The sequence below is a fragment of the Nyctereutes procyonoides genome, unplaced genomic scaffold, assembly GCF_905146905.1.
Source record: "Nyctereutes procyonoides isolate TBG_1078 unplaced genomic scaffold, NYPRO_anot_genome, whole genome shotgun sequence".
NCBI classification, from domain to species: Eukaryota; Metazoa; Chordata; class Mammalia; order Carnivora; family Canidae; genus Nyctereutes; species Nyctereutes procyonoides.
In genome coordinates this window covers 73,201,345-73,320,568 of record NW_026575140.1, presented here as the reverse complement: position 1 = coordinate 73,320,568, position 119,224 = coordinate 73,201,345, and the positions used below count along the sequence as shown (strand labels likewise).

Sequence of the window (119,224 nt, the reverse complement as noted above, 5' to 3'; positions counted from 1 at the left end):
CCTTCTACTCCCCTTACTCTCGCTCCCCCACTCTCAGCCCGGCGGAAATCCCGCCCATTCCTTACAGCTCAAATTAAATACCTCCTCCTCCCCCCGAGTCGTTCCAGATCCCCCAGATGGCCCCCTAGGTCCCTACTCGCTGCGGCCACATGGCCCCGTAGGGCGCCCGTGCATGCATTCTGTTCCTGCGCGCGGCCCCAGCGCCGGGAAGACTGCCCGGCATACAGTAGGTGCTCCGTAAGTGCAGCCTGAAGCACCCGCGCCGCCCTGCGCGGCCGGCCCCTCCCGGGCGGCCAGGGTCCTGCAGGGCGGACTCCGCCTCGGCAGAGGGCATCCCAGACCCCTCGCCAGCCCCGGAAGCTGGGCTGCCGGCCGTGGGAAGACTACACTTCCCAGCGATCCCAGGGAAGAGCGAAAACCCTTTGGCTTTGACAGCCGCCGCCACAAGCCTTTCCGCCTCCCTGGCCTGCCTGCGAGCCGGGAGCGGGAGCGGGAGCGGGAGCGGGAGCGGGAGCCGGAGCCGGAGCCGGAGCCGGAGCGGGAGCGGGAGCGGGGGCGGGGGCGGGGGCGGGGGCGGGGGCCGGGACCCGGGCCTGGCCAGCACGCGCAGCCGGGGGCGCCCGGGCCCCTGCGCCTGGCCCCGCCGCCCGGCCCGCGGGGCGCCGAGAAGCCCGCGGCCGCCGACGCGCCATGCGCGCCCCTCCCCGCCGCCCGGGGGGCCCGCGCCGTGCGCTCCCGGACCGGCGCTGAGGCTCGGCGCCGCTGGCCAGATGTAGCGGCGTCGGGGCCGTCTCCTCCGCCGCCCGCCTCCGCGTCGCTCTGCGGCTTCTCCTGCGCGATCCCCACCGCCTGCACCGGGGCGGCCGGCGAGGGGCCTGCAGGCTCCGGAGCCCCGATGCCCCGCAGCTCGCGCTCCTGAGCGTCCAGAGTCGGGGGCGGCGACAGGGCCGGCCGTGGTCCCGGAGGGAGCCCCGAGGGCCCCAAGGCCAGGCGCGCCATGGCCCGAGCACTGCCCTGGCTCCTGCTGTGGATGGGCTCCGGAGTGCTGCCCGCCCGCTGCACCCCGCCCGGCATCGGCATCCGGCTGCCCCTGCGCAGCGGGCTGGGGGCGCCCCCCCTGGGGCTGCGGCTGCCCCGGGAGACCGTCGAGGAGCCCGACGAGCCCGGCCGGAGGGGCAGCTTTGTGGAGATGGTGGACAACCTGAGAGGCAAGTCCGGTCAGGGCTACTACGTGGAGATGACCGTGGGCAGCCCCCCGCAGACGGTAAGGTGGCCGGGCCAGCCCGACCCTCCTTCCTGCACAAGCAGGGGGGAGTGGGGAGGAGGGGGGTGCAGCATGCTGGCCCCCTGCTGAAATGGGCTGGTTGGCGCGGGCAGGAGGGACCGTCGCCCAGGTGTTGCCTCTGGGATCAGGTTGGCAGCCCCAAAGTTCCCGTTTCCCCCTTGCCTTGCACGCAGGGGCTTCCCCACCTCCCTCATCTGACTGCCCTCAGCCCACCCCCAACCTCACCCACACACCCCTTCCATAAGGATTTGGGGCAAGAAACCCTCCAGTGGGGGAGCCCTGCCTGGGGAAGGGTCCAAGCAATAGGGGCCCGGTGAACAGGTGTCAGCCCTGCCAAGCCTGAGTCTCCCAACCCCAGCACTGTGGATCTTGGTCACCCAACCCTCTCCCCTCCTCCGGTGTTCCGGGAACCTGGGCTCCTGACCATCATTCCCAGCATTTTGAGAACCCAGGAATCCTGGCACGAGTTGGATCAGCCTCCTTCTCCCACTGTCTGGGCTGCCACAGGGACCGCAAAGCGGGGCTTCCCAGCTCCTCCTGACCTCCAGTCCAGCCCTGAAGCCCCGGGGCAGACTCGGGTTCCCCCAGCGCCTCCCCTCGCCTCCCCCTCCCCTCCCCCCCCCCCCCAGCATTCTGCACTCCAGCCCCTCCCCCTCCAGGGGCCCCAGAGCACCGGCCAGAGGGGACTAAATTGAGCCTGGGGAAAGGACTAGCCGCAGCCCAGGAGCCAGAGCCCCCTTCTAAGAATGAGACTCCTTCTAAGAGCCAGGAGGCGATAGGCGCTGAGGGAAGGGAGCCTGGCAGCGGTGGAAGAAACACTGCCAGCCCTCCTCATCCTGCCTGTCCTCCGCGATATCTCCAAGGTGGCTGGTGGAGGTAGCACCCCTGTGCTCGTGTGAGGGGGGTGCTGTAGCTGCCCTCCGTGCACATCTGCCACTCTGTGGGTGGGCCTGGGCACGGGTGGTGGGGTGGTTCTGTATGTGCTTGTGTGTCACCTTGAATCAGAGCCTGCACTTTTCTGTGAGCCACCCCCCCCCCTCGGATCTGTGGGATCTGTGTCCAGGAGGCCTGTCCTTGGGAGGGTCCGTGAAGGTGGGAGTGTGTTTACAAGTAGAGGGAAGAGCCACACTTCTCTGAACTTCTCAGACAGCTCTTACACCAGATTTGGGAGAAACACCAATCTCCAGCCCCCAGTTACCTTACAGAAGCAGATCTTCCTAGGGCCCTGGCACCCAGGCCTACCTCCCACCTCCCAGCTGATCCAAGGCTCTGGTCTGCCCTACTTACCCTTTCTCGTTCCTGTATACCGTAACATCCTCCCAGAAAGTCTCAAATCAGTGTGAGGATAGGCCCCTTGCAGCGTGGGGGTGGGGGTGGGGTGGGGGAGTGGTGCTGGGTATTATCAGATAGCTGGGGGACGTGGAGACCTCCAACCTTCTCCCCTGTGGTGTGTGTCTGCTACTGATAAGCTGAGCAAGCCCAACTTACACCCTGGGGCATGGACACACAAAGGGGCTGTGGAGCCAGCAGAGAGACCAGGAATTCCAACTCTGCAACTCACAGCTTTTCCTTTTCTTAGTTGTGTGTCCTGGGGGCAAATTAGGCAACCTCTCTGAGCCTATTGCCTTGTCTTTAAACTGGGTGAAATCAGATATCCTTTGCAAGGTTCTTGTGAAGTTTCAATGGGACTGTGTAGGGGAAATCACCCCGACACACAGTTGACCTCTAGTAAATGTGAGGTCAGTCTCTGCCAGTTTCTCCAGCCCTGTCTGCCTCTTCAGTGCTATGCAATGAAGCATGAGAGCTTGATGCTCTGGGCCACCACGTTTGATACATATAGAACTAGGGGAACAGGTACTGCCCTTCTCTGGACACCTGAGATAGTAGTATGCACATTCCCCGGCCCGGAAATTGGGCAGAGAGAGTAGTTGCCCAAAAAATGTCAGCCCCCATAGTTCAACACTGGCACAAGGAACCATTGCCAGGGAGCCCACAATTAGAATGACTCTGGGTCACCCTTTTGACTGTGAACCGGAACCAATGCCAGACAGTCTATACTCTGTAGTGACTTTGATTCTCTCCCCAGCAGTCTCGAGAAGGAGGCCCCTTCTTGCCTGGTGGGGCTTGTCGTGAGCACCAGGTGAGAACGAGGTTGGCAGAGTGCTCTCAACAAATAGGAGTAAAACTTGGGGAGCACTTTTTATATGCCAGGTGACTAGGTGCGGGGTTTGAGAGCTGTCCAGAAAGAGACAGGAGATAGAGGTTTTTTGCCCACAAGGAGTGTGGAGCATGAACGTGTGAGTGCCAGTACAAGGTAATCCAGAGCAGTGCTTGAAGGCAGGCCCCCAGACCCTTGCCACCAGAGCCTATTAAAACATAACTTATCTGGTCCCATCCCAGACCTACTAAGTTAGAATTTCGGGGGCCATGGCTCAAGTTTGAGAAGCACTGATCTGCAGTAGTACAAAGAGTGACTACTATAAGTGTTCTGGGAGGTAAAATCAGGGAAGGCTTCCTGGGGTAGGTGTGCTGCGAGCATGGTCTTGAAGGCTGGCTAGGAGAGGGGAGGCTGTTCCCAGCAGGGAAATGGCACCTGTCCCACTAAACCATCATTGCACTTAACTCGAATATCCACTGCTTCCTTAACCTGGGTCCCTGGGACCAGAAAAAGCCACAACAAATGAGAGAATGAGTCATGTCTGTTTGTTTAGGAGACAGTGAGAAACTCAGTCCAGTTAATGCTACAGGTTTGGGTAAATAGGATAGAGCCAAATTGCCAAAAGCCTTAAATATGAAGCTTTAAGTTTTGGACTTTGGTCGGCAGATATAGGGGGAAGCTTGAATTTATTTGTTCAAGGGAATGACATAGAGAAAGCAATCTTTTAGGAAGAAACGTGAATTTTAGGAAGAATGGAAGTGAGAGGTGCAGCGGCAGCAGTCTCTGTCACCACAGTCCAGGTGTGAGGCACTATGACGAGGACAGCGTATGGCTGTGCTAAGAGGAAAGGGAAGGGAAGACCAGGAGTCAGGAACGTCACGAGGCAACCAGACAGGACTTGGTGACACTGGTGTGAAGAGTGAGGAAGAAGCATCAGAGATGATTGCACGATCTTGATCTGGGGTGAACTGCAGGGTAATAAGACCATTTGCAGGACCAGGAAAGCTGGCAAGAGGCATTGGTTTATCAGTAGTAGTATACAAATAAATACTTGTATTTATGGTTGCAGCTTATGGAAAGTTTTCAAATATATTCTACCTAATTTTCCTCTTTACAGTAATTCCTGCAATATACACAAATGGTCTTATCACTCGTGACTTCTAGCAAAAGAAGTGGGGAGTGAAAGTTTAAACAGTTGGCCAGGAGACAGGCCCGTAAGCTGAGATGCTTTGTCACCTGGATCTTTCTACTCTGCCGGCCACCTGCCCATGTGTCTTGGGGGAGAAGAGAGGGTTTATCATGAGCATTCCTTTTCATTCTCCCGTGACACCTGCTCATGTGTCCCTTACTACACCTAAGTAGTATTAAAGGACATATTATAACTGTTTTTATATTCGTTTCCTTCCCAGAACATGAAGCTCTTGAGGACAATGTCTTTTAAAAAGATTTTTTTTGGCAGCGTCTTATTTCTCTTTAATATCTCTGATAGCACCAGATTCAGAACACGCACCTAAAAAATGTTGAGTGAGTAGATAAATAAAATGTAAGACATCTAAACAGAACTCTCAATGGGCAATTCTAAGTGCAGTATTGGAACTCTTGGAGGAAGAAGCACTTTCATCCTTTTCCACTTAAATGAAAGGATATCACCTCATTATAATGGGATGAGCATCAGTCTCCAAACCCAGGATACTGATTGTTAGGATTGAAATCTGGTCGTTAGTCAATGCAGTTCAGCAAATGCTTGTTGAGCACCTACTGTGTGCAGAAGAGGAAAATCATGTCATCATCCCAGGGCCTGGAGAGCTCACAATTTGGTGTGAGACATAGACATAGAAACAGCTAAATATCATACGAGACCAAAAGCATTTGGTACAAAGAGAAGAACAGTGAGTCTTAGAAGTGCAAAAAAAGAAGCAGTTACTACTGACAGGGTGTTAGGATAGGCTTGCTGGAAAAGGTAGCATTTGAGTATGGCCTAGAAAGATGAGAAAGCTTTGCTATTTGGAGAGTGGGGGGAGAAACGCTTCATGAAGAGAGGCATGAGCTGGGCCGAGAAGCTGGGAGTTGTGGCAAGGATGCTGTGAGGTGGAGTGGAGGAGGTTGGGTTGTATTCTGCAGGCAGGTGAGAGTCCCTGTGAGTGTTAAGAAAGGGAAGGGTCTAGTGTAGTTCTGGTTCCAGGGTGGAATGTAGCTGGATAGTCTGGAGCCCGAGGCTAGGACCTCAGTGAGGACATGAGGGCTTGAAAGACGCTGGTGGCAGTGAGGACAGAGAGAAGAGGTCCTCAGAGATCCAGCATTCACATGTCAATTCAACCAGGTGTTCTCTGCTCCTGGGGAGGGAGAGGGAAGAGAAGAGGTTCCCCTCCTCTACAACATCTCTGTTGTATTGGAACACAAAAGGAGCAGACTTTTAAAGCACAATATAGGTCATCAAAATTCTGTGCTTAGGATTCTGCTTTAATTGCAAGGGATAAATACTAGCATGTCCATTTGAGGGGTGAGGAAACCGAGCCTCAGAGAGCATAAGTGCTTTGCCCAAAGAGACTCACCTAAGGAAAACAGAGCCAGGGTTCAAATTCAGGTCTTGGATTTTAAGTCCAAATACTGGGTTCTTTCCAGTGTTCTCCAGTCTGGGAGATTCAGTTGCCTTTGAGGTGCCAGTGGACCATTCTTATTGATGGATGCAGCAACCAGCTGGGCATGGGGATCTGGAAACCAGGAGAGAAGTTAGGACTGGACAGGTAGACTCGGGAGTCACCTGCAGAGAGGTGGTTTGGAAGCCACTTTAGCAAATGGGCTTGTTCTTTGAGAGAATGGAGGAAAAACAGGGGGAGGGGGCAATGATTAAGGAAATAATATTGAACGTAGACTGAGGCTCAAGGGAGCAAGAGAAAATGATCAGAGAAATAGAAAACTATGAGGATTCAGAGTCTCAGAAACCAAGAAGGGCCAGGTGGTTTTCCACCCTACCATCCGCAAATGGTTTTCACACTGATTTGTGGGATTCTATAAAGGGACCTCAAGGATAAAGGAGGTTAGAAGAAAGGTAAGTGGCAAGACTTGGGACCTTTCACACCTCCCATCACCAAGCCCTTCCCCTTCTCCCTGCCCCCAAATCAGCTTTTATTGTCTTCATATAGTGGAATTCAAGATCCTCCCTCCCTCCCTTCCTTCCTTCCTTCCTTCCTTCCTTCCTTCCTTCCTTCCTTCCTTCCTTCCTTCCTTCCTCCCTTCCTCCCTTTTGGTACTAAAAAGGTTGGAAACCATTGACCTCAAAGAGCCACCATCCAAATTAGACAAAGCAAGATTGGATAAGATCTCACTTCTAAGTTGCCCACCCAGTCCCTGAGACCACAGCTGGCTCCAGATTGCACAGGGGGCTTTGCTAGAAGCGTCATGCTGTCATTTCACACACTTCTCCTCTGCCTCCACAGGTCAGGAAAGAAAGAATTCAGCTACAAGGGTGGCGGGGTGGGGGGAGACTGGGACCTCCCACTAAGGTAGAAGGTCAGGAACCCTTCTTGGGTATCTCCAGTAAAGATCTAAGCAGAAAATTCTGGTTGAAAATCCAGAAAAAGAACTGTCAGGGAAACTCCCATACCTGACAACAAACTTCTCTTCCCGGAATATCTCTCCTGAGGGCCTGGCCAGTTGAGTTTTGGGCAGGAGCCAGACTATTTCCCCGTTCTTGAGCTGCCCTGAGCTGCCCCTGGCAGGATGGGCCCTAAGGCCTGGGAAGCATTCACTGATGCTCTCCTGCCACATCCTCAGGTGCAGTAGCCAGTGGTTGCCAAGAGGGAGGAGGTGCTCCCTCTGAGGGGAATGATGAATCAATAGTCTTAGAGGCTGACTAGGGGAGCCAGGACTCCTTGGTCTTTTTTTTTTTTTTAAGATTTTATTTATTTATTTATTTGAGAGAGAGTGAGTGAGTTAAGTGAACATGAGCAGGGGAAGGAGCAGAGGGAGAGGGAGAAACAGGCTCCCTGCCAAGCAGGGAGTCCCATGCAGGGCTCAATCCCAGGACCTTGGGATCATGACCTGAGCTGAAGGTAGACACTCAACCAACTGAGCCCCCCAGGTACCCCACCCTGGTCTTTTTTCCCAAAGACTCTGACAAAGCTACAGAGCAAACTGGCCAAGCTCCCTGCCTCTGCCACCCCAGCCTGTCCTCTTTCAGCAGGTCTCCTGGACTGCTACCAACCTGTGGCTAGTCCCCCAGCTGCCTGCTGTACCCACCCTGTGTCCAGGCTGCACTGGCCTCTCGAGGCTTCCAGTGCCTATAGAGTCTGCCAAATAGCACAAGAAATGAGGTAATGGCATCTCCCAGGGCTCAAACAAGCCTGCATGGAGCATGACCTGGGTGCCCTGGAGGAAACTGGGCTTCTGCCGGAGATCGGCTATCTTTTCAACTGAGGACAGGCCAAGAGAAGATGAAAGCCACTGCAACCTGTGGGTAGGACACAATTAGACAGTAGGAAGGAATTCTTGTCTGCCAATGAAAACAGGTAACTGATGGCTGCTGTGAGACCTCACAGACTGGGAGTTCTCAGGGGGTGGGGGAGTCCTGTGGATGCTGCAGAGCTGCCCCAAGAGCCACCACGAGGAGGGGACAGAGACCGAGGAAGTAAAATGTTTCCCTCCTAAAGAACAACTCTTGTTTGTTTTTTTCCTTGGGTATGTTGGAATCCTGCATAAGGCTGATAAAGAGTTCTGCTGCTTTAAAAAAAAGTTTGAAAAACCATTGTCTTAGATCCATTCTTTATGAACAGACATAGACATTTTTTGACCATTTGTATCTATCATCTCATTTGAATAGGAAGCCTTGATAAATTTTAGTTGAGCTGGGTTAGATGCTGAGGAACATGGAGCATCCTGTCTAAAGAGAGGAAGGTACAGCATGCCTGGGTGGCTCAGTGGTTGAGCGCCTTCGGTTCAGGTCATGATCCTGGGGTCCTGGGATCCAGCCCACATAGGGCTCTCTGCAGGGAACCTGCTTCTCCCTCTGCCTATGTCCTTGCCTCTCTCTGTGTGTCTCTCCTGTATAAATAAATAAAATCTTTTAAAATCTTTTAAAAAAACAAAGGGAGAAAGGTGCATCAGATAAGGTTGGGGGTGACCCCGCTGCCTTACAATTCCTTAAAAACACACACACACACACACACACACACACACACACACACAGTCCAAAGTAGGGTAAGTGGCACCAGAGAGCCTGCATGTTTCCAGGTATTGATTGTCAGCTTTAGCCTGGAGAGAGAAGTGGAAGGCAGAGATACGTCTAGGGAAGGGATTTCCAGTGCGTCAGCCAATTTGGTCAAGGTGCAGGACCCAATCCCTGGAACAGTAGGAGGCAGGAGCTGTGCACTCTGTTAGCTCCCAGCCACTCCCAGCTGCTGACCTTAGGCTCCTTTTGTCTTTCCTTGCTTCTTTCTCTTGGCCTTGGGCAAGCTCAGTTCTGCAAATACCTACTTAGGAAAGCAGATGAAGCTGCCTCAAGGTTCTGAGACCAAGGAAGAAGTCCCAAATTCACTACCATGGTTCTAAGAACCTAGGTGCATAATCCAGTCAATGGCATGGCTGTGGTGGGCATCAGTTATCATCGTCACCATACACAGCCCCAGACTGAAACCAACCGTGTGAGACTTTTGGGGCTAAGAATGAGTAGTGAGATTCTGTGTGGTCACAGGGAACTACTACTACTAATGAGGCAATTACTATGAGTGTGGCGGTGTTGGGGGGCGTGGGGGGATCATAATGGAGCCCCTGCTGAGGGCTAGGGAAGAATAAGATGATGAGGGTACAAACATGCTCCTTACCCTTGTGGATCTCATAGTGTCAGGGGCAGACAGTACATGAATGAACAAAGTGATCATTTGATAAGTGATATACAAAGAAGCACAGGTGTTACTAAGGACTTGCAGGAGAAGGAGGCTTATCTTGGCTGGGGGCATCAAGGCAAGACCTTTGGGAGAAAGGATATTTATCCTGTGACTTGAAAGATGAGTAGAGGTTAGACAAAACAGGGAGAGAATATTCCAGGCATAGACAACAGCATATGCAGAGGTGCAGAGATCATTGTGCTTTTGAGAATCATGAGAAGCATGGTGGGGTCGGAGGGAAAGGGATGAGAAATGTTCACTGGAGTCGACCTATGTTTGGTGAGACGCCCCAAGGACAAGGATTTCAGGATTTAATTCAGATAGCATATCTGTTATCTGATGCTGTGTAACAAACTACTCTGAAACTTGGTGGCTGAGAACAAGAGCCATTCTGTTTTTCAGGATTCTGTGCGTTTGCTGTGGCCCTCCCCCAGGTCTTACCTGGGCTCACTCATAGGGCTGCATTCAGCTGGTGGGTCACCCGGGGAGTGAGACAAAGCTGGGGCTGCTTGACCTCTTTCTCCATGAATTCTTTCATCCTCAAGGAGGCAGATGGAGCTCCTCCACATACAGTCTCAGGGCAGCATTCCAAGAGGAATCCCCAGTGCACAGGCTCTCATCAAGCCTTTGCTTTCCTCCTTTGCTGGTGTCCCTTTGTCCAGAGCAGTCACATGACCGAGCCTAGAGTTGATCTCAGAGGGGATCACACAGGGGCCTGGATACAGGGGAGTGTGATTCCTTAGAGTAGCAATCTACCATATAATACTTCCTCTCCAAGTGAGAGATGGGAAGGTCAAGGAAATGAAAGGCTAGATGTGGGGTTGGTCAGAGCCAGTGGATTCTTGTCCAGCTGTGTGGCTTATTGTGGAAAATGGATCAAGTTGCCCACTCATCCCAGATGTCAGTTTCTTTGTAAAATGGAAGAGAGCCTTCCATATCTCAGCTTCAGCTAAAAGGCTTGCTAGATAAGAGTATAAGAGCTCTTCCGCCATTAATTGGGAGGCCCACACAGAAGGAAAGAGACTTCCTCTTTGACAGGAAGAATTAGTTAAAGCCCCTCTCCTAGGGCCCTGGGATAGGCTACCAAGAAAGGTTGGGATCTCAGTAACTAGAGATATTTAAGAGTTGATCTTTCAGAATCTCCCTAGGTTAGTGGACAGATGACTCCTGAAGGCTCTTTTCATCCAGAATAATCTGAGCTATACCTGTCTGCTAGTGAGAGCTGGAGCCAAGACATGTGAGACTTGGGGAACAAAGAGCATACCCAGAACTCACCGGTTCCACATCTATCTCATCACCCAAGATCTGTTGCTGAAAACTCCCAGAGAGCCTGCAGAGTGAAATGGACAGGTGTGCCTTTCCCTGTGGGGCTTGTTAGCACTTCCCACAAAGCCACCTTCCCTCAGAGGACCCCAGAAGCACATTTGTTTATTAAGTGATTGGCTGTGACCTAGCCCCGACCCCAGGTTGTGATCTCTTGGGTATCTAAATACAATAGCTAACAGAGACTCCTGAGACTCCAAGGGATGGAGAAGGAGGGGGCTCCAGGACCCCAATCTACCTGAAGACCAGAATGCCTGGTGAGGGGAAGGCAGGTCTGAGCTAGAGCCACACCTAAAAACACCCACGGCTGGGGAGCCACTGAGGGATCTCTCCTTCACCCAACCAACAGGATAGAGTAGCTCTTTCCCCTTTTCTTTCCTTTAACCGTTAATTTGAGTGATACTAATTGCCAGGTACTGTGATACCCGTTAGGGATACAATGGAGATTTTTAAGAAATTAGATACAAGGGAGGTGAGATTCAATGTGAAGTTATAGAGTGACACGTTCTATGGAAGCATTTTAATAAGAGAAAATGCCTGGTCTTTCCCCCTTAGGAAGTAGTCCCTTCTGAACTTGGACTGCAGGATGATGGGAGATAAGTAGACAGACTTGCCCGCGGAAAGGAAGATGTCTGGGCAGAGCAAATGGCCTAAGGCGCTGTCCTCTGGGGGTTGGACCACAGCTGGTCTGAGGACCTGTGAAGAGGCCTGTATAGCCGGCGGGTAGGGGGCTGGGGCGTACAGGACAAACTAGGCTGGGTGTGCAGGCAGGGCCAGACAGTGAAGGGCCCTGGAGAAAATGGTAAAGCTTTACATTTTTTATTTTATTTTTAAGATTTTATTTATTTATTCATGAGAGACACACAAAGAAAGGTAGAGACCTAGGTAGAGGGAGAAGCAGACTCCCTTTGGGGAGCCTGATGCAGGACTCAATCCCAGGACCCTGGGATCATGACCTGAGCCAAAGGCAGACGCTCGACCACTGAGCCACCAGGCATCCCTAAATTTTTATTTTAATAGCAAAGGAAAACGATTGACACAGGAGGACAACATGGTCAAATTTGAAAAGACCACCATGGCCACAGTGCAGAGAGAGGTTGGAGTGGTCAAGGGTGGACAGACATGCCAAGGCCAGTTGAGAAGCTATTGTGATATTCTAGAACGTGGCCCAGGGGTGGCAAGGGAGATGGCATGAGATGAGTAAATTAAAGAGACTTCTGAGAAGGTTAATTGGACAGGGCTTGATGTGTCGGGTAGAGAGGTGAAGAAGAGGAAGGTGTTAGGAAGTCCCCCGGTTGCTGACTTACAGCACAGATGGATGGTGACGCCATCCACTGATGCAGGGCATGGGGGAAAAGGCACTTGGGCGGGGCCATGGAAGGTCAGCTTTGGACATCCTGGATTTGAGGTATCTGAGAGGAAGTTTGCTCTGTGCTTCTGGAGCTCCAAGGAGAGGAAAGGGCTTGGGGCTTTGGGCTAGGAGTGCTGGGTGACAGGGGTGATATTTGGAGCTGCGGCGGCAGGGGAGATGATGAGGGAGAGCAGTGTCTGCAAGGAAGAGGCCTGCAGCCAGGCCAGAAAAGATCTGGCCAGAGATGTGGGAGGACAACCATGGGATGGGGGGAGGCAGGGAAAGGCGTCTCTAGGAGGAGGGAGTCCTCGCAGTCAGAGGAGAGCTGATCTGAAAAATGTCTTGTTATTTGGTGACATGGAGTCTGGGGTAGCTGTAGTAAGGGCTGTTGTATTGTGGAGGGAGGGGCAGCAGAGAACTGGGTGGGAATGGGTGGAGGAACGAGTGGGAGGTGAAGAAGTGAAGAAACCAAGACAGCTTGGCTGAGAACTTTGGTTGTGAAGGAACTGGAGGTGGAGGTGAGATTAAAGAAGTTTTTTTTTTTTTTTTTTAATGGAGACAACACGAGTATTTGTAAAATGCCAATAGGAAGAACCCAGATCAGGGTGGGGAGCAGTCCGAATGGTGGTGGATCTACCTGAGGGCCAGGGGTGGTTCCCAGGGTTGGGTACCCACCCAGGCTGGGGAGGGCCATCTGAGGGAAAGGATGGGCCAATGGGCAGCAAGGACTGGCTGTGGAGATGACAATGACTGACGAGGTCCCATCTGACAGCCTTTGTTCGGAGCTGTAAGAGGCCAGGCTCCCTCCCTAAGGAGGTTTGGCTGTTTCACCACCAGACTCGCCTCTTCCAGGCTGCCCTTACCTGCCCTGTGTTGTGATGGGTGGTGGCCCAGCCGCTTACAGCCCCCGCCCTCTGACAGGCCTCCAAGGGGAGCAGGAAGGGGAGAAAACCTGCCTGGAGCTTGAGTAAGAAATGTTGGAAGGACGGACCGGGAATCCCTTCTCCCAGGAGCCAGGAGCACTTTGCGAAGAGCAAACAAGACAGTTGGCCATTTGCTCAGGAGGGAATCTCAGCTGTTTATTTGGTTTCCCATTTTTTTTTTTTGTGGTGGGTAGAGGGGGTGGCAGGCAGACAGGCCTGAATTCCGGGTTGGGGGGTGCTCTGGGGTGGGGGTCATGAGACCCTGGGCATGATCTGCTTAGAGGTGGAAGGGGGAGACCTTCCCCAGCTGGCTGGGGAGAGGCTGGGCCTCCTGCTAGGGAGGGAGTGTTTACAGGAGGGGAAAGCAGTGGGGAGGCCTGGACTGGACCAGCTGGGACCTCGGCAACAAAGCCCTGCACCAGAGCAAAAGGTGGTCATGTTTCCGTGGAGCCAGCGAGGCACACATCTCAGGGATCCCTCCGTCACATAGCTCTGGGGACCCTCTTTGGGGTCCAGTGATAGTACGGACCCCTGTAAGAATGAGGCCAACCCCAGTGCTGGGAGCAGAGTCCCTGGCACGTGGGGGAGGGGGGTCGGGGAGGAGGTGGGGAGAAGCCTTTTTAATCATTAACCTGGTTGAAACCTGAACTGCTGTGCCTCCAGCTCTATTGATTGTGAAAGCACAGAATCTGGAGCTAGTGGCTGCTCAGAGACCCTGGAGAGGGCCAGGGGAGAGGTAGGGGAAGGGCAGGGAGGGTGATGGGCACCAGGCTGGGAGGGGGTGCTGGGAAGGAGGGGGGGCAGGGTCAGAGGGCTGGGGCTCTCTTGAAGAGGTATTGTCTTGGGGGGGACCCAGGAGGAGGTACAGTCCGCAGAGCCACATGGACCACTGAGAGCAGGAAGGAGCGGAGGATCTGGCAGGGAGGAGGAAACTGAAGCCCAGGGGAGCACAGTGACTTGCCCAAGGTGACAAGGTCAGAGCCTGCACCAAAACTGAGGTCAGCTGACTTCACTGCATGGAGGACAGAGGACACAGGGGAGCATCTGAGCTGATGGGCACGACAAGTCAGCAAGAGGGGGTTGAATGAGGGTACGGAGCTTCTGAGGACACGGGCATTTCCTCTTGCCTGTGAGGATACTACTGGCATTCAAAAAGTGGCTCTGGACTGAGGGAGGGGGATCAGGCCATCAAAGTAGAAAGGAGGGTCAAGAAAGAAGAAATGCTAGAAGGAGCTGCACGGCAAGGAACATGGGGATGACACCTGTCCGTACTCATTTAGCCAAAACCCAGGCCCTGACAAGATGGGTTTTCACTGCGACATCAGAGTGGGCTCCTGGCTCCCAACTATTCTGACAGTAGGACTCATAGGCCCAGGTCACCTCTGAGACAGAAGGGGAGCCCTTCGTGGGGAGCAACATTCTGGCAGGCAGGGTCAGAAACGTGTGGGCGCCAACATGCCATCCTGGTCCCCGCAGCGTCCCTCGCCAGTGCCAGCTCCTAAAATAGCATTTCTGAGCTGGACGAGGATGCGAGCCCAGCTGCCCGCTGGGTGATATGCTTCCAGGGAGGACCAGAGAAGGAGGGAAAGGGCAAGCTCTGCAGACAGAATTGGACAGGTACCTGAAGTGAGTTAAGGGCAGTCTGATGGTAGAGAGAAAGAGGAATGAAAACAACATGCACACAGAGATAATGTGGCTCTGACGGCACAGAAAATGCTAGGATTCCAGAGAAGACAGGAGCAGACACGACGCCATGCTGAGGATGTCCTAGGACGCTACATTCTGTCTGTGGTCATGGTCATAACAGGTGCCAGGCTGTCCAGTCCTGCACCCTAGAAGCTTCACCCTGGACATTCCAAGGGGAGACTGTGTTGCCGGTGGCATGAAGAACAATGAAGGTAGTGGGCCCAGAGCCTCGTGTCGATAACATCTTTTTCTCCCCTTTCTCTGACAGCTCAACATCCTGGTGGACACAGGCAGCAGTAACTTTGCAGTGGGGGCTGCCCCCCACCCTTTCCTGCATCGCTACTACCAGAGGCAGCTGTGAGTCCTGGGCAGAGCTAGAGAGAACTCTTCCCAAGGATCCAGGGCCCAGAAGAGTCAAGGGAGGGCTTCGGGGAGAAAGACTAGCTTCTTGGATCCTTTCCAAGACAGAAAAGTAGAGAGGGGGGATTTGAGGAGGTAGATTATGGGAAAGGGTAGGCTGAGGGGCCACCAGAGAGTTCTTGAGTACTGAGACAGGGCAGCTTCCTTGGAGAGGGAAAGGAAGAGAGGAACCCCAAAGCTCCCAGAGCAATCCTAATGAATTGCAAGGCATGGAGAGGGCATCCCAACCCTCCACCCCCCCCACAGTGGCTCTCAGGTTTCTGGTGAGACCAGTGAAGTCTAGGTGGAGCAGACTGTGTGACCCTGCCTTTGCTGTGCTCTCACCCAGGGGCTGCTCCTGGTGGCATTTCACAGTTCAAGGGAGTAGAGGAAGAGCCTTCCATACGCCCCACTGCCTGAACCATACCAGGGACCAAAAGCTAAAATGTCTCCCTGTACCACCCAGAGTTTCAGCAGCGGGATTTAGCAAACTGGTAGAAGGCAGGGTTGAAGTGGGTTTTTAAAAGGTAAGAGGCAGAGAAAGGTGATGTGGGAGCCTCCTTAGCATAAAAACATCTAATGTGTGAGGTGTCTGTGTGTGGAAAGCTGTGAATAGAGGCTTCAGTGGCATTCTTGGACTTCTAGGCAGATGCCAAAGCCACCTGCCGCCATCTTCTGTCGTCCCTATCTGAAGAGAGCAGGCAGGGAGTGGGGTGTGGTGAGGATCTGTGAAAGGGATTCGTTCCAGCCCCACCTCCCCCCCCCCCCCCCCCGTCCCAATCCCATCACTGCCCCCTCGCTGGCACACACACAAATAGGCCTGGTTAGTGGTGCAATGAGACACAGGCAAAGGTGTCATGTACTGATGGGCATGTTCCATACAAGTGGTGTGTGATACTTACCTGCTGTGCTGAGATCCTGTGCCAGTTCTTTCTTTGGAAGAACTTGCTGTCGAGGTTCCACATTTACCCCGCCTGGCACTTTCTCTACCACTCAGATGGTACCACCGGGTCCCAAGGCAGCGAGAGTCAAAGGCTCCTTTTCTCTGGAAGCATGACGGAGCCAGGGGGAGGAAGAGATGCCCACTAGCTGTCCTTCGGTGGCAGTGGGCACAATACACAAAGCCTAGGCTTGTTCCCCTCAGGCCCTGAGCTCAAGATCAAGGGATAGAAGCTGTGGAGACAGGAGAGGGAGCCCCAGCAACAGCTCCCCTCAGCTGTTTGCAAGGTTACTTTACATTCTATTCTGGGTGATTGATCTGGGATGTTCTGCTGAGCAGCCTAGAAGCATCTTATGTGGGATGCCCCTGAGATAAGGTGAGGCATTGGAAGTAGGTTAGATGCTAGGGTCCCCCTGCCAGTTGTTGCGGTCATGCCTCCACAGACCTCTGCCTCCTCTTTACAGGTCCAGTACATACCGGGACCTCCGAAAGGGCGTGTATGTGCCCTACACCCAGGGCAAGTGGGAGGGGGAGCTGGGCACCGACCTGGTGAGCATCCCCCATGGCCCCAACGTCACTGTGCGTGCCAACATCGCTGCCATCACCGAATCAGACAAGTTCTTCATCAATGGCTCCAACTGGGAGGGCATCCTAGGTCTGGCCTATGCTGAGATTGCAAGGGTAAGAGGGGCAAGGCCTGGCCCTGGACCGTGTGTCTGCACAATGCATACTGCATGCTCCTGAGAGATGGGCTTGAAGAGAAAGGGAATGGACTAAGGGAGGGAAACAGAGCAGCTTAAAGGATTTGTTAACGGGGGTAGCATGGCAGTCTGACTCTCATCCCTGCAGAGCTGCCCTCTGCAGGACTATAGTGAGGGACGCTGTGAAAGATACAGGATTAGGCTCTGGTTTCTACCTAGATCTTAGGAATAAGGGAGCCCACTCACCACCCCCAAACCCCAAACAGGTTAAGTATACAGGGGATCGAAGATTCTGCAGATCTTTCCTGTTTGCACTGCCAATGTCTCTTGCTAACCCTCTCTCTGCCAAATCTCAGTACTTTAAGATAAGTCTTTCCCAAAAACATCCCCCAAGGTTTTGCTTTTGCCTTCCAGTTTAGGCAGGAAGCTGGCCTCTTTCCACTGGGACTCTCTCTGAGGATTCACTCCTTGTCTTTTTCTGCTACAGCCCGATGACTCCCTGGAGCCATTCTTTGACTCCCTGGTAAAGCAGACCCACGTTCCCAACCTCTTCTCCCTGCAGCTCTGTGGTGCTGGCTTCCCCCTCAACCAGTCAGAAGTGCTGGCCTCGGTTGGAGGGAGCATGGTGAGTAGGTCCTAGGAGTGGGGAGGTTCTAGTACTGGGCAGAGGGATGGGTACCATCTGCCTCCCCACCAAGGCTACACTACAGTCTTGGGCTGCACTACTTAGAATCAAGAGAAACCTCTTTAGGCTCCCCACTTGCACTTTTCTTTTTTCCATCCTTTTCTTGCATTATTCCAGAAAGGATTCCAGGTACCTATGGTAAACTTGGAAAGGATGAGAAGATTAGGGAACTTTAAAGGAAATGAAAATAAGACCTTTCAAGTTAAGATGATTCTATTTGATGAGAAGGCAGAGATGTAAGGAGTTTAAAAGTCTATTTATTAATTAATTAGGACAACTGGTGAATGGTTCTCCATCTCCAACACGCAGAGAAAATGAAACTTGTAATAGAAGCAAATAATCATTCATTTAACATTTATTGTGCCAGTTTAGTTTAAATAACTTTAGATTGAGGGTTGTGAGACTCTGAAACAAATAATTTAAAATCCTGTAAAGTCTTCCCCTGACATATTCTTAAGATATTTAAGAAACTACAAATCACTCTGGGACAGGATATGATTAGAAGCAGGAAGATGAGAAAGGTGGCCTGTAAAGGGCCTTGCCACCAATCCAGAAATCTCTGATCCCATTGCTTGCTCTCTGGGTGTCCCACTGTGCTGGGATACGGGTACCTGCCTCCTTTTGTCCCTAGATCATCGGGGGTATCGACCACTCACTGTACACGGGCAGCCTCTGGTACACACCCATCCGGCGGGAGTGGTACTACGAGGTGATCATTGTAAGGGTGGAGATCAACGGGCAGGACCTGAAAATGGACTGCAAGGAGGTAATGACACCAAGGGGGACCAGGGAGAGGTAAGGGGGAGGCAACATAGCATGAGGCGAGACCCTGAGTTATGAGGTTGGGAGGACGAGGCCAGAGGAGCAGGACCTGCAGAAAGGGTTGGGAGCTGAACCTAGAACAATCAGGAGCTTAAAGGTAACATAGCGGGACCTGAAGTTTGGGGCTAGGAACAGGCAGGGCATGTACACAAGGACCTTGTGGCTTATGGTCTAGTAAGGGAAAAAAAGCATGTCTGGACTCTAGTCACTGCCTTGCTTGATGGCCTTGGGCAAGTCATATGCGAGGCAGTGTGCTATGGTATAACAGAAGAGTCCAGCTTGGGACTTGGAGAGACCATGATTTCTAGCTCTGCCATTTACTAGCTATGTACCCTCAGGCAAGTTACTAGGTTGTGTTTCAGTTTCCTCATCTGCAAAACAGAGGGAAAAACAGCTTTTCCAGAGATTGTGGTGAAGACAGTGAAAATAATTAATTCTTCTAGTGCCTGGCACACAACAGTACCCAATAAATGACAGCTCCACCATCTGGGTCTTCCTCACCTGGATTCTTAATGTATGTTACATGAGAATAGATATAAAAGTACTATGAAAAGTTAAAAGCACTATACAAGGTATTTTATGTTCAAGATTTGGAGAAGGACTGCCCAAGCGAAGATACCTAAGAGTTAGCATTTACTGAATGCTTCCTACGTGCCGGGCACCATTCTAAGCACTTCACATGTATTCATTTAATCCTTATAATAATTTTTTGAGGTAGGTACTAGTATTATCCTCATTTTAAAGATGAGGAAACTGAGGCACAGAGGCTGAACAACTTGCCCAAGGGTAAACTCCTAAGAGAAGTGCCAAGCCAGGATGCCACCCCAAGCGGTCAGATCCACCCTTCTGATTCCAGCCAGAGCCTGGCATCAAAAAAGGCTTTTGACTCTTCTCTCTATTCTCCGTCCTAGTACAACTATGACAAGAGCATTGTGGACAGTGGCACCACCAACCTTCGTTTGCCCAAGAAAGTGTTTGAAGCTGCTGTCAAATCCATCAAGGCAGCCTCTTCGGTCAGTGGGACTTGGGGCAGGAGTGTAAGAATGATACAGTGTCAGAGGAAGTCTGTGAAGGTCACAGCCCTCAATGAGACCCAACTTATCTACCCTTAGATCCTTCTACTTAAATGTCTTCAGAGCGAGTCTCTTTCATGAGCCTTGGCTTGCTCATCACATAATTCCCCTGGCGCAGAGTTTTGGTCTCACTCTCCAGCTCTCTTTCCCTAATTCTTGGGTTTCCGTGTGCCCTTCCCTAGTTTGGATATTCCACGGAAAAGCAAAAAGGGCCCAGGAAGTGTTACCTGAGGCAGGAGAAGTGAGACGGTGGAGAGGCGGTTTCCTCACGGTTACCCTTTGTTGCTCACACAGACGGAGAAGTTCCCGGATGGGTTCTGGCTGGGGGAGCAGCTGGTGTGCTGGCAGGCAGGCACCACCCCTTGGAACATTTTCCCGGTCATCTCCCTCTACCTGATGGGCGAGGTCACCAATCAGTCCTTCCGCATTACCATCCTTCCTCAGGTATGTCTCGAGCCAGAGTCAGTGGGATCCCAGGAAGACAACACAGTGTACATGGGGAGACAGGGCCCAGGCGTGGCTTCCCAGTGTGGAAGACAAGAAAGGAGTGTCCCATATTAAAAGGCATCCCTGCAGGCCTCAGGGATGGCAAAGGAAGAGGGGCCTGAGCACATAGATACCTAGAAGGCAGAAGTGAGGTGAGAGCTGGAGCAATGAGGACATCATTTCCTTCTGATTGCTTGTCCTCAGCAATACCTGCGGCCAGTGGAAGACGTGGCCACATCCCAAGATGACTGCTACAAATTCGCCATTTCACAGTCATCCACGGGCACCGTAATGGGAGCTGTTATCATGGAGGGCTTCTACGTTGTCTTTGACCGAGCCCGAAAACGAATTGGCTTTGCCGTCAGTGCTTGTCATGGTAAGAGAGCCAGGGAGGAGGGTGTGGGTTCAGTCTATCCGTGTTCTCACTGCCCAGCAGTTAGGACACCTGGGCCCCTGGCAGGCTGGGAGGTAGTCAGAGTTGCCTTGAGGCAGAATCAACACATTGTGTAGAAGCTAGTGTCCATGCTCATGCTGTGCCCGTGTTGCCGGACATGCTGAGACCTGTGTGAGTTGGTAACCTCTGCTGGAGACCCAGAGCAGCAAGAGCTGCCTGGGCTGCTTGGGAAGCTCTAGATCCACAGGCAGCAGGCTGAGCCTGCAGTGACCCTGTCAGCTACTACATGAGGGTGGCGGGGTCTTCCAAGTAGTATTGGCAGAAGCAGGTGAGTGTACTGGGTATCCACAGGGCTGTCTTTTTGGTCAACTCAGAAGACTGACCTTTAGGTATCATTCCATAACCACATGGTTATACAGGAAAGGGTTGTTGCTGGGAGGAGAGACATGCTTCTACCTAGCAAGGCTTTTCTGGCCTGCTCCTAAATCTCTTCAAGGAAGGAGATGCTTGGCTAATTTCAAGGCCTATCAGGAAGTTCTTTTTGTTGCGTGACCCAAACTGGTGACGATGAGAGCTGCCCATTCTCGTTTGCCCTTTCTCCAGTGCATGATGAGTTCAGGACGGCAGCAGTGGAAGGCCCGTTTATCACCCTGGACATGGAAGACTGTGGCTACAACATTCCACAGACAGATGAATCAACCCTCATGACCATAGCCTACGTCATGGCTGCCATTTGCGCCCTCTTCATGCTGCCGCTCTGCCTCATGGTGTGCCAGTGGCGCTGCCTCCGCTGCCTGCGCCATCAACATGATGACTTTGCCGATGACATCTCCCTGCTGAAGTGAGGAGGCCCATGGGCAGAAGACAGATTCCCCTGGACCACCTTTGGTGGTTCACTTTGGTCACAAGGAGATACTGATGGCACTGATGGCCAGAGCACCTCAAGACCCTCGCCTGCCCACCAAATGCCTCTGCCTTGACAAAAGAGAAGGGAAAGCTGGCAAGGTGGGTGACAGGAATGGCACCTGTAGGAACCAGGAGAGGGAAGAAAGAAGCATTCTGGTGGCGGGAATATTCTCGGTCACCTCAAGCCTGAGTTGGGAAATTCTGCTGCTTGACACTTCAGCCTTGAACCTTTGCCCACCATCCCTTTGGGTTGGAGAATCCAACCATTCTATTCTTCTTTTCTTAATTCCAGAAATAGTGGCACCACAGCCAAGTCACCCCAGTGTGCGTCTCTCTGCGGTACCCTGGCAGAGAAAGGGCCAATGTTGTTTCCCTGCTGGCCAAAGTCAGTAGGAGCAGATGCACAGTTTGCTATTTGCTTTAGTGATAGGGGCTATATAAACAAGCCTAACATTGGTACAAAGATTGCCTCTTGAATTAAACAAAAAATAATGAGACTGAATATTTGTACAAACGGGGGCGGTTGGAAAAGGAGAGGAGAGGGAGTGCAAAGACAGGGAACAGCTGGGATCAGAGCTAGAAAAGGCAGAACCATGACCACTTGCCAGTCCCAGTTTCAGACTGCATCTCCAAGATAGAAGCACATCTTGTAAGATGGGTGTTGCTTCCCGATGTTTTCTTTTCTGTGGTTGTAGCCTGACCAAAAGTGAGTTGGGAAGGAGGGCTTACCTAGCCAAAAGCTCTTTTTAACTCTCTTAAATGAACAGTGCTCACTAAGAAGTTCCATCTAACAAATGACTTTCTACCTTAATGATTCCACTTGTCTCTACCTGAACCCTTTACTCCACAAATGATAAGGTAACATTGACATTTCCCACCCTCACCCCAGCCCCAGGTACCCTATGAAAAAGCAACTGGAATATAGCAAAGATCCCAGGGCCGGGCTTGGTCTTCCTGCTTCCGTGTCCACCCCTGCCCCCCAAACCCTATTCCTCTGGAGCGCTGCAGCTGAGGTGCTAGGAGGGCTAGACAGGAGGACCCCCCCCCCCTTACTTGACCCTTGAAGGCAGAATCCTCAAGATTCGCTCAACAGGTATCGGTTGATGCCTTGTGCCTCTGCCTGGATTTCTTCCTGTTCAGCTCTAAGTAGTAGTAAGATCTCCTTGCGATACAGAGCAGTGTCATCGCCTCCTCACCCTCTCTAACGTCCCCTCCATTAACCTGGCTGAGGTACCCCACAGTGGCACTAGTATTATACCCAGTGTCAGAAACACAGGGCTTTCTGGCTCTAGCATCAGTTGCCTTCAGTAATAAGGCTGCTGGAGCAAGGCTGGCAGCCTCAGGGCTTCCGTACTTCCTTCACCACCAGAGTCCCTCGGGGGAGGCCATCCTTCTCCCCTATCCTGCTCTCTCCTCCCCACTCCCAATAGTATTTGGTACCCAGGCTGGTTCTTGGGCTAGGTAGTGGGGACCAGGTTTGTTTCCTCCCTATCAGTTCTAACACAATCAACTCTGATACCAGTGTTAGTGGAAAACCTGATTCTCCTAGTAGACCCACCAGGTCCTATCACTATCTTATCACCACACTGCTTCCAGGTATGGGACCTGCCGAGTGTGGAATTACCTGATGAGGGAAGGGAAGGGAAGAGATGAGGAGGGCCTCTGGAGATCCTGGCCTTGGCCAGCTGCCCACAAGCCATAAACCAATAAAACAAGAATATTGAATCACAGTTCTTTATCTGGGTTCTCTTCATTCCCCTTGCACTTGGTGCTGCTCTGGCTGACTGGGAACACCCCCAACCACAAAGACTGTCAGAAGACTGGAGACTCCGTTTTCAGCTCAGAACTTACTGTGTAAATAAACTTCCAGAATTGCTACCATGTAATGAAAATGCCACAATCTGCTTTATAATTTCTATCCATGTTGGGGAAAACTGGCTTTTTCCCAGCTCTTTCCAGGGCATAAAACTCAACCCCTTCATTAGAAAGTCCCACTGTCCCTGTTTTTTTTTTTTTTTTTTAACTTGTACTTATTTTTCTTTTTGCAGTTACTTCCTTTCTACCCTGAAACTATTAACTCTAAGTGTAAAAAAAACATCTTGACAACAGCTTCTTGCTTGTAAAAATATGTATTATATATCTCTATTTTTAAAGTCAACTCCTGAAAAGTGACTGTCCCATCTCTACTCACTGCATCAGAAGCCTTTCCTGTTGGTCTGCATGGCTTCTACCCCTGCAGGCCAGTAGGCAGAGGGAAGAGGGAGAACAAGGGTGGCCAAAACTTAAATGTTGCTTTCTGACTGATCCTGAACAAGACAGAGAAAAGAGCAACAGTGAGGCCCCAACTCCCACTCCCACCCACTGCTCCCCAAAACATCTGTCCTCTTGCTTTAGTTGGCTTTCAAGGGGCTTTTACTAGGAACCCATTAAGCCCCCCTCCCACTTCTTCCTTTCTTCTTTCTATACTCCTTTGGCTTCAAAGATGTGTGGAAAAGAAAGAAATCAGCCTTTATATCCATTCCTAATTTCTATATTTTGAGGGGATACTGAAAAAAATTGCTGGTTGTCTAAAGGCTACTGCCAAGCTGATGAGAGAGAAAATCTTTTGATTACAAGAGAAAAACTGATTCCCCTGAATGAAAAGAACAAAGAGCTGATCTTCCATTTTGCCACATTTCCATTCATGATAGCTACCAAACTGGAGACATTAGTATTTCATTAACCAAAGAAAGTGGGTCACCTGACCTCTACAGAGGGGAGAACTCAGGCCATTTCAATCACCCTTCCAGATGCCAAGGAGCTCCTGGGAAGTCCAGCTCCTGAAAATGATGCTAGTCAACAAACCTGAGCAAGTAAGGAAGGCAAGAGAAGGGATGGACTACATCTAAGAGGGTGATAGGCAAGGAGGAAGGACAAAGAGGGAAAAGAACAAAAACAGAGCAGAGAACTTAATTGGATCTGAAAGGGAACAGTACTGCTAATGCCAGTAAGCATTTCCAGGTCCCAGAACGGGCAAAATTCAGCAGTTGGTAATAGAATGATGTCCTCCTCCTGAAACTAATTTTTTTTTTAAATTAACACTTCGTTTTTCCTTATTTAATTCCAAAAGAGAAGGAAGCTGAAGCCATTTCCTATAGGAGTAAAGATAAAAAGATAGGAAAAGATTCAAAGCTCCCATAGATTCACAGCTTTCACAAGTATAAACCTAAAAACCAGAATGCTCAATAAGCAGAAGTGGGAAGACGATCTCATTCTAGATAGCTATCTATAGAACAAATGACTTCTAAATTTGAAGTTCAACCTCCCTTCCTTTCACTTTGGCCTTCATTTTTCCCAGGACGGAAACAAGCCCCCCCCACCCCCATCATTTTCTTGCTTCAAAAGTTAAAATCCGGCATCCCAAGATCACTCTGCAATTAATTTTGCACAGACATCTCCTCACCCCAGTGCCTGCCTGGAGCTCACCCAAGGTCACCAAACAACTTGGTTGTGAACCAACTGCCTTAACCTTCAGTAGGGAGGGAGACTAGCTGACCAGGAGACTACAAGTGAAGGGGAAGAGGTAAGGCCTTCATGAGGTTGGTCTGTCAGAGCTTAATCGGAAGCCAAGTCAGTGGCAGCAAGGGATGGCCTGGCCCAGGAAAGATCTGTGGGCTGTGCTAGTTTCTAAAGAGAGGACTATCCAGGAAGTCAGATGGACAGAAGTTTGCAGGGGGCCTGGGGGAAATGGGACCCAGTCATATTGTTATTCTTGGACTGTGAATTTTGCTGATGTAAAACAGAATATTCTGTAAACCTAATGTCTATGTGCAAATAATGAGCATTAACACAGTAAAATATTCAATGAAAATTCCAACTATTAGGGTTACATTTTTTTTTCCTCAATCAGTCTCATTTCATCCATTTAGAGTCAAATGGCTAGAACAACACTGAGGCTTCCATAGGCTTTCAATAAGCAAGGCATCTGGCTGGACAGCAGGTGAGCACCAGGGTTCAAATCTGCATACAGGAGCCTTAAGAAAATGAACTAGAGGCTGAGCCAAATCAAAGCAGGATGGCCTTAGAGCAACAGCAGCTTCCTAGATGGTTTTTATATTGTACTTGAAAACAGCCCTAGGCAAGAATATCATAATTTCAAGGGCAAACGCAGTATCATCTTACCTACAATCTGCATCCCCCAAAGGAACTGCAAGGTGAGGGGGAGAGACCATTTCTGCATAATATACATACTTTCATTTACGAACATTTGGATACAGACTTTCTATACACACATTACCTATATAATAAAAATGTACATAGCATGAGTATAGGTCACTGTATAAATATAGAGTTTTAGAAATCTTGAACCCGCGCTTCCTGTTCACATCAGCTTCTCCTCTTCTTCCTCCCCAGTCAGGTCCGTCATTTAAGAGTTGGACAAAAGGGACAAGTGTCATTTGTGTTGGTCTGGGCCCAGAATTTGATACACTGGAAAGGAAGAAAGACACATCTCAGGTTTATCTGGAAAGATGGAGGGAAGGAGGGAAGAGCATGCCACTGAGTTCACTAGGTCTGAGGAATGAATGTATACTAAGTCAGAAGGGCTCTCATCATGGGGTCCAGATGGGCTATTTCATCAGCTCTTACCCCCAAATGAATCTCAGAGCAGAAGAACCTGTTCTTTTTACAGGGAACATTAACAATCACCTAAAAATGGTGTGAAGCTGCTTTGTGTTGGATACCTGTGGTGGCCTTCCCCTTCTCATGATCCATTTAGGCTGAGATCCGCTCCCATCTCCAAATACCCAACTACCCTCAAATCTTATTCAGGATTTTCCTTTACTAAGACTTTAGACGTAAATTCAATTTCTACCTCTTGGAAAATGAAAATGAACAAAACAAAATAATAAAGAAGGAATCATCCCTGCTGCTGAGAGACTTAACCCTGTCTGGTAAAATAGCCGGGGACAGGACTAACCTGTCAGTTTTTGAAAATAATCTCTAATAGGCAGACATCCAAGCTATTCTGTTAATGGATTTACTAACCTCATATTCAGGTTCCCTATTCCATTCTTCTCATCTAAGCAAAGTCTCCTGACAACGCTATATTTGAAACAATGGTTAAATATGTCTGTCTTACTGGCAGTGTTCTAAGAAAGTGACCTACCAGTGCTCTAGGATGAACTGCTTATCCAGTCCCTTAAAGGGAAGGGGGTAAAAGGAAGCTGGGAGATCTTAGCTGCTGGGATTCCGAATTCTGCTGATTGTTTCAGCCACAGTTTTCTGAAAACCTCATGTTGAGATAGTCATGATGAGTGTCAACAACACAGCAACATATTTGAGAAAAACCCAGAGAAGAAAGAGTGGAAGGGAAGAAGTATGCAGCACCTACCTCCTTGTGCAGCACATGGGTACATGCCATGGGATGCAGCTCACTGGGCTGGACAAGCTTCTGGCACATCAGACACAGCTTACAAGTGGCCGGAGCCTGCAGGACAGAGGGATGGCCAAAGAGTAAGGAACCTCTGGGTCTCTTGGCCTCTTATGTCCATGATTCCATTTACTATTTCCGCGTAGCAAAAAAGATTTTACAGCAGAAGAAAGAAATGTTCAAATACATTTATTCTTGAAGTACTTGCATTTTCTCAGTTGGAGCTGCAAACAAGTCAGCTGAGGAGAGGGTGGTTTTTTCCCTGCACTCCACCTGTAAACCTGTTTCTTCCCCCATTACCACCACACCTACCCCCACCACCCCCCGACACACACACAGCCCACCCCCGCTTCTCCACATCCCAGTTTTCAAAGGAAAAGAGACTTACATGGGAAGACCTTCCAGGATATGACACTTGAGCAGAAGGCAGGAACATTGGGGTACTGATTTGGGTCAGTGGAGCAGGGAACAGGGCCCGGATCCGACCAAGCGGCTGTGGGCAGAAACATTGTCAAGAGTAAGGAGAGAGAGTCTGTGTGACAGAGCAGGTTAAAAAAAAGAATAATTTCTTTCCCAGGCCAACAAAGAAGAGACCAGGCTAGATGCCCCTGGCCACAGTGCTGTTCGCCACCTACAATTCTGCTATCTGCCCTTTCCCCAGCAGCTCAGCAGGTCTCAGTTCTCCCCCAGGTAGCCCTTCTCACCTGAGTACTGGCTGCCACCCGCTCGTGTTCAGCCAGTCGGGCAGCTACCAACTGGATCAGTTCCTCCATGGTCAGGCCTGCCATGGTGGTCCGTGCTGTCTTGATTTGCTGAAGAATGTTAGTCATCTGGGCCCTAAGAAACCACAAGTTAAGGGAGAGAGATTCTATGCTGTACTTGAGGAAAATCTCCAAGAAATCTCCCCTATTTTGACCTATAAACATTTCTCTGACTCATTTTTTTTTAAATTAGTCCTGAAAGATACTTACTTATTGCATTGTGGGAAGCGAGTCAGTAGCTTCTCCAGGATCTTCTCCAGTTTGTCTACTGGTTGGGGCCGGGGAGTCTCAGTAGAAGCCTTAACACCACCCAAGCCTGGGGGAGGTGGGATGGAGGCAGCAGGGGGCATGTGTGGACCGTGGGGGCCAACGAGGGAACCCAAGCCGGGGCTGTTTCTCCCATGGGAGCCAGGAAGGGGCGGGGAAGGCTGGCTGGGCTGGGAAAGGGCAGGATTTAGGATTGGGAAAGACAAGGAGCGGGGATCTGCGCTGGGCATAACCATGGGCACTGTGACCTGCCCAATGGAGAAGGGCATCCGAGGAGGCAGAGAGGGATTCGGCTGAAACACTTGAAGCATGAAGTCTGTCTGTAGGGCGGCAGAGGTGGAGGACAAAAGAGGAAGAAAATAAAAGTTTGGGAATCTGGGGCAGAAACCAGTGAGCAATTCTTATGCCAATTAATTCCAATAATAATAATTACCAATAATAAGGTTATAATAATACCAGTAATAAAACCAATCTCTTCATAAAAGGAACAAGTAGAAGATGCTGGCTGTGTGACCAGCACAGAAAGGTACACTCCCCCATGCCAGTCCTCTCACCTCTGATGGAGGGGGAGGCAAAGTGGGAGTAGGGATTTGAGGAAGGCTGCTCAGCTTGGCTCCGTTCCTCACCAACTGGATGTGATTGTTAAATTGGTCCTAGAAAAGAAAGAAAGGAACGAATTATCCTTTCTGCTGAGCTGAGTAAAACTTTCAAGAAAGAGAGCACCATTGAGGACCGAGAGAGCAAAGGCAGGGGTGGAGCAGGCCCTAGGTGAGGATGGGCAAGGTCCCTCCCGGTCACCAGAAAGTTTAAGCACAGATTAAATGCTGACTCAAAGACCACCCAAGACAACACTTACCCGAACATTCTTTTTCATCATCCGAACTCCATTCAGCCTTGTCTCCCACTCCTGTTTGGAACGAACTGTCTCTAGTGTTGGGGGGGTTGACCTTTCAAGAAACCAACAGGAATTCACAGGATTACAAAAAGGTCAGCTTCTGAGTCTTCAAAATGTTAGATAGTGGCTGGCCAGCAAGCCCAGTGACAAGAGGCTGGACTGGGTGCAGGAGGACAGGGTTCATGTGCTTCACTCTAACTCCGGCTTTTTTTTTTTTAAGGTTTTATTTATTTATTCATGAGAGACACAGAAAGAAGCAGAGACATAGGCAGAGGGAGAAGCAGGCTCCCCATGGGGAGCCAGTGTGGGACTCGATCCCGGAACCCCGGGATCACGAACCGAGCCAAAGGCAGATGCTCAACCACTGAGCCACCCAGGTGCCCCTAAATCCGGCATCTTTTAAGCTAATTATTAGAGAAAGAGGACTGACCACAGAGCGAAAGTTTTTGTCTACCTAGAAATGCCATAGGGGTCCTCTAGATTCCATGGCAAAAAGAAGAAAAATGCCTCTAGGAGAAACAAATCTCTAAACATATTTGTTATGCTTTGACACCCTAAGAGAGGCTTTTATCCAGTTGGAACCAATGCAATAAAAAATACAAAACTGTAAAACACGGGAAGAGAAGTCACTAAACAACGGCTACGGCACAGAGGTGGCCCCGAAATTCCTGTGAAGACAGAATAAGTGCCAGACTAGCTGGCCTTGGGTTTCAAAAAACCAAACCAAACAAAACCACAGAAAAAAAACAAAACTGCAGGACCACTGAAGCTCTAGAATAAGAAGGCACTTACTTGAGGTAAGTAAGGTGCAGTTCTGCCTCTTTTTCTGCTTCTTCTAGTTTCAATACCAGCAACTCTTTCCGACTCTCTAGTGATAAGATCTAAGGAAACCATACACACATTGTATTAATTTTATATATATGAAGCTCCCCCTAGCTAGTTAAGACAAATGCGTAGTGGCTGTATGGTATAATACTCGTGTGGCTTAGCGGTTTAATACTATCCCGAAAGATGATACTCTCTGGAAGCCCCAAATCAAGGCTGTCCACACAGAGCTCTTCTCACCTCTGCCTTCCAGGCCCGTTCTGTCTCTTCCATAATGTTCCGATTTATTTCACCATCCTGATTCTTGAGTCTATCCAGTTCCATTTCCCACACTTCTCTGTAAGGTCAGAAACCAAGAACAAGGGTGAGGAGAAAAAGACAAGATCGCTAAGGGACAGCAAGGCTAGTGTAAAACATGAAACTGATCTGGCAGGTATGTTACAGGAAGTCTGATTCTAAGTAATATAGATCTAGACGAAGCACGTTTAAAGTGGTCTGTAACTGCATAAAAGCCTTATACTAGAAAGTAAAAATGTTCACATCTCCACTTGCTTAAAATAAGGTTGCCCAGAGCAGGAAAAAGTGCACTTAGGACAAAAACCCCTTGAAGGCAGACTGTTCTATGTTCAGGAAGGGCTTGATAGCATTTCTTTTATTTCCCCATCTATCTTTTAGTATGGGTATGAAGAATGCAGGAGCAAAAACAGAGATCCACTTAATACTCAGGTCTAATGCAGCAGGCTCTGAGTCACTACCCAGTACACAGACACTGGCTTACTGATTTTCATGTTTTCTCAGCCATAGCAAACATTTTTCAGAAGAAAAAAATGCTCTCTTCACACCTCAGGACTTCACCTTTCCATCAGTATCCTTCCTCCCTTCTCACCTCCCAGCCCCACCCCTACAATGTAACATACATTCAGGGTCAGGGTGACCAACCCCCTGGCAAGCATGTTCCCAAGGGTTCTGCAGAATGGGGGAGAGTCAAGCACCCTACTCAGGGCTACAGGAACAGAGCCAGTAGGAGGAGCTCCTTACATGGCATTGGACTGTACTTGAGTTTTATGGCTAGAAAGCAAAGGATTACCTAGATCACTGGAAAGAATATGGGAATGTTGAAATGTTTTCATTGTGTTTTAAAAAGTTGAAAAGAAGAAAAGGTTGGGAAGAGTTACATCTTAAGAAAAAGGTTCCCACTTTTCTTCAGCAAAATAAACTACTTTAGTCCTCTTCTGTTTTTCAGTAGCCTTACATATATGAAAGGGAGCAATCCACTTAGTAAGCATCTGAGGTGCCTTCTTACATCTGACCCAGTCCTTCATATATTCCTGCTCCTTCTTTCATAGACAAAGTAACACACACGTTCATTCACTGATTCACTACCATTAGTCTGCCCCTCTACTGACAAGGTCTATTCATATACTAGAAATGACCAGGAATGCCTGGGTGGCTCAATTGGTTAAGCGTCTGCCTTCAGCTCAGGTATGATCTCAGGGTCCTGGAATCGGGCACTGCCTCACACTCCCTGCTCAGCAGGAGGCCTGCTTCACCCTCACCTTCTGCCCCTGCTCCTGCTTGTGTGCTGTCAAATAAATAAAGTCTTAAAAAAAAAAAAAAAAAAAGAACAGGTGGGGATTTTCTTCCTTAATCTTACATGTTGTCCTTTCCAAACTAACCTCCTCCCCAAAGAAGAATTCTCTAATAATTCTTTTGATCAAGTTTATAAGTAACTGTATTTTCCTGCTACACCACATATTCCTCAAGTTAAAAACCACATGAGGAATCAGAATTCTCTTAGCATAAGAATATGTGATATGTGCCATGGAGTCAGTGATCCATTTAGCTTACTAGTTAGTTACTCCTTGGCAATGAGCTAATTGTAGAAAAACATGACAGCTGCCTTCTGCAATTGACGTTATTCTTGAAGATTATAGCTGGTCACTGAGTATCTAATTTTAATTAAAAACATTTGTCAGGGGCAGCCCGGGTGGCTCAGCGGTTTAGTGCCGCCTTCAGTCCAGGGCGTGATCCTGGAGACCCGGGATCGAGTCCCACATCGGGCTCCCTGCATGGAGCCTGCTTCTCCCTCTGCCTGTGTCTCTGCCTCTCTCTCTCTCTGTGTACTTCATGAATAAATAAATAAAATATTTTTAAAAATTGTCAACTATAGATATACGTTTCTGTAAGAAAAATCCTACCATGCCCATGGGGCCATTCCAAATATTCACGTACAAAACTCTCCTTTGGGCATTGGCCACATCTACCTCAGGATCCAACATAAAGAACTACTAGCAACCACAACAAAAATAAAGAATTCTTAAACTATCAAAAATAAATGCTCAGCCTTATCATATGTTAACTAGTATGGAAGCTATGCATCAGACCTGCAACCCATTCTAGAAACATAATCAGTGCCCTAGGGTGGATGATCAGAAAAAAATCCTTGGTAGAAGAGAAACCAGTGAGTCTATTTAAACATTTTAAAGGCCTGCTCTAATTTCTTTCAAGTCCCAGACTTCTGTTACTTGGGATAACATGGCTAGTTTAGGGCACTGACAGCTCAAGTAAATCCTGGCAGACTGTAGAAGTCTGACTTGTAATTCCCAAGTTTTGCATACTTTTCAAAACAAATTTTATTTTTTGACCATGTAAATCATATAAATTATAAAAAGTTTAGATAATACAAAACAGAAAGAGTCTCATATAGAGGTTCCAACTCTTCAACTTTATGGCTGTATGACCCTAGACAAATTATTAATCATTCTAGGATTCTTCATCTGAAAAATGAGTAATATCTATATTATGTGACTGATGGGAGAATTTACTGAGAAAACACACAAGAATTTAATACAATACCTAGTACAAGGGAAGGATCCAACAAATGTTATCTTTAAGGTATTTTTTAAATTTAATTTCTCACCATTGGAATACAAAGAATCATTACTATACTTCTTTCCAGTCTTTTAAAATAAATGTTTGTAGGGGTACCTGGATGGCTCAGTCTTAAGTTTAAGCATTCGCCTTCAGCTCAAGTCATGATCCCAGGGTCCTGGGATTGAGCCCTAAGGCGGGCTCCTTGCTCAGTGGGGCACCTGCTTCTCCTTTTCCCTCTGCCCCCTGGCTCATGCTCTCTTTCTCTCTCACTCTTTGTCTCAAATAAATAAAATCCTAATAAATAAACTATTTGTACATCGATGTATGTATATGTCACATATAAATCCATTATGTGAAAAAAAAATCCATTATGTGCTTTCAAACAGAAACTGTGCTCTTTCTCTTACTTTTCCAACCATAGTTTTCCATAGCATTAAGTATTCTTCAAAAATTTAATTTTTAAATAACCACCCATTGTACGTATATACCATTATCTATTTGGATATTAAGTTATTTTCAATTTGACAATTATAACTAATATTATAATATGCATCTGTAAATGTGTATTAACACAGGTTAATGATAAAAGTAATGTATCTAAATTTAAGAGGAAACTACTCACATGGCCTCTGGAGCCAAACTACGTTCTGAGTTCAAATCCAGACCCTAATACTATCTATGTGACCTCTGGCAAATTACTTATCCTTTCTATGCCACAATTTCCTAACATAAAAGGAGGATAACAACAGAGTCTACCTTTCAGAAAGCTGTTACACATATTAAATAAGTTAATGTATATAAAACACACAGAACAGTCTCTGGCACATAAGAAGAACTTAATAAATGTTAGTCCTCTCATTTGGACAGTAGAACATCTTTCTTCAGAGAGACTGAAACATATGTATACAAATTTTCCACCACAAAGTGTGGTGGAATTCAGATGATTTTAATGGACAGAAGTTGACGGTAAGTAACTTTGTGAAACACTCGTCAGAGATAGAACTAAAAATTAAGATGTTGGGTCCTCGGCCCAAATACCATCCTTTCAGAACATATTATACTCTAAGCAAGGCAAAAGGAAACAAAGCAGAAACTGTTGAATAAGTTACTATACAGGGGTAGAGGTTATAAAATCCTTTATTCTGAAACTAATACTAATACAAACCTATATAGAATGCATGAGATTGAACATATGCAGAAAACTTTACCCCCAAGGTTGATCTGCAAATTTGTTTATGAAGCTGGAATTCTTCCTTGATTCAATTTAATTCAACAACATCTACTGAGCAGCATGACATGCTAGGCATAAAGATGTCCAGTTCCTGCCCAAGAAACTCACCATCTGTTAGTTTGCCAGGTAAACAAAGGGAACGAGGAAACTCTGGGCAGAACAGACAGCATGGGCAAAGGCCAAAGAGTAAGAGAGCACTCAGCTGAGGAAGGTCCAGAAAGTTGCAGACAGTGGACACACGAGTCTAACACTTGGTGGTTTAATTTGGGCTGAAGATACAGATGAGTGTCACAACCATTAAGACAATAGTGGAAGCCCTAAGCATGGAAGAAATAATCTAGAACTGCAGTCTGCAACACAGAGTCTACAGTCTCCAAAACTCTTTGAGGACCTGGGTTATGAAGCAAAAACTAATTTCATACTGACATTCAAATTACTTGCCTTTGTCACTCCCCTCCACTCACGATCTACCATGGATTTTTCTGAGGCTACACGACATGTGATAGTATTGTCACTGATGGCTAATGGAATATATGCTTCTGTATTCTCATGTTTTCTAGCATGTTCTAAAGCAGTAGCTTTAAGGCATAATTTAAGCTCTCAATTTTTTTCCTTCTCAGTACCACTGTTGTACTTTTCCTAGCTATCTTCTGTTATATTTGCTATTATTGTCTAATAAATAAGCACCGTAAAATTTCCAAATTCTCCAGCATCTTTGTGGAAACAAGTACTTTGTTATTTTGCTTTTGCAAGAATTTTTTATTTTAGAAAATTTTCTCTATTTTTCAGTTAAATCTAAAATGTATTACTTTAGAGGTGCCTGGGTGGCTCAGTTGGTTGAGCGTCTGTCTGCCTTCGGCTCAGGTCAGGATTCCAGGGTCCTAGGATAGAGCCCCATGTCAGGCTCCCTGCTGAGTAGGGAGTCTCCTTCTCCGTCTCTCCTTGCTCATGCTCTATCTCTCCGTCTCTCAAATAAATAAATATTTTTTAAAATGTATTACTTTAGAATTTAACATGTTTTTCTGAAATAAAAGAAAATTTATATGTATTTTACTCTTACATTGAAAAATGAATCATTGGCTCAAAAAAGGGAGATTAGACTTACTTTCTCAACCCATAGCTGCAATGTATACATCTACAAGATCCTAAAAAAAGATGCAGTGGCCTACAGTTTTCTGACTCATGGAAAGAAAGAATCTACTCCAAAGAAACTAGGCAAAAGTATATTAAGAAACCAAAGTATAACAAAAGCCATCTTTCCCTTAACTTTATAGATGTTCATAATTTACTTTACTGTATCTTAAGCCACAGAATATTTTCTAATTATATTGTGCCAGTTTAGTTATAGTGACATTTTGAGATCAATCATTCAGAATTTAAAAAAGGAACTATTTTATTTATTTATTTTTAAATAAATTAATTTTTATTGGTGTTCAATTTACCAACATACAGAATAACACCCAGTGCTCATCCCCTCAAGTGCCCCCCCTCAGTGCCCGTCACCCATTCACCCCCACCCCCTGCCCTCCTCCCCCTCCCCCACCCCTAGTTCATTTCCCAGAGTTAGAAGTCTTTATGTTCTGTCTCCCTTTTTGATATTTCCCACACATTTCTTCTCCCTTCCCTTATATTCCCTTTCACTATTTTAAATGCAGATGTGATGAAGTCTTTAAAATTGATAAAAATCATTAAAGCCTTTCAAACCAGAAATGAAAAATCCACTGAAGCATCTTACCCGGGGAAATTACTGTACTGCATTAACTGCAGAAGCACAACCTTGTCCAGCTGACATTGCTACATGCCTGCTGGATGAAAAGTCAGTAAAAATAATATCATGGTAATGTCACTTTTTAATGATACAGTAACTCATCAAATTAAAGATTTTGCTACAAATTTGAAGATTTAGTTAAGATCTCATCTGCAGAATTATAATTTTACTTTACAGACAAATCTGCATCTGCAGTTAGACTTGCTATTTTGTTTTTTTCATCTAGTACTGGCATCAACTAGGCATCAGAGATAATGTTGTCTGTCAATTCCCGGCAACAAACACAAATGATGCTGCCATGATCTAAGTTGAATGACCTTTTATTGTCATAGTTTAAGCTTTACTAAAGGTATCATGATGAAGCTATATAAAATAATAATTTGATACACTTAAAAAATATTCTGTTTGATAAAACACTACATGCCAAAGTATATGGTTGTCTCGTGGAAAAGCATTTGTAAGACCATTTGAGTTGAACTAGCCTCTTTTTTCATGCAACACCATTTTTACTTAAAAGAACAACTGAGAGACAAGCTATAATTATTTGAACTTGAGTCTCATTTGGCAGACACGTCCTTGAAAATGAAGTACTCTTGCTATTATAAGGAAAACAACCGACAGTATTTATCACCAACAACCAATTCTGAGTTTTCAGGCAAAAATTAGAATTCTGGAACATCTGTAACAGCCACTGGGAGCTTGAAGGATCTCCTCTACTCAAAGACTGTTCTGATGAGATCAAGTGATATAAACGAATAAGATTCCTTAAATGCTATACAATAAAACAAGTCAACACTTAGAAGGTCTGAGTAACTCTAAAGGCATATTTTCCAAATTATTAAAGCATCGTGTTACCAAATCCACTGTGAAACCCACTTGGAACTGCAGAGTTGGGATAAAGATGATTCTAAGCTGAAGACATTTGAGGTTCAACAGATGCAGAAAAAGCCTTCTGGGAGCTTCCCTTATCTGCCCCAAAAGCAGCAACTTCTGGGAAATAAGGATGTCATAAATTCCTCTTCAGAGCAGATCTACTCCCAGGAGAGAGAATGTGAATAAAAACTACCCTAAATCCCTTCTCCAGGGAGTTTTCTGGTCCTGAAGGAGACAGAAAAACCACTCTTACCTGTATAGACAAATATTATCACAAACTTTTAATCTGTTTTCCTGAAAAGCCATTTATCTTTCCAAAAGGTCCCGTAAGTGCCCTTTCTCTGCACCCTCCTCTGAAGTCATTTGTTTTTCCATAAGTGCCTTTCTCCTTGTTCCCCTTCACCTGTTAAGATGGCAGATAATCCCCAAATTCCAGCTATCCTTCTGAGTCACTTAACCTCACCCAGTCACATTATAGGGGCCAGGACAGCTGTGGAATTGTCTTAGGAATGCAAGTTTCCAAAAACACCCATGTAGTTAAAGCTGGGAAGAAAGCAGATACAAATAGAATCTTATTTTTTTATATTCATTAATAAATGCTGTTGTGCCTGGAAATGATCGATCACATAACATGTCAGGGGGTTGTTTTGTTTTGCTGTCATCTATTGTGTTATTTATATTTCCAAAAGGTTATTAAATAAATATTTTTATTTTTAAAAAAGCCCCAAATTCCAACCACCATTTTGAGTTACTCATCATTGAACTCTCCCACATGTATACAAGTCATACATGTAAAACTGTTTCCTTACTCCTGTTAATCTCTCTTTTGTCAGTTTGACTCCAGGCCTCAGACATTAAACCCAACAGGGTAGAGGGAAAAGTTTGTCCTCCCCAACACAACACAGTTAAAAGTTCCATTCAAAGTGTATTTAAGCCAACGGATTCAACTAACCTTTAAGAAACTATCACCAGTCCAATTTTGGGGTTATTATCAAAAAAGAATATCCACAATTATCTAAAAAAGTTCATTAAGGGGAGCCTGGGTAGCTCAGTTGGTTAAGTGTCTGACTTTGGTTCAGGTCATGATCTTGGGGTCCAGGGATCAAGCCCCACATTGGATTCCCAGCTAAGCAGGGAGCCTCCCTCTCCCTCAGTCCTTCTCCCCGCTCATGTGCAATCTCTCTCTCAAATAAAATCTTTTAAAAATTGTTTAAAAAAAATATTTAAAAGCTATTAAAATACTCCTCACTTTTTCAACTACCTATCTGTTATGAACAGATTTTCTTCACATACTTCAATCAAAACAACATACTGCAATGGATTATTGTATAAGTAGTTAGGAGAATTAAGCTTCTTCACTAAAAAGAAACAAAAAGGTAAACAATGTCATTCTTCTAATTGAATTGATTTTTGCTCTGGGCTGGGCGATTATTTCTTGGGACACAAAAATGCAAGAGCCACAAAAGAAAAAACTGGTATACTGGAAAACCGGACTTCACCAAAACCTGAAGTTTTGCATTTCGAAAGTCACTGTTACAAAACACAAAAGCAAGTCCCAGACTGGGAGAAAATACCTGCAAAACACATATCTGATCAAAGGACTTGTATCAAGAACACTCAAAAGAAAACAACATTCTTTTTGTAAACAAGATATTTCACCAGGAAAGAATAACAAATGAGAGATAAGGACACGAAAAGATGCACAATGTCAATACTCATTAAGGAAATGCAAACTAAAACAACAATGAGGTACTATTAAATGCTTCTTAAAATGCCTAAAACTATGAAGACTTAAAAAACCAAGTATTGGTGATGATACGGAGTAACTAGGCGGTTTATACACTTGCTGGTAGGAATGCAAAATAGTAAAGAACCTTGGAAAAGAGTTTGGCAGTTCCTTGTAAGGTTAAGTAATTCCTTATAATGGCCCAGCAATTCCACTCCTAAGCATTTACACAAGAGAAAAGAAAACATGTACATAGAAACACATGAGCAGTTTTATTTATCATAGACCAAAAAAAAAAAAAAGGAAAAACAACCCAATTGTCCATCAACTGGTTAATACATAAATGAGTTTGGTATAATTTTATAATGTTATCTACTCAGCAATAAAAAGGAATAAACTACTGATACATTCAACAACATACATGAATCACAAAAGCTTTATCTTAAAGCAAGAAGCAGACACAAAAGGCCATATATATTGTATGATTCTTTTTACATGAAGTTCTAGAAAATACAAAACTATAGTGTGAGAAAGTAGATCAGAGGTTGTCAGTGGCTCAGGATAGAGGAGGCAATGGATTCCAAAGAATCATGAAGAAACTTTTTGGGGTAGTGGAGATATTTTTATATCATGATTCTTGAGGGGGGTTTCATGACTGTCTACGTCAGTTAAAATGGGTGAATTTTACCATATATAAAATATACTTCCATAAATTGCAGTTAAAAGAATTTGCAGCCACTACCACCTATTCCCCTTCCTATAGTCACCGTTTCTGTATCTCAGACATCTCATTGTCATTACACCTCCTCTCTCTGTGAGAGTCAACAAATATTGTCAATCCTACCTCAGAATATAGGCCCGCCTTCAGTTCCTTTGCCAATTAAATCAGGCCTTCTTTTTTTTTTTTTTTGATGAAACTCTGTCTTCCTGACACCAGTTTATATGTACATTAGCCCATCTAACCTAATGTAGCCAGAATTATCCTACAAATTAAATCTGAAGAGGTTCCACTTCTAGTAAGGATAGAGTTGCTAACAGACCAACATCTTATAAGCCAAAAACTCTAAATTTTAAACAAAATGTTAAAAAGCACCTATCTGAAGGCATTAGAAAGCAAACAAAAACCAGGCATAAACTGGAGAAGTTTTGACAACTGGAAGAAGTGAGTATCACTGTTATTTCCTGTTTTTTACAGTTATTTGTCTAAGGGCAAACCCTGGCCAGTTCTGTGCTGATGGCTAAAACCACAGATGGAAACCCTGCAGCCTTCCCAGCTCAAGAACTAAAGGGCAAATTGGGAGCTACCATAATAACTAGAAAATGAGTAGGAAATCCTAAAAAGAAGAATCACAGATGAGGAGCCCCACATTCTAAATATAAACCTCCCCAAATCTCTGGATGATCCCTGAACCACACATAAACAGAAAAGATTCTAAGCAATCCAGTTACAGCTAAACAAACTTAAAAGAGACCACAGCTGCTGGCCATAAAACAAGGCTATGATGTTTAAGCCCAATACGATAAAATTTTTTTAAAGATTTTATTTTATTTATTCATGAGAGACAGAGAGAGAGAGGCAGAGACACAGGCAGAGGGAGAAGCAGGCTCTATGCACGGAGCCCGATGTGGGACTCAATCGCGGGACTTGCCATGAGCTGAAGGTATAATTAGCTTCTTAGCCACTTAGCCACTGAGTCACCAGGCACCCCCGACAAATATATTTTTTAAAAAATCAAGATAAGAAGCTTTTGCACAGCAAAGGATACAGGCAACAAAACTAAAAGACAACCTACAGAATGGGAGAAGATATTTGCAAATGACGTATCAGATAAAGGGCTAGTATCCAAGGTCTATAAAGAACTTATTAAAGTCAACAGCAAAGAGACAAACAATCCAATCATGAAATGGGCAAAAGACATGAAGAGAAATCTCACAGAGGAAGACATAGACATGGCCAACATGCACATGAGAAAATGCTCTGCATCACTGGCCATCAGGGAAATACAAATCCAAACCACAATGAGATACCACCTCATACCAGTGAGAATGGGGAAAATGAACAAGGCAGGAAACCACAAATGTTGGAGAGGATGCGGAGAAAAGGGAACCCTCTTACACTGTTGGTGGGAATGTGAACTGGTGCAGCCACTCTGGAAAACTGTGTGGAGGTTCCTCAAAGAATTAAAAATAGACCTGCCCTACGACGCAGCAATTGCACTGTTGGGGATTTACCCCAAAGATACAGATGCAATGAAACGCCGGGACACCTGCACCCCGATGTTTATAGCAGCAATGTCCACAATAGCCAAACTGTGGAAGGAGCCTCGGTGTCCATCGAAAGATGAGTGGATAAAGAAGATGTGGTTTATGTATACAATGGAATATTACAAAAAAAAAAAAAAAAAAGAAAAAAAACAATGGAATATTACTCAGCCATTAGAAATGACAAAATACCCACCATTTGCTTCAACGTGGATGGAACTGGAAGGTATTATGTTGAGTGAAGTAAGTCAATCGGAGAAGGACAAACATTATATGTTCTCATTCATTTGGGGAATATAAATAATAGTGAAAGGGAATATAAGGGAAGGGAGAAGAAATGTGTGGGAAATATCAGAAAGGGAGACAGAACATAAAGACTCCTAACTCTGGGAAATGAACTAGGGGTGGTAGAAGGGGAGGAGGGTGGGGGGTGGGAGTGAATGGGTGACGCACTGGGGGTTATTCTGTATGTTGGTAAATTGAACACCAGTAAAAAATAAATTAAGAAATAATAATAATAATAATAAATAAAAATAAAAATAAAAAATCAAGATTTTTTTGAGAAATAGAACAAAATCCAGTCTCTACAAGGTACTATTTATGATAGTCAGCATTCAACCATAAATCACCAAAATACAAAGAAACAGGAAACATGACCCAATGTCAAGAGCAGCGTTGGCAAACTATGCTTGTGGGTCAAATTTAGGCTGCCACGTATTTTTGTAAGTCAAGATTTTTGGGGAACACAGTTATGCTCATTTTACGTATAGTTCATGGCCGCTTTCATGCTATATAACAAGAGTTGAGTAGTTGTGAAAGAGACTATATAGTTTGCAAAGCCTGAACATTTACTAACATGGCAATCAACTTCTTCCCTCTACCCTGAGCCACTGACAATCATTGATCTGCTTTCTCTCACTATAGGTCTGTCTATCCTAGTACTTCATGTAAATAGACAATGTGTACCTTTTATGCTGGTTTCTTATTTAGGATAATTCTCCTGATTCCAATGCCTGGTCAATAAAAAAAAAGAAACTCAATGAACAAGAACTTCAAGGTCACCAAGATGCTGGAATTAGCAGGCAAGGATTTTAAAGTATCTAATTTACACAAAGGACATAAAAAATATGTTCTCAAGGAGTGCAAAAATAGGAATTTTCAGCAGGGAAACTATAAAAAAGAAACATTCAAGTGACAGATCTGAAAAATACAATACTAGAAATATGAAATTCACTCTATGACAAATATGAAATTTGTTGCATGGGCTTAACAACAGAGCAGAAATGATACAAGAGGGAATAACTGAACTTGAAGACACATCAATAGAAGTTACCTAGTATGAGGAATAGTGTGAAAAAGATAGTAAAGAAATGAACAGAACCTCCATGAGCTACAGAACAATATCAATGGGTCTAACATATGCAAAAGCAGAGTCCCAGAAAGAAAGAAAGGAATAAGACAAAAAATATGTACAAATTGTCAGAAAATTTCACTAAATTTGATGAAAGAAATTTTATAGAGATTATAAAGCTCAGAGATTAAAAAGCTATAGAGATTAAAAAGCTCAGAGAATCCCAAATAGAAAAAATAAGAATATCACACCTGGGCAGATCAAAGTCACACTGCTGAAAAACTAAAGATAAAAAATCTTGGGGACACCTGGGTGGCTCAGCGGTTAAGCATCTGCCTTCAGCTCAGGGCATGATCCTGGAGTCCTGGGACCCAGTCCCACATTAGGCTCCCTGCATGGAGGCTGCTTCTCCCTCTGCCTATGTCTCTGCCTTTCTCTCTGTGTCTCTAATGAATAAATAAAATCTTAAAAAAAGAAAATCTTGCAAGAAGCTATAGGAAAAAATGACATAATACACAGGTGAAAATAACAATATGAATAGTCACTAACTTCTCACTAGGAAGAACAGGAGCCAGTTTATATTAGGACAACTGTACAGAGATATTCACACAATGGACTACAACTCTGCATTAAAAAGGAATGAATGCCTATATCTATTAAAAATCAATAATTAATAACCTTCCAAAATAAAAAGCACCAGGCTCAGAGGATTCGCTGGTAAATACTATCAAACATTAAAGAAAAAACTGGATCAGGGCACCTGGCTGGTTCAGTTGGTGGAGCATGTGACTCTTGATTTCACGGTTATGAGTTTGAGCCTCACATTGGGACTGGAGATTACTTAAAAAAAAAAACAAAACAACCCAGGGGCACTTAGATGGCTCAGCTGGTTAAGCATCTTCACTCAGGTCATGATCCCAGGGTCCTGGGATCAAGCCCTGTGTTGGGCTCCCTACACTGTGGGGAGCCTGCTTTTTTCCTCTCCCTCTGCCTGCCTCTCCCCTGGCTTGTGATCTCTTTCTGTGAAATAAATAAATGAAATCTTAAAAAAAAAAAAAACTAAACTAAAAAACAGGAAAAAAATATATACTAATTCTCTACAATCTCCTTCAAAAGAAAGAAGCAGACTATTCCCTAGCTCATTCTATCAGGCCAACATGATCCTAATACCAAAACCAGACAAAGACATTAGAAGAAGAGAAAACCACACACCAATATCTCTCATGAACATAAGATGCAAAAATCCACAACAAAATATTAGCAAATCAAATCTAAAAAAATATAAAAAGAATTTAAATCATGACCAAGTGGAATTTATCCTAGGGATGCAAGCTAGTTCAATATTCAAATATCAATTAATATAATCCGACACATCAGAACACTAAAAAAGAAAAATCACAGATTCTATCAAAAAAAAAAGCATATGACAAAATCCAACATTCATGATAAAAACTCTCAGTAAACTAGAAATAGAGGGGAATCTTCTCAACTTGATAAAGACTATCTGCAAAAAGCTGACAGCTAATAAACTTAATGGTGAGAAACCTGAAGCTTTCCCATTAAGACCAGGTATAAAACAAAATGTCCATCTCACCACTCATCAATATCATACTGGAAGGATACAATAAGGTAAGAAAAGGATATTAAAGGATATTAATACAATAAGGTAAGAAAAGGATATTAAAGGCATATAGGGGGGATCCCTGGGTGGCACAGCGGTTTGGCGCCTGCCTTTGGCCCTGGGCGCGATCCTGGAGACCCGGGATCAAATCCCACATCGGGCTCCCGGTGCATGGAGCCTGCTTCTCCCTCTGCCTGTGTCTCTGCCTCTCTCTCTCTCTCTCTCTGTGACTATCATAAGTAAATAAAAATTAAAAAAATAATAATAAAGGCATATAGGTTGGAAAACAAAAATATTTTTGCAGATGGCATGATTATCTATATTCCTTGAACAAATAAGAGATTAAAGTAAGGTTGAAGGATACAAGATTAATATAAAAAAGTCAACTGCATTTCTCTATACTATCAATGAGCAACTAGAATTTTACATTAAAGACAATATCATTTACATTAGCACCTCCTCAAAATGAAATACTTAGGAATTTTTAAAATGCCTAAGATTTATATGAGGTAAACTATAAAACTGATGAATAAAATAAAAAAAGAACTAAGTAAATGGAGAGATATTCCATGTTCAGGGATAGGAAAACAGTATTATCAAGATGTCCATTCTTCTCAAATTGATCTAGAAATTCAATGCAATCCCAATCCAAATCTCAGCAAGTTATTTTATGGATGTCAACAAAACGATTCTAAAGTTTATATGGAAGGCAAAAGAACCAGATTAACCATCACAACACTAAAAGAAAATAACCAGATTGGAGGACTGATGATACCAGATTTTAAGACTTTCTATAAGGACACCTGGGTGGCTCAGAGGTTGAGCATCTGCCTTTGGCCCAGGGCGTGATCCCAGGATGCTGGAATCAAATCCCACATCGGGCTCCTTGTGGGGAGCCTGCTTCTCCATCTGCCTCTGTCTCTGCCTCTCTCTCTGTCTCTCATGAATCAATAAATAAAATCTTAAAAAAAAAAAAAAGACTTTCTATAAAGCTATAGTAATCAAATACAGCGTGGTAATGGCAAAAGAACAGACAAATAGATCAATAAAGAGCCTATTGCAGACCCTCATGAATATAACCAACTAATCCTTGACAAAGGAGTGAAGATAAAATGAAGCAAAAAGTTTCTTCAACAGGGCAGCCCCGGTGGCGCAGCGGTTTAGCGCCGCCTGCAGCCCAGGGCGTGATCCTGGAGACCCTGGATAGAGTCCCACTTCGGGCTCTCTGCATGAAGCCTGCTTCTCCCTCTGCCTGTGTCTCTGCCTCTCTCTCTCTCTCTGTGTCTCTATGAATAATTAAATAAAATCTTAAAAATAAATAAATAAACAAACAAACAAACAAACGTTTCTTCAACAAATGGTGCTAAAAGAATTGGACAACCACATGCAAAAGAAAAATCAATCTAAAAACAGACCTTACACTTTTAACAAAAAGTAACTCAAAAAACCTAGTTAAACCTAGGTATGGTGATTCCTTCTTAGATACAAACCAAAGACACAATTCATGAAAGAGATCACTGACAAAGTAGATTTTGTTAGGTTAAGAACTTCTGGGGGCACCTGGGTGGTGCAGCCAGTTGAGCATTGAACTCTTGGTTTTGGTTTTACACATGCTCTATCTCTCTCAAATAAATAAATCTTTTTAAAAATTGAGAACTGCTGTTCTTCAAAAGATAATATCAAAAGAATTAGAAGACAAACCACAGACTGGGAGAAAATATTTATGATAGATACATCTAATAAAAGACTGTTAAATACACAAAGAACCCTTAAAACTCAACAATAAGGGATCCCTGGGTGGCGCAGCGGTTTGGCGCCTGCCTTTGGCCCGGGGCGCGATCCTGGAGACCCGGGATCGAATCCCACATCGGGCTTCCGGTGCATGGAGCCTGCTTCTCCCTCTGCCTGTGTCTCTGCCTCTCTCTCTCTCTGTGACTATCATAAATAAATAAAAAAATTAAAAAAAAAAAAAACTCAACAATAAGAAAATAAACAACCTGATTAAAACATGGGCCAATGTCCTTAACAGACACCTCACCAAGGAAAATATACAGATGGCAAATAAGCATATGAAAAAATGCTCCATACCAGTTGTCATCAGAAAAATGCAAATTAAAAGAGCAACGAGATACCACTACACATCTATTAGAATGGCCAAAACTGACACCACCAAATGCTGACAAGAATGTGAGCAACAATAACCTTCATACCTGCTGGTGGGAATGCAAAATGGTGTGGCCACTTTAGAATGCAGTTTGTTGGTATCTTACAAAACTAATCCTACTCTTATCCAGCAACTACACTCCTTGGTATTTACTGAAAGGAGTTGAGGGGCAGCCCGGGTGGCTCCAGCCCAGGGCCTGATCCTAGAGACCTGGGATCGAGTCTCATGTCGGGCTCCCTGCATGGAGCCTACTTCTCCCTCTGCCTGTGTCTCTGCCTCCCTCTCTCTCTCTCTGTCTCTCGTGAATAGATAAATAAAATCTTAAAAAAAGGGGGGGGGGATCCCTGGGTGGCCCAGCGGTTTAGCGCCTGCCTTTGCCTCAGGGCGTGATCCTGGAGTCCCAGGATCGAGTCCCACGTCGGGCTCCCACCACGGAGCCTGCTTCTCCCTCTGCCTGTGTCTCTGCCTCTCTCTCTCTCTCTCGCTGTGACTATCATTAATTAATTAATTAATTAATTAAAAAAAAAGATGTCCACTGGTAGATGAATGGCTAAAAAAAAAAAAAAAAATCTGTGGTACATCCTGACAATGGAATATTGTTCAGGAGTAAAAATAAATGAGCCATCAAGCCATGAAAAGATATGGAGGAATCTCAAATGCATATTACTAAGTGAAAGAAGCCAATCTTAGATAAGTATATACTGTGCGATTCCAATTATACAACATTCTGGAAAAAGCAAAACTATGGAGACAGTAACAAGATCAGTGGCGGTTGGTAGGGGAAGGCTCTGAGGGGGACGTAAATAGGTAGAACACAAGGGATTTCTAGGGTAGTGAAAAAAAACTCTATATTATAATGATGGATATATGTCATACATTTGTCCAAACCCACAGAATGTGTAACACCAAGAGTGAACCCTAAGGTAAACTGTGGACTATGGATAGGTTCACCCTTGGTAAAAAATGTCGCATTTTGGGGGACATTTTGGTGAGTTATGTTGATAATGGGAGGCTATGCATGTGGGGGGGATGGGGCATATGGGAAATCGCTGTACCTCCCTTTTAATTTTGTTGTAAACCTAAAACTGCTCTGAGAAAAGAAATATATTAAAAAAAAGAAAAAGAATAAACTATTGATATATTTCATATCCATGACAACATCCAGGATGATTCCTTAAAATATATTGAGTGAAAGAAGCTAGACATAAATTTCTAGAAACAGTAAATGTAATCTACAGTGACAAAGTGTTTACTCGGGAACTGGGGGGAAGGCCAGTGATTGAGAAGGAACATGGAAAAAAAAAAAAAGAGAGAGAAGGAACATGGAACACTTTAGGGTAAAGGGTATGTGCTATATCTTCATTGTGTTAGTGTTTACATGCATATTTAGTTTGTAAAACTTTATATGCAACTTAAAATAAGTGCCTTTTGTTGATATATATATTATATCTAAAAATTTTTGATTGTTTAAAAATCTAAGGGATAATAATTCTACGTTTTCTACAATTAAGGCTCTGGAAAAATATCTTACCCCCCCAAAAATTACAAGTCTTTCTAATACAAAATAAGCAGCAGGCATGTAATTATTCTTTATAACAAATGTTGCCAGTACGTTAATGTAACAGATGTGTATTTGGGGAAGGAAAGGCCAAATTAAAATAAAATTCTAAAAAAAAATTCAAGAATTAATATTCAATTTACATAGTAAAAGAGCACACCTAATGTAACCATTATCAATAATTACATTAAATATAAACTGATTAAAGTCTGTAATTAAAAGGCAGCTTGTCAGAACAGATCAAAAAGAAAGGTCCAATTATATGCTCTCTTTATGAAACATAAAAATGTAGATAGGTTGAAGATGAACAATGGAAAAATATACTCCATATAAAAAAATATGCATAAGAAGATTGCAGTATCTATATTAATATCACATAAAGTAAACCTTAAAATAAATAACATGACAAAGATAAAGAGAGACATTTCATAATGATAAAATGGCCAATTCATCAAGAATATATAATGATCATAAATGTACATGTATCTAACATACAGCTTCAAAATATAACAAAAATTGGGCAGCCCCGGTGGCTCAGCAGTTTAGCCCTGCCTTCAACCCAGGGCCTGATCCTGGAGACCCAGGATCGAACCCCACACCAGGCTCCCTCTGCCTGTGTCTCTGCCTCTCTCTCTCTCCCTCTCTGTGTCTCTCATGAATAAATAAATAAAATCTTTAAAAAACAAAACAAAAATTCATAGAATTAAAAGGAAAAAGAAAAAGGTCCATAATCAGAGATTTTTAACATCAGCCCAGCAACTGATATAACCACACTTTTAAAAATAAAAAAAGAATAATATTCCTCAAAAACTATAGATACAACTATCCCTAAAAAATAATAGCAAGTCAAATCTAGCAATAAATGAAAACAATAACATATCTTGTCCAAGAAGGTTTATCCCAAGAATGGACAACTGGCTTAACATTTGACAATAAATCAATGTAATTCACCATATTAACAGAATAAAGGAGAAAAACTATTTGCTAATTTTAATAGGTGCAGAAAAACTATTTGAAAAAACTAAGCACCTTAAGAACTGTCAGAAACAGAAGAGAACTTCCCCAATTTGATAGAGGGATGTACAAAGAAGCTATAGCTATCAACACACTTAATGGTAAAATACTAAATATTTCCCCCTAGGAGCAGAAACAAGGTATGTCTACTCTACCACTTCTATTCAACAGTGTACTGGAGGTCCTAACCAGTGCAATAATGTTTACAAGAGAAAAGGCTTACGATTTGAAAGGAAGAAATAAAACTGTATATTCACAGAAGTTGTAATTGTTTATGTAGAAAATCTTAAGGAATCTACAAAACAACTAAGACACAAACGTAAACTTAGCAAAGTAGGAGGTATAAGGTTAATACACAAAATAAATTGTATTTTTATATACTAGCAAGAAATGGTTGGAAATATTTTTTTTAATTTTTATTTATTTATTCATGAAAGACACAGAGAGAGAGTCAGAGACACAGGCAGAGGGACAAGCAGGCTCCACGCAGGGAGCCCGAAGTGGGACTCGATCCCGGGACTCCAGGATCACGCCCTGGGCCAAAGGCAGGCGCCAAACCACTGAGCCACCCAGGGATCCCCTGGAAATTTTTTTGAAAATTTAATTCTACTTAAATAGTGTCAAAGAACATAAAATATTTAGGAATAAATTTCTTTAGAGGGCTCAATACTATTAAGATGTCAATTTCTCCAAATTGATCTACAGATTCAAAGGAACCATGCCTCACCAGTTTCAGTTTTGTTTTTGTAGACACTGGGAAGTTGTTTCTCAAATATATGTGGTAGTACAAAGGACCTAAAAGTAGTGCAAAATCCAAAGCAACCTTGGAAAAAAAAAAAAAAGCAGACCTTATATTCTTTGACCACGACTTACTATAAAGCCATAATAATCACAACAGCATGATGTGGCATAAAGATAGACAAATATACCGAAGCAAGAGGATAGTATTCAGAAATAGATCTACTATTTATACAAATGACTCATACTGTCATTTGGTTTTTGGCAAAGATGTCAAACAATCCAATTGGGGAAAGGAAAGTCTCTTCAACACATAGTGCTGGAACTGCATAGGCACATGAACCTCAAAAAAAATGAACCTCAACTCCTAATTATCTCCATGCACAAAAATTACCCTGAGACGGATCATAACAATGAAAGCTAAAATGATATAAGTTTCCATAAGACAACGGAGGAGAACATCTTTGCTACTTCAGGGTAGGCAAAGGTTTCTTAGGACAAAGAATGTAATAACTATAAAAGAAAACTTAATAAATTAGCCTTAAAAATAAAACTTCTGTTCATCAAAAGATACAATTAAAAATGAATAGCTAATTCAGAGAGTGGAAGAACATTTTCACAGAATATATTACTGACAAAGGGCTTTATATTTGCAATATGCAATGAATTTTTAGAATCACCCCAAAAAAGGGGGAGGGGGCAAAAATCTAAGAGGATACTTCACAAAAACAGACATATGCATGGCCAATAAGCACAAAGAAAAAGTGATCAGCAGCATTAATAATGAGGGAAATGCCAAAATAAAACCACAATGAAATACAACCATTTAAATGACAAGGATATGAAACCACCAGAATTCTCATACCTTGCAGACAGAGTGTTAAAAAGGTATATCCACTTGGGAAATATATCTCTCAGTTTCATATAAAACTAAACATATACCCACCCTACAGCCTGGTGATTCTACTCCTAGAAATTTACGCAAGAGAAATAAAAGTATATGCTCACACAAAGACATACTTGACTGTTAACAGCAGCTTTATTCATAACAGTCAAAATCTGGAAACCATTATATGCCCCTCAAAGGACAATGGGTAAACTATGGTAGATTAACAAAAGGAATACTATTTGATAATAAAGAGACATGAGTGAATGTAGAAATATTAAGCTAAATGCAAGAAGTCCTAAAAAAAAGAGTATATACTGTATGATTTCATTTATGTGACACTCTAGAACATGCAAAATCAATTTATGATGAGAAAAATCAGTACAGTGGTTGCCTTTGAAAGATGGGACAAGAAAAGACTGGGAAAGTGTACAGGGAGACCATCTAGTTTAATGGTAGTACTCTCTGTATCTTAATGGGGTTTGAATTACACAAGCACACACAATGGTCAAAACTCATGGAAGAGTACACGTAAGATTTATGTATTTAACTGCATATACATTTTATTACCAAAAAAGGAAACATGAATCATATATAACTCTAAATAATGATACGCATGTTTATGGATTTACAGGTGAAGTTACTGATGACTGCAACTTACTCTGACATGCATCAAAAAGAAAAAAAAGATGGACTAACGGATAGTGGACTGACGAGCGGATAGGGGGGTGGATATTGCTAAAATAAATGTAGCAGAATGTTAATTGTTAAATCTAGGGCATGAGTGTTAATGTATAATACTTCCAGCTTCTCCTACTGTTCAAAATTTTTCATAATAAAATACTGGAGGAAAAGTAAATCCAGTAATTTAATTCCTCTGCCTACAAATGCCTGTTGGTTACACTCGGTAATTACCAATGGCCTTTACTCAGACCTGGTTCTCAGGTCCTTCCCTGCAGTTTCCGACACTGTTACACACTCTCCCCTTTGAAGCCCCATACTACAAGCTGTTTCCTTTTCCTCTATCTTTCCTTTCTCTTTATACTCCCAAACTGTTGGTGTGCCTCAAGCATTCAGAACTGAGCCCTGCTTCGAACTTTTTCCCACAGAAAACCCACTTCCAGTGTTGTAACTATCACTTCTACACAGTCAACTCCAAATCAAGACAGAGTATCTCTTCTCATCAAGTGTCCCAAATCCAATGGCCGACTGAGGATTTTAACTTACATGTCTCAAGTCATCAAACTGCTTACTTTTATCCTCAGAACTTTGAGAATTTCATTTCCCAATCATTGTCCAGGTAGCATATAGTTACCCAGGGTCAATACAGAAGTTAGTGTTGACACCTCCCCCAGTCTTAATCTCTAAAAATAATCAAGCATCAATTCCTCCAGAATCCATTACTTCCTTTTCATTCTACCATCACTCATCTTATAATGATCCTTAGAAACTCTTATTGGCAGAATTTCTAGGATTCCCCACATCTAAAAGATAACACATATTGAGCAGAAAAAGGTAAGTGACATACATGTATTACTTGCTGCGGTAGCAGATTTCCAGATACGGACCCCTCCCAATGAGCCAGGCCTGCTGGTGCTCACGTTCTTTGCAGCTTCCTCCACCACTAAATCTGAGCTGGCCCTGTGACTCATTTTAACCAAAAGAATGCCACAGAAATAGCATTGTGCCAGTTCCAAGTCTGTGCCTTAGGAAAGCCTAGAAACTTCCACTTTTGTACTCTTGGGAGCTCTGAGCCACCAAGTAAGAAATCTGGTCCATCTGCTGGAAAGACCACCTGGAGAGAGAAAAGCCCTGAGACAACATAGAAAGAGTGTGTGAGAAAAGGCCTAGACCCCTCAGTGTCCCAGCTGGGCCCAGCCTTCAAGGTGTCCCAGCCAAGGTGCCAGAAATATGAATGATGCCATCTTGGACGTTCCCATCCCAGCTGCCATCTGACCATAGCTACAGGAATGACTAAAGGAGACTAGCAGGACTGTCCATCAGAGATGTAACCGAAAGAAGTATGAGAAATAATACGTTATTTTGTTTTAAGATACTAAGTTTTATGATGGCTTTTTTTACACAGCAATAGATCATCAAAACATGTACCCTGAAGAAACCAATTATATGATGGGGGACTCGTTCAAGTAAATAAAGACCATCAAAGGTATGTGTTGATGGGTAAACTCAGCATGCTAGTGAGTACAGAGGAGGGTCATCTAAATTAAATGGTCACAATGTGTGAAGGGGAGAAGGGGAGGCTTTCTAGAGCAGATTATCACAGTTTGGGTTTTAAGTGAGTTCATTAGTAGTTCATGGTTGCTCAGGGGAGCCATAAAAAGTATAGCTAGGGGGATCCCTGGGTGGTGCAGCGGTTTAGCGCCTGCCTTTGGCCCAGGGCGCGATCCTGGAGACCCGGGATCGAATCCCACGTCAGGCTCCCGGTGCATGGAGCCTGCTTCTCCCTCTGCCTGTGTCTCTGCCTCTCTCTATCTGTGTGACTGTCATAAATAAAAAAAATTTTAAAAAAATTAAAAAAAAAAAGTATAGCTAGGGATATTAACAGGGACCAGGTAATTGAGGGCCTTATACACTAAGCTAAAGAGCTGAAACTTTACCCTAAAAGCTATAAAGAACTATAACAAATTTTAAGCAGAGAAATGACATGGTCAGACTTGGATCTGAGAGCAGCAGTGTACTAGACAAGTGAGAAGAGAGGCAAAGTTTTGCAGTCTACCCCAGTGATCTAGAACCGATGAGACCCTGAACTGACATGGGCACCGTGAACAGAGAGCAAGGGACAATTGATATTAAGAATGTACCGGACTTGGTAAAAGTAGATGCAGTGGAAAGGGGCTAAGAGATAAGAATTTCGGGTAACTCTTGTTTATTCAGTTAAGCAGGGGGGTACACAGTGCTGCCACTTACGGAGAAACGGTAGAAGAGTAAACTGAATTCACATACAGGTACAAAGTTTAGACTCAGATACAAGGACCGGAGGAAAAGGATGATGTGTCTGCTGATAGGCGGGAAACTGAAATAAGTTTCACTTGATGGCCCCCATTTTTATAGTGAAATCTGCTAGGACTAAGGAGAAAAATGGTGGAGAGAGGAAGTTTAGAAAGGGAGGTAAAAGTTTAGGACAGTTCTCAGAGGATGGGGTAGCCCTGAGGATCCAGGTGATGTTAGACATATAAATGACTATACATTTATTCTGACCCAAGACACACAGTTATAGGACTGTCTCTAGCAGCACTCAGCAGCCTCGCATAAGGACAGAGAAGTCAGGTGGCTGACTCACCCAGGACTTGAGAATAAGAGGAAAGGGAATTGAGGGTAACACTAAAGGAAAAATTTGAGCAGTGGACCATGCATCCAGGCAGGCTATGGAAAGACATGCTTCCAGGGAGCTGAATGACTGGTGGGAAATGGAGTGAAGTTACCAAACAAGAAAGAGGACCTGGAGTGGTCAAAGTGTAGAGTCGCTGGGAACAAGCAGGCTGCTGGAAGGACCGATGGCTATGGTCAGATACAGGATGTTGCACCAGCCTGGCTCACTGCTCTGCACCTAAGAAAAGCTCACCAGATGTACTGACTGTTAGGCAAGCTACTAGGGCCTACACACACACACACCAGTTAGATAAGCTAGCATTTGGTGAGAAATTTCCAAAACGAGTCTCCATGCACCCTGCTGATTTCAACTTAACACAGACTCATATGACATCTAAAGTAACGCTTCCAGGAGCATCTGAGTGGCTGTCAGTTCAGCATCTGACTCTTGGTTTCGGCTTGGGTCATTACCTTGGAGTCCTCAGGCTCAAGCCCTGTGAGGGGCTCTGCACCCACCGTGGAGTCTGCTTGTCTCTCTCCCTCTGCTCCTCCTCCTCCTTCTCTCTCTCTCTCATAAATATATAAAATATTTTTTAAAAAATGCTTCCTCCAATAAATCCCTCAATGAGCTACTTACCTATTACTCTATCATATGAATTCATCAGGCAAGCTCAGAATTTTTTTTTCAAGATTTTATTTATTTATTTGACAGAAGGAGAGAGAGAACACAAGCAGGGGGAGCGGTAGAGGGAGAGAAGCAGGCTCCCCACTGAGCAGGGAGCCCAACATGGGGCTCAATCGCAGGACCCCAGGATCATGACCTTGAGCTGAAGGCAGACGCTTAACCAAATGAACAACCGAGGTGCCCCATGCTCAGAACATTTTTTAAAAAAGAAGAATCGAAGTCCTTGGATGGTTCAGTGGTTGAGCATCTGCCTTTGGCTTAGGGTATGATCCCAGGGTCCTGGGATCAAGTTCCGGATCAGGTTCCCTGTGAGGAGCCTGCTTCTCCCTCTGCCTATGTCTCTGCCTCTCTCTGTCTCTCATGAAAAAAAATATTTTAAAAAAATTAAAAAATTAAAAAAAGAATCATGCTTAATATTTCAGCTTTCCTGCTATTTGCCCCAAGCTACTTCTATGAATCAATTGATGATGTCCTTTAAAGCACAAGCTCACCATCTTTTATTGAGGAAGAGTCCTACTTGCTGCCATTCTCAATGAATCACTATTAAAGGCAGGAATCTTAAAAAGAAGTTCTGCCCTGGAAGAGCACTCATGTGGAAGTCTCATCTTCCTCCTGCCAGCAATAATCCTGAAGGATATAAGTTGGATATTAGGAAGTGTCCCACAAAAACAAGATAACGTCCATGACAAAGCAACCAGGTATCCAGGAGAAAAACAATGAATATATGACTAAACTGAATATTAGTTCCTTTTTTGGTGGGGGGTTAACTCAGCGTGTCTTTTTTGAAATTACAATGTTAGAATACATAATGACTACCCTCAACATGTACAAAGCACTTAGCAGATTTCTAATAAGTAAATTCACTTTTTAAAAAAAGATGTATTTATTTTTGAAAAGAGAGAGAGAGAGCAGGGAGTGGGCAAGAGCAGAGGGAGAGAGAGAGAGAAATTCCAAGCAGCCTCCATGCTGTGCATGGAGCCCAACACAGGACTTGATCTCACAACCCTGAAATCATGACCTGAGCCAAAGCCAAGAGTGGGATGCTTAACCGAGTGCACCACCCAGGCACCCTGTAAATTCACCTTTATGCAGTATCACTGTGAGGTTTTCTCCTTCCACCTGGCGCCACTGCAGTGTGGGCCTCTGTCACTCTAACACAGGCTCTGACAGATGAGTCTCCTAACTGGTCCTCTACACTACTCCCATCCACTTTCCACCTGCCAAAGTCATTTATCTAAAATGAAAATCTCATCCTCCGATACCCTTCCTCCTTTAAAATCTTTCAGTGCCTCAACAGGGAAAAGCCCAAACTCCTGAACACACGATAGAGCAGTCTTTTGCGAGTATTCCCACAGCCAGTGAAGTAATTCCCAGTACTTCACTGGTGTCACTCTTCCCCACCTCCCTGCAGCATCTTTCCCCTATTCTCTGCCCTACTAATTCCTCCCTCTATCAACCCCCACCCACGTAAGTCTTTCTTTGAAAGTTTCAATCCAACAGACAAGTTAATAGAACAGTATAGTGAACATGTGCCCTTCATCTAGATTCATCAGTTGTTACCCCTTTGTGCCACATTCCCTTTGCCTCTCTCTGAACCGTCTGAAAATGACAGACATCACAACACTTAGCCCCTAAAACCTCAGCAAGTAGCTCTTGAAGAATAAGAACCTTCTACATAATCATGCAACAGTATAAGCCACAATATCCCAAATATTAACATGGATACAATATTATCTAATATTGTATATATTGTGTATGTAGTCCATATTCAAACTTTCCCATTTATTCCAACATGCTCTTTACAGTACATTTGTTTAATCCAGGATCAAACCAAGGATCGTGCATTGCATTTGGTGTTCCTATTCCTCTTTATCTTTCAGGATTCAATTCTGGAAATCACTTTGTCTGGGAATCCCTCTCTGACTCTCCCTGCCCAGTGTGGGTTCCATGCCTCCTCTACATGCACTCATACCACCACTCTTAAGATATCATTATGCTAGTTTGTAATTATTTGTTGTTTCTCTTATTAAACACTAAACTCCTTGAGGACTTTCTATTTTCCAGGCCCATACTGTCTGGCTCACAGTAGATAGTCAGTGTTGGCTAATGGAATGAGAGCTACGGACAGAAAATATGACTGTTATGGACTGAATTGTGATCCCCTCCAATTTATTTGTGAAAGCCCTCACCAGCAAAGTGACTGTATTTGGAGATAAGACCTTTAAGGAAGTAAGATCATAAGGATAAGGCTCCAATCCAGTGGGACCAGTGTCCTTACATGAAGAGGAGAGACCTCGGGAGTACGCACACATAGAGGAAAGGCTATATGAAGACAGAGCATGAAGACAGCAGTGTCTGCAAGCCAAGAAGACAGACTTCACCAGAAGCCAACCCTGCTAGCATCTTACTCTTGGGACTTCTAGCCTTTAGAACCGTGCGACAATAAATTTATGTTAAGTCACCTATTGTCTGTGGTACTCTGTGATGGCAGACTGAGCAGATTACTCCAATGACCATAATATTTGTGCCCACAGTTACTATGGATGATACAATGCAAAACAAAACCTACATCACTGCTAGAACAAAGATACACACAGAAGACTTTTTCTCCCTACTTCTGGAAAAGTGAACCCCACATTCCACGAAAAGAATGACAGGATCATTCTGACACTCGTGACACATAAAATAAGCCCAAGTGAATGTTTCAGACCATGAGCAGCAAACTACTAGTATCAATTACTATTTGGGCTTATCCTATCAGAAAGCAGAGAAACTGATCAGAGATACGTTAAGAGTACAGAGTACTTATCCAAAGGAAATCTTTCACAGAGCCTAAATTTATGATAGACTCATCTTCCCAGCCTCTGCCTTCTAAGACTGCTGCTAAGTTGCTTGTACCACATGTCTCTGTTTCACTTCTCCCCACCCCCAACAGCCTGTGAAGACAATGGCAGAGGCCATGTGGTTCATGGGGAACAGCAGGGGTTTTGATCACTAACAATGCCAGGTATATCACTATGTTCCTAGCACACTCTTCATAATTACTGATGCATGGATCATCATGGACAACTGACCCACCTTTGAATCATCATCATTCGATTCTCAACAAAACAGACTGGTCTTTAGGCTCTTTCCCAAATGTTCTTTCTTATGTTGACCTTTCACAGTTACCATCTTTCAAACTTCGAAAATGATCTAACCAATGAGCTTGCTATTTTTCATTTTGTGCTCTGACTCATCAGAAGGCCAAGATTTTCTTGATAAATAAAAGCACATTTTAGAATTTAAATAAAACCATCGGTGTTCACAGCTATTTTGATTTCTGTATTAAGAAACTTGGAAAGAGAAAAATGAGTGGGAAATATCAGAAAGGGAGACAGAACATGACAGACTCCTAACTCTGGGAAACGAACTAGGGGTGGTGGAAGGGGAGGTGGGCGGGGGTGGGGGTGACTGGGTGACAGGCACTGAGGGGGGCACTTGATGGGATGAGCACTGGGTGTTATTCTATATGTTGGCAAATTAAATTTATAAATAAAAAATAAATAAATAAAATAAAATAAAAAATGTTGGTGTTGATAGCTATAAAAAAGAAAAGAAAAGAAAAAGAAACTTGGAAAACTGAAAATCTGACCAAATTCTATGTGCACCTTGCTCTTGCGGCAGGACCCAGATGAGAACAAAGACCCACTAAATAATTATTTCCAAAAGCTTACTTAAAATGTTACTGATGGAAATCTGTTTTAGTACTGAGTAACATAATCAAGGTATTCCTACAGTCAGTCTAAAGTTCTAAAAAATCAGGTTCCAAGCGAGTGAAGCCAGGTGTTAGATGCATTTCAAAATCTTGATCATATTTAGGACCCAACAATCAGCTGCTATTATTTCAAGGTATTACTGAATCTGAAAATTTTTTTATTAGCTCTAACACAAGGTGCCGAAAAAGCTAAAAATCATTAGAGGATTTTATTTGTGCACTTGTTTCTCAAACAAAAATTGGACCAAAAGAAAAGAAACTAGGAACACAAACACAAATGGATACATATGCACAAATATACCCATGCACACAGTGGTTTTATTCTTAACAGCATTTACCTTCTGCCCTTCTCACAGAGCTTCTCGATTTCAGCTTTCAGATCCTGCTCCTTCTGCAAAAATTCCTTCTTTTCTTTCTCTATCTTCTTCTTTGTTTCTTCTCGTTTTATTGTTACATCCTGGATAGCTTTTAGTATCTCCTGAGTCCCCCATAATTACAGTCACACACAGATAAAGAAGGAAATGAATTAATTCTTTTGGTCAGAAGGTTATTTTCAACTAACACAAATTAACACACTGGCTTTAGTAAACTCAAGTTGAATTGAAGGAATTGGGTTGAGGAGCTCTGAAAGCCAGTATTTAGATGTAAGCAAGGAAGTTACAATGAAGCAGGTTTCAGTTCAGCAGAAGAAAGAATTTCTAACAATCACAACTGTTAAAAAATGGAATTTACTATCTTGAGAAGCAATAACCTTTCCATTATCCGTGTTCAGATACAGTCCAAATGAACACCTGTTGAGAATGCTGAGAAAGGCATTCTTGTATAGGGTGGAAATTTATTACTTCTATCAAAAACAGTCTTGTTTTATTAAAGTTCTACTTTATTACATGTGGGGGGTTTTTCTGAATCCTTTTTTCCTTTAACAAAAATATCTATATTTGTCGTTAGAAGAGGAGTAACAGAGAAGTGATAGTTAAGTCACTCCCAAATCAATGCCAACTCAATGCATAATTAACATGTTCACTGTTGTGTATTATTTTTTCACATCTTTATTCTCACACAAACACACCCATACTCATATTTGTATTTCTTTGCTTTTGTATTTGTTCCAAATGAGAGGATTTTATACATATTATCTACATCCTGCTTTTTTTTCACTTGACGTGAATATACTGTCAATATAGATTTAATGTGGGGCACCTAGATGGCTCAGTAGGTTCAGCATATGATTCTTGGTTTCAGTTCTGGTCATGATCTCATGGGTCATGGGATCAAGCCCTGTCAGACTCCGTGCTCAGCATGGAGGCTGCTTTGGATTCTCTCTTTCCTCTCCTTCTGCCCCTCCCCTTCTCATATGTACTCTTTTTCTCATAAATAAATAAATCTTAAAATACATAGATTTAACTTAAAAATGGCAGCATATGACATAATATTTATATATCAAATTTATCTAACCATTCTATGTAAAGAGTCTATCAAAGTTGAGTCCAGTTTTTTTGTAACTATACACAATACTGCAATACTCTATAAGTCTACACTTTCATATAAAAACTTTCATTTCTATAGAAAAGACATAATAATATGATTGCTAGATCACAGTACATTTTAAGACTTTTTTTAAATTTATTTTTATTATTTTTTTAAGATTTTATTTACTTATTCATGAGAGAGAGAGAGAGAGGCAAAGGGAAAAGCAGTCTCCATGCAGGAAGCCTGATGTGGGACTTGATCCTGGGACTCCAGGATCACACTGAGCTGAAGGCAGGCGCTAAACTGCTGAGCCACCCAGGGATCCCCACATTTTAAGTCTTCCCCCCCCCCACATTTTAAGTCTTAACTGAAAATTCTTAATAATTGCTCCAAAAAGGTTTTAACAATTCATATACCTACAAAGTCTGAAAAGGGCTCATTTTCCCTCACCCTTGACAACTTATTTCATTTTTGCCAAACTCCTGAGGGGAAAGAGAGGAATGGTAGCTAATCCTTTTAAGAAACATTTCCCTAACTCCCATTTTTTACTGTTTGTACAGTCTGCCTCCTCCAACTAGAATAAGCATTCAGTGCAGAGACTATGTTTCCTTTACTGCTAAATCTGTAGACTGGATCAGGAACTCAGAAAATATTTGAGGAATGAAGAATGAATGAATGAAGGCCAGTGAGGCTGAGGCTAAGCTTTTCATTTATTTATTATCCACTTACTTTTCCTCTTCTGTGTACTACCATTTATAATTTTTTTTTTTTTAAAGATTTTCTGGGGCAGCCCCGGTGGCTCAGCGGTTTATCGCCACCTTCGGTCCAGGGCATGATCCTGGAGACGGAGGATCAAGTCCCACGTCAGGCTCCCCACATGGAGCCTGCTTCTCCCTCTGCCTGTGTCTCTGCCTCTCTCTCTGTGTGTGTCTCTCATGAATAAATAAATAAAATATTTAAAAAAAAAAAAGATTTTCTTTATTGGGACACACAGGTGGCTCAGTGGTTGAGCATCTGCCTTTGGCTCAAGGCGTGATCCTGGAGTCCCAGGATCAAGTCCTGCATCAGGCTCCCTGCGTGGAGCCTGCTTCTCCCTCTGCCTCTCCCTCGTCTCTTATGAATAAATAAATAATATCTTTAAAAAAAAAAGATTTTATTTATTTGAGAGAAAGAGTGAGCACACGGTGGGGGAGGGGAACAAAGGGAGAGGGAGAAGCAGACTCCCCACTGAGTAGGGAGCCTGACAGGACCCTGGGATCATGACCTGAGCTAAAGGCAGACACTTAACTGACTGAGCCACCCAGGTGCCCCACTATTCATAACTGTTTGGCAAAATAATCCCTCCCCCCCCAAAATATGTCTACATTCCAATCTAACCTAATCCCTGGGCCCTTGTGACTATGTTACTTTCCATGGGAAAGGAGACTGTCCAGATATTACTAAGGTAAAGACCTGGATGTGGGGAGATAGTTCTGAGTCATCTGGATAGGCCCAATCTAATCACACAGGTCTTTAAAAGCGGAAAACCCTTCCTAGTTCTCCAAGAAAGATGTGATTAGGGAGAGATCCAAGATCCAAGAAAGATGTGATTAGGGACGGATGGTCAGAGATGCAAATCTGCTGACTCTCAGGATGTGAAAGAGGGCCACAATTCAAGGAACGCAAGCAACTTCTAGAAGCTGGAAATGCAGGGAAAGGTATTCTCCCCCTAGAGTCCCCAGAAAGTGATGCAACCGTGCAATACTTGGATTTTAGCCCAGTGATACCCATGTTGGACTTTGGACCTATAGGGCTGTGAGATAATAAATCTGTATTGTGTTCAGCTGCCAAATTGACGGTAATCTGTTACAGCAGCATTAGGAAACTATATAATATTCTTTCCCGGGTTTTCACTAGAGTTTTGACTTTTACCATGAATTTGTAGGAGTTTCAGAACACAGATGTGGATATTAAACCCATCATCAGATGTGAAACAAGTAATTTCCCAGTCTAACACTGATCTTCTGCTGTTTTTGGTATCATGTGCCATATTACAAATGTTAAATTATACATAATTAAATTGATTCATTTTTATGTGGCTTCTGGGTTTTTTGCCTGGCTTAAAATGACCTCTTGCAACTCGAGGTTTTCTAAATATTCTCCTAAATTTTCTCCTAATTTACCTTTTTTTCCCTTTTCATAGATTTTTCATCTACTAGAATTATATTTTTTACTACAGGCCAGAATCTAATCACATGGTCTTCAAGGTAGACAGTCAGCTATGTCAACAAAATATATTAAATAACCTTTCTCTCTAAACTATAATAGAAGTGAGAGTTTGCAGGCACCCGGGTGGCTCAGTTGGTTGAGTGTCCACCTCTTGGTTTTGGCTCAGGTCATGATCTCAGAGTCGTGGGACTGAGCCTCTTGTTGGGCTCTGTGCTCAGTGAAAGTCTGCTTGAGATTCTCTCCCTCTGCCCCTCCGCTAACTCATGGTGCGTGTGCATGCACACTCTCTCAAATAAATAAAATATTAAAAAAAAAAAGTGAGAGTTTGAACAAGATGCCCTCAAAGGTTCTTTTTATCCTTAAAATTCTAAGACAACCCTTAAAAAGATAAATATTGCTCTTTAGCTTATATTAATTCAGACACAAATTATAATTTGATTAGGGAGTATAGCCCTACTTATTGACAGACTTAACATAAGCAGGGTACCTGGTGATTCTTCATTTCTTCTTCTCTCCTTTGCTGGAGCTGCTTTAATTGCACTTGGAGCTGATTCTCTACTTGCCTCTGCTTGTCCAAGACCTCCTGGTAACGCTCCTTCAACAGGGTTCTCTCTGTCATCATTTTGTCCTAATTTGTAACAAAAGAAAAGTTTAATTTCCTTATTGTTGCAAAAAACATCATTCACCAGGTGCCTGTTCAAGGCACTGTGCAGAGCTCTAGGCTGCAGGGTCCAACATTCTATTAGCCATGTGTGGCTATATAAACTTAAGGTAATTAAAATAAAGAAATTTAAAAATATAGCCCCTCAGTCACACATTCCCAAGTACTCATTAGCCACAAATAACAAATGGCTACCATGCTGGACAGCACAGATATAAGACATTTCCATCATTACAGGAAATCCTATTGCACAGCACTGCTCTAAGGCCAAGGGTGGGGGGGTTGGCAATGTATGGCCTGTGGGCCAAATCCAACCATTGTCTGTTTTTATAAATAAATTTTTTCCTTAAGATTTATTTATTCATTTTGGGGGGGAGAGAGAGAGAAATTGTGTGCACATGAGAAGGGGGAGGGGCAGGAGGAGAGAAAAAAAGCAGACTCTGAGCTGAGCAGGGATCCCACAACCTTGAGATCATGACCTGAGCCGAAATCAAGAGTCAGATGCTCAAACTAACCCACCCAGGCATCCCTATAAATAAACTTTATGGGAACACAGCCGTTCCCAATGGCTTATAGGCAGCTTTTACGCATGGTACAATGAGTGGAATGGTTGCAACAGAGCCCATATAGGTCCAAAGCATAAGCATTTACCATCTGACCTTTTACAGAAAAGGTTTGCCAATCTCTGCTCTAGGGAATAAGAGAAAGGAGACATTTTATCAGAGCAAGAAAAAAATGAATGGGTAAAAACAAACAAAAAAAAAAACACAACACCTACTCAAAATTGCATCCAGAAAACAGGATTGCTTATTGGTCATTAGCACTAAAAATGGACAAATCCACTAGAGGTCTGGAGAATATGGTATTCAGACTGGGCAAATCAGCAAGCTCTCATGTAAAATAAGAGTAGAAGTAAGGCTTCTGAGGACCACAGCTCAGCTCTGCCTCCCCATATCCATAAATCAAAAAAGTGATGGTTACATTTCAAAGGGATGCTAAAACGGTCAATATAAAACATATCTGGGGGCGCCTAGGTGGCTCAGTCAGTGAAGTGTCTGCCTTTGGCTCAGGTCATCTCAGGGTCCTGGGATCGAGCCCCAGATCAGGTTCCCCACTCACTGGGGAGCCTGCTTCTCTCTCTCCCACTGCTCCTGCTCCTGTTCTCTCTCGCTCACATGCTCTCTCTCAGTCTTTAAAATAAATAAATAAATAAAACACATTTGGTATAAGGCAGCACCTATAAAATTTAAATCAAGAGCATTCAACTGAACTATTGATTAAAAGAGAACTATTTTCAAAGAAAAAAACAAGTTTTAGAAGTGAATGAAGGAAAACTTACCACATTATGATAATAAAAACTAAGCTCTCAAGATGGGGCTTTAGTGGGGCACCTAGGTGGTGCATTGGTTAAGCGTCTGACCCTTGCTTTCAGCTCAGGTCATGATCTCAGGGTCATGAGATCCAGCTCTGTGTCAGGCTCTGCTCTCAGCACAGAGTCTGCTTAGGATTCTCTCTCCTCTCCCTCTACCCCTCCAGCTCATGCTCTCTCTCTCTCTCAAATAAATAAATTAATTAAAAAAAAAAAAAAAGATTAGACTTTAACTTTAACTTTGGAATAAACTAGTCTTTAGCCCAGCTGCTGAAATGTGAAGAAGACCCCCAGATGACTCTAGTCTCACATCTTTACAGGGATTCCGAACCTGGAATCTATGGATGGGCCTCAGGGATCTCTGAAATCTCTGAAATTAGGGAACACGGTAAGGAGGATAAATTTTTCTGAGATAAGAATTAAAGTTTTCAAAAGATTCCAAGAGGACTTTAATCCAAGAAAAGTTAAAAAAGGTTAAGAACCAATATACGCAACTAGTAGATAAGAATCTTTTCCTTCTTCAGCACACCTCTTTCTCTTTATTTCCTTGTGGTATCTTCTCTGTTCACAATGCATCTTTAGAACACAGGCCGGGGGGAGGGAAACCACAAGTCTCAGGGAAAGAAGTCTCAAGGTACATGCTATTAGTATATACCAAGAGATAATCGAAAGGCTATCGTAAACTACTTGTTCCAAATCATCTCATCTTAACAAGCCAAAGTTACTTTGTTTCATCCGTGTATAATTGGTTCCAAGGACCAGAAGTTATGATTTCAAATGCAGACGGTGGGAAATTACCATAAATGCACAAAAAGGGAAATAAACAGGAGCCAAGTTTCTTGTATTGCCACCAAGCTTAACACCTGCCTAGCTCCACTGCCTTGTTAAAATCATGTGGGCCTACACTGTATGTTAACCGACTCGAATTTAAAGGAAATTTTGATAAAATAAAATAATATAAAATGAAAGCATGTGAGCCATCCCACCACTCAAAAGAATACAGCCTTACAAAACATAACCCTGGGCCTCTTTTCACCCAAAGACTTGCTAGTTTCCACTCCTGCTTCAGACTGATGCTAAAGCTTATTAATAACTTAGTTGGCCCCCTTGGACTACTACAGTCACGGGAACCCCCCCATAGAACTATGGGGCAAAATACTGTGTGTGAAGTGCTTAGAGTAAGTGTTCAAAAGGCGAAACCCACCCCCCACCCCTTACTGGGACTGCTCTTCTAGTCTGTTTTTTTTCCCCAGCACATCTCTGTCAACTCTAGGATCTTTTTACCTGCCTGTTATGAATAACCCCCAAGCTGCTACCCTGTATTTAAAAAACTTTATTTACTTCATCTAGTTAATGTATTCCCATAACTTCCTTTCTTCCATCTGTCTCTCAATTTCTTCAACTTGACCAAAGATCCACTTGTTTATCTGGTTGCTGTAAGCCTTTTTTTCTCTTTTCTTCCACTAAGTTAATCCACATTACCCTAAAAACCTCTTCCTGATGTTAGGGTGCCTCTTTCCCAGCATCATCCTTCCTCTTGAAAACCATACACTTTGATCCATACCCTTAAGGGTGGAGGTTTTTGCCATGAAATGTCAGGGAGGAATAGATCAAACAGACCTTTTAACAAAGATAAATGTGCAGCTCTCTAGGTTTTAAAACTCAATTATTAGGAATCAAAGGGAAGCTACAACTCCACAATACACCAGAAAAAGACCTGATGGGAGTTTGGCTGAAAGCTCAACACTGTGAGCAGACCGCCACAGTAAGACAAGGGCGCCTTGAGAAATAGCGTCTGACATGATAGAAAGTACAAGAACCCCACTGTGTTATGAATCAAATATTCTGTATTTGGATTATTGTATTTAGTTCTCGGGATCACGTTTTCTTTTTTCTTTTTTTTAAGATTTTGTTTATTTATTCATGAGAGACACAGAGAGAAGCAGAGACATAGGCAGAGGGAGAAACAGGCTCCCCGTGGGGAGCCTGATGCAGTCATCAATCCCAGGACTCCGGGATCACACCCTGCACCAAAGGCAGATGCTTGACCACTGAGCCACCCAGGCATCCCCTCAGGATCACATTTTCAAAGCAATACTGATAAGACGGAACATGTTCCAGTGGAAAAGTAGTCAGGGCGATGGAAGGGCTAGAAAACATATTCTATGAAGAAAAGAAGAAATTTAAAAACATCTAGGAATGTTTTTTCTGGAAAGATTCAGACTTGAGGGGTAAGAGGAAGAGGCATAAGAAAACCTCAAGTATACGTAGGGCCAAAAAGTAAAGGAGGATTTGGATTTACTCTACACAGCTTAGGAGCTCACTATAACAAGAAGTGTGAGAAGTGCTATCATCACTTCAGAACAAGATCTAAGAATAAGAGCTCCTTTTTAAATGCAATCGACTGCTTTATGAGTAGTAGTAAGCTTCCCATCTCTGGAAGTAAGCAAGTAGAAAGAAAATTAGCTGACCATCTGTTAGGGATTTTTTTTTTTCTTTAAGATTTATTTATTCATGAGAGACACAGACAGAGGGAGAAGCAGGCCCCTCGCAGGGAGCCCAATGTGAGACTTGATCCCGGATCCCAGGATCACGACCTGAGCCCAAGGCAGGCGCCCAACTACTGAGCTACCCAGGCGTCCCACTGTTAGGGATTTTTAAAAGGAGATTCCTGTACTTTTTCCAACTGGGATGATATAATTCTAGATAGTCTGAGTTAACAGTCTCATATATTCACTGTTAACAGTTTAAGTACTCACCAGGTTCTTTTCAATATCTTGATCTGTGTTTACCTCTGAATCAGCCGTCTTAAAGTCAGTCTACAAAGAAAGAAACAACCATATTCAGAACCATTCAGAGACATTTGAAAAGGCTGAATACTTACTCTTTAGTAATTTTACCTAGAAATCTGCCACAACTAACTAAGTAGCTACATTTTTGTGTTCCCCTTACTGGCTTCATAACGAGAGAACTGTAGGTCTGGCAAACAGACACTGACATGAATATTGCACTGAACATTTATCCCACAAAATAACCTGAACAAGACCCAAGAACTGACAGAGAGATAGCCTCAAGTGTGAAATTAGAATTTTGCCCCCTACAGTCTATTGTGCCCATCCTTCCTCCTACAAAAGAGCACACCAATCACTAGGAGGCAGGATACACTGTACTTCTTAAGATGTAGGAGAGAATTAACAAGGATTCCTCCTGCAAGGACAAAGATGGGAGATATGGATATGACTTACACTCATCAATTAGTGAAAGAGATTATAGGTAGGTCATAAAGCTCCTAGTTGCCATGATTGGATCCTGGCTTTATTATTTATTGAACACCAGAAGGACGACATCCCATAGCACTACTGTATGAAAACTGTACGTCAGTTGCCAGTAAAAAAAAAACAACAAGGCAGAGTAGTTCTCCACCACCTGTGAAGAAAGGTCTCCTACCCTCAATAAATAAATATATATAAATAAATATCCCAAATTCCATTTTAGTAGTAGAAACTTGATACTTGACCTGTACAGCAATGTTTTGAGAAAGCTTCAGGGAAGAGCTATCCTGATCATCATCCTGATCCACTCTGACTCCTTCAACCCCATTTGCTGGAGGCACCACAGGTCGGAAATCCAAGCCTGTGTCCCCGCTACCTTCCTTTAGGATGGAGGCGTGTGGGGATTTCTCTTCAGAACAATTCCCGGAGGCAAGCTGCTTTGTATGGCACCCTGCCTTAAGAGACCGAGTGACGGGATGGAGGCTCTCCCGGAGGCATGTGTCCCCCTCCTCTCCTGCTGTGTTGGCCACGTCCTTCAAATCAGACTGAGACCCACCGCCAGAAAGACAAAGGGCTGTGGCTAGCAAGTTTTCTCCTAAAACCGCCCGGTGCGCTGCTGAAGTGTCACCTGCTGATGAACCAGGATTCTGCTCTGGGTGTTCCAAATGGACATTTCTGTTATTCTCCTTGGTTATCGTTTGGCTACTTACACTCGACAGAGGCGAGTTCTTGTGCTTCTGTGCAGGGTCTTTGGGGCTATCAAAAACATAAGATAAAAAGTTTCTCTCTTCGCCCAATCTTAAGGATTAAATACATAATACTTTTAACATAATGACTACAAGAACCAAACCAGACTACATAAGCCCCCCAAATTATCAGAATGACATAGAACTTAGTCTTTATCCAGAGATTTTGATCCCACATGCAGGGAGTATAGCTTGGTGGTTAGAGCCTGGGTGCCGGAGAGAGACATTTCCTGTCGAGTGACCGTAAAGAAACACATGTAAATGACGCTGAAGAGCCCCATATTTCCGAGGTCCAGTTTGAATAACTTTGGGGAATGTTGATGAAATAGCCTACTGCTAGTTAGAATATTTCATTCAGTTACATGTACTAACTTAATTACACGTAACGTTCTAATAAATAAAAGGTTAACTTAGAAATCCTGTTTTTAGGGATCCCTGGGTGGCGCAGCGGTTTGGCGCCTGCCTTTGGCCCAGGGCGCGATCCTGGAGACCCGGGATCGAATCCCATGTCAGGCTCCCGGTGCGTGAAGCCTGCTTCTCCCTTTGCCTGTGTCTCTGCCTCTCTCTCTGTGTGTAACTATCATGAATAAATAAATAAAATCTTTAAAAAAAAAAAAAAAGAAAGAAATCCTGTTTTTATTACACTCTCACATTTCACTAAGGCATATTTCATCCAAATTCCTCACAGATCTTTGAACAAGAACCACCTTTTAGGTTCTTCAACAGTTATCCAGAGCATGGCATCCTCACTTAAAGCTGTCTGCAGTACAATTTCAAATCCAAAACTGAAGCTGTCAGTAGAACTTTTATCCCAAATATATACACGTGTATAAACACTGGGATAGTTGTTTTGTTGTTTGTCACGGCCACTTAACGTATTGCTTTTTGAGGAGATGTTTAAAACCTATTTACAGTGACATCTAACATCTGCAACAGTAAGCCTTCCACCCAGGAATACAGACTACATCTGTGCTAAATTTCTTTGCCCCTTCTTTTCTTTTACTTTCTTTTTTTTAATATTTATTTTTTTTATTGGAGTTCATGCCCCTTCTTTTCTTTAAAAAAATAAAAAATTAAAAAAAAAAAAACCCTGATTCTATCAAATGATGCGTTTAAGTACCCCAAGCCAGTACTGACTGAGGCTTTAGGTCATTAGGTCATGGTGCCTTCCTCTCTTCAACAGCATATGTTGTTCAAAATAAAACAACTGAGAGCATACTGTGATATGAGCCTTTAAAAAACACTTCTAGCTGAATCCTTACTGAGAGTTACCTGGGGGAGCAGGGAAGACACTTAAATTACTGATTTGGGCATATATGGTACAGTCCCGGGGTGTAAATCCTGACTCTTGCTATTTACCAGTTGTCTGACTCCAGGCAAGTTACTTAATCTCATTTAACAGAAATATGACTGACCTGATAGGATCGTTGTGAGGATGACATGAAATCTTGCATCTCAAGTATTTAGTACACAGCCTGGCACAGTAAATATTCAAAAAGCCCCAGATGCCATTATTGTTACTAGGAGCATGTGGCTGACTCTATTTACAAAATGAAGATCCAAGTTTACGGTTAGGCTTCCTTCATGTTTTTTTCCATTACCCCCTTTGCCAACAAAGCTCTCTTCATGTAAACCAGTATTTATCACGTACTACAGAGTCAGACAAGCCTGGGTTCAAACCCTGACTCCCATGTAGCTTGGCAACCCTGGGCAAGTTACTAACCTCTCTGGCTCTCAATTTCCTCACCTGTAAATGGGAATAATAATATTAGCACCTCCCTCCTGGGATTGTTATGAGGATTAAATGTGTTAATACATATAAAACTATTAGTACAGTATCAACCTATTATATTAGGTCCTAGGTACTCTACAGAAGAGCTGAGGTGGGATATATAATTTAGTGCAACACTGTACATTAACTATGAGTTAAGCACTGTAAGATGCAAGGTTGGGCAATCCTAATTCAGCCCTGGAGAGTTCAGAAAGGAGGCAAAATATCTACGTGGAGCAGCAAGCTATACTAACGAAGCTGTTTATCTGTAGGTAATACAGATAAACAGGTATCTGTGTATATGCATGAACATACATGTGCTTTATGTACAGATGTGTACACACCTATATCTCTATGTAATACAGGAGACATACATACACAGGTATGATACATAATATCATTATAATATACATAATCATAATACATAGTAACACGCAGGTATACACACAGGTATCAAATCACAAATATACAATTAAATGAACATATAGGTCCATATAAAAAAAGGCTGAGGAAATATTTGCATTTTCAGAAGAGTTTAACCCCCTGCACTCTACGTCCTCGACAAAACACTTGGCACGCCTGCTGAGTGCCAGACGTCGTGTTAGGTACCATGAATGCACATATGGACCAGACAGTCCCTATCTTTAAAAAGCTCACTCTTGTGCAGCGCCTCTAAAGCCAAGGAGAGAAAAGCCCAGCTACGCTTGCAGAAGCAGCCGGCTCATACATAAGCCCCTCGTCCAAGTGAAATCTGCCCAGTAGAGTATACGCACGTTACCTTAGACCGTCTGGGAGACCTTCCTCTGATTTGGAAGCACATAAGCTAGAAGATGATTCTGGAGGGTTGGGGGCATTGGACACCACACCAGCTACCTCGGACGCCGCCGCCATCATGATCTGCATGTTCAGAAACAAATTACAGGCTGCAAGTTTCCAAATTTCAAAACAAGTGTTACCTTCCCCCTCAGAACGTCCACACAACAGAGTTGTTCCAGGAAAGAAACCTAAAGAAAAAGCTGAGTCCCAGCAGAAAATAATCAAGAGTTTTTCCGGAGCAGGGTTTTAAAAGAGCCACTGGGCCCCGCGGGCCCCGGTGGACATCAATCCTCAGAAATGTGAGGATTCATGTAAGTATGTAGGAGTCTGTGCAAAGCCTTTTCACTTTGGGCAGAAATGCAGTCATTTCAAACTGACTCCTGGTCTGTGGGAATCTTGTAAATGGTCCACGTGCCTATTTACCTAATGTTCACTGACCAGCAGTGCACCTGGGGGCCTCGTAATCACGTTCTAAATCATTACAAGCATCGTGCATTAATTTAAGTGAAGTGTTTTGGAGGTGTTCGTGGAGGTGGGGGGGGGGGCAATACTGTGCAGGGCAATCCCGGCACCTCCTGCCGTCAGTGTGCTCCCCGCAGACGGGAAATGTCTGAGAACCACGGACGGAGAAAAATACAGGCTCTTCAAAGTTACTGCAGGGGAGCAAACGAGTACAGGGACCCGGGGACGCGACCGGGAGGAAGAGGAGCGGAGGAGCAGGATGGCCCAAGGCGGGGGGTCGGGACGGATGCCGGTCTTGGAGCAAAAGGTCATCCTTTGTGCGGCAAGTCCCACCCGCGGCCGTCGCGGCTTAGACAAAGAGAGAGGGGGAGAGAGAGTGTGGAGGGGGCGGGGGTGTCACCTAGGGTCGGCTTAGGTTGTTGTTCTGTTCAGAGCATCGCAGGTACTCACACCGCCCCCCTCCGCCAGGAACCTCCACGCGCGCCCCGGGCTCTGTCTGGCAGCACTCGGGTCGCAGGCCGCCGGGGGCCCGCGTGCCTCGGTTTCCCCCGTTATACGGAGCTGCTGGGAGACAATGGGCCCAAGTCGCCACGAGTGCTCCCCCGGGTGCCAACATCGTGTCCCGTCGGAGCCGGGTCCCCGGAGCGGGTGCGCCGCCCGGGCGCGGGGCAGCGGGGCAGGTGCGTCGGGCTGCAGCTGCGGCGCGGGGGAGGACCGACGTGTCACGGGGTCCCGGCGGCGGCGGCGGCGGCGGCGGCGGCGGCGGCGGGGCGGAGGGAGCCGCGGAGCCCGGGGCGGAGCGCGGCACGGCCGCCCAGGGGACAATGGGGGCCGCGGCGCCCCGCCGCCGAGCCCTCCGCCGCCCCGGGCCCGGGCTCCCGCGCCCCGCGCCCCCGCGCCCCCGCGCCCCGCGCCTCCTCCCCCACCGCGCAGCCCGCGCGCCCGCTCCGAGGCCGGGCCCCCCGCCCGTGCGCACCGGCCCCCTCCACGCCCCCCCGGCCCCCGGCCCCCCGCGTCGCCGCCCCCTCCCCGCGCGCCCGCCCCGCACGCACCTCCCGCGCCGCGCCCCCGGGAGGCAGGGGGGAGGGAGGGACGCACCTGAGCGGGCGGAGCGGGGGGAGGGGGCGGCCGAGCCTCGGGGGGAGGGGTCGAGCGCCGGCCCGCGCGCGGCACCTCCCACTTCCGGCGGCGCGAGCCGGGCGGGCGAGGCTGGGCCGGGAGAGGAGCGGCCGCGGCGGCAGCGCGCCGCCCCCGACGGCGCCCCCTGGCGGCCGGCGCCGGCACCGCGCAGCAGCCGCGCACGCCGCGGTAGCCCCCGACCCGCCAGCGGACCCTCCTCCGGGCGCGGGGGGGAGGAGGAGGAGGAGGAGGAGGAGGAGGAGGAAGGAGACCCGGCGGCGGGAGGAGCCCAGGGAGGGCCGGGGCCGTGGCGGTCAGAGAGGGAAGAGGACCGACGTGTTTCTAAAAGGTCGCAACCGAGACGCCCCTTTGCCGGGGACGCCATGGAGGGCAGGACGGTGCCCGCGCGCCGCCGAGGGCGCCCGCCGCCCGCACGCCCCGCTCGCGGCCGGGAGCCCGAGCCCGAGCCCGCGGCCCCGCCGCCGATTGGCTGAGCCGCGGGGCGGAAGTGATGCTGCTGTCACTGGCTGCCGGGCTCGCGGGGAGGCGCGAGTTTCCGCGGGGAGGAGGCGGCGGCGGCGGCGGCGGCGGCGGGTGAGCGGGGCGCTCGGGGGGGGCGGGGCGGGGGGGGCGGGGGGAGCGGCCCGGAGCCGGGGGGGCGGGGGGGGGCGGGGGGGCCCGGGGGGCGCGGGCGCTTCCAGGGCGTCCTCCGAGGAGGCCCGCGCGGGCCCGGCGGGCCGGGGCCGGGGAATCAATGAAGCCGAGGAGCCCGGGCCACAGGCTGCCAGGACAGCCCGGGACGGCCTGTCCTGCGCTCGGGGCTGGCCTCGCTTCCTTCTTCTCTCCCTGGGCGCCTGGGAGCGGGGGGACACGCCGAGCGGCCGGCTGAGGTCGCGAGCTGCCTTGGGGGCGGGGAGGCGGCGTTCGGGGGGCCCTTCCCAGAGCCCCGGGGCGGGCGCGGGCGCGGGCGCGGGCGGCGGTACTGCCCTGCGGGAGGCCCGGGCCGAGCGCCTGCGGGGTCTGGGGGCCTGCGGGGTCTGGGGGCCTGCGGGGTCTGGGGGCCTGCCTGGGGCGGGCGTGCTCAGTGAGGTCCGGGAAAGGCCTCTGGGTGTGTTGGGGCAGGAGAGGCAGCTGAAGAGCGGGAGGAACTCGAGACGGACCGTGCCCGGGGGCCTCGGGAGACGTGGAAGGCAGTTGCAGAGCGGGAGCGGGAGCGGGAAGCCGCCGCGGCCTGCCTCCCCCTCCCCCTCCCCCTCCCCCTCCCCCTCCCCCTCCCCCTCCCCCTCCCCCTCCCCCTCCCCCTCCCCCTCCCCCTGGGCGCCCGGCGCTCCTGCCTCCTGCCTCCTGCCTCCTGCCTCCTGCCTCCTGCCTCCTGCCGCCGGCTCAGGCCACGTCCCAGCAGACAGCCGCGTCTCCTCTCCCTCTGCTGCTCCCTCTGCCTGTTCTCTCTCCGTGTCGTCAAATAAATAAATAGAATACTTTATATATATATATATGTACGTATATATATATGAAGCTTCCCCTTTCTAAAGAGGCTTCCATAAAATACCTGTTTTCCTGTAACGTTTTAAGTCGGGACCCCTTTGTCTATGTGTGGGTACCCAGCCCTGCCTGGGGGTGACACAAGCTCCGAGCAGATGATTCTAAAGGAGCCCAGTAGCTCCATGTTCTGCTGCCCACCCACCTGCCCCTGTCCCCACAGTTACCCACCAGTTCTAAATTTAGCCCTTCTGAAATCAAATCCCAGCCGCGGGTGTCGGGGTGTCCGGGTGTCGGTTGGGTGCTTGGAGCCTGAGCTCTCGCTTGCAAGTCACCCAGCCACGCTAGTGCCTAAGGATTCCGGTCACTGCTACTTTCCAAGTTTCCCGTCATCTCTTCCTTCCCAGTTGCCCACTTGCTTTTTTTTTTTTAGGCCTGTTCAGTTTCACTTGCATTCTCACTGTTTTCCCCGTTTCCCCTGCTTACTACCTACGCTTACTTAACCTGGCGTCCTTTGGAGATACAGAACTCAGGAAGTTAGCTACCACCTTGACTTCTAGGAAATAGTGCTATCGGCTTCTCCGTGGGCGTATCTTGGCAACAGTTCAAGCCCTCTCCTAGGCCTCTGGGGGGGGGGGAGGATGGCATGATGGTTAGGATAAGAAGTAGTGTTTCTGGGTCTAGTACTAAGATTTGGCCTTACCGTTCCAGTTCTGTGCCAGTCTACAACCAATCTGAGATCCCTGGAAATGACACTCGATCATTGCCAGTTCCCTTAGTCACAGATCATGGCTGGACTCTGCTTGTTCCACTGGACAAGGGAGGACACCATTTCTTCTTCTTCTCTTGGGGCCCACAGGTCTGCAGTCTGTGCTCAGAGTCAACACTACTCAGTGAGAGTGATGCCTTTTCTCCATTTGCACAAAATGAATGTGAGGTGGTTAGCCAGACCAGGAGCTCAACCTCACACAGAGTCCAGGTAGGACTGTGGGCACCATTGTGGGGAGTCGGCCCTGAGGACAACTGGACTGAGAGGTCACCTGGGGAAAGACTTATGTCCCCTCTAAATAAGGGAGGAACGTCTCTTCTAAAGAGTAATCATGTTTCCGCCAGTAACCTACGGGAGCGATACAACTTTTGAGCCCTTTTCAGGGCAACAGCGGCAAAGAGCAGCATATTGCCTGTGAGCGGTTGGATGGTCTGCTTGATTATCTGGTGAGGTGGCGATTGCCATCCTGCTGTGGAGGTGTCCACTGGGGTTAGTACTGGCCCACACCCCACTGCGGGGGGTGAGGGGAGCTAGTTCCCGTTGCTCAAGAATAAACGTGAATAAAAAGAGAGGATCAGATGTTTAAAATTTTAAAAGGAGTGGATTGGGGGCTTCTGGGTGTGACACATTGGTGGCCAGGTCTCCCCGCAGATACCCACACAGGTTGCTGATGTGCTGTCTGTTTGTCTGCAGCCTACTGCGCTGATGCCGAAGGGGAGGCAGAAAGTGCCACACTCGGATGCCCCCCTGGGCCTACCCACCCACCTCTGGCTGGAGTTAGCCGGGCTCTTCTTGCTGGTTCCCTGGGTCATGGGTCTGGCAGAGACAGACAGGCCTGGAGCCCAGGGTCCAGGGGGGCTAAGCTGGGCTGTGCACCTGGACAGCCTAGAAGGCGAGGAGCAGGAAGAGACTCTGGAACAGCAGGCAGATGCGTTGGCCCAGGCAGCGGGGCTGCTGAATGCTGGGCGCATCGGGGAGCTCCAGGGCTACTACCTCTTCACCCAGCCAGCTGGGCACCAGCAGGAGCAGCAGGTGGAGGCCCTCCGGCAGCAGGCGGAGACTGTGTTAGCCAGGCACGAAGCTGTGCGCTGGCACTCAGAGCAGAGGCTGCTCAAGCGGGCCAAGCGCAGCGTCCACTTCAATGACCCCAAGTACCCACAGCAGTGGCACCTGGTGAGTGTGGCCCTGCCGCCGTCAGCCGTCAGGCGGATAGGGTCTGAGTGCTCTCTTCTTTAGCGGGCTTCTGACTGTATTCTTCTCCCATTGCTCTCTTATTTTGCCTGAGGAGACATTTCTGCGGGCTTCAGTGCCACATTTGGCCCTCAGGCTCCCCCTTCCCTGTGCTCACTTCTGGGGAGCCAGGGGACTGCAGAGGTTAGGGTGTGGGTGCAGGGCCAGGCTGCCTGGGCTCAAATCCAGCTTTGCCATTTACTTGGAGATTGTAACAATACGTACCTTGTGGCATTCTGGTTAGGAATAAGTGAATTAATAACTCTTATTGCCGGTGAATAATGTCTGGCCTTCCTGGAGAACGGGGTTGTGGCAAAGCCCTCACTTGTCCCTCTGTCCCCAGCTACAACCGCCATCTGGCTTTTTGATCGCTGCCAAGAGGGCAGAGGGACTGCTGCTCTAACTTGTCTGTGTGTGAGTTGTGTGAACTATGTTGTGCGTCCCTGGGCTCCCAGGGCTCCGGGAAGAGCTCCTGACCCTGTGTCTCCTGCAGAACAACCGGCGGAGCCCTGGCCGGGACATCAATGTGACAGGTGTATGGGAACGCAATGTAACTGGGCGAGGGGTGACCGTGGTGGTGGTGGATGATGGAGTGGAGCACACTATCCAAGACATTGCACCCAACTATGTGAGTGGCCCTAGAACACCCCCTCTGACTCGCATGTTTTACCTCCTTTGGGACACTGCCTCAGTCTGGCCCCTTTCTTAGGGGTCCCTCGGCCACACAAAAGGGCCTGGGAGGTGGGATGGCATTTCCTTCAGCCAGCATTCCAGTCTGGCAGCTATGAAGCAGGGAGGGGACTCCAGGTGGCACTTCCTGGTTCTGGTTGCTGCTCCCTGCCCTAGGGAGTAAGGAGTGGCCCCTGTGGGCAACTTCCCCCTCCACACAAACCCTGAGCACGTTCGTCTTCCCAAGATTTAGGTAGCTCTAAGTCTCTTTTATCCTGGACCTCCCAAGCCATGGAGTAGTCTCCTGGACCCGTTGTTGTAACAGTCAAGAAAGAAGTTTGCTGAGACCTTCTTTTGTGCCCCATGTGTCCTGTTCTCAAATCATCATCCTGAAAGAGAGATGGGCCTGTTGCATTGGCTAGGACCCCCAACGTCCCAATTTCTCCCAGGTCTCCTCTCCCCCTGAGCTCCAGAGACTTGTGAATGACCCCTTAAGACTTGTGAATGACCACATGTCACCCCCCACATACTATGTTTCAGAGCCCCGAGGGCAGCTATGATCTCAACTCCAATGACCCTGACCCTATGCCACACCCAGACGTGGAGAATGGCAACCACCATGGCACGAGGTGTGCCGGGGAGATCGCCGCTGTGCCCAACAACAGCTTCTGTGCAGTGGGAGTGGCATACGGGAGCCGCATCGCAGGTACCTTCTGGTCTAGCCTAGGTGGGCTTCTCCTGTAGTGACATTCTTCACTCACTGCCTGTCCTTCCCCCAAGTCCAGAGGTGTCTTTTAGGACACATCAGTTCACTGATTTTCATCAGTGCAGTAGTATTTCAAACACGTCATTAGCCTCAAACCTTATTATATAAAACAGATGAGAGTGGGACTGGTCCTGTTGTGGGATGGAGGCCTCCTCAAGCCCCAAGTGCTCTGTCACCTCCCCCCTTTTTCTGATCAATTTATGTCCCATCAAATGACCCAGCTCACTGTAACAATGACTCCTTTTCCTTGCCTGGGTTATACTTGTATTTTCCTAATTCCCCAAGTACCCTTTTACCTGCTTTTCTTCCTTGTCCCCGTTTGTCTGTGGAGGCTCCCCTCACACCTCCCAGTTCTCCAGCACCCAGCCCCTCTGATGCTTGCTGTCTTTGCTCCCTCCTTTCAAGAGAGCTGAGCAGCTCTGGCCCCCACGGGAGCTCGTTCTAAGGCTCCTTCTCCCAGACGTTGTCCGTCAAGGCAGGACGTGAAGGGCGTGAACGGGGAAGTCCTCCCCGACTCCTCATGAGTGCTTGGAACCCACAGACTGAACACAGGCTGCGTTCCTCTTACACTCCAGCAGAGGTCAGCAGCCCTCTCCGTAAGAGCTCCGGAGTGAGCCAGACACTTCAGGCCCCAAGTCCCTTCAGAAAGCTCCATTTGTCCCTGCGTGGTCACCAGGATGTGACCCAGCCCATTTGAGAGGGTGAAATTAGGCATCCGTGGAGCAGTAACAGTAACACGTACCACTTATTGATCATCTTCTGAGTGTCGGGCACCATAGTCGTGCTTCTTTACGTGATTAAGGATGCAAGTCAGGGAACCTTGGCTACCTCCGTTCTAGCCCAGGCTTATTCCCACCAGACCACATGATCCTGAAAATCTAAGATTTAGCATTATGTTAAAAAACACTGTGGTTTTTTTAGAACGTCTTTCCAAAGATACAAGAACGCTCGGAGGGAAAAGTCTCCACGTGTGGCTCCTCACCACTCAGCTCCTCATCGGGTCAGGGGTGGGGAAGGGACCAGAGTGGTTGAGGAGCTGATGTGGCCTTCACTGCCTAGGTATCCGGGTGCTGGATGGGCCCCTCACGGACAGCATGGAGGCCGTGGCTTTCAACAAACACTATCAGATCAATGACATCTACAGCTGCAGGTAAAGAGAGCCAGGAACACGGTGAGGGAACCCGAGGCTCCAGCACATGGCACAGAGCCTCCAACAGCGGAATGGCAAGATGGGCTGCCTCGGGCAGGTCCCTGCTGGGGGTCCTCTCCCTGGGTTCACCCTGGGAGTTCATCGCTCTGATTTCTCCAGATCCCCCGCTGCTGGGTTCTCAGTCTTAAGCCCCACGTCACCCCAGTGACCAGGTTGCCGCATGAGGAATGTGGCAGTCGGCCCCATGTGTGTTTGTTTCAGGAACTCCTCAGGGTTCCTGTCTGACCACAGCTGAGCCAAATGGCCCTGTACCCGCTCCCGCGACCCTACACATGTCAGTGCACCTGCAGCTTCAGGCTCTGGTGATGGTTGGGGAGGGGATGGGGACAGGGTTCCTGAAAAAGGGAGAAACTGAGTTTAGGCTGCCCTCATGACACCGATGGCATCTGTTTTTCCCCCAACCAGCACCTCCCTCAAAAGCACATCACCCACAGAATACATTTCCCTTAGAAAAGGTATAGAGTGGGCAGCCCAGGTGGCTCAGCGGTTTAGCACCGCCTTCGGCCCAGGGCGTGATCCTGGAGCCCTGGGATCGAGTCCCACGTTGGGCTCCGTGCATGGAACCTGCTTTTCCCTCTGCCTGGATGTCTCTGCCTCTCTCTCTCTCTCATGAATAAATAAATAAAATCTTAAAAAAAAAAAAAAAGGTTTAGAGAGCTCCTCAGACCCAGGAAGTGCTATAGATGGAGTGCTTCCTTTGTGGGTGCTCTGCCATCAAGCCTGGTCTGAGTTCTCTTCATCAGGAGATGGTGGCCCCCTGTCCTTCTCAACCAATATGTATCATCCCCTGCTCCCTAGGACCTGAGGAAGGATGTTTAGGGACCGGTGAAAGTAGTCCTAAGCTGGGAAAGTTTCTAAGGAAAAAAAAGAGCCTTATCACATACTTCTGTTCTCCACTTTGGAGCAAGGGCTGGATCATTGAACTGGAAGCCCTGGGGAGACAGGAAGACTCCAGGCCGGGGTGGGGAGTATCGAGACTGGGAGGCCTATGGGCAGCTGCAGCGTGGCTCTGGCTCTTCCCTCTGGGTATTTCTCAACAGCTGGGGCCCAGATGATGATGGGAAGACAGTGGATGGTCCCCATCAGCTTGGAAAGGTAACTGAACTGCATGAAGGTTGAGAGGCCTTCTCCATTCGGGTCCTAGAACTGCTCTAAGCCACTCCCTTTCCTACCCTACCCGCCCCCTCCCCCCCATCTGTGGTGCCAGACTCCTGTCATCCAGCCCTACCACCTCCTTTTGGGCAAGTCCTCATAACCTAGGGGTGGGGAGTGCAGGGGACACTAGTTCTTGGAGAAGTGAAAGGATACCTTGAGCTGTTCCCTTTGGTTTTGTGCTTGTGCCCCCTCCCCCCATCAGTGGGCCCAGGCGATTCCCCCTTGCTCCAGTGCCTTTGGGCTTTTTTTCCCTTTTCTTTCTAGAAGAGGAGGAGTTGTTAGTATGGAAAGTAGAGGTTCCTTTTCTGGGCGTTCCTTGGCTGACCCAGGACATTTTTGCTCTTCAGGCCGCCTTGCAACATGGGGTGATTGCTGGCCGCCGGGGCTTTGGGAGCATCTTCGTGGTGGCCAGTGGCAACGGAGGCCAGCACAATGACAACTGCAACTATGACGGCTATGCCAACTCCATCTACACTGTCACCATAGGTAGCAGCCTGGCGGCTGTGTGCGTGAGCATGCGCGTGTGTCACTCTGTAGTGAGGAGTGTATGTGGGACTCAGTAGTGGAGGGGTTGTGTGTTTTGGGGTGGCCTGGCTTCCGGGATGTCTATGCAACTGTATGAGCACGATCTTCTCTCCAGGGTCCTGCAGTTAGGAGGGAGTAGCCCTGCTTCAGAGGTCTCGGGACTCCCTTAGATGTCATTGTACCCTGGGAACACTTTCAGCCCATCATCTGCTTAGGCCTCTGCTGCAGCCTCTCTTAACATGGGCCACTGGCCACCTGCCTGAAGGCTTCTCTGACACCCCCGAGCGTGAATTAGATGCCCCAAACCCTTCCCCCCTACCATAGCATCCGCTGCCCAGCCGTGTTTATTCACTTGCCCGACTTCCTCCCTGATTTTCAGCTCTTTGAGATAAACACTGTGGCCTTTGCCATGAGGTCCCAATGCCTCTCACAGTGTGGGACTCACAGTTGATAAATAATAAGTTAAAAAACATCGAGGAAGATGAATGTGTGGGTGGACAAGTAGATGTAGAAGTGGAACACCCCCAGTTTTACCGGGGAGCCTACTGAGAGAATGGTGTTAGGGCCCAGAACACCGTCTGCCATTTGAAGTTGCCTATTCAGGTGAGGAGTGTGTGCGCTCTGAGGCACTGGAGCCACAGGGATCAGTTTTTAAACTCAGGGCAGCTCCTGGATGATAACTGTGATTTCATCAGGCCTCAGCTCTCATCTCCTCTACTCTGTCCCCAGGTGCTGTGGATGAAGAGGGACGGATGCCTTTCTATGCTGAGGAATGTGCCTCCATGCTGGCGGTCACGTTCAGTGGTGGGGACAAGATGCTCCGGAGCATCGTGAGTGCCTCCTGGGCCCCGCACTCCCTGCCCCTGCCCCCAGAAGACTTGTCCCAGGCAGCACAGCCGTATTTCTCTGTTCCTTGCTTCCCTGGGCCACCCTTCAAGTCCTCTTCCCTAGCAGGTCTGGGTCTCAAAAGGGTATGCCACTGTTGGAAAATCAGAGCTGAGGACTCAAAACAAATCTGTAAATGGTTTTTACCTTTAAAATTTTAACTTACAAATATACATCTTGTCATAGGAACTACTAAGCGTCACTCTGATTAAAGAACTCTTTTGAAATGTCTTCCTCTGGTAGAATTGGGGCTTTGGCAAATTCCTGTAGGCTTAGGAAGAAATCTGCATTCCATTGCTCTTTGGCCCTTCTGTAAATACTGTGAGTTCTGGGCACGTTCCTCGTTGGGAGTAAAGCTAGTGGTTCTCTTTATGGGATGGGCGGGAAAAGGAGTCTGGGAAATGTCTCTTGTCAGCCCAAGAAACAGTTCTTTCCTTGGAGCTAGAATTGGAGCCATATCAAATAGAAGATCAGAGCAGGCAAGTGGAGCTTCTCAAGCTGTGGAACCTTTTAAAGAATTCAGGGTCCAATGCCTACACTGACGGCTGGCTCAGCTCCATCCCAGCAGGTTCAGGCCAGGTCTCTGGACTGTGACCCCAGAGCTCCGTGCCTGTCCCTGCTGACCAGAATAGTCAGTAAGCTCCATGGAAGAGCTGGGCTGGAGCCTCGGGAGTGTCCTGCTTCTCCAGTGGCCTAGGTACTGGAGGTTTCTCCAGAGCCATTGGGAATCAGGCCACTCTGTCATCTGCTGGGTTGGATTCATTTTCCAAAACTGAAATTTTGTTTTGCCAATAAGTGATTTCTGGCCAACACATTGTTCCAAGGCCCTGTGCCATTGGCCCTCAGCCTCCCACCCCTGCCAGGGGAGAAGGAACAAGGGAGTGGGATAAAGTAAACATGCCAGAGAAGCTGTGCCCAGCAGTCATGGGTCAGGTTCAGAGGGCACCCCACCCCAGGCCAGGCTGGGTAAGGAGGAAGAACAGGAGCAAACTGTGCTCCTCACGCCTTGGCAGAAACTGGGGGATTCACCCCACTCACCGCACGGTCGCTCCTCTTACACTGCAGCACCTGGATGTCCTCCTAATCCCTTCACTTCTCACCCCCACCCCACCTTCCATCTGAACTGTGACTTGTCCAGATATGAAGAGAGACTTAGTTCGGCCAAACTCCTGACTTTTAGACATCCCTGCCTGGGAAACCCCCATTGCCAGTTTCTGTTGGGTGACCAGCTCAGTGGAGTGGTCTCCCCAGTGCAGGGCGTGGAGCCTGTGCTGCCCACCATCTGGGTGCCTGGGGTGCCTCCCTGGGCTTTCCCGGGGGGCTTCTGCCAACGTTGGTGTGTTCACAGCCCACGTGAGACTGTCCCCATGACGCCGTTTCCTTAACAGGAAAAAACCCAGTCTGCTCCCTGGCACAGACCAGCCTCCCTAGTCTCACTGAGACTACGACTTGGCGGTTTTTTTTCCCCTTTCCTTGTGGGAGCGCAGGGCACCTGGGTGAGAATTGCATCTCTCGGCAGCTGCTATGACAGCTAGTAGGGAAGCAGCGAGGACAATGGAGAAAGGACAGTTATTGGCAGAAGTTAGTGCCCTGATATCTGCCCCAGAGAGAAGCCTGGGAGAAAAAAGTGCTTAGCCTTAACACTGGCACAATGTCCTAGATCCAAAGGGCCATCGTGGAGCAGACGTAGGCAAACCCTTTGTAGCACCAGGAACAATTAGAGCATGAAAAGAACTTGATGCCATCTCTTCCTGCAGGAAACCCCCCCACACACACACACACACCCTCCCCCCACTGTTGCCTCCTACCTGAGAACCACAGGTAGAGAAGGGAGGCTCATGGGAACCACCCTGAGGCATGGGGCCCAGAGGCAGTTGGGGCCAGGGTGGGCGGGCAGTGTAGACACAGCCCATGTTGAGCCCACGGGGCAGGCAGGGGACCTGTTCCCTCTCCCTGGAAACACACTCCCTCTGTTCACACTGATGTCACTCCAGCCCCTGTCGCTGAGCTGCCAAGTTGGATTTCCTTGAATGGTGCCGTCACTGCTGTCTCAGCTCCAGCTGGGGCCCGGGAGCTCACCCAGCCACTTCCTCTGTCTAGCACAGTTGTGGGGGGTGCAGGGTCGGAATGGGGAATTTGGGAAACTGTTATTAGAGTAGCAGGAATCAGGAAGCTGCCCTCCACCCGCCTGTGAGGCCTTCCCCACAGCACCATCTTTCTTCCTGCAGCCAGACCCTCCTGGGTACCTCTTTAGTCTTCATTGTCTTTTCTCAGTTCTATAGAGCTTGTCTTTTGTCCTGACCTGCTAGTTGGCCTCCCCCCTGAGGCTTGTTCTGAGCGGCCATCCCCTCCCCCTCTCTGCGCAGCACCTGTGAGCTCCGTGCCTAACCCAGCCTCTCCCCCACCCACTCCCAAGGTGACCACTGACTGGGACCTACAGAAGGGCACAGGCTGCACTGAAGGCCACACGGGTACCTCAGCCGCAGCCCCCCTGGCGGCAGGTATGATCGCCCTAATGCTACAGGTGCGGCCCTGCCTCACGTGGCGTGACGTCCAGCACATCATCGTCTTCACGGCCACCCAGGTGAGACCCTGGCAGCCAGACACATGGCCTGGCCCCACTTTACTCAGAGTTTCTGCTCCCAAGCACTTGCAAGGAGTGAGAGGCTTCAGACTCACCCAAAAGTGAGGTGCCAAATACTTTACAGAGCTACCTATGTATAGAACAGGTATAGGGACCCCATCATGGGCCTAAACTCATCCGTCCCTGTCCTACCTATGCCATTTCACCTGCAGAAGAGCCCTTTGGGCTCCTTTACTCCGGGGCTTGGCTCCCTCTCTTCGAGCAAGCCATGGGGGTGGTGATGTCATGGGGCTTTGCCCTTTTGTCCCAGCTCTCCTTGGGGAACCCGTTCCTAGTTGCCTTAGTGGGAGAGTCTGGATGGGGTCAGCCAGCAGGGTCAGCAAGGAAGCCAGAGTTAGGTTGTTGACATTATAGTTGACCCTTGAACAGCATGAGTCTGAATGCATGGATCCACTGTAAATGTATTTTCATCATAACATTTTCTTTTCTCTAGCTTACTTTCCTGTAAGAATACAATATATAATGGATATAATATACAAAATATGTGTTTATCAACTGTTTGTCAGTAAAGCTTCTTGTCAACAGCCGGCTATTGATAGTTAAGTTTTAGGGAGTTAAAAGTCAGAGATGGATTTTCAGCTGTGGGGGAGGAGGGCTGGCGCCCGTAAGCCTTGAATTGTTCAAGCATCAGCTATACTTTGGAAGCCCCCAAGACTAACCAGGACCTCTGTTCTCTCAGTATGAGGATCGCCGTGCAGATTGGGTCACCAATGAGGCAGGCTTCAGCCACAGCCACCAGCATGGGTTTGGCCTGCTCAATGCTTGGAGACTCGTTAATGCAGCCAAGGTGAACAGGTGTTGGCAGGGCAGGGACCCCTGCATGGGGTGGCTGAGGGAGGGGGCCATAAGTGCCTAAAACCTTGCCTGGCACGTCGTAGGTACTTAATAAATGTTCTTCATTTCATTTACCATCATGCCAGCCGATACCCATTTTTCAAACAAAGAAGCAGGTGCAACATTATCATTGAAGTTTCCAAACTGTTGGTAGAGAGTATAGCTTGGGGCTCTCAGGGGGCTCTGGTTCTCCTCTTCCACCCTGGACATGGCCACTTCCTCTGGTTCCTTGTTTTGGCGCCACGGGGAGTACTCCTGAGGGTCATCAAGAGCCTCAGGAGTGAAAGGAAGTGATGAGGAGAGAGAAGAAGGGCTGGGCCCTGAGGATCGAGTTGATGAGCGTGTGTGGTCCGTCCTATTCATTCACCACCATCCCTTTCCTTTAATAGATCTGGACCTCTGTCCCTTACTTAGCTTCCTATGTCAGCCCTGTGTTAAAAGAGAACAAGGCTATCCCGCTGTCCCCCCACTCACTGGAGGTCCTGTGGAATGGTAAGTAGTCAGCAGAAAGGGGGTTAATCTGGGGCATGAGGTTTGGGGCGGGGTGATGGAGAAGTTAAACTCATCGTCCCTGCCTTTAGGAGCTGAGCTCCAGCCAGACCTGTGGAGTTTTCTTTGACCATTTTAGGACATGTTGCTGCTTCTGACTTGGCTGGCCTCTGGCTGCTTGAATAAGACCTTTCTCCTGAGTTACTAGTAGTGGGTAGGAGCTGCTGAGCAACCAGTCAGGACGGTGTGGGGGAGGAGTGGCGCTGGGACCAAGCAGACAAGGCAGGACTTGAAAGATGCTTCTTTGACTTCCATGCCAGGAATTGCCAGGCAATTCTCTTCAGCCTAGTGGCCTCTGGATGAAGTAAATGAATTTCTTCCTTTGATTCTCTGGCTTGTTTAATACAGAAGTCAGATGGGCTGTTTGGGGTGGGACAGGAGGACTGGGTGTCTCCCTGGGGTGTAGTTGCCTGCCCCCTGCCCCCACCTCCCGTCACACCCAGAGTCAGTGGTACTGTCTGAAGTTCTGCAAGTCAGAGGTGTGGTTTGTGTCGAGCACTGAGATTGAACCCCTGCCCAGAGAAGAGGGAAGCTGGGTGACAATGCTTGGCATCTGTCAGCAGATTCCCCCGAGTTCCCATGTGAGAGTTTCCCTACTTCTAGCTCCGAGGAGGACTTTTTTTTTTTTCCCCTTGAGGAATTTTGACAGGCAGAGTCGTTTTGCTATTTTTTGTGAAGATTGAAGCATGCCATGTTTGGGGCCCAAATTAGAACTCCGTCCTCAGCCACTCTGCTGGTTTGATCCTAGAAAGTGATCAAACCAGGGCAAGAACAAGAAGAGGAATGGCCAAAGAAGGGAGCCCAGAAGGGCAGGGGCAGCTTCCCTTGGGTGGAGGTTCCCCTGAGAAGGGTTCCACTTTCTGTCTCCCTAACTGTGCCCAGCATTTGCCCAGCTTCCCTCTACGTGGAAGGAAATCCATGGACCTGGTTCGTCGCACTTTCCGTAAAAGGAATGCTATCTTGGAAAGGGCACCAGCCAAGGCAGAGAATTGCACTAACATCCCTAGGAATGCAGTTCAGTTGGATCCCCCCCGGGATCTGTACTGACAGGTCCTGGAGATAGTGTGCCTTCTAATTTGGACCACTCATCCGCGACTCTCCGACTGTCCTTTAAGTAACAGTGTGACCTGTAGTCACACTTATCAAATGGGAGTTGACTTCAAAGAGGGTTGGGGGCCTTCCCAGCCTCGTCACCATCTTCTTCCCACTGACCAGGGGACATTGCCCCAGTAAGCAAGACCAGCCTCCCTGGCAACCGCTTGTTTGTCACTAGGAAGGACAAATGGTCCTGGGCCAAGAAGAGTGGAAAATGGGGGTAGTGGGAAGAGAGGAGGAAGCAAAGGGAGGTGTAGACTCTGAGTTTTGCTAGTGTGGAGCGTAGTGGGCAGGGCAGCTGCGAATTTCTGAGGTCAGCAAGAGTGTCTTTCCTCTTGTGACTCCATTTACCCCCTGGAGAAGACAGGACAGAAAGCGCAAGCTCATGGGTGTGCCCGGAGTTTGAAGAGAGTCTAGTTAACAGAGATTAGGGTAGCTCAGCCCTAGACTGTCCAGAAACATGCCCCCGTGGCCAAACTTTGGTCTTTCCCCCCAAGACCTGGGGGAACCCATGTCTGAGGGCTCAGAGTGAACTTTTTGTAAGGTGGAGGGGGCTGACTGCGCCACAAGAGGAGTAGAGGCGAGCTACTACTGAGACTCTAGAGCAGGCATCCAACAGAGCTTTCCACAGTGATGGAAATGTTCTCCGGCTGTGCTACTCAATTCAGTGGTTCCCTACTAGGAAACAAGTCCCTGCATGCCTCTGACCCGGAACCCTTGAAAGTCAATTAGCTAAAGCCTTGCTCACTTGTATCATCCACTCTCTCTCTCTGCCACGGAAGACTCAGTTCATTGCAATGAGCTTTCTATCCCCACGTCACCATGTGCTGTTGGATATTCCACCAGCAGAAGTCATGTCATACATGCAACATTTTAGATTTCATGGTCACCCCCTTAGAGCCAGCTGGCTTTCCAGTGTCTCCTATTTTCTGCCAGAGCTGTTGCCACCACACTTGAAGCTTTGGAGTTGTCAGCCACCCAACCCCCCACCCCTCACCGGATCCCTTGATTCTCCCCAGGTCTTCCTCTGTCCTTCCCCCTGCACTGGAGTCTTTCACATATTTCTCTGGAATGTCTCTTGATTGATTCACTCATTCATTCTGCTAACGTGAGATGCGCCTCATTCCAGGCACTGTATTAAGTTCTGGGGATTCAGAGATAAGACAGGATCCCTGCCCTCAGGAGCTCACAGTGGGGGAAAGGTGGCCCCGGCTGCGGTAGAGATGACACCGGTGTCACCGAGAGATGACTCCTGCTTGAGGAAGACGGGAGGGCTCTTGGAGGAGCCAGGGACTGACGAGAATCCCAGCATGTAGCTGGCCAGGAGAAGAGGTGAGGAGAAGGACATCCAGACAGCGGAGGCCACACCTGCAGAGTCAGTGGAGCTTTGGGGAACCGCGAGCCCACATGGTAGAGTTGGGGCAGGGGTGTGAGGAGCAGGACCAGATAGAACTGGGTGTGTCATGGGGAGGAGTTTGGACCAGAACAGGAAGGCTGTGTGTGGGGAGCCTTCGAGATAAGTTGTCACCAATTGCTGGTAGGGAAAGGTGAAGGAGAACAATCCCTTGTCTTTTAGAGCTACATACTCTGTCTCTACTGGTAAGATTACAGGGTGCCTGGAGAGGCCATCAAACGACTCTGGGAAGGGGAAGAAGTGGGGACCATTGATGAAACAAGATTGGCCATGTGTTGATAAGTATTGGAGTTAGGTATTGAGAACATCTGTTCTATTTTTTTTAAAAGATTTATTTATTTATTTATTTATGATAGAGAGAGAAACAGAGACAGAGGAGGAGGGAGAAGCAGGCTCCATGCGGGGAGCCCGATGCGGGACTCGATCTCAGGACTTGAGGATCACGCCCTGGGCCAAAGGCAGGCGCTAAACCGCTGAGCCACCCAGGGATCCCCGTGTTCTATTTTTTATATGTGCCTGGAATTTTCTCTAGTAAGAATGTGTGTGTGTGTGTGTGTGTGTGTGTGTGTGTGTGTGTATACACACACACACATATATGAATGTATATATAAATATATGTATATGTGCATTTATATTTTTAAAGCCTTTTTTTTAAAAGATTTTATTTATTTATTTGACAGAGGGAGAGAGAGAGCTAACAAGCACAGCAGGGGGAGCTGCAGAGGGAGAGGGAGAAGCTGAGCAAGGAGACTGATATGGGGCTTGATCCCAGGACCCCAGGATTCTGACCCGAGCCACAGTCAGACACTTAACCAACGGAGCTGCCCAGGAGCCCCCATTTATTTCTTTTTTTTATGGATTTTTTTTGTTGTTGTTGTTAATTACGATAGTCATACAGAGAGAGAGAGAGGCAGAGACACAGGCAGAGGGAGAAGCAGGCTCCATGCACCGGGAGCCTGACGTGGGATTCGATCCTGGGTCTCCAGGATCGCGCCCTGGGCCAAAGGCAGACACCAAACTGCTGCGCCACCCAGGGATCCCTATATTTTTTAATATATAAAAAGATTTACAAGTTTTTGAGCTTGAGCAGCTGGGTAGATAGTGATGCCATCAAATGAGATGAAGAGCCCAGGCTGAAGGACAGATCTGGACAAGGACTGGGGAGTATGAGGAACTGAGGCCTGGAATTTGGCTCTGCTGTATTGGAGGCTTCTGGGCAACATCTAAAGATTATATCCAGAAAGTGGTTGACAAAATAAGTTCAAAGGTCCATACTGGTGGCAATGGTTTGGGAGTCACCAGTAAAAGCAGAAGAAAGGGTCTGGAGAAGAAAGTTGCCCAGGGTTGGCAGGCAGACAAAGGATAAAAGAGGACCCAGAACACAGACTGCATTAAAGGCGTAGTCCAAGGAAAGACACTTCTGAAGAAAAAGGGGAGGGATGAAATGGGCCAGGGGGTAGGAGGAGAGTGTCACAGGAATTTTGGAATTCGGGCCATCTCAGTGAGAGAGGGCAAGGAGACAAGACAGAGGGGCGGCCTTCTGTTTGCCGCACAGGTCCCTGATTACCTGGAGAACTGCCTGTGTACTCATAGGGGCCAACATTCAATCACACCTGGTTGAATAATTCATGGGGATAGAAGGTTTTGGTTAAAGATGGCAGCTTGAACATGTTCTTTTACTTCTGCTTTCTCCCAAAACCTCACCAAAATAAGAATAAAGGAATAAAAAATGGCATAAGCACAAGGACAAAGAATGGAAGAGAGACTAGAACCAATGAGAGATTTCATCAAATTTTTGGAAGATGGCAAATGAATGGAGAAGTGAGCAGGGCTGAGAAAATTGCATACCAAATACCTGCAAAGGCGATACTAAGAAACAAGCCCCTTCATGCCACAGAATCCCAAAAGGCTCAGGATTTGGAGGTCCCATATGTTCCAAGAGACAGAGATGAGGTATGAGGCGAAAAAATAGGGAATCGCTGAAAAGATAAGACTCCTGGGCACCTTCTCCCTTCGTTGACAGCCAGGTGATGCCCCTTCCTTGTCCTGGGAGGAGTGGGAAACTTTGCTCTCCAGAACCAAGGAGGGTACAGGGGGAGGGGGACTCTCCCCTCCAAGCCAGCTGCCCAGATCCCAAGGCCCTGGCAGCCAGGAGATCCAGAGGCTCTTCTCTAGAACAGTAGGAGGATCCCTCATGGAAAGACTTGGAGATAGAGATACAGAGGGCTCCTCCACAAACCCGTCAGGTGCCAAGCCAGCCAACCTTAGGGAAGCCCCCCAGTATAAGGTTCCACCCATGCTTAGACCTTCCAACTGGCTTTTAAAGCTGATAGAGATCACTGCCCACTTGAAAAAACAAAGAATAGAAAACTTCCAAACCCTGAGGATGGTTGTAGTTGCTAAAATTCAGCGGAACTAATTATCACATGGGAAGGTCGAATAAGGATACTTTCAGACCTGCAAGTCTCGTTCATGCTCTCTATGTCTGAAACTGCCAGTAGAGGCAGTGATTCCACAAGGAAGGATAAACCAGGGGAAGGAAGAGATGGGGGATAGGGCAGTCCGGGTGGCTCAGCAGTTTAGTGCTGCCTTCAGCCCAGGGTGTGACCCTGGAGTCCTGGGATTGAGTCCCACATCCGGCTCCCTGCATGGAGCATGCTTCTCCCTCTGCCTGTGTCTCTGTCTCTGCCTCTCTCTCTCTCTGTGTCTCTCATGAATAAATAAAGTCTTTAAAAAAAAAAAAAAGAAAAGATGGGGGATAGAGAAAGGGCGTGCAGACCAAGAGGAGGCCGAAGGACAGGGAGGCCCCAACGCAGTGGCAGCGCAGCAGATAGGAACAGGAGCCTGGGAACCCAGGTTGGAGGCTCCGGGGGAAAGTAGCACCGAGGGAGCCTCTAATCTGTTTGTTCATTTGAAGAAATAATACTCAGAGAGGTTATGTGGTTCTTTCGTGCAGTTTGAGAAAAATTAGAGCTGGGGAAACGAATTTAAGTAAACCAAAGAACAGGGCAATGATTAACTCCAGAGGGTAACCGGCAAATTGTTCAGAAAATGAAATCATTATATACTCCTTGGCTAAATTCCATATAATATTTATAAGGCCACGTAAGAAAACAGAATATTAATCTAACTAAAACTTGTGATGTAGTTATTTTGAGAAGATGGACAGGAGGGCAGGGTATAGAGAAGGTCTGGGCATGGTGTTAAATCCTTCTCTGCTATAATCAGAAGTAAATAGTGTCTAAAACTGATAAACCATGACATAGTCACACATGCCTATTTGGAAACACAAAGGTAGGTCCCAGAAGAAAACAACCAAAAGCAATAAACAGTGTCTGCTTCTGTGGAGTGGCTCACGAAGATGGTGAGGAATGGGTTAGGAAATTGCTCTTTGACTTGTGAAGCCATGTACACTGTCTTGATGGAAAAAATGTTAAGAATGGATGGGAGGGTAAGAAGTGCAGATAGTGAATGTAGACATCTTTTCCAAGAAGTTTCCCAGTAAAGGGAAAGACATACGACCCGATACTTACATGGTCTTAGTACTCGGTACTGTTCTAAGTGCTCGACGTGTATGAACTAATACAATCTTCCAACCAGCCCCACGAGGTAGGTAGTGTTACTCTCCAAGATTTCCAGTTAAGGAAGCAAATCTGATTCTCACATTTAGGACAGGGCTGCGCTAGGGAGGATGCACCCAGGGTGGATGGCTCCAGAGCCCACATTCTTAACACTGGTGGGCAGAAGGAAGTGAAGAGTTGAGGGAGGGTTTATTTGTTTTTGTTTTTTTGTCTGTAGTAGTAGAGACATAAACAAGCCGATCCAGCCAAGGAGATGGATCATGGGGCTGGTCTGATGTTGGGCCCTTGCCAGCCAGTTGCTGTGAAAGGGAAAGAAAGCAAAGGAGCTTGAAACCATAAACAAGAGGGTGTTGGAGAGCTGAGCGGTGGGGAATCTTAGCCCTTAGGAGAGAGGAGCTGGGTGGAATGCCAGGAAGTGAAGGACGAGATCAAGAAGGGAGAGAGAAAACAGAGATGGCAGGTACTTGTTTTCAGAAAAGTTGGGCCACTGGCTTTGAAGACTCGCCGGGTGGAATGGAAGAGCACGCACACTTGGCCACGTCTATGCCCGGAGAGAGGTCGAGATGGGTGTTCACCACAACACGCGATCTAGAAGTGTGGGTGCTTCTCTGCGTTTTTGCTCAACTCCTCTTCTGATGTGTCTTCAATTCATTTGCATCACTTATCTGAAGAAACCCACAATGAGAGTCTCTAAACCACTCAGAAGTGAAGCAGTCCCAGCTAACGACAAGGCCCAGGGTGTGGTGGAAGGGGGCGCCGACATGGGCTGACTAAAGAGGCCAACAATATGAGGTCACGACGTGGGACAGCGGTCCTTGGAGCGGGAGCACCGCGTGGCAGGGGATGACCAGGCGGTGCACCTCTATGAGCGCAGCAGGGGGGAGCGGACGGGGGCTAAGTAGGAGGCCCACGGGCAGACAGTAGTGGTGCCACTGACCCGACCGAGCCTTGCCTTCCTCTTGCTCCCATGGCAGCCGTCCACCCTCTCACCGGAAAGTGGAGAGCTGGTCTCCGCCTTGCCTGTTGGATAAGTGGAAGAAGTGCTTTAGAAAGAATTTTTGTCTCCTTGCCCCCTAATTTTTTTTTTTTAATATTCCCCACTTGAGTCTTCCACCTTAGTAGTTTGTGTTTTTTTTAAACTTCGTTTTGAAATAACCATAGATTCACAGGGGGTTGCAAAGCAATGTTTGGGGGGAGTTTCACGGACCCTACTCCCTATGTTGGTGTCTGAAACAATTCTAATACAGTATCCAGTCCAGTAAAATGACATTGCCATGACCCATGGGGCATAGTCAGATCTCCCCGGGCAGACAGGCACTCCTATTTGTATGTGTGTATGTAGGAGTGGGGACGGGGCTCCAGCGTGTATCCAGCACTACAACCAGGATCCGGAGGCCCCACCCCCGCCTCTCCGAGCCCCACTGTGTCAACCCTTTGCGTCTCTGCCCACGCCCTGGGCCCCATCCCTAGTGCCTGGCAACCACCCATCTGGCAACTGTCTGCACACTTGTGTTATTCATGAATATTACACAACGGAAATCACGCACCGTGTATCCTTGTGAGGTTGACTGTTTTTCATTCAGCATCATTTCCTCGTGGTTTATTCACTTGAGTAGTTTTTTTAGAAACTTGTACTGCCTTCCATATGGAACTTATTCATTTCCACCCCTACCTTCGGGCCATCTCCCCTCCTGGGCTGTACCACTGCCTGCCAACACTGTACCTGTCCCTTGCCGCCTCCCGCAGATCTCCCTGCCATGTGCCTAGAGCCATCTGGGTCCTCTCTGTTCTAGCATCAGTTATGTACTCCTCACACCATCTCGTTCTCCACTTGCAGGTAGAAGGCAGAGATCATGTCCAACTTACCTTTCTATCCCCAGCATCTAGTACAGTGCCTGAAATGTAGGAGGTACTCAGTAAATTATTTTTTGGATGAATGAATGGTTGAAGTTGCTCTGTTTGGTTCTTATATTGTGTCTTGAATATGTTACCTTCCCAATAAGACTCTAAACTAGATTGTCAACCCCTTGACAGCAGCCACGACAATCCATTAATTTGCGTGCGCAGTTAGGGCTGCGTTAGGTATTTGTATGTGGCTTCAATGAGCATGTGCCTTTGTGTGTGTTGGGATGAAGTGAGGGCGTAAGTGTTTATGGGGCTGGTCTCCCAGCTGCCCAGCCTGACTTCCCACAGTCAGCAGGACGGACCTGGAAATGTCCGGGCTGAAGACGCTGGAGCACGTGGCGGTGACAGTCTCTATCACTCACCCACGACGCGGCAGCTTGGAGCTGAAACTGTTTTGCCCCAGTGGCATGATGTCCCTCATCGGCGCCCCCCGCAGCATGGACTCGTACGTACACCCGTCCATACCTTTGAGCTTTTTTTTTTGCATCAAGGGTCTTTGCAAGGAAAAGATACAGGAGATGTGGATGCTGGCCCTGCCCTGAGCTCTACGGCACGGGCTGACCATGGCAGCTGGAAGCCATTCATTGCCTGTCTTGTATAAGTCACTTACAATGTGCCAAGCACTGTACTTGACCAAAATTTTCTCTAATTCTTACAAGAACTATGCAGAGGAGCCTTTAACCTCCTTTTACAATGAGGAAATAAGTCGCAGAGCTAGTAAGTGCCTGAGGAAGTAACAGCCTAGATCTGTCAGGCTCCCCAGCCTGTGCTCTCCCCACATTTCTTTTCCCACTGTGACATGTTGACACCAGTCCCTCATCTGGGATCCCCGGGGAAGAGACAGCTCTTGGGGACCCCTCATGGCACGCTCCCCAGTGGCTGTAGCTCAGGCCACAACTGCTACATCTTGACGGCTACTGCAGTGAGGAAATCATGTTTGTGGGCAAAGGGTCAGTTCCCTGCCCTACGCCTTCCAAGTTTTCTACTCTTTCCTGCCCCCCACAGAGATCCCAACGGCTTCAATGATTGGACCTTCTCCACCGTGCGGTGCTGGGGGGAAAGAGCGAAGGGGACTTACAGACTCATGGTCAGGGATGTAGGTAAGCCTGCCTGCCTTCTGTCTGGTCCCTCTGGAGCGCAGAGCCCCCACAGAGACCATCCCGTGGAGAATGCATAGGGTTGCCATTGGACCAACAGGGTAGATGCCAAGAAGTACATCCCATCTAAAATATGGGTGCTGAAATCTGAAATTGTTCATTGATACTACCTCTCATATTCCTTGGAGAAGTGACTGATCCATTTTTCCTCAGGATAGCAACAAAAATTCCCTGTTGAAACCACATTTCAAGTTCTTTCACATATAACCATCCTTCGACCAGCCCTGGTAGGCAGGTAAGGGCAGGACTAATTTTCACCATTTTTTGGTTGTTGTTGTTTTTTTTTTTTTTTTTTAAACTGAGGTCCACCCAAAGGTCTGAAGTGACTGGTGCAAGGTCATACAATATTCCAGAGGAGACTGGAAACCAAACCCAACTCTCCTGGCTTCCAGCCAAGTTAGGTATTCACTAGACTGGTGGTTTTCAAACCTTTCTTTAATTTAGTAGGAAAAAAAATTTTTTTCAAGCAAAATCCCAACTGAAACCCTAAAATACGAAAGAAACAACGGCAGAACTTCTTTGCTTCGGAGTTAGACCTTTCAGCCTCCCAGTCTCCATCCCTAAGGGCACCCCGTGAGGCACACCTGCAGAAGCCCTGGTCAGTGGACACAGGCCTCTACTGCAGCAGATCGTGTGCTCCAGTCCCCCTAGGAGGTGGGGCGGGCAGGGCCTCTGCTGCTTGCAAGGCCAGTGGAGGGGCAGGGCTCACGGACGCCCCACTTGATGCCCTAGGAGATGAGACACTCCAGCCTGGCATCCTCCGGCAGTGGCAGCTGACCCTGTATGGCTCTGTGTGGAGTCCAGTAGACATCAAGGACAGGCAAAGGTAGGTGCCAGATGCAGGTGCCAGGGGGAAGGCTGCTCATGGGGCTGGAGGAGGCCGCTGAAGGAGCTCCACCTCCCTGGGAACCCACAGTACAGCTCCCCACCCCATTTTTGTAATGAGGCTTCCTCCCTCTCTCCAGCCCTGAGGTGGGAGGAGGAGTGAGGGCCCAAGGGAGGGGGCACAAGTTCAGGAGGGCATCCTCATGTCTTTTCTTCTCCACAGACTGTTAGAAAGTGCCATGAGTGGAAAATACCTGCATGATGGCTTCACTCTGCCCTGCCCTCCTGGGCTGAAAATCCCCGAGGAAGATGGTTATACCATCACCCCTAACACCCTCAAGGTACGAGGGCCTGTCCTCCAGCTACAGCTGGGTGGGCCAGCAGGAGTGTCCCGGCAGATCGAGTCTTTGCTGGGGTACTCCAGGGGACTTGAGAAGTGAGGGGCTGGGAGGACCTGGGTGGGGGCGAGTGCTTCAGGGTGGGAGAGGTAGTCTCTGGAAGGTGACAGGCTTTTTCTGAGTTCATCGTTCTGGGCCAAGGAAAGCCACAGGCTTTGGGAAAGCATCACTAACTTAGGTGCTTGACTTTTCCCCAGACTCTGGTGCTGGTAGGCAGTTTTACCATCTTCTGGACCGTTTACTACATGCTGGAAATATACCTGAGCCAGAGGAACGTGGCCACTCACCGAGTTTGTAGGAGTGGACCCTGTCACTGGCCCCAACGAAGCCAAAAAGCCAGGGAAGAGGGAACAGAACTAGAATCAGTGCCACTTTGCAACAGCAAGGATCCAGATGGAGTGGAGACGGAACGTGAGGGCCCTCCCACCACCTCTGGTCCCCTTGCCCCAGACCTGCTGGCTCCAGGGGACTGGGGCCCATCCCAGGACAGGAGTACCCTGAACTGCCCTCATCATCACCTAGCGCCAGACCTGTTGCAGGGGAAAGAGGAGCAGATTTGCTGACCCAAGGCCTAACAGACTCAACGCGGGACGGGCTCTTCCTTCCTGAAGCCAAGGAAGCTGGGAAGGCTGCTCTGAAGTTCCGGGAGCTCTGGGGAGAAGGCAGCCGTGATGCTAGCATCAGGAATCCACGGGCCTAAAGAGCACGCTCTGACTTCACTCTGGGAGGGCGAGGGCCTTCTGAAAGTGCAGTGACAGGAAGAGTCCCGGAGAACAGTGTGGCCACAGCCACTGGATCTTCCTCCAGCTGGGCGGGGGCTCTTGGTGAGAAGGTCTTGGACACGTGCTCAGCCCCTCCCATGGGGCAGGCCTACCACCTCGTTTCTCCTGGGCAAGCCAGTGATGTGGGTCATGGGGACCCTCACCCACGGGCGGCCGGGGTGGAGCCTGTGATGGCCAGAAGAGCCCCTCCGGAGAAACGTCACTGGGTCACATGGGAAGAGGGCTCGGGCTGAAGGCTGGGAAGAGCCGGTGGCTATATGCCTGCCTTTTAATGACCCAGGACCTAGAAACAGCTGTCTCTTCTTCTCCCTCCGCCCCCTCCCTGCCTACGCCTGGAACCTAAGACATACTGGTATGGCAGTTAGCCCTCCACCCAGCACACTCGCCCTGAAAGCAGCTGCCTCCGTTAGTCCCCATCAGAAGCCAAGGCCAAACACACCCCGACTCCTTCCCCGGCGCCCCTCACCCTCCATCCTGAAGGATCGGTACGATGCTCCTGGCAAAGCTGCGGATGGGCATGGGTCCCCCCGGCACCTGCGCGGCTTCACGAGGCAGTCTGTGGCAGGACTGTGACGGGGACAGCCACTGCCACTCCAGCCCTGCGACCGCCCTGTCTTCCCCTGCACAGTGCTCAGGGAAATGGCCTTCCTCACTGGAGGCCAGCCGTCTGCCTGACGGGCTGTGACGCCTCCCGGCATTGGCCTCCTCCCCTCTTCTGAGCTAGTTGATTGATCAAAAGTTTTTTTAACGCTTAAGATTTGGGTTTCTCTTTTCACAGCCACATTTGGTTGAATGTTTTTCTGCACAGCTTTTCCAAAATAAAAACCTTCCACGCAACGCTGCCCTTCCCCATCCTTTCCTCGGCCTCCTAGAGCTAATGCCAGTTGCCAAGTCGCTCCTCCCGGCCTTCGGTCCCTGAAGTTCACTCTCCTCCTCCTCTGCCTGGTCCTCTGAAGGATGCTGACCCCTCCTAGGATCCTAGGATTCGAGGAGTCCTTCAGAACTGGCGGCCAGGAATACCTGTAAATGTTCCTTGCCTGCTCATATTTCCTGGAACCAGAAGTGACTAGGGCAAATCAAACTCTGCCAGCCAGGCCTGAGAAAAGATTGCTGTATATATTTGTTTCTTTTTTGAATTTCAACCCCCAAAATATTCCAGCAAAAAAAATGGGGGGAGGTTGGGCTGGGTTTCCTTCAAGGGCATCTGCTGCCAAGGAGGATAGTGGACTTGCCCCCGCCCAGGCCCCCCCAGCCCATGGCCCCACTGCCTGGCCCAGATGGGGAAAGACCGGGAGACGGTAAGGGGGCTGGGAGGAGGAGCGGTGCTTTGGGGCAAGAAGTTGGGCTGAGGCTGAGGGGTGGGGGGAGAGCTGCCCAAGTGCGGTCACCTTTGCTCAGTGACGGAGCCTCGAAGCTTGGCCGGGGCTGAAGGAACACACAGGTGTGGGTGAGGCAGGCGAGGCAGGATGGCTGCAGCCGACGAGCTGGGGAGGGGCAGGGCGGGGGCCTGGCCCCCTCCCTCTAACTGATGATCTGCCGGGGTCGTCCGTAGCCCGTCATGCCAGCCTGGGAGGCCCCCCTGTTGCTGCCCATCTGTAGGCCAATGACGTGCTTTCCCTCCTGCAGCTGGCTCTCCGTGAATTCCCTCTTATGCTCCTGGGCTTTCCTGGAAGTGGGAAGCCAGGACAGAGACTCAGGCTGTACCTCTTCCACCGGAGTTCCGTTGCCTCTGTGCTTCCGAGCCCGATCCCATGGCCCCCGCCCCACTGCTCCTGCTCCCTTCACCGAGCTTGTCCCATGCGCCACGGAGCCTGGCAAGTAGCAGGGACCCACGCTCCCCCAGCCTAGCCTTCACTTCGTACCCCCCGACTGTCCGCTTCCCCACCTCCCCGGCCTTGGCGGTGTGCCCCCGGCCGCCACCCCCACCCCCCGCACGGACATGGGCTTAGAGCAAAAGGAACCCTTGCGGCCACATACTTCATAAACCAGTTGGGGTCTCCACGGTAGTGTCCATCATTCTTGGTCACCGCCAAGCTGCCCAGGGCCATCAGGGTCCTCTGCACAGCCGCCAAGTCTTTGCCTGCGAGAAGAAAGAAAGGGATAGGGATGGACTTCAGGATGGCACATACAGGGCTCCACGGCAGGGCCCACCCCACCTCTCAGAAAACGGGCCGCCCAGGGGGGCTGGTCCCGGGACGCCCCCCCCTCCCCCATGCGGATGGCTGGTGTCCTCTGGGCACATCCCGCCCCGGCCGTGCAGAGCTGGAGCTGCCGTGCATCCGTCAGTCCTCGGCCCCCCTGCCTCAGCCTCTGCCCTCCCCAGGCCCCTCCACCGCTTTCCTCTCTCTGTACCTTCATAGAGGTCGACGGTCTGGAACATGTCCGTCTTGGTGACCCCGTAGTCCTCCGCTGCCTTCAGGAACTGAGCCACCTGCTCCATCTGCTTGAAGACCATGGACGGAGGGTTCTCGGGGACCTTCACCGGCTTGGAACCGTCCGGATACAGGCTGTTGACCAGCTTGCTCAGAATCTGCGGGGCACACAGGCAGCTTGGCGCTCAGCTCGGGGGGCCCACCCCGCCACTCCAGCAGGGTGCCAAGGCCCCAGCCCCCCTTCCCAGGGTGCCACTTACCACGCCGTTCTTCAGCCAGACCTGGAAGCCCAGGCGCCCACGGTCCGGGCGACCTACGTCGGAGCCGCACTGCATTACGATCCACTCCACCAGCCGCTCCTCCAGCTCCTCGTCATACTTCTTCTCAATTTTGGATTGTACTTCACGGCTCATGCCATAGGAAGGACCCTTGTTGGCCATGTTGTAGGAGCTAAAGTGGCACAGGCCAGAGAAGGGAGGCGGTCAGAGGCTCAGAGAACAACTCTGCCTTCACTTGTGCCAGGCAGGCCTTCCGGCTTCCAGGTGGACGCGGTGGAGCGGGGGGCGGGGGGAGCACCCATCCATCCTAGACATTTGTTGACCTCCCCTTGTTTCCTCATTTTGTTTTCATGACACTGCCCATCTGGGCCAGGCTCCTCCCCTAAGTCCAGGGAGCCTCTCTGAACTTAGGGACCAGAGACACAGGAGATCTGTGGTATCTTTGGAAGTCTAGAGCGAAGGTCGATAAACCGATTTTTGTGAACAAGCAGACAGTAAGTATTTCAGGCTTTGCAGGACATATGGTCTCTGCCATTGTAGCACGAAAGCAGCCTTAGACAAAACATAAACAAGTGAGTATGGCTTTGATCCAACAAAACTTTATTTACACAAACAAACAGCAGGCTGCATTTAGCGTAGGGGCCATAGTTTGACAACCGCTGGTCTAGAGTATTCTTTCTTTGCCAAAATTGGCCACGGAGGCACTGGAAATGCCTTCCAGAGGAGGCCACACTGCCCCCACAAAATAAGGCAGCAGGTTTCTTTGTCCAGCCGGGGCGTGAGGTGATCTGTTGGTTCTGCCTTAAGTTACAGAGTTACCTTACCTCTCCCTCCACTTTATCCTCAGCCCCGAAGCTGGAACTCCCAAAACCAGCTCTTTGCCAGGTCAGCTCAGCCTCTGGCCTGTAGCTACTGAAGAGGCTCGAACTCTTCCACCCCTGGTAAGGTCTAGGAAGCCAGCAAAACCCAAGAGCCTTTGGCTGAGAAGCTGCACTTCCTCGAGTGGGCCAGGAGAGAGAGAGGGAGAGGACTGATGGACCCATCCATCGACTTTCCCTTGTGCCCTCAGGCTCCCGCCACTGCAGTAGCTGAGTCCTAGGAGCCAGAGTCCTCCAGGGATATCCCAGAGCCAAGAATCTGCCAGCCAGAGCATGGGGAGCCCCTCCCTGTGCAGAGCAGCAGCAGCTGCCGTCCTGGAGGCCTGAGGCTGGCCCTGCTCGGGAGAGCCCCATAATGTGGGGGGAAGGCTGCAGGAGCAGGGCCTGTAAGGTAGGCCTCTGGGCAGACGTGGCTGCTCCAGAGGAATGTGACCTGGCTCCAGGTATCAGCCTGCGGTGGTGCCCAGAGCTCACTGGAAGAGCCCTCCGAGAAAGATACCAAATGAGGCCAGAGCCACCGTCTGGCCCCGGAGAGGTCAAAGGTCGGGAGGGAGACCACCACCACCCCACCCCCCACCCCCCCCCCCCCCCCGGCTGAGGATGGTAGTCAGCACACTCCTCTGACTCCCTCTCACCACTGCGGAAAGCAGAGTGAGCTGCCCTACTCTTTCTCGCCCCACAGCTGACAACCGTCCTGCATTCAAGTTCCCCATCCGTGCCCAGATGAGGACCAGGACGTTCCCTATGTCAGAGGGCTGTGCCTTCAGGGAGCAGTGTCTGTGACTCCCTCCCAGAGTCGCCTCCTGGTGGTGACGGGGAGAGCCTGCGCCTGCGCCACGGACAAAAACTGTTTTTCCCACCCCAGCCTCCACTCCTCTTCCAAGTCATCCCCTGAGGGAACAACAAAGGTTGAGACAAAGAGCACGAGATGGACTCATCTAAATTCCAGCTATTGGGCAACTCGCTTCTCTCAGACTCGCAAGCCCCAGAGGGCTGGGCCACCCAGTTGACACCAGAGAACCCAAAAGCAGTCTCTTCTCTGTTTCTCTATGAACAGCCAGTCCCTCCCTTCCCCACCCTGCTGTGTGTCTCACACCTGCTTCCCTGCTTCCCAGCCACTGGAGGGCAAAAGACTAGCCCAGGAGCCCCACAGGTCAGCAGGGACCAGGTGACTTGGATGCAGCCTTCATCCCGACCCAGCTCAGCCTTGACCCCACCAGCCCAGGCGGGCGGCATGCACCCCTGTGGTCCAGGCACCCACCACCTTCCACACTGCCCCCCCTGGTACTCCCCACCCCACCTTCCCTCCCCCCCCCCCAGACTGTGGAAGCCCCCCCGACCCCACCAGTTTTCAGTCTAGGAGATTCAGAGCAGACAGTTAAGCTGTCAAGGCTCATGGTGACAAGTACATGAAGTTGCAGCTCCTAGATCTAGAGACAGTATTTGGGTTTTGCTTAGAACAGGGACGGGGATGAAATGCACCCCACTCACCCCACCCCACCTCCTCCCTCCTGGTGAAGAGTTTGAAAGTGGAGGATTCTGAGAAATCCCTCTTAGTCCTCTGACCGAGACCTCCCCAGTCCCACTTTGCTGCTGCTGGGAAGAGGACAGGAAGAGGGGAAGGCCTTTCTAGATAAAGCCTCTCCGGACAGGAGAGGCAGGACAGCCTCCACTTTGACCCTCCTGCCTTGTGGCTCCTGTCAGCTTCCCCTCCCCTAAGACAGAGAGTAAAGTCCAGCTGTGAAGGGGCAGCGAGCACCTGCTCCCAGCAGGAATGCAAAAAAGCTAGCAGAACCAGGGCGTCTCTAGGACCCCTGGGTCCCCTCTTTCCTGGAAATAAAACACAGCCAATAAGAGCAAGCATGGCAGGAGGGAGGGCTCATCTAAATTCGGAGGACAGAGAAGAGGGACCCTATGTACCGCTATCCTCTGGATAGTAACCACTGGGGGGAACCAGCTAGATCCTTCAGGAAGGGCCCAAGCAAGGCTCCTGCAGTGCCCACCGCTCACCCCTCTGCCAGCAGCGGGGTCACCTCCCACTTTCTGAGGATGGCAGGAGCCATGCATCCAGCAAAGCAGCTCTTGCAGGTCCCTGTGCCCTGCCACGCCTGCCTCAGTGGCTCCCCAGGGCCTCTCCTATGCTGCTTAGGCCCTGGGTATGCTCCCACGGGACACTGCTCTCGGGCGCTGGTGTACTTGCACACCTCCTGGCCTCCCTGGGCGTCTTCCTAGATGGACACCAAACAGAGCCTTGTGTCTAAGCTCTGACACACTCCAAGATGTGTCAACACCTCAAGCCCATCACCCCATAGGCGTGATGAGGGCTGAGCCCGGGGACCCCCCTCGCACTCCAGTCGCCAGGTTTTCACCATCAATCCCTCTGCATCAGCGAGTCACCCTAAACATTTCAAGCAGCCTGGGGCTGCCCAGTCCCAGCGACATGGGACTCTAGCAGCCTCATCCCCCCATCAAGGAGGAGCACCTCCCCATCTGGAGATCAGGAATGCCAGGGAGCTGGAGACCAGGACCCCCCAGAGCCCGGTCCCGAGCACACCCTCTGCTACTGTCAGGCCCTAGCCCACCTTCCCTCCAGCCCGGGGATCCATGCACTTACAGGGGTTCCTCGGGCTCGCAGGAGGCAAAGAGCTCTCGTGTCTGAACTTGGACAGACAGGACGGGGCGCTGGCTGGGTGGGGGGTTTAAAGGGCCGCTGCCGCGGTGATGTCAGCCTCCCCCGCTGGCTCACCCCTCAGCCCCCTCCCTGCCAGAAGAACCCAGCCTGCTCCCACCCCCGGCCCCCCCAGTGACTCCACACAGGCTCCATATTTGGGGAAAGACACCAAGTCGGGGCAGTCTGCCGGGGCTGCCGAGACATTCTCTGCGTGCTTTGGAGATGGAGCGGGCGGGGCGGGGCGCGCTGCCGCGGGGAAGCGCCGGGAAAAGCCTTTTATGGACAGGACCACGAAGGCCTTCCCGCTGTCTGGACTTGGGGCTGCTCCTTCCTCACTGCTCCCTGCCCCCGAGTCCCAGGGGAGGGGAAATTCAAGGGGGTCTGGCCCGAGAGAGGGGGAAGGAGCTGGGGATCCCTCCCTGGGGCTTGTGGGGGACTGGCCAGCCGCCTCGTCCTCGGAGGTTTCTGCTCCAGCTGGAGACAGGAGCTCCCTCCACGAGGACCCAGACGCGCCAGGCACATGCCTTGCAAAGGCTCTCACTGGGGGCTACGGCGGCGTGGGAGCGTAAGGACTAACCTCACTTTTCAGATGAAGAAACAGGCTCAAGGTGCAACTAACGCAGGCCACGCGGGGGTCATGAGTGGGAGCAGCTGGAGGTCCCTGCCGCCCCCGCAGGGCAGGGAGAGGCTGGCAGCCCCACTCCTTCAGGGGTAGCACCCCGCTCAGGTGCAGTCTGGAGTGCCATGCATTAGCCGGGGTGGCTCTGGGCGGCAGCACCGAGGCCCTGGCCCCTATCCAGAGGGTTTCTTCTTTTTTTTTTTTTAAAGTATTTATTTATTTATTATTTATGATAGACATAGAGAGAGAGAGAGAGAGGCAGAGACACAGGAGGAGGGAGAGGCAGGCTCCATGCCAGAAGCCAGATGTGGGACCGATCCTGGGACTCCAGGATCGCGCCCTGGGCCAAAGGCAGGCGCTAAACCACTGGAGCCACCCAGGGATCCCCTCCAGAGGGTTTCTAAGGCGGGTGCTGGGCAGCACTGGGTGGGAGGCTCAGAGGCTGCTGCGCTCCCTCCCTCCCGTCGGAACAGCCCCCCCCTACACCCCCCCCCCCCCGAGAGCGGACTGGGCGCTATCACTCCAGGGAGGAGACCCACTCATAGGTGGCTCGCACCTGGCCTCGGGTCTGGGGAAGGGTGGAAGGTGAGACTCCCCGCGGGGCCTCGTGGGCTGCCTGCGGCACCAACCCACTGCTTTCCCTGAGCGGCGGGGCAGGGAGGAGCTAACACTCTCCACCGCCCATGGGACACCCTCCCTGAGAGGGGCAGCTAGGCCTGGGGGTTGGGGGTGAGGGGGACGCCCACCACCTGCAGCCTAATGCCCAGCCCGAGAGGCAGAGCTGCAGTGGCCCCCAGTGGTGTTTGCTGGGAAGAGCGGGGAGCGGGCCGGCCTCCGCTAGAGGGCAGCACACCGCCCATTAGTTCTCAGTTCACCAGGGCCTGCCCCCCCACCCCCCAATCTTGGGGTCTTAGGCCTGTTGGAACCAAGTCAACATTCTAGGGTCGTTTCAAAATTCCCTCTTCTGGGAGCCTGCCTGCCACCTGCACGCACTTACCCACCGTACATCACCATCATGTTCCCCGAGAACCAGCCCAGCCTGGGCCTGCCTTCTCCTGGCCACTCAAGTCAGGTCGGCGGGCACAGGCTGCACAGGCAGCCCAGCTGGGAGACGCCCAGGTCAGACGCGAAGCCGGCCTGACGTGTGGGTGAGGGGCTCAGTGGGCAAAGGCTGCTGCCATTTGCCAGGCTAGGGCGGGGGGCAGGGATCTCAGCGGGGGGATGGCACTGCTGAAGCTCATTCACTGCATACTCTCTGCCCAGCACCGTGCCTGGCATGCAGCAGGCCCTGGGGTGGGCCTCCAGGACTGACGCAGCTGCTCGGAGGAGAGCCGTAACATGGGTTACTCGAGGGCACATAGGGGAAAGCAAGGGGGACTCTACTTTGTTGAAAAGAGAAAGGGAGGGACGCCTGGGCGGCTCAGCTGTTGAGCATATGCCTTCGGCTCAGGGTATGATCCTGGAGTCCTGGAATCGAATCCCACATCGGCCTCCCTGCATGGAGCCCGCTTCTCCCTCTGCCCGTGTCTCTGCCTCTCTCTCTGTGTCTCTTGTGAATAAATAAAATCTTAAAAAAAAAAAGAAAGGCAGACCACAGGAAGCGAGAAACAGAGGGCCTGTCCCACCCCTCCTTTTCAGCACCTCCACCCCGACGAGGGGGAGAAAATGGGGGACCAAGAACTGCATCTGGTTGTTTCTTTAATCGAATGCAGACTCATTCATAGAAAACAGAAATGCAACCATAGCATGGAGACAGACATTAAACGGAGTTCTGAAAAAAGATCCAGATCCCCCTCCTCCCCGTGGCCCCAGGGAGAGCTATAAAAACAAGTTGGGCAGAACAAAACACACACCCGTCCCCGAGCCGGAGCCCAACCTGAACTCCCCCATCTTGGCATTTGGACCGGACCAGGTAGGGTGATGGGGACCCAAGGGCCAGAGCGGCCAGGGGCCGAAGTCTCCTACATATATACGTGTGTGTGATTAACACAGAACTTGGCCGAAGACGGACAGAAACACGGAAGCCAGCCCTGCGTCCTAGAGTGAGGCTGGTCCGGGCACAGCAGGGGCAGAGCGTGTCCCTTCCTGAGCCTCCTTCTAAGATAGGCACTGGGGCTCCCACGGCTGTGAGGAGGCAGGAGGAGCCGGGTGCCTTGGGGCCCCCTCCTTCGCCCCTGGACATTCTTGGACAGCGTCGATGGCACTGAGAGGCCCCCAGCTGGGGCTTGGCAGGGCCGAGGGCCGGAAAGAAAAGGAAAGGGGCGAATTGATCTTTCCCTCCAATCGTGGTGCCCACATCAGTCCAGGGGCTGACGGGATAGGAAGTTGACCTCTGAATTCAGCCCCTCAGATCAAGGCGACCCTCACATGCAGGCTGACCCTTTGACTATAGAGCCAGTACCAAGCACAGGTCAGAGGGAGGAGGCACCACTGCCTGAAGCCCCTCTTAGGCCTTAGCACCAAAAACCTGGCCCCAGCCGGCCAGCCTCCACAATCCTACACCCGCATTTCATCCTGACTGGAATGGGCAGTGATGGCAGTCGCGTACAGCCCCAAAGAGCAGTGGGGCCCTGGTACAGGACGGAGAATCAGGCCCAACCAGGCCTGAACTGGAGCTCGGGAAGAAGAAAGGGCTTGGGGTGCAGGCTCCGGGGAGGGGAAGGACGGACAGAGTGCGAGGCAGTGAGATGGGCAGGGCAACACTTCGCTCCTTCGTCCTGCAGAGGGACAAATGGAGAGCCAACAGCAGGGCCCGTGAGAGGCCCTCAACACTGAGAAGCAGCAGCAATTGGCCAACATCTGGGGTGTGAGGGGAGCAGGCCTCCTCCCCAGCAGAGAGCAGCTGCAAGGCTCAAGGCTCCCGCCATGACTGTCCCAGGCCAGGCTTGGCCTAGACCTTGCTGTCCTGCTGTCACCCACCCTGGGCCGCAGGCTGGGGACTCACCCCCGGAGCTCTGAAGGCTCCAGGCAGGGTGGCAGGAGGCCTTGGGGCCCCATGAGTAAAGCAAGGGGCCTAGCTCCTGCTAGAACACGTAGATCTTGTCCCGCTGCACGGTGTCCAGGTCGTCGTCCAGCGTCAGCAACACCTGGGGAAGGACGTGGAGTCAGGCCCAGGCCAGCGGCCGACCTCGGCCTCCACCCCACCCCCTGCTTGGGCAGGACAGTCTCACGGACCAGGAATGACCCAAACATGGCAATGGAGGACAGGAAGTGCCAGATATCGTGGTCGTCAAAGAAGTCCAGGAGGATGCAGTCGCGGTTGTGTTCCCGTGACTCGGCGGGGGTTTTCTGGGGAGGAACAGAGAGCCTGTGGATGCGGCCCACCCAGGCCCGGGGCCAGACCCGCCCGCGGCTCCCTCGGCCGCCGTGCTCCCGGCACCAGGCACGAGAGCACCCTCCTTCTGACTCATCCTCACCATCCTCTCCCACATCTAAGAACTGGCTTTTGTTACAGATTTCCCCCAGAGGATGCTGGCTTCTGCCCTTTCCTTTCACTTTTACCCTCATGCCTTGGATTCTTCTGCTGTTCACACCAGCAGAGGGTTGAGATCACCTTGAGATGCCCCCTAACTTGGGTCCCTGTCTTGGACTCTGCCCCCTGCTCCAATCTGCTCCTCCAGGCTCACTCGTTCTCCAAAGCATTACTAGCAGGTAACCCCCACCCACCCACCCCCCACAACAGGAACCATGATGTGGGCCACGTCCTAGGAAACTCGGGGTCCTCCATGCTCACCCATGATCCCTACCCAACAAACACTCACCGGACACCACTATGTCTGGGGACCGTCTCTGCCACATGCTGAGGCCACTGATATGACAAGAACTATCCTGACCTCAGGGGTTCACAGTCTTCACTCGGCTCCCAGATTCATATATTTGTTGACCCCAAATCTGCCTAGATTGGGGACCACTATGTCTGGGGACCGTCTCTGCCACATGCTGAGGCCACTGATATGACAAGAACTATCCTGACCTCAGGGGTTCACAGTCTTCACTCGGCTCCCAGATTCATATATTTGTTGACTCCAAATCTGCCTAATCTAGTTCTGCCTTTGAGTCATTACTCCGGTCGCAGCATTGCTAGGCCACGGGGCCCTTTCTCATCGCCCAGGGCCTTTGAGACCATGAGCAAGGTCCACCTCCTCCAGGAAGCTTTCCTGGACCTCCTATGTCCTCTGCCCTCGTGTCCATGTCCCCTTCCTGTCTTGCCTATGTCCTTCACCTTGTGGATCATATTGCAAAGAGTAGTCCAGGAACTGATGGTCTCTCTCCTGAACTAGATTAAAGTACTTCAAAGGCAGAGGACCATGCCAGGCTTGGTTCTGATCATAGAATTGAAACCTGATTCATGGCAGGTGCCTACAAGGGTGAGGGGAGAGCCTGGAACTTCTGGCTTCAAACCCCAGCTGTGCCACTGGCTGGCCATGTGACCTTGGGCAGGTGCCTTGGCCTCTGTGAACTTCAGCTGCCTCATATGTAAAATGGGGACTTTCAGGAATATTAAGGGAGAAAGCAGCTGCGAAAGAGCATGGCCGGTACTCACAAATGATGTTTGTAAAGAGAAGTGGCCATTTGTTGGCTCACAACAAACTTGTGGGTGACTCCCTCACCCTCTCGGCAGGAGGACTACTCACCTGCCAGGTGCTGAGTCCCTGGAAGAAGAAGAAGAGTGCGAAGCCCCACACCACGGAGGTGCAGACAATGCAGAGCAGGGGAATGAGCTTGATCCGTTCCCCGCTGCGGAGCTGGTGGGAGAGAAGAGGAGTCTGAGGGCCGGGCCCTGGCCCAGCCCGTCTCCCAGCCTGCCCTTCACACCACTTCTCAGCATATGGGACGGATCCTTCAGGAAGCCTTCCTGGATTCACACCATCACCTGCCGTAGCTACACAGCCCACTCATCCCACACCAGCAGCCTGGGGTCCTCACCCCTGATGTCTGCCCTGGCTAGGCCTCCATGTGCCCACAGCCCCATGCTATCAACCTGCACTGGCCAGGGGGCTCTCCTTGTGCTTGGCTCCTCTCACCCTGGACGCCAGGAGGGTGGGAAGTGCCCGGCCCTCAGAGGCCCCAGGCTGTGCAGAGCCCCCCTCAACCCCTCTACACCACATGGGGCTCTTCCCAGCTGCAGCCTGCAGCGCTACCAGTGTCATGGGCTGTTCTCTGCATATGGAAGGGGCTCAGTGAATGAGTCTCTGGATACAGCTGGAGTACAGGCAAGAGACTTTAGCCTCTCCCCTCCTCGAACTGCATCAGCATGAGACGAACAAAAAAATTCCCACTGCCTCTCAATGCTACCCTGAAGCAGGTTGTGCCAATCTCCTCCCGCTGGCAGAGAAGGCTCAGCCATCCCCACTCACCTTCATAATGATGTAGAAGGCGAAATAGAGAAGCAGGTTGCAGATGCCAATGGCCAACAAGTAGGAGGCGAAATCATTGGGGCGCATGATGAGCCCATAGGCAGCTCTGGCAAAGGAAAGAAGAGCTGGTGAAGCAGGGGAAGACAAGGGCAAGGAAAAGGCTCTCCTTCACCCCATGTTATGCTACTATGAAGTGAGGCTGGGTTCAGAGGCCCACAGAAATTCCAGAACCCCCGGTGCCAACATCTCTCTCCTCAGCCCCCATTTCTCACGCCTGAAGCTTAGAATGTGTCCGTGGCCCCCCAGGCAGCCAATGGCTGGCCAAGTCCCCCGCTGTCTGCCCAGCCAGGCTACCACAGACAATGGCCAGACTCACAGCGACCAGTTGATAATGTTGCCCATAACCAGCAGCACCATGCGGTCCTGGAGGGAAGCAGAGACACGGGGACTGAGAGAGGGGAAGAGAGACAGGAAGAAAAGTGGAAGAAGGCCCAGATCAGCCAGTCCCCACCCTCCCCTGGGCTCTCAGCTATGTCCCCGCACCCCCCCACCAGCCGAGGGAAGAGAGCAGATGGCAGAGGGCTGGGGAGCTGGGCCAGTACCACGTAGAGGGGCCCGCTGCACTGCCGGATGCAGTCTGTGTAGAGCACGTGGAGGATGCGGCGGCAGATCCCGGAGTCTGCAAGAAGGAGAAGTGCTGACGGCCTTGGGATCCCTTCCCCCATCCCCTGGCCCACTCCCGCAGAGGACCCCCAGGCCTTCAGAGGGCACAGCTATGCCAACCCTCATCTCATTCCTCACTCGGTGATTCTTCCAGAGCCCCCAGCAAGAGAGCAGAACCCAGAGTCTGCTGTGAGTCCAGGTCCCCTGACTCCCTGGGGCCCAGCTGCACCCCCCACCTCCCCGCCCTGCCCTGGGCATGCCCTCACCCAGCTTCCAGCGGCCCATGTAATAGAGCTGTGTGCTGAGGAGCAGGGTGGCAATGATGTGAATGATCGAGAAGACTATCCAGAATGCTGTGTTTCCTTTGCCGAAGACCTGTCAGGGGCCACAGTGGACAGGGCTGAGGAGGCGCTGAGAGGAGCTCCCACAGCCCGCCCTTTCTCCGGAGGATCGCGGCTCTCCCAGGAGCCCAGAGACGGCACATCAGGGAAGGAGCAGGGATCTCTCCTCTGGGGGGCGGGGGGGCAGAGGGACTGCATGTGCACACACACGTGTGCACCTTTAATACTTTAATATGGGGCAGGCCCAAGGGGCCAGGGGCTCACCACGCCCAGCACGGAGAAGAAGATGACGATGGCCAAGCAGGCGTAGGCGCTGTAGGCGCTGGCGTTAATGTCTGGGTGCCGCTTCTGGTAGAGCTTCAGCATGCACAGCCCGGCAATCATGTACATGAATGACGTGTCTGGGTTGGGGGCATGAACGTGAGCTACAAATGCATCCACTGGACTTCAGCATGGAACTCCCTGCCCAGACAATCCAAGGGAGCCCCCAAGGCCTTCTCGTGGCCACAAGCGAGCCACTGGTGGGCTGACACCAGAACTCCAGCCCGACCTGGAGTTCGAATGTCATCACACTGACATGTGACTGTGACACCACACTGCCACCCCACTGGCTGGCACCCAATCTGACCTCCCCTGACAACAAGGACAATGTAGCCTGAGCACCCTAAGGTCAGGGACCACATCTCAGTGATATTCGTTTTCTCAGTTTACACAGGGCTTTCCATTGAAAACACTAAACGGATGAATGCAACAGCATCCAGCTGCATCCTTTCTAGAAACTAGGATGTGTATGCACACAGGAACCCCAACCCTGGCGTCTCCCACAGGGCTGAGTCCTGTGGGATCCCTGCAGGTGACATGGGGATGGTAGAGGACCTCAGACAGGTGCAGCCAGGGAAGGAGGCCCCACTCACCAAACTGGAAGTTGGTATAGTTGGGGCAGACATGATAGCAGGCACTAAGCAACCCCTCCATCATCAGGGCTGTGCCCATGGCATAGAACAGGCCAAAGTGTTTTGGGATCCCACATTCCTATTGGGGAGAAGGGAAGGGAAAGAGGAGGTGAGGTGGGAGGGAGGAAGGGACCCAAAGGACGGACAGGAGGGGAGAGGTATGGAGCGGCTCGTGGGCTGGGCAGGGCTGGGCACTCCAGCTAGAAGAGCCTGGCGCCGAGGCATTGGTGGGCAGGTGCTCTCTCACCAGGGCGTAGAGGTCATTGCGCAGCAGGGCCCGGTTGTGGTTAATCTCTCGCTGCAGAATGATGAGCAGGAACAGCAGCCCCAGCAGGATATACCCCAGATTGCTCAGGATGTTGTTGAAGGCGCTGGAAGGGGTGACACAGGGTGCATTGCCTTGACCCTGCACTCTGGCCTCTTCTGCCCCCCACCCCCCACCCCGGGGCATTACTGGCAGAGCCCCTGCCCCAGCCCTAGCTCACCCCAAACCATCCCCACCTGAGGTTGCCCAGCGGGTGAGCACAGAGGAAGTTGTAGTAGCAGATGTCCTGATTCCCTGTGACGTTCACCACCTGCAGCAGGGCACAGGAGCACAGAGGGGCTGCTGATGCACCTGGCTCAGCCCAGAGCCCAGGTGAGAGGGAGCCAGGCTCTAGCCCTGCCACACCACCCAGTCCCAGCCGGCAGGACAGGAAAGTGCCACACAACGGGCACGTGTGTGCATCCGTATGCCAGGCCAGGCTTCTTTGTCACAGTCACTGGCCCCCTCACTAGGTGGAGTCAGAAATCATGAGGCATGACCGCGACAGAGGTTCTTGCCTCATAGCACAGAGAAAGGGGAAGGGAAACCAACACTTACAAAGTCCCACAGCTCTTGTTGCATGAACCCTGCAACGAGCCGGGGACGGTGTCGTCATTGCTACTGTGCTGCCCCATTTTTCAGGGAGCCTCATGACTTGCTGCAGGTCACCCAGCTGGTGAGGCTGAGTTAGGATCTGGACCCAGGACCTATGACCTAAGACCTGTGCTCACTCCTGAGCCCCAGGCCGGGAAGCTCTGCACTTGGGGCCGTGGCCCAGATGGGCAAGGGCGCTCCGCAGGGGCCCCGGGGGAGCCAGCCCTGCCCCTCACCGTCTGGTAGGTGATCACCAGCTGCACCACCGGAAGCGCATAGAAGACAGCGATGGTGGCGATGTTCCTGAGGAGAGGAAGGACAGCGGTGAGGAGGTGGCACCCGAAACCTGCCACCGCCACCCCACCCCACCAGGGAGGAAGCCCGGCCCCCTCCGCCCACTCACCAGAAGTAGATCTGGTACTTTTTCCGAAGGACGCGTTTGTCCTTGCGGGCCAGGTCGGCCACGTAGAGGTATTGCTGGGGAGAAGCTGCAGTGAGCCCTGCTTTCCCGCTGCCCCCTGGGAGAAGCCCCTTCTGCCCAGGTTAGAGGAGGACAGCGAAGGCCCCCCACCCCTTCTGCAGGCCACAGTCCTGCACCGCAGGGCAGGTGGCTCCAGGTCAGCCCCTTGCTGTGGACCATCAGACTGGAAGGGCCGGGAATAGAGTCAGCTTCCTCTAGAATCTATCCTGCCCCAACTCAGCTCTTTCCCTTTGTTCTCCTACAATGTCACCTACCAAGGGGGTGTGTGGGGGCCCAAACACAGAATCTGCTACCCATGGGAAACCCATGACTAGGGCCAGCCCCCATGGCATCAGACCTTGGTGCGAATGACATTCTTGTCCGAATCAATGTCAGTCAACGTGTCATAGTCGTCCTCCTCCACAGAGCTCATGGAGTCCAGGCGTGGCCGAGTGCCCACAGGGTCTAGGGAACGATCTGGGGTGGTGGGGAGGAAGAGTTAACCAAGAGGCACAGAACGTAAGATCTGTCCCCACCCCCTGGGGCAATTGTCACAATTACTGGGCAGTGGGAAGAGGCAAATTGTGGGCTCAGAGCAGGAGCAGAGGCGGGCTCAGGCCCAGGGAAGAGGTATCGGGTGCTCCTAAGTCCTCGAGGGGAACAAGGGTGGGTTCTGGGAAGAGGCCACCAAACAGGGACTGCTCCAGCCCTGCCCCCTCACTGAGTAGGACTTCCAGGCCAGGACGCTGAGCAGACCTGGGCCCCCGACACAAGCAATAAGGACTGAATTCGGCAGAAGTCATGCTGATTAGATGCCCGGCCGTGTGGGTTCTGAGAGGACACTGGCTTGGCCCCCACTGGGTAAAGACCCAGTGGGCTCTGGGGGCGGGCAGGCAAGGAGGACAGGCTGCCTCTAGGAAGAGCACCTGCTCCTGTTCTTCTCTTGTGCCTTCAGAAGCTTCCTCCTATGACTTTGCCTGACCGAAGCCCCCAGAGGCCAGGATGTGACACCTGTGCCCATGAGCCCTACCCCGGCAGGCCAGGGAACATGGGTGCTGGCAAATATGACAGCCAACCAGAACATCTGGCCTGGGGGGAGTTGGGGTGCCAGCCCACCAGCATCAAAGCCAGTGCCTGCTTATCTCAAAAGACACAAGAGCGGGCAATTATTGGCATTAGATGGGGAAGCCATGCACAAAGCATCTCTCTGGCCCTGGAGCCCACTGGCTCCAGTCAACTGCCCTGGCAGGAGCTGATTGGCGGAGCAGCGCCCCCCCCCCACATCTACCCATGGCAATGCACAGCTGCCGCATCTGGCCAAAGGGGAGGCGCCGCTTGAACTGGTCGTGCCCTTCAAAGGAAAGGGAAAGTTACCAGGAAGTGGGGCCAAGGAGGAAGGAAGGAAAAAGGAAAGGGGTAGGGAGGCAGCAGCCCCATTCCTGGCTCCAGCGTCTGGCAGAAGAGGCAAGTGCCCTTCACCACACTTCGCCCAGCCTGCTCCAGCCCTGCACCGCCTGGCTCTGCCCAGCCTGGCGTACTCACCCTGGTAGCCGTAGGAGAGGTCCCCAGTGCCCGTGCTATCCACCAGGCCGTCCGTAGATCCCGAGCTGTTCTCTGTGGGGAACGGCAAGTGGTGAGGCAGGTGCGAGGGGATGGGGATGCTGGGGGGGGGCGGGGGAGAGGCCTGCTGCCACTCGGCCACCCATTGACGTGACCGGGTTGTGAGTGGGCAGGCACGACCACCAGTGCTGACACGTACCAAAGGAGCCATAGTTATAGCCCTCGTAAGGGGAGCTGCCAGGGAAGGAGTCGGCGAGCACCCGGGGGTGACCTGCAATGAGAAATCAAGGTCCCATCAACTCTGGAAACAGGGTGTGGCCAAGCCAAGGAGAGGAAAGACACAGAAGGGCCATGGCAGCAGCAAAGAATAAGCACCTATCCTGACAAACACACTGCGCTCCCACCACCAGCCGTGCCCCAACCTCCCACGCGGGTCCCAAAGGAAACCCTCACTGTCCTTTGTCCTCTCTACAGAATGAGAAAGGTCAAGGAAGCGATGCATCTCAATTACCAGCGAGGACAGCGAGCACCGGCCTGCCCAGGTCCCACCCCGACACCCCAGTGTGTCCCCCTCCGTCCCCCATTCTGGATTCCAGCTCCTCTGCCCACAGCACCTGGAGCTTACCAAGGAGAGAGGCTGAGAGAGAAGGTCCCAAGCAGGAGGGAGGACAGAGAGAGAAGGAAGGTTGGAAGAAAAGGAGAGAGAATGAAAGGTTAATAACGCCCCAGACTGTGAGCTCCTCCCCCGAGGCAGTGTAGCTAGCCCCAGAGAATGAATCAAGCGGCAGCCATTAAGATGGGCATATCAGGGTGGTCCGGGCACAATCCCGGCCCCACTTCCATCTGTAGAGTGTTCTTCCCAATCTGAACATCCAGAAGCCCCCAGCTGGCCTCTCCCCCTCCAGCCCCCAAGGGAACCATCCACCAAAGCACAAAGCACACTCTGCCCTCCCTGCCCACGCCCTCTGGAGGTACCGCTTTCTGGGCAGGCTCGGTCCATGGCCACCAGAAGCGTCTTCTTCCTCTGCCTGCAGGAACAGAATCCAGAGGCAAACCAGAGAGGCACGAAGAGGGTCCTGCCTGGATGGCTGGCCTGCCTTCCACCCTCTCCATCCCTAACCCTGCCCTCCATCTGTGACCTAAGGCTCCTCCCAGGCTGGGGAGTAGTGTGGGGTTTCCCTGCTTGGGGAGAAGGTTGAGGGGAGGGGCTGGTTTCCAGAGAAGAGGCCCAGGGACCACCGACCTCCTATGCCCCACGATGGTGCAGAGCACTAGCCTGGGCTGGCTCAGATCCTGCCAGGCAGGCTCCCCTGCTCGCCCCACACCAGAACAGGGGGAAGCCCAGCAGCCCCCCTTTACCTCCAGTTCTCCCAACAGGCCAGGAGGATAGTCAGCAGATAGAAGGAGAGAAATATGCCCAGGCAAAAGAGCATACCGCCAACATAGGCCTCAGCTGTGGGGAGGGAAGCAGGAGGATGAGCACATCAGATCCTGCCAAGGCTGCGCGTCACGGCACACAGGGGCCCAGCCTGAGCTCTCCCCTCTTCTTCCCTCAGATGCAGTAACCTCGTGGGGTGAACAACAGGCCGTTCCCCCAGATATGCCAAACTCTGACGTGATTCCTGTCTTTGCTCCTGTTGCTCCCTCTGCTAGAATTTTCTCCTCTGCTTCTTCCTTGAAAACTCCATCCTGCTTTCAAACACACTGTCCTTACAAGCACAGTTCAGGGGCTGTGTCCTCTAGGAAAGCTTCTCTGTCCTATGCTCCCAGTGACCTGTCCTTTGCCCACTGGAGCTCTCAGCACCCTGCACAGAGAGGCTCCTGTCCTTCAGGAGCTCTCTGAGGACTACAGCCAGAGCGTAGCACCTGGCATGAAGAAGGTGCTCGATAAATATTTGTTGAATAAAGAAACCATACAGGAGAGGCGAGCTTCTTTTTCTTCCTATCACAATCCCTTATTTTTTCCAGCTTATGTATTCCAGTTTACAAAGGGCTCCATCTAATCACTCAGCAAATATTTATTGAGTGTGACTAAGGGGCCTAACACTTTCCTGCTAATTTTGTGCTAAACCGCACAACTTGGTGAGACTACCAGGACAGACCCTACTGCCTGTTATTATAGGGAGAGGGAAGCTGAGGCTTTTATCATAGAGACAGGGCAATAGTGAGACTACACTGCTCATAAGGGGTGAAAAGAGAACCAGAACTCAGTACTTCAGAGTGTTGGTCACTGACTCTGCACTACATCACACTGGGACCCACCTCCTGGCCCTCCCATCGTGAACACTGCCAAGAGCACCCCCCCTTCCTCCCCCATCAGTGTGCCCTGTAGGCCTCCATCACCCTTCCCATTCAGAGAACACTCCCTCCCCTCCTCAGGTCTGAGAGGAAGAGCCACTCAGCCACCCACACTCACACGTGACCGCCCGAGATACCACCACTGACAGGGTTTTCTGGCGATGCCCTTGATCAACCGGTTCATCTGGAAACAAAATGTCAAACAAGTGGCTGCCTAGAGCTTTGCTGAAGTTTGTGGGACCGGGCCTGGGAGAGTCTGGGGCCCAAGCCCTCCATCTCAGATCCACCCATCAGCCACACACAGGTTCTTCTACTTCCCAGGGAGTGGCCAAGCCCTCCCCACCACCCCTAGCCAGGCCCAGGGCACACGGTGTACCTTCTACAAAGGGGTAGAAAGGCAAGGAGCCCCCACAGGCCTGGTCTTCAGTCTTCACCACCACCACCACGTAAAAGCTGTTGCTGGGGAAGTCTTTGCGCTGCAGGATGACGGTGATGATGATGATGATGATGATGATAAAACCATCATCATCAAAGACCATCAAAATCAATCATCAAAATACACACATAATTTTACTTAGCCCTCACAAAGATCCCTGAGATAAGTACTATCATTATCCCTACTGGGCCTTAGGGTTATACCGCCAGTAAGTGGTACAGCCAGCGTTATCTGGCTCCAGAGCCCAAACCATGACTCTGCGCTCGCTCACAGCCAGGTGAGCGAATGTGTGTAAGACCCACCATCAAGGAACCCATGGGTGCCCGATTACAGTCTGGGCATCAGCCGGGAGAAAGGGGGAGGGGCCTCGCTGCCTCCTGAGGTGAAAGACTGGATCTTGTGGGGGGATCACATGGCGCTACACTCCCTGCCCCCAGCATAGGTTTTAGCCTTTGCCACGGGCCACACAGCATCAGCCGGGGCCCTTTCCCCTCTCTCAGCTATCATTACGGTGAATGAAGTAGAACTGACAGCCAGAAAGGGTACTCTGCTCTCTCCTACCCCTCCTGGTGATCGGGATGATGGTTGAACTGTCGCATATATCAGAGGGTCCCAACCCTCAGAGACTGGCAGGCCAAGACTTGGTCTTATCAACAGGGTAGGAATGGGGCAGGGGTAAAGGGGCAAGGATTTGGAAAGCTCATCCCCTCGCCCATCTCCCACGGGGCCATGCGCATTTCCTACCTGCACAGTGATGGCGGCCTTCTTGGTCATAGTCTGATACATGCCGATGAAGGCTACGTTGTTGTCCAGATCATAGACAGGGCACTACAGAGGTGGGAGGGAGAGGCCGATGGGCAGGACCCAGGCCCTGGGCCTCCTCTTGAGCAGCCCTGCTACCCTCAGTAGAGGACAAAAAGGGCAGGCAACCTACCAGGACATCCTGGATGGAGATGACTGAGCAGGGAAAGGCTTTGTTGGAGGTCACCTTGACAATCACCGAGTCCACTCCCTCCGGGAACTCATACTTGAAGTACTGAGGGCACAGGAGGGCAGAGAGAGTCCCATCTCATGAGGATGCTCTCTCTGTCCCTCTACAAGGGAACAGTGTGAATCCTCTCAGGTTTGGGCAGTGGACACTCTCTGGGAAGAAAGACCCTGACCCCAAGCAACCCTATTATATCATCCCCTGCAACCTCACCTGGGCACCCAGGAGAGTGTCCAAGAGGCAAGGAGAAAAGGTGGCCACCAGACCCCATGCCTCTGCACTTGCCGTGCTGCTGGTCCCTTACCACCTTAGGGCCAGAGCTCCTATTTCCCAACAGTCTCTCCATAGCGAGGGTACAGCCAACCGGAGACTCCCAGCAGAGTCTGCCGACCACTCCTGCTCCCGTGTCCCCACTTGTCCTCCCAGAGGGCAGCTGACACGAGAGATCTTACCTGGGGCTGGGCTGCTGTGGTGTTGAAGCTAAACTGCTCCCCAGTCCTGGAGGGAGAAGAGCCCACCCCCACAGTCATTCCCGGAGCTTGGCAAGAAGGCCAGTCCCATGGTCCCCTTGCATCTCCCTTGCCGACCTGAGCACAAAGTCGTCCATGCGGCTGACCCGGAGCTGGTATGTGGTGTTGACTGGTGACAGGGTGGACACATCCACGTAGAAGTACTGGACCTCGGACTCATTCTTGGTGGGGGGCTGGCACAGTGTTCGCTCCACCTTTTGGTAGAGGTACTTGCGCTGATACCTACAGCCCAAAGCAGAAAGGGGACGTTAGCACTGCGCCTGCCGGTAAGCCAGGCCAAGGGAGCAAGGCCCCAGTTCTTCTTCTCTGGTTTCCATTCTCCCCACTCCTACCCTGGCTGGGCTGACAAGCTCCAGGCTTGTCTGGCCTGGCTACTGAGCAGCCCCCTGGTTCAGGGAATGGGGGAGAGAAACGGAGGGGCTCCTGGGTGGTCTGAGGCCCCAAATGAGGCCCTGGGGGAGGCTCTGGGCATGGCCTGGCCTCGGCCTACCCCCCTCCCTGATCCCCATGTCCTACTCACAGCCCTCGCAGGATTAGGGGCACCTGGAAGGACACCACAGCTTCCTTCTGGCGGACCACAAACAGCAAAGGAGCCCCCTTCTGCTTGTTCAGGACATTCACGGACACACGCACACCTTCTGTCTGGAGAATAACATGGAAACAACCCTCAGTCAAGCCTGTGGGGACTCTACTTCCACTACCTGGGACACATGGCTCCAGAGACAGTGAGCGCTGCCCTTCATCGTCCCAACCCCGACCCCATCTGAGTCAGGCTGGGAAGCTAGCTGCGCCCCTTCTTCTACCAGAGCAGGCCCAGTCTGCAGGAGAGATTTGCCCTGAGTTCCAGGAGGGGTCCCTGGACGAGGCCCCATCCTGGCTGGCAGGTACATATGTGCAGGACAACGGGGCCCCCGCCAACTTGAAGGCCTCACTTCCCAACAGGAAACATAAGGGAGACCTCGGGCATCCCCAGGATGCCCCACACCTATCCACGTCCACAGGATATACACGCACAGGGCCACAGGAGACCAAGAAGGGTTCCTCAGTTTTCTTCCTTGTGAGCCAGGAAGCTCCCATTCAACAATTCCCATCCCCCAATCTGGGGACCAGAGCCAGGAGGGTTGTGGGGAAACAGAGATTGTTGAAAAGTACGAAAGCCAAGCTCTACCCTTCGATCTGATCAAGGGCTAGCGCTGCTGAAAAGTCGCTTCACACCACTGAGCCCCAATGTGCCCTCTGTACGATGCACACCTTCTCGCTCTTCACGCATGGAGCAAAGTATACAGAATAGTGGGAGCTTCAAGAAAATCAATGGGTCAAACCTGGTGATGCTTGTTATTGTGCTGCTGAGACCCCCACCCTAGGGCAGCATTTCCCAGAGGGGTAGAGACCATAAGTCTCCGGTTGACCCCAGGGATGGGGAGAAGGAAGAAAGGACTCTAAGCAGGAGGAAAGCACACTTCAGAGATACAGGCTCTGAAGGCAGACCCTGGCCTGTCACGGGAGGCAAATCTCTGCCCGTTCTGAAAAATAATCAGGCTCCCAGGCTCAGCTCTCCCACGCCTTAGTAAATCCAATCCTGGAGAGCTCAAGGCAGCGGGGTAGTGCCGGGCGGCTTGAGTTCTCCAAATCTCTGTGGGTCTAGCTACAACCATGTTTAACACATGCCGGGGGAAGAAATGAAAGAGAAAGTCAGGGTGAGGCAGATTCCCCAGAGAGGAGCTTCCTCTCTCCTCCCGTCCAACTTGACGTTGGGTCTTGTCTCCACCACGCTGGATGGTGTGCAAGGCCGGGGGGAGGGGGGCCTTCTAAGGCAGGCAGGGAGCTGCGAGGGCTGCATCCGTCTCCCCGGGGAGCCTCAGCCTTAACTCGCCTGGGCAGAGCCTCCGGGCGGCCTGGCTCCTCTCCTGGGGGTTTTCCGGGCCAAGCCCGGGGCCCGGCCTGCTCCGCCTGCACCCAGCCCGGGGGCTGTCAGACTCAGGGTGCTGGGGAGGGGGGGGCAGGCGGAGAGGAGGGGTCCACAGGAACTCGGGACGGGACAACTTTGGCGGCGGCGGCCGGGCGGGAGCTCCAGGGAGCGCGGGGGGCGGGGCGGGGCGGGGCGGGGCGGGGAGGGGGCGCGCAGCGCGGCTCTGGGAGGGGGACCCCCCCGGCGCCCCCCGGCGCCCCCCGGCCCCCCGGCGCCCCCCGGCGCCCCCCGGCCCCGCCCTCACCCGGTTGCGTGTCACGGTGTGGTTGAAGGTGTAGATGTTGACCAGCTCGCTGTTGACCTCGTCCGCGTAGGTGCGCTCGAACTCGGCGTCTTTCTGCGAGACGTTCTTGGGCCCCAGGGCCCCCGGGCGGCCGCCGGCCGAGGCCACCAGGAGCGCCACGAAGGGCAGGGCCAGCGCGAACATGGCCCCGGCGAGGCGGCGGCGGCGGCGGCGGCGGCGGGGGCGGCGGGCGGCGGGACAGCTCCGGGGCGGGCGGCGGCTGCGGCCGCAGCTTCCAGCATCTCACCAGGACCAGAACTTTAACCCCGGCCCGAGATTAGGACACGTCCCCTCCCCGGAGCCGCGGCGGCGCTCGCGGGGGCCCGGCGGGGAGGGGCGGGGGGGCGGCGCGGCCGGGGGACGCCGGGGGACGCCGGGGGGCCGGGGGCCGGGGGCGGGCGGGCCGGGCGGCGGCGGCCGGTTGCCGGGAGGCTGGAGACGCCGGCGGCGGGGAGGGAGGGGCGGCGGCGGCCGCGGAGGGAGGGGCGCCGGTCGGCGAGGGGCGACGGGCGACGGGCGAGGGGCGGGGAGGGCGGCGGCGGCCGGTGGCCGTGCGGCGCGGCGCGGCGCGCTTTGCGGGGCGCGGGCCCTTTAAGGGCGGGCGGCCGCGGCGGCCCCGGGGCTCGCGGCTCGCGAGGGTGTGCGGGGCCGCGCGGCGGTAAACAGCGGGGCGGCCGGTCCGCCCGCTGACGTCAGGGGAAACTGACACAGATTTAAAGGGCCAAGTCCCGGATTGCGCCTTAAAGGGGCCGCGGCCCTCCAGCTGGGAGCCGCCTCCGACTGCCGTCCCGCCGCCGCCTCCTCTTTCTTAATCCTGCCCGTCTCTGGAAGCTCACCTTGGTTGGACCAGGGGGATGTTTCCGGGAGGGACCCTCCAAGTTGGGTTCTTGTTGA

The 119,224-nt window shown here is 49.5% G+C and overlaps 5 protein-coding genes across 18 annotated transcripts; 2 read left to right on the top strand and 3 right to left on the bottom strand.

The window, feature by feature from the left end:
• Positions 1-644: 644 nt before the first annotated feature.
• On the top strand, positions 645-22,744 carry BACE1 (beta-secretase 1). Its single transcript, XM_055305333.1, has 9 exons — positions 645-1,264; positions 14,877-14,965; positions 16,412-16,628; positions 17,136-17,273; positions 17,965-18,099; positions 19,067-19,168; positions 19,523-19,672; positions 19,919-20,090; positions 20,712-22,744. Exons 1-9 carry the CDS (start codon positions 998-1,000, stop codon positions 20,951-20,953), a joined length of 1,512 nt encoding a protein of 503 aa, XP_055161308.1. The 5' UTR covers positions 645-997; the 3' UTR covers positions 20,954-22,744.
• Positions 22,745-24,853: 2,109 nt separating this feature from the next.
• On the bottom strand, positions 24,854-71,123 carry RNF214 (ring finger protein 214). 10 transcript variants are annotated; one of them, XM_055305326.1, is made up of 16 exons: positions 70,884-71,123; positions 70,236-70,349; positions 69,286-69,404; positions 66,236-66,746; positions 65,478-65,537; positions 61,176-61,316; positions 57,349-57,488; positions 29,413-29,509; positions 29,140-29,228; positions 28,309-28,399; positions 28,007-28,105; positions 27,396-27,772; positions 27,129-27,261; positions 26,813-26,917; positions 26,386-26,481; positions 24,854-25,481 (listed from the first exon to the last, which is right to left on the bottom strand). In XM_055305326.1, exons 3-16 carry the CDS (start codon positions 69,399-69,401, stop codon positions 25,416-25,418), a joined length of 2,121 nt encoding a protein of 706 aa, XP_055161301.1. In that variant the 5' UTR covers positions 69,402-69,404; positions 70,236-70,349; positions 70,884-71,123; the 3' UTR covers positions 24,854-25,415. The 10 variants fall into 10 exon arrangements, with proteins under 10 accessions (XP_055161301.1, XP_055161302.1, XP_055161298.1 ...); XM_055305327.1 differs by having other exon boundaries at positions 70,236-70,346; XM_055305323.1 differs by having other exon boundaries at positions 70,186-70,346; positions 70,884-70,992.
• Positions 71,124-71,176: 53 nt separating this feature from the next.
• Positions 71,177-95,613, top strand: PCSK7 (proprotein convertase subtilisin/kexin type 7). Of its 4 annotated transcripts, none has more exons than XM_055305318.1 (18): positions 71,177-71,253; positions 73,243-73,362; positions 73,497-73,641; positions 73,846-74,325; positions 74,876-75,010; positions 75,592-75,757; positions 76,877-76,967; positions 78,068-78,122; positions 78,530-78,668; positions 79,437-79,537; positions 82,009-82,176; positions 82,916-83,023; positions 83,460-83,562; positions 91,903-92,059; positions 92,620-92,714; positions 93,504-93,597; positions 93,820-93,937; positions 94,192-95,613. In XM_055305318.1, exons 4-18 carry the CDS (start codon positions 73,858-73,860, stop codon positions 94,555-94,557), a joined length of 2,364 nt encoding a protein of 787 aa, XP_055161293.1. In that variant the 5' UTR covers positions 71,177-71,253; positions 73,243-73,362; positions 73,497-73,641; positions 73,846-73,857; the 3' UTR covers positions 94,558-95,613. The 4 variants fall into 4 exon arrangements, with proteins under 4 accessions (XP_055161293.1, XP_055161294.1, XP_055161295.1 ...); XM_055305320.1 differs by lacking the exon at positions 71,177-71,253 and adding an exon at positions 71,422-71,498; XM_055305319.1 differs by lacking the exon at positions 73,497-73,641.
• Positions 95,614-95,873: 260 nt separating this feature from the next.
• On the bottom strand, positions 95,874-101,047 carry TAGLN (transgelin). The gene is made up of 5 exons (XM_055305334.1): positions 100,919-101,047; positions 97,409-97,598; positions 97,129-97,306; positions 96,754-96,856; positions 95,874-96,442 (listed from the first exon to the last, which is right to left on the bottom strand). Exons 2-5 carry the CDS (start codon positions 97,586-97,588, stop codon positions 96,298-96,300), a joined length of 606 nt encoding a protein of 201 aa, XP_055161309.1. The 5' UTR covers positions 97,589-97,598; positions 100,919-101,047; the 3' UTR covers positions 95,874-96,297.
• A 2,228-nt stretch (positions 101,048-103,275) lies between these two features.
• SIDT2 (SID1 transmembrane family member 2) lies at positions 103,276-118,664 on the bottom strand. 2 transcript variants are annotated; one of them, XM_055304864.1, is made up of 27 exons: positions 118,292-118,516; positions 116,599-116,720; positions 116,136-116,300; positions 116,001-116,046; positions 115,495-115,596; positions 115,305-115,388; positions 114,501-114,600; positions 114,243-114,308; positions 113,186-113,279; positions 112,802-112,854; positions 112,026-112,097; positions 111,809-111,880; positions 111,555-111,617; positions 110,625-110,743; positions 110,210-110,283; positions 110,043-110,109; positions 109,410-109,483; positions 109,156-109,279; positions 108,870-108,987; positions 108,220-108,356; positions 107,881-107,989; positions 107,554-107,630; positions 107,328-107,374; positions 106,952-107,057; positions 106,229-106,339; positions 104,769-104,882; positions 103,276-104,680 (listed from the first exon to the last, which is right to left on the bottom strand). In XM_055304864.1, exons 1-27 carry the CDS (start codon positions 118,472-118,474, stop codon positions 104,618-104,620), a joined length of 2,562 nt encoding a protein of 853 aa, XP_055160839.1. In that variant the 5' UTR covers positions 118,475-118,516; the 3' UTR covers positions 103,276-104,617. The 2 variants fall into 2 exon arrangements, with proteins under 2 accessions (XP_055160839.1, XP_055160838.1); XM_055304863.1 differs by lacking the exon at positions 111,555-111,617 and having other exon boundaries at positions 118,292-118,664.
• Positions 118,665-119,224: the final 560 nt, after the last annotated feature.

Bases quoted from the DNA above. Each gene is read 5' to 3' on its own strand.
- BACE1 (XM_055305333.1), top strand. From the start codon at position 998: ATGGCCCGAGCACTGCCCTGGCTCCTGCTGTGGATGGGCTCCGGAGTG. The intron at 17,274-17,964 runs GTGAGTAGGTCC...TTTTGTCCCTAG, and splicing joins CCTCGGTTGGAGGGAGCATG to ATCATCGGGGGTATCGACCA. The intron at 18,100-19,066 runs GTAATGACACCA...TCTCCGTCCTAG, and splicing joins TGAAAATGGACTGCAAGGAG to TACAACTATGACAAGAGCAT.
- RNF214 (XM_055305322.1), bottom strand. From the start codon at position 69,410: ATGCAGATCATGATGGCGGCGGCGTCCGAGGTAGCTGGTGTGGTGTCC. The intron at 57,489-61,175 runs GTACCCTGCTTA...TGGGGGACTCAG, and splicing joins AAGAAATGAAGAATCACCAG to GAGATACTAAAAGCTATCCA. The intron at 27,773-28,006 runs GTGAGAGGACTG...GCCGCCCTACAG, and splicing joins TGCCTCCCCCTCCATCAGAG to ACAGACTTCATGCTTCAAGT.
- PCSK7 (XM_055305319.1), top strand. From the start codon at position 73,858: ATGCCGAAGGGGAGGCAGAAAGTGCCACACTCGGATGCCCCCCTGGGC. The intron at 83,024-83,459 runs GTGAACAGGTGT...TTCCTTTAATAG, and splicing joins GACTCGTTAATGCAGCCAAG to ATCTGGACCTCTGTCCCTTA. The intron at 83,563-91,902 runs GTAAGTAGTCAG...GACTTCCCACAG, and splicing joins ACTGGAGGTCCTGTGGAATG to TCAGCAGGACGGACCTGGAA.
- TAGLN (XM_055305334.1), bottom strand. From the start codon at position 97,588: ATGGCCAACAAGGGTCCTTCCTATGGCATGAGCCGTGAAGTACAATCC. The intron at 96,857-97,128 runs GTACAGAGAGAG...TTCTTCTCGCAG, and splicing joins GACCGTCGACCTCTATGAAG to GCAAAGACTTGGCGGCTGTG. The intron at 96,443-96,753 runs GTATGTGGCCGC...TCCCACTTCCAG, and splicing joins GACCCCAACTGGTTTATGAA to GAAAGCCCAGGAGCATAAGA.
- SIDT2 (XM_055304864.1), bottom strand. From the start codon at position 118,474: ATGTTCGCGCTGGCCCTGCCCTTCGTGGCGCTCCTGGTGGCCTCGGCC. The intron at 114,309-114,500 runs GTACACCGTGTG...TTTTGTTTCCAG, and splicing joins TTTCTACCCCTTTGTAGAAG to ATGAACCGGTTGATCAAGGG. The intron at 110,744-111,554 runs GTAGATGTGGGG...CCACCACCCCAG, and splicing joins GCAGCTGTGCATTGCCATGG to ATCGTTCCCTAGACCCTGTG.